Below are 144,179 nucleotides of genomic sequence, written 5' to 3'. Positions count from 1 at the left end.
ACACAGCACACTTGCCCAGCTACACAGCACACAGTTTGAAGTTGTTGGATCACCGTGTGGCAGTATGGCAACTAGCCTGCATTCGGTGGAGGAGCTAGAAAACCTGGTGGCTGAACTGCAAGAGAGTAACGAGTACCTCGAACACTCCAAAGGACAGAACAGGCTGTTGATGGAGCAAAATCGCCTCCTTCAGTTGAAACTGGATTCAGCTACTGCAGCACACGGACGGAGGGATGAAGAAGTGCAGCTTCGTGACTGGGGAAATCCCAACAAGTTCGAAGTACGATCTCCAATGAGTTATGAACTGCCTGCCACAACAGTTGAGAAGACGGGAGAAATGGATAAGGCTGAGTTTCCCAGCAGGCTGTACAGAGAGGTACAACCACAAGGCACATTAACATCAAGGCAACACTTGCACAGTGAAACAAGTGAGTACAACCTCAGAGGATCAACTACAAGGGCCGACCAAGAGGAAAAAGAGTGGGATAGGGAGCATGCGAGAGAAGGAGGCATGTCACAGGAACCAAGGATGACAAGACAGGAATTGAGTCCTGGGTTTTCTGATGAAGAAAAAACAGGAATGTCGCGCATTTCCCGACCCAGCATTGTGCCAGACAAGTTCGATGGGAAGAATCCATGGATCGACTACATCCAGCATTTTAGGGCATGCAAGTTGGCGAATGGTTGGAACGACGAGGAGGCCAAGATTTTCCTTGCCGCTAGCCTTAGGGGAGCAGCGATCAAAGTCATGGGGAGCCAGAGGCAACTCTCGAGGATAACGTACCAGGAGCTCGTTCATTTGCTCGAGAAAAGGTTCGGCCCAGGGCAGATGGCTGAAAACTACCTCCTTGAATTACGTTCAAGGCGGCAAGGACCTCAGGAGACTCTTCAGGAGTTGGGTCAGGCTGTTCGAGAATTGTCTGAATTAGCATACCCAGAACTACCAGAAGAGGCGCGTGATCGTTTGGCGCGTACACACTTTGCAGAAGCAATAGAGGAGCAGGAAATCCGTGAGGGCATTTTCAGATCACAGCCAACCACAATGGATGAGGCAATACAAGCTGCTATGACCACGGACAACTTTTTCCGCCTTGAAGACCAACGAAGTGGGAGAAGCAGGTTCCACCGCAAACTAGCCAGATCGACGGAGGAACAGCAATCACCTCTCACAGAAATATGGAAAGAGTTAAAAGAGATGAAGCTCAAACTTGAACAACGAGACAACAAGGTAGAAACGTGGAAGAACCAATCACGTGGAGAAGTTCGGAACTGCTACAATTGCGGCGAAAAGGGGCATTTGGCTCGGAATTGTCCTCAGAAGAAAGGACAAGATCCGTCGGGAAACGAGCACGAGCCGACTCTGCAGCCCGAGGGAAGGCCACAAGAAAACAAGGGCAAAACCGGAAAGGACGAACAGTAGAGAACAACCAAAGGGGCAGAACTGATCAGGAAAGACATAATGTGTCTAGGGCATGTGTCCAGAGTGGACTCTACGTTGAAGTTGAGATTAGGGGAGTCAAGACCATGCTTTTGGTAGACACGGGAGCAACAGATACAATTCTTTCTAACACAGTATACTACCGAATTCCCAACGAGAAAATGCCAGAATTGACAAGGTATGGAGCAAACGTTTCTAATGCTGATGGAAGCAGAATGGAGACAATGGGCAGCTCCTGTCTAGAATTAAAGGTTGGCAGGACGGTTTGTTCAATTCGTGTCATATTTGGCAATACTGGCTCAGCAGAAGGGATCCTTGGAATGGATTTTCTGATAGCAACACATGCGAAGATCGACTTACAACAACTGCAACTGGACTTGAATGGAGACAAAATCAAATGCAGTGATAAGCTGGGGCATGGATTATGCTTCAGGGTGGTGGTAGAGGAGACTACCAAGATTCCACCGGGTCATGAAGCATTGGTCCCAGGATTGATTAAGGGGAATCCTGGTGAAGCCGGTCTCGGGATCCTAGAACCTACAGAGGAAAACGAAGTAGGAAGAAAAGGGGTGATGGTTGCAAGAATCTTGGCAGAATCTACAGACAACACAGTACCTATTCGAGTGTACAACCCCGGAGACAGGGAATGCACTATCAAGCGAGGCACAATGGCAGGTCACTTTACCCCGGTGAAAAAGACTGATGTTGTAGACATGACAATGCACACATCCAACGATGAAGATACAGGTGACGTCCCTCCACATTTGGTTGATTTGTTCAAGCGGAGCAAGACAGAGGTACCCAACAGCTTTCACGATAACATTGCCGAACTTCTACGCAAGAACCAAGACGTATTTGCGAAATCTGACACAGATATTGGACGGACCAACCTTGTTCGCCATGGCATCAACACAGGGAATGCGTCAACGATAAAGGAGAGGCCACGAAGATTCCCACCAAAGGAACAGCAAGAGATTGACTCCCAGATACAGGACATGCTTCAATCTGGAAGCATAGTGCCAACAGAAAGCCCGTGGGCTTCAAACGTTGTGTTGGTACGCAAAAAGGACGGATCGAAGAGATTTTGCATAGACTATAGGCGACTCAACAACGTGACAGTGAAAGATGCATTTCCGATACCCCGCATTGATGAGACACTGGACACTCTGGGTGGATCAGAATGGTTCTCAACTCTAGATCTAGCGTCAGGATATTGGCAGGTCGAGCTAGATGAGGATGCCCAGAAGAAGTCGGCATTTGTGGTCCGTGGTGGCCTCTACTCCTGGCGGGTCATGCCGTTTGGGCTCTGTAACGCGCCGTCGACGTTTGAACGTCTTATGGAGCGTGTCCTTGCAGGGTTACACTGGAAGGTTCTACTCGTGTACCTCGATGATGTGATTGTTTTTGCTAAGACTGTAAATGAAGAGTTGACAAGACTAGAGACAGTTTTCCAGCGCCTCCGGGATGCCGGGTTGAAGCTGAAACCCAGAAAGTGCCATCTCTTCAAAAGGAGTGTCTTGTACCTTGGCCACGTAGTGTCACCTGATGGCATCTCTACCGATCCTGAAAAGATCAAAGTAGTGGAGGATTGGCCAGTTCCAACTTCTGTTAAAGAAGTCCAAAGCTTCCTCGGATTGGCGTCATACTACCGACGTTTCATTGGTGGTTTTGCAAACATTGCACGTCCTCTTCACCAGCTCACCGAAAAAGGCAGGGAATTCATCTGGACTAACGAGTGTGACTGCGCTTTCTCTGAGTTGAAGGAACATCTCCTGACGGCACCAGTCCTCGCATACCCAGACCCTGAAAAGTCATACATACTGGACACTGATGCAAGCAACGTGGGCATAGGTGCGGTACTCTCTCAAGAAGTAGGAGGAAAGGAGCGAGTCATCGCATATGCAAGCAGAGCTCTATCCAAACCCGAAAGGAACTACTGTGTGACAAGACGCGAACTTCTAGCCGTTGTTGTCTACCTCAAGCATTTCAGACAGTACTTATACGGAAGTAAAATTACTGTCAGAACCGACCACGGCGCCTTGAGATGGCTGCTGAATTTCCGTGACCCGCAGGCGCAGATGGCACGATGGCTACAGGTCATAGCAGAATATGACATAGAGATAGTACACAGGGCTGGTCGTTCTCATTCCAACGCTGACAGCCTGTCGAGAAGGCCATGTGTTGCTTGCAAGCAGTGTGGAGGAGGTGAGCCACCTCTGGAAGAGCAACAGAAAATCCCAGAAGTTCACATAGACAATGGAGTGAAAGTGAACGCCGTGACCCTCGAGCCATCAATCACCTCTGCAGACATGAGAGACAGACAACTAGATGACAGTTCCATGAGTTGGGTCATAGAGATGAAGGAGAAAGGAGAAGACCGGGCCAACTGGAGTACAATGTCTTCCTTTTCAGCTGCGAAGAAGGCATATTGGCGATGCTGGGACCAACTCGAGATCAGAAACGGCGTCCTTTGTAGAAGATGGGAGTCAAACAGAGGCGATCAGATTGAGTGGCATGTTGTGTTGCCTGAGGCCCTCAGGAAGATGATGGTCCAAGAAATACACAGCGGGCCTTCAGGCGGACATCTCGGAATGCGTAGGACTACAGCAAAGGTTCGCCAGCGATTCTACTGGCCTGGCCTGGATACAGATGTTAGGTCCACAGTACGTCAATGCAACGTATGTGCTTCTAAAAAATCACCCAACAAGACCAGGAGGGCCCCCTTGCAGCAGCACCAAGTCGGCATGCCGATGGAAAGAGTCGCTTTGGACATCATGGGCCCCCTTCCCGAGTCGGAGCGAGGGAACCGATACATAATGGTTGTGGGAGATTATTTCACCCGATGGATGGAAGCCTATGCAATACCTGACCAGAAAGCAACAACTGTGGCGACTGAGTTCGTGAACCAGTTTGTATGTCGTTTTGGAGTCCCATCAGTCTTGCATTCGGACCAGGGCCGAAATTTTGAATCAGCGGTCTTCAGAGAGATGTGTAGTGTCTTGGGCATAGAGAAGACACGGACAACGCCGTACAACCCGAAATCCGATGGACTAATTGAGCGATTCAATCGTACGTTGATCACCATTGTGTCCATGGCCATCGAACCTACCAGACGGCAAAGAGATTGGGATGAGAAGTTACCCCTCGCTCTCTTCGCCTACCGTTCATCCCCTCAGGAGTCGACCGGCGAGACACCGAACATGTTGATGTTAGGGCGAGAAGTACATCTGCCAATAGACCTTTCCGCTGACTTGTGCAAGGATGATCGGGAGCTGGATCGCGGTCTGGATACGGATTATGCGGAAAACCTAAGGAACAAGATGAGGCTGGCGCACGAACCTGCGAGGGAGAACACATCAGAGAGTTCAAGGAGGCAGAAGAAGGTCTACGACAGGAAAGCACATGCACATGAATTAACGGTCGGGCAATTTGTGTGGTGCTACAACTCAGCTAGGACAAAGGGGTTGTCTCCCAAATTGCAGCGTCGTTGGAAAGGGCCGTTCCTCATCATTCATCGATTGTCTGATGTCGTCTACAGGATACAGGCAAAGAACCGAGGAAAGAAGATGGTAGTTCATGCTGACAGGTTAAAGCCTTATTTAGGTGAACCTCTTGCCTCGTGGATTGATGAACCTACAAGTCAGCAAGTAGACCACGCTGAAGAGGAGATTGGAATATCACAAACAGAAGACCTTGTAGAAGATGGTGTTGGAGTCCAGGCAGAAACAGAAACTGAGCAGATACAAGACATAGCCGAAGGGGAGTTGTTGCAAAGTAAAGCGGACAGTACTGTACAGCCAAGCCCAGTTCCTAGACGAAATCCACCACGGACAAGGAATGCGCCAGGGCGACTTCTATATGAGATTTGACTTTAGCATCGTGTTCGTGCTGAGGGATCAATATGGGAGGGGACTCCGAGAGGACAATCAAGTGCTTCACATGCCAGAAGTACTTTGCACACAAGAGGAGCTTGGATCGTCACATTGACGTCGAACACAAGGACGAACAACGCTTTGTATGTCAATATTGCAGCAGAGCATACAACAGGAAAGATAACTTAACGGCACATTGCAGAGACAGACATCCTGAGAAATCCCAAGACCGGGAGCGAAGCCAGTTGCGGGGAAGGTACCTTGAAAGGCAGAGCAAGTCTGATCATCGCCGTCGCAGTAGGAGCCCGTCGAGGTCGCCTTTGCCGAACCAGAGAGAGGAGAAGAAGAGAAAGGACAGGAAGAAACAAGTTGTTCAGGCAAAGCTTGAACGCGATGAGTTGCCCCAAGACCCGCTCCAGGTTGTCGTCTCTCCTCGCACCAGGGAAGAAGTAGAGGGGAGGAAAGACAGTCGCTCGAGAAGACTGTCTGGTAAGCCACTCGCTATGATGAGACAGCAGCAACTCACCAGTTCTGAATCAGAGGAATCTGCAGTCGCTGATGTGGCGTCGCCGGAAGATGGTTGTGGAGGCACAGCTGTTGATGTCAGGAGTGTCCAAATAGGTCGTCCGATTCCGCCCCTTGACGTGAAGAGGTTGTTGCGCAACCAGAGGGTGGAAGTTAATGAATTTTCCTCCCAGACCTCGTATAATGGGGCAGAGAAAGTTTTCCAAGAGACGAGGGAGAGGAAGTACGGCGCCATCTTCTTGCGGAATAGTGCCGACGGGAGTCAGAAGGAAGAAGGCGGGGGGACGACGAAGGTGCGTAGTGTCCAAGCTGGAGTCGTAGGTGTTCATATGTCAGATGAGCAGTTCTCGCGAGCTATCTTAGGGAGGATTCAGAGCGTGACGCAGACTACCACTAGGCAAATATTTCAAGGGGGGATCCTTGTTAGTAAAGAGGAATCAAGGAAGGAGTTTCATGTCGACATCATTGCAGGATTTGATGATTCAACCCAATCCGTTCAGTGAGATGTTAGACGCTATGCACAAGTTCATATGATGATCGCAGATAATAACCAAAGGACTTACTACGTGTAATAAAAAAAAAAAAAAGAAACGGACTCTGTATATTTTTCATGTTTTCATCAGTTATTAATTGTTCAAGTTTTGAGATGTTTTGTGACTTGCAGTTTTATAGTTAATGTTACGCACGGGATTAGTTGTTTTTAAGTTTATAAAACGAGGACGTTTTTAAATTAAGGAGGGGGCAGTGTAACGGAGTTGTTTCAACGTAGCGGGCGCATGTGGGTCAGTGCATGCGGGTGGGCAGTTAGGTATTAGGCATGAGCAAGAGAGGACGTGTTCGGGCAGGTAGCTAGGGAGGGCAGGATAAGATAGGTGAAACAGGGTGAATCGGAGTACTGCTACTAGCTGTTGAAGGGAAGTTACATTGTAAAGTTGGAGTTCTTCGTGAATAAAGGCAAGTACCTTTTGATGTAAAATGACACTGTGTTTCCGTGTATTATAGAAAAGTAGCGTGATCTGAGTGCGATCGATGATGTTGGAGTGATAGCTTCACTGTTTAAGAAAGAACCGTGCGGGTGATTGGAGTCTCGTGAGATTTATTGACCGCTCGGTAAATGGTGCAGGGACCCCGGACAAAACCCGTTACAATATTAATGGAGGCAACATACATGTAATTGATCGACGTCCTTGGGAGGGGTCTTAAAAAGTTCAACCGATCTTGATTTTTTTTTCGGGGGGGGGAGGAGCATGTGCCCCCTCCCCCCCCCCCCCCCCCCCCGTGGCTACGGGCCTGGAGACCAGCACTAGAATACTGCTCTCCCGTGTGGCACCCTTTTTTTCCTTCCTCACAGTTCTTTCTTTCCCTTTCTCTCCTATTTTCCTTTCCCTTCTTTATCCTTCTCTCTCTCTCTCTCTTTCCTGTTTTTTGTTTTTGTTCGTTTGTTTGTTTTTGTGTTGTTTGTTGTTTTGCAGGGGGGCAAGGCCCGCTTGGCCCCCTGGATCCGTGCCTAATAGGCATTACAATTTAAGTTGTTGACAATGTAAAGTTTATCAAATTGCGCTTCTGATGTAAAATTCACAATGTAAAATTGTATTTCAATAGAGAAGCAATAACATCAACCTGCATGTACACTTCCAAATGGGTTTGATTCACAGCCAACATAAGTCCTTTCTTTGAAAAAAAAGAATTACATTTCAAATCTGAAGTACATGTAGTGTTTACAAAAGTACACAATATACAGTGAACAGTTACTATTCTTATATGCCAAACAAAATACAAGGAACCAGCTATAGGCGTAAGACTTAGGTCTGGGTCGGTACTGTAGGCATCCATCTTGATCTACCGATGATCTTAAGATTCAGTTCAGTTCAGTACATTTTATTCAAAACCACACTGTTACATAAAACAGAGACTGGTAACAGTACATCAATCAACATATTCTAGCTTGATTACATCATAAACTGAATGGTTTTAGGACCCCTTTAGAAGCTAAGCTTGTGAGTGGGCCCCTATAGTCAACAAAATACATACATTTACAGTAAAAAGAATGTTACGTATGATTATACAATGGATGAAAATACTAAGCTACGGAATAAGATCGCCGTTTCAAACCGACTCGCCCTAGATAAGCTACCTCTCGCGGCCGTCGTCCACACTATGAGCAAACACGACGGAAGTAAACACGTCAAATTATTAACCCCCCCCCCCCCCCCGGTCTAGCCCTGAGGACTAGAAAAAATCCCCTAAACGCGTAAACCATCGCGTACAGCAGGATTTTGCATCATTTGGAAAAAGTACATTTTGCCTCAAAAATGGCCCAAAATTGATGTTTTTGAACCCCTTAATGCGGCACCGCACGGACAGCGTCCAATCTTAAAAAACACCTCTTTATACGCGTTTTCTTGGCAGTCTTTTTATTTGAGTGAGATCCCCGGGCAGCGCTTTTTTTTACACGATTGTTTAGCCATTGTTTTTGCGAAGAAATTCTTAGAAATACTGTGGTGAAAGAATGGGCAAGCACGTACACTCAGGAAGGGAAGATAATATAAAAGGGAAAACAAAGAAATACATAAAGAGAGTGGAGAGGATATGGAGAAGGAAAAACAAAGAAATACAAGACAAAAGAGAAGAGGATATAGATTGAGGAAAAACAAATTAGAACATGACGACAGAGAAGAGGATAGATTGAAGGAGAACGAAGACATAACGACAGAGAAGAGGATAGATTGAAAGAGAACGAAGACATAACGACAGAGAAGAGGATAGATTGAAGGAGAACGAAGACATAACGACAGAGAAGAGGATAGATTGAAAGAGAACGAAGACACAACGACAGAGAAGAGGATAGATTGAAGGAGAACGAAGACATAACGACAGAGAAGAGGATAGATTGAAAGAGAACGAAGACATAACGACAGAGAAGAGGATAGATTGAAGGAGAACGAAGACATAACGACAGAGAAGAGGATAGATTGAAGGAGAACGAAGACATAACGACAGAGAAGAGGATAGATTGAAGGAGAACGAAGACATAACGACAGAGAAGAGGATAGATTGAAAGAGAACGAAGACATAACGACAGAGAAGAGGATAGATTGAAGGAGAACGAAGACATAACGACAGAGAAGAGGATAGATTGAAGGAGAACGAAGACATAACGACAGAGAAGAGGATAGATTGAAGTAAAAACCCGGGAAAAACAAAGAAATACATTACGAAAGAGAAGAGGATATAGATTGAGGAAGAACTAAATAAGGACATAAGTATGAAAGAGAAGAGGATAGATTGAAAGAGAAGAGGATAGATTGAAAGAGAACGAAGACATAACGACGGAGAAAAGGAAAGATTGAAGTAAAAACCCGGGAAAAACAAAGAAATACATGACGAAAGAGAAGAGGATAGATTGAAAGAGAAACAAAGACATAACGAAAGAGAAGAGAATAGATTGAAGGAAAAACAAAGAAATACATGACGAAAGAGAAGAGGATAGATTGAAGGAGAACGAAGACATAACGACAGAGAAGAGGATAGATTGAAGGAAAAACCCGGGAAAAAACAAAGAAATACATGACAAAAGAGAAGAGGACATAGATTGAGGAAAAACAAATTAGAACATGATGAAAGAGAAGAGGATAGATTGAAAGAGAACGAAGACATAACGACAGAGAAGAGGATAGATTGAAGGAGAACGAAGACATAACGACAGAGAAGAGGATAAACTGAAGGAGAACGAAGACATAACGACAGAGAAGAGGATAGACTGAAGGAGAACGAAGACATAACGACAGAGAAGAGGATAGACTAAAGTAAAAACCCGGGAAAAACAAAGAAAGAAAGGTGCACTGTGCCAAGTTTGATAACATTTCCTTCTTAGACACATAATCCACTCATTGTTCAGCATTTCAATATGTCTGGGCTGACACAAGCACTAATCTTTAGAATTTATCTGTGAATGCTAACTTGTCACAGTGCACCTTTCACATGGTGGACAGCAATGCTTTGTTATTCAGTCAACTGTGACAGTAGTAGTATGATCGGGGTGTCATTAAAAAGAGGACATTCTGTCCTTTACAACAGACACAAAATGCTTGATTATGAAATCAGTAGTTTTCATATAAATCGTCATTAAACTTCAATATCCTTTATTATGATACGCCCTGTATATCCCCATTCAAATCAAACTGACTGATGTTATCGAACAACTTAACAATATCAATCTGGCTCAAAGTGACTCGGTAACATTTATGAAGGTTGATGAAAAAACTGCGTAATTTTTGTATGAAGTTTTACTAATTATATTCCTTCTACTACAATAACTCTCTGACATGCACAAAAAACCTGAAATAATCCACTGGGGGACACCCTCTGATAGTAAATTCTCCCAACCATTTTTGAATTTTTCCAACCGTTTTTCCATGAAAATAAGACATATAGCAGGCCTTTAAAAATCTTTAAACATCTAAATGTCTGGAGTGGTATATGGAGTCAATGCATTGCTTTGTAACATTTTGTTTATTCACCTAAAATGTAATTAAATTGTAATAATAGAGTTGGGAGAATTAAGAAATCGATCAGATCATTTTCCCAATTTTGTAATATTAATAATGGTCTGTTTTTACTCAATTTTTTCAGATTATCTTTAATTATACATTTAGTCATTGAAGTCACCATTTGCTCTCATCTGAACGATGTTTCCAATTCCCTTTAATCGCGGTGGAAGTTTGTTTGAGAATATATAGCTTTAACATTGATTCATTTATGAGATATATCTTGGATCAAATCAGACTGAGTGATGTTATCGGCGAATAACTTAACAATATCAACCTTCCATTCCCCTAAATAAATCTGGGAAACTTCGGCCTAAATTCGCAAAAAAGCAGAAATATATGCCCAAATGTTCAATGTTAAAGTGCATTCGCGTAATCTATTTAGGCCGGATCGATATGATTATTTACCGTATCAGGACAATTACCCCCTGGGCAATCACCCCCCGGAAAATTACCCCCCGGAAAACTACCCCCCAAGGACAATTACCCCCTGGAAATTTACCCCCGGAGAATTACCCCCCGAGGACAATTACCCCCCAAGGACAATTACCCCCGGAAAATCCCCCCGGAAAATTACCCCCCGAGGACAATTACCCCCCAAGGACAATTACCCCCCGGAAAATTACCCCCCGGAGATTTACTCCCGAGGACAACTACCCCCGAGGACAATTACCCCCCGAGAACAATTACCCCCAAGGACAATTACCCCCGAGGACAACTACCCCCGAGGACAATTACCACCCGAGGACAACTACCCCCCGAGGACAATTACCCCCCCCCCCCTCGAAACACCATTACCGCGGCCCGAGGACAATCAAACCCAGGGAATTTGTAACACTGTGACGTATAATGCGAGCTCCTCTTCCAACTGCTATTTAGAGAAAATGTCATGAACTTTCATTTTCTTAGTTATTTATGACGGAATAGATATTTATATTCGTAGCTCACATTCAAAGCCCTCGTACCCATCTGCCAAATCTCTGTAACTTTTCTAATCAGCTGATCATATATTTGTCTTTGTATGTATAATGGGCCCTCATCCATGATCTATTCCAAAATTAAGGTTTTCTTCATGTTTATAAATGTAATGTAATATATATATATATATTTCTGTTGTCATGGTGAACTAAAATATGTTTTCTTGTACTGTAATTTATTTTGAAATAAAAATTGCCTTCAAGTTAAATATATGGTATGTACGGTGCCATATTAAAAGAAAATAAGTATCCGCACTTGGGTACATTCATCTCAATGATTTTGTAATTCCAGAGCAGCGTTTTTTCAACTGGGGTGCCGCAAGAGAATGTTAGTTACATGACAAATTTTTTTTGGCAAACGTTGATTTTGTGAAAAACAAATATCAGAAACGGGTAGAGTATTTATTTTCATGAGAAAATAAAATGTAAACAAATAATAAAATGTCTTTCTTCCTCGCTCGCTGACAATATTTTGCGAATATATCTGTCTGTCTCCTTATTCATTAGTTGATAGTGGAGCGCGTAACAGCTGCTCTGCCAGGCTCCTTTAACTATCTCTATTTTCTCTGTACTGGGTTTCTGCCAACTAGTGATTTTGGTATCATGTTGTTAATGATACTGTACTGATCCTGCTAGACTAGTTTGAACTGATTTTTTGGGTTTTTGACCATGTTAGCTATCTCTTTATTATGTTATTTACTATGTTAAGTTAGTCATTTTAGTAGTATAAGATTTGTATATTTCTCTGTGTTGATTCATTTTATGTGATTATAATTATGCTTGTACAGCGCAAAGAGAAACTTATGTTTATTTTGCGCTATATAAATATTGTATTATTATTATTATAATATATATCTTCTTTTTTTTTCGACATTACATTGTTACCACACTCATCACAATTATAAACATGATGAATCAAGGCAACGAGAGGCCCGAATATCCTCATATTCGTGTATCAAGGCCATGACCGAATATTTCACTTTATATTCGTGTACATTCGGCGGTGAGGCGTCCGCATACCTTAAATCTGTGCTAGTGTGTTGATTACAACATTATGTTTTACCATTTTGAAAATGTCTTGTCCTTGTTTTTCTTGCTCGTTCACTAAATCAAGAAACAAATGTACCCATACGTGTGTACATAGCACTTGACGAGTGCCAGAGTGATGCAAAATAAATAGTTTGTGAAGAATTTAAGATTGGGCGAAACTTATCATTTCTTAAGAGGGCATCGTGTCGAACAAAAAGTTGAAATAACGCTGCACAAGAGAAATCCTTCGTAGAAAACAGCAACCACAGTGTTGTTGCATACATTATAGTTAAAGAAAAATGTGTAGTAATGAGGAAGATCACGCGCAAGTATTTGAACAAATGTGGGTTCATGCACGGGATTTTATGGGCTCGTAGCCTTCACAGCATCTCTCAACGTGTCAGATCGTATTTTGCTATTGAATCCTGATTGTCCCCGGGGGGGGGGGGATTTTCCTTGGGGGCGGGTAATTGTCCTCGTGGGGTAATTCCTCAAGGGGTAGTTTTCCGGGGGGTAATTGTCCTTGGGGGGTAATTGTCCTCGGGGGTAGTTGTCCTCGGGGGTTATTGTCCTCGGGGGTAGTTGTCCTCGGGGGGTAGTTGTCCTCGGGGGGTAATTTTCCGGGGGGTAGTTTTCCGGGGGGTAATTGTCCTAGGGGGGTAATTGTCCTCGGGGGGGTAATTCTCCGGGGGGTAATTTTCCGGGGGGTAATTGTCCTTAGGGGGTTATTGTCCTCGGGGGGTAATTCTCCGGGGGGTAATTCTCCGGGGGGTAATTGTCCTTGGGGGGTAGTTTTCCGGGGGTAACTTTCCGGGGGGTGATTGCCCAGGGGGTAATTGTCCTAGAACCATTATTTACCAATTATTAGTAGGCGGTTTCCCGGCAAAATGTGTATCATCACGTATTAGTCAAAACATATTCTTTCACATGATTGGTAATAAGAGCTTCCATTTCATTTGTTGAGAGGGGGCGTTTCCAAAACTGATCTAGGTATTTGAACTGGGGGGGGGGGGGGGGGTTGCACATAATCTGCATTTTAAGTGAGGAAAGAAAAGAAAATAACAATCATCACACTACGTTATTAATAAGCCGACTAAACTTTCCAAATTTCATAACTTGTTGGCCCGGGTCAAAGTCCTGCCTGTTGATATAATTATTGTTATTATTGTCCAGTACCCAAAACGACGTTACCTTGTACCTCGATGAGGAGTACTTTTGTCTATCCAGCTAGTAGGCACACAAAGACCTTATCTACGTGTTCTGCATTATGTTATTTAATAGCTGAGACTAACTTGTCTTTTAATATCAAATGTGATGTAGACAAAATGTATACAGAGGTAAATATTCATGTAGATGATGTGTATGTGAGTATATTGGTGTTGTAGTGTTAGGCATCTTAACATCTTAAAAGAGAACGTGTATAAATAATAAGTCGTTAATTCTTGCAATTATTATTCAAATTGCTGTTGTATCTTGATAGTTGTATATCTAATGTTAGACATGGATCTGAAGCGCTGTACAGTATGAACTGTATGTGTAGCATCGCTGGAATGAGAAAAAAAAAGGTATAAATCTTATCGGCTATTGTTGTGTGTTGTGATTAAGAAAAAACATCATAAAAGTAGTGTAGTCAACTATCATGGTCCATTTTATGGGCTCTGTGTGGTAAATTGTCATATTTCTTTTCTGCAGATTGTACAAAGAAAAATAAGCAGTAGGGGAAATTAGTTAAACAAACTGAGATTAACATCTAACGTTATGTGTGTCTTTTCTCTCAAACATATGATTAGAGCTTGCATTAAAAAAAAAAGTATGTAAATGTTCTTATAGTGGTGTGACTTATATCTACAAAAAAATATTTGACTTTTTCTATTGTACTTAGCTAGATAGCAGGCGGGCAGGTGTTTTGCCTGTTTCACTTGTCCAGTTACAAATCTAAAATGGCTACTTAACATGAACTCAATGAAATGGGCTGGCTTAGTTACTCAGTCAACAATAAAGCTTGATAAGATGAAAATAAGAGGTCACACTTTAAAAAACCTGAAATAGTTGCCAGTAGTAAATGTATAATAATGTATTCTATCTTGATGAAGTATATAATTCATCTACTCGGCCCTACTTATGCGACTTTTATGTATTTACTATTACATGTTCAAAATTTATGTAGACTTGTGTATTCAAATCAAAGAAAATTGTAATATTCTGTAGAATCATTTATTTGCAATTTTCATTGTAGTGCGTATTATTTGCAATAGTGCATTATGTTTTTTCTAAAAGTTGTATTCAAATCTTATACTTTCTTTTCCTTCGTAAACGGATCACTTTCTTTAATTATATAAGTAGCTATAAAAGATTTTAAACGCTTTGCCAGGGATACGGTTTGGTGTTCATTTTTTTCTTATAAGCGCTCAATATTTGTAGATGGAATACGATTTTTATTTCTTTTTGTATGTATCATTTTAATGAGGATGAAATATTAATGAGATTAATATCACTGCTGCCTAAGCAGTAAAAAATAACCAATTATGGAAATAACTGCTTTATATAGGTGCTCTTAGGTGTACTCTGTGACGCCGGGAATAATGCATATTCAGATATCCACTAAACTTGGTGCCAACATATTATGCAACCCAACTGGTGTAAATATTTGGTTTGTAGAAAGATTACTACTGTGTAATTTGACGTTGGAAATTTGGAAGTGAATTGGGGCGTCAAACGATGAATACACATTTAGCTGACCAAAAATGCGAAGCAGTTTTCACTCTCTGTGGGATCCTAAACGTTACAAAAAGTCAAAATCAGTTCGAGAACAGACGTAAGACAATAACAAAAACAATTTCAGACCAATCGTATTCATATAGTGAATGACGTTGGCCTCAAGTTATGTAAGTTGTTGTTCTTGTTCTTTTAGTGTTATCGCTGTTTCATTCACTTTTATTTTGCGTTTAACTTGTTTCAAAATACATCTGAATTGTATGCTCTACATCCAGGGCGACGATTTCTTTTCATGGGGGGGGGGGGGGGCCGAAATGCGACGGACCAGTGGCGTATTGAACAATAGCGAGTTTTCGCTCAGCAACATACAGACCTTCACGGACGCAGAGCACTCAGGTTTACGGCCGTCGCACACAGACCGCCCTTGATACAATACGTGGTTTCACTTTTCGGTGAATGCGTACGTATCTCTACGGAGGTATTGCATTTGCGATGCCTTTGGCAATTTTCGTAATGTAACCAAATTTAATGCATACGTCTTTGTGAAGTGCCTCGATACAAAATATTTCTTTCACCTGATAAGGATAATATTATTTCAATAGACAGAATCCAAACTGCATACATTAGTTGTTGCCAGTTCGACAAACATTAGGTTATTTCGCAAGCTCATTGCGGACAGAGAATCTGCGGTTCGTGTGCAAAATCGAGAAGCTACTATAGTAACAGCAGGGTGATCGCTGAGGTACTGAAATCCAGAACGGGTTTTGGCCAAATCTACGGGCGTTCTCAATGACGCCCCCGGCCCCCCCCCCCCCACTCAGGTTTCGAAATGGGGTACTTTTCGTGCGACAAAGTCCGGCCCGAGAATTGTAAAAAAAAGGGGTGTATTTGACTTTTCACCCGGAGATTTCTTTAAAAGGGGGTGTTTTTTCTTTTTTCTCTCATCTCTTTGGACTCCTGAGAAATTATTCCGAATTTAGGGGGGTACATTGAGCATTTTTCCTGATTTAGGGGGGTCTCCAAGGCAGGAAAAGCCCGCGAAAAGCCCGCGAAAGGGGGGTTCGGAAATGTTGGCAGTCCTCAGATAGGGGGTGCTTTCAAAAAGAGGGAACGAGCATATGCGTACCCTAAATAACACTGAGTGGGGGGGCCGGGATGACGCCCCAAGTGAATAAACTGCCAATCAGCGAGCTTGTACCAAAGATGGTTATGAGAATTTCGTCGTCTAATAACAAAGGATGACGAATTTTAACGGGCGGATCTAGCTTCTTTTCTATGGCGTGGACGGGGGGGGGGGGGAATCGCGCCGACCAATATTTCGCTTAGTGGGGGGTAGGGAGCACTAACATTTGTTTTCAATTTGAAAAAAGTGCCAACCAATATTTCGGGGGGGGGGGTAGAAAGCACCTTGGCCAGCCCAAGGGGGGATTTTATGGGGGCAACTGCTCCCCAAGCCGCCATCAGTACGCTAGTGCGAGGGTCGAGGGAGCAAAGTGAACGAGAGGGGCGAAGGTGACGGCACTGACTACCCCTTCACAGGTTTTTGAAGTTTTGTTGTATTAAAAAATTACTTTCCTTAGCAAAACTATAGTATAAAACCACCTCCCTGATAAAACCAAGCAATATACCTTTTTTTACACTTCACTTATACTTTGATGGTAATTAGTGTAGTCCGAAGGGTTGTTAAAGCTTATCTGTACTAGTTTAAGGAGGAAAAAAACCGCCCTGCGAGGTCACTGGACAGGTGGTTATCTCATCAACTCAGCTCTCAATTAACATTAAATAAAGAGGATCATGGGGACCAATGGTCACCGATAAGCCATTGTTTGTCTATATAGAGGGAGCAAGTAGTTACAAGTAGGACAGTGTGGCTTTAACATCAGTTTAGTAGGTAAATTGTAGTATCAAAAGGGAGCTTGGGCATGGATGGGATTTCTATTCACAAAAAGAAGAAAAAGCACAAACATCCATTCTCCTGCGTTGGCATAGGGAAAGAAGCTCTTGACATTTACAATACGTTCCAATTTGAGGAAGATACACTGTTGGTCATAAAGATGGAATAATTATTTAAACCCCAATTTATGGAATGAATTTGACAATGATTTATTCCTAATAGATCTAAATAATAGTATACATTCTCAGATTTTATTGAATGATAATTTGTGAGTGTTTATTTTGCGTTACTGCTAAATAATGTGTATGCTACTATGCTAATCAACTAGGGGACCTACGTCCTTAAGTCACAACTGACAGTAATGAGGATTAATGCCTCATAAAAGGGCACTAGTATAGCACATCTACACGGTTTTGATCCTGGGGGCTCACAGTGCCGAGGCAATTGCTTAGCCACTGAACTATAATTGTATGCAGCGGGGGATAGGGTACGTCGCCCGGTCGCCGCCCCCACAATTACACAAAAACAAAGAAAATGCAATAAATTATCAGTAATTCATTGCATTTTTCCCCCGGTCCCCAACAGGAAAACTTCATCTGAAGGGCCATGCATTATGGTTCAAGGCATGCACAGGAGATGGGTTGAAATTAGAAAAAGTGCTAAAGAAATTTGAGAACTATTGCATGCCAAAACGTAATGTAACATTTGAGAGACACAAATTTTTCACAAGGTCACAACACGAAAATGAGACAACAGATTAGTATGCAACTGAATTGCGCAATAGAGCTAAGTCTTGTGATTTTGAGACTTAAAGAATAGCCTCGTTCGTGATAGAATTATCTGTGGAATTGTGAACTCCATGGTCAGGGAACGTCTATTGAGGCAAGATGATTTGACGCTAGATAAGACTTTACAGTTGTGTCGTTCTGCTGAAACTACTCGAGCTCAGGCAAAAGAGCTGATTTCAACGGATGGGGTCTCGGTTGATGCTCTTGGGAGTAAGAGAAAGTTGTTTCACAGTAAACAAAGACAAAATCCAAGGCAAAGTCTAGGTCAACAACAAAATCAAAGGCCATATCGAAGTCAAAATCAGACACAAGGTCAGAAATCTAAAAAAAATTGCGGTCGTTGTGGAATATGATATGAGACTATCTTCCTCATGCAGAAAACTGACTACCGATAAGTGTTGGTCAATTCCTTTCGTTCGAAGTTTGTTTCCACCTTAAATTCTCCATTTTATTCATATCATTAAGCAAGTTTAGCAAAATTCTTGACAGAAATCATAACAATCATAATTTGGTAATATTTACCTCTCAACCAGCTCGTGACCTCTAATACGAGTAATTTGTGGTTTTGAGAAATAGTTTGCCCGACCTTTAAAGGGCAAGTTCACTCCAAAATTAACTTAATTTCAATAGAAGCAGAAAAATCAGACAAACCAATCAAAAAAAGTTTGAGCAATATCGGATTACTAATAAGAAAGTTATGTGTTTTTATTGACATGAAAAACTTTGAAGATCAGAAGACAAATTAGCAACTCACTCATGAGTCTATGACGTCATTGCCTCACTATCCACTTATTGTTTTCCTTATAATAATAATTTGGAATTTTCCTCCTAAAATTTCCTTACTCCATCAATCCAAGTTATATTGATAGTATTATATTCTTGTGTGGATGCACTAATATAGAGTAATTATTTTTCCTGTTTAATCATGAAATCATGAATCATGAATGTAAAATTCAATAATTGTGACTATAAAATATTCAGAAAATAATATCAATTCTTTAAATTTCATAACATATTTTGTGAAATTTCCGTATGGCTCCGTTTAGTCTCATTTCACGACGCCCCCTATCGTCAGAGCATGGTCAGCGTCAGCAGCCTAACATGTTAGCCTATGGACGTTTTTTTTTTAAATCGTTCAAAATTCATTTTTTTGTTTAAACGAAAAGCAAATCCACCCCGACGTACGTTATCACTAGCTCTTTCATTTGAGCCCTCATGACTCATTGACTTTTGAAAGTTCACCCACCGTAATTTTTCAAAATAGGTTGCAAGCTCGCCATTGCCTATAATACACATGTGAAACAAGTCTAACTTTGGACTCAGTTTACCAAGCGATTTGAAGATTATAGGTCGAGCACACGAAACATAAAACGCATGAATTATCATAGATCACTTCTGCCTATTTCATTTTGTCCATTTCATCCAACCCCCCACCGTAATTTTTCCATTTAGTAAAAGCAAACATTTTGCCGAGTTTAGCAAAAACATGAATATTCATGAACGGTCAGACAATACAGCCTTTTAGTACGTAACGTATAGTGAATGGGAATGTGCGATGATCCGTTCAGGAGGTAGAGGTCAGTGGTTTGTGCTGGCAATGTTCACGCGAGCGAAAATGAGACAATCGGAGCAATATGATTCACGCAATATGATACAAATCATATGATCTGGACAAAGGCATAGGAAAACAAGTTTTGGGGGATAAAAGGGAAATGAATGGGATACAAATATTTAAAGCAATCGATAAAGAGTGAGTCAATGACGTTACAAACTGATAACCAAATTGGCAATTTGTGTAAAAATTTTCAAGTTCTATAGCTTTTCATACTTTAAAACAAAGTCATAACTTCCAAATAGTTATCCGATTTTACTCAAATTTTGTTTGCTCTCTTTCTCTTGTTTTTCTGCATCTATTAAAATCAAACTATTTTTTGGAGTGGACTTATATAGCAAGCCTATATTAGAGGCATGCACTAACAAATTTCCAAACAACCTTAATTATGGAAGCATGAAGCTTAGTTGATATCTTTTATTTTGTAGGCCTACTTAGTATATCTATTATTAATGATTTCGAGTTTTTGGTTTTACTATTTGTTAGAAAGAGGGAATCTAAAAGGTGGTACAACGTGGATGAATACCTAATCCAGTTAGTGGTCGGGTCTTCCGAACCACAGCCTTCCACCGAGTCAAAATGAGTTGAAATTAAGATCGTTTCAAGTCGTCTTGCTTTGATATATTACGAAAAATGACCGAAATAAAACTGTCAGACTAAAATAGGACTCACGACCCTCGTCATAAGCCCATACAAAGTAAAATTGCGCAAAATCCGAGGTGCTAATTATAAGACCAATATTATATATACGAAATATGATCTTGACTTACATATCTAGACTCTGACGCCATGGTGCAAAAGAAGGCCGGGGTGTTAACCTAGTCGTGTGTTTTCAAAAAACACGCAGATAAGTGGTGCGAAAATCAATTGGCACTCGGCAGAATTCACAATTCTCAGTCATGAGAAGGACTTGCCTTACTGTTTGTTATCAAGGAGGCAGGCATACACGTGAATGACAATTTCAAAGAAGCAAATCATTGTTTTAGCAAATGTTATTTTGATACCAAGCTTGGTTGAACATGAAGAGGAGTTTTGGTGCAATTTATTTTTATGATTATGAAGTCTGTCACGCGATCCTCTGTCAAAGGGAAATGGTGCATACTGTATTCTTTGCACTGGCGTACTGGTGGGTGGGGCTTGGGGGGGCGCCAGCCCCCCCCCCCCCCCCAATAAAATTGAACCATGACTTATTTTCAATTCCATATACAAGTGATGTATAAATTTTCAACAAAATGCGTGTTTCTCCATTTCTGTTGCAAACTGACACATTCCCAAATGGCCAGGAAGAGCATATGTTTTTTTATAGTCACTAAGGGGTCGTGGCCACTAACAGTAACACTAGTAAAAAAATCCTATCAAGAAGCAACTGTGACAAGCACTGCCGGGCGTTCCATACTTACATCATGTAACACTGCACATGCACCGTAAGGGGGCCCAGTGGGGAAATTGAATTCAGACAAGATTAAGAGTAGTGAACGGTACAGCGAATCTTCTTCTTTCTCTAATAATTTAATGAAACGGCAAAGCTTCTGTGCTTCGGGGGGGGGGGGGACTGAATTCAGACTAGGATTAAGAGTCAAGAACGGTACAACGTATCGTCTTCCTTCTTTAATAATTTAATGAAGTGTCAAAGCTTCCGCGCTTTGCGCGGGAGGGGGAAACTGAATTCAGACAAGAACACGATACAACGAATCGTCATCTTTCTCTGATTATTTAATGAAATGTGAAAGCTTCCGCGCTTTGCGCGGGATGGGCGAATATGAATTCAGACAAGGATTAAGAGTAATAGTTTAATAAAACGTCAGAGTTTCCGAGCTTCGCGCGAGATGGACGAAAATGAATCCAGCAAGGATTAAGAGTTGGAACCGGTACAATGAATCGTCTTCTTTCTTTAATAACTTAATGAAGTGTCAAAGCTTCCGCGCGTTGCGCGGGAGGGGGAAACTGAATTCAGACAAGAACACGATACAACGAATCGTCTTCTTTCTCTAATAATTTAATGAAACGTGAAAGCTTCCGCGCTTCGCGCGGGATGGGCGAAAAAGAATTCAGAAAAGGATTAAGAGTAATAATTTAATAAAACGTGAAAGCTTCCGCGCTTCGCACGGGAGGGGCGAAAATGAATTCAAACAAGGATTAAGAGTAATGATTTATTAAATCGTCAGAGCTTCCGCGCTTCGCGGTATGGGCGAAAATGAATTCAGACAAGGATTAAGAGTAATAATTTATTTTAACGTCAAAGCTGCCGCGCTTCGCGCGGGAGGGGCGAAACAAGAATTAAGAGTCGAGAACGGTTCAACGGATCGTCTTCTTTCTCTAATAATTTCATGAAGTGTCAAAGTTTCCGCGCGGGAGGGGGGAGACTGAAAAATAACTTAGTTCCTGGCCCCGGGTTTATAGGGTTAAATTTGTAGACATTTGAGCATTGGCATGAATATATTTGTCGGTAATTGGTTGCTCGTTTTATCGGCAATCGGTGGCCTCTACACCCTCCCCACTCCCCCACTGACAAAGATCTAGCGACGCCCCTGATAACGACACAGTTTATACACTCGAGAAATTTGTTTGCAAGTACTACTGATGAAGTACCGGACCACAGTATTGGTGCATTTTGCGGCATCAAAGCATATACAACGTCTCAAGCCGTGACAGATCACTTTTCTCTAACTTCTAACCAATCAGAAGGCCTCGTTTTTTTTTCTTCCAGGAAGTGCCGGTGGAAATTAATACGCCAAATGTGGTTCTCAAATTGCAAAAGATACCTACTCTTGAAAGGGGTAGGAGAAAGCAATTTTAAGTCATATTGCTCCAGGAAGTGCCTGAAAATGCGTCTAATTTGGTTCTAAAATTGCAAATGCTTCTTACCTTGGGAGGGGGCCAAAAAACCCTCCCAGACCCACCCCCGCTTGGTCGCTCCCTCGCCGCTAAAGCCTCGTTCTGTCGCTTCATCGTTTTACATATATTTAACCCCTTGCCATTTTGTGCCCCCCCCCCCCGGTAAGAAATTCCTGGATCCGCCACTGATGCCCATGCATGTTAGAGTGGGGTGCTGGGGATTTTTTTTTGGTCAGCCCCCCTAACGTTTTTGCTCATTACGCCACTGATCCTTTGTGCAGACAACATGCGGTGTCTGTGAATACTTCGAATTATGTTTTTGAGCAAATTTTATTTTGATACCAAGCTTGGTTGAACATGAAGAGGAGTTTTGGTGCAATTTAATTGTATGATTATAAAGTCTGTCACGCAATCCTCTGTCAAAGGCGAGGGGTGCATACCGCATCCTTTGTGAAAATAACGTGCGGTGTCTGTGAATACTGCGAATTATGTTTTTGAGCAATTTTTTTTTCTAATACAAAGCCTGGTTGAACATGAAGAGGAGTTTTGGTGCAATTTATTTTTATGATTATGAAGTCTGTCACGCGATCCTCTGTCAAAGGGAAAGAGTCAAGTACACGGTATCCTTTGTGAAAATAACGTGCGGTGTCTGTGAATACAAAATCGAGGATCTTCTTTTAAAATACACGATGTCGTAGCCGTTCGTAATGGCATTTGTGACCGCGAGGCTTTAACCCTAAAAATGCCGAGCTATTTGAGGTCTTAGTACGGCCCGGGGGGGGCATTATGGCCCTCATATGATCTCGGTCTTAAAACGACCGATCTCCACGAAAATAGGCACGCATGTCAAGTGAAGTGTATAAAATATAATGGTAATTTCATTTTTTTGAAAAATTTACTAATTTGCATATTTATGGTAATTTATGCAAATAAGGTCATAAAAATCCGTTTTTACCTTAAATCATATATTATTCATATTTAAGCATTCTTTTTCACTACATATATTCATTAGACAATTTGGAATGATAATACGACAACAAAATTGGAAGAGCCAGCTTATTCCATATGTTATCTCTTGTTTTTATAATTTCTTATGTATTTTTTTTTTTAAACATATGTATTTTATTGTTTTTGTTGTTTTATTTCATTTCTAACTACAATTCAACTTGACTCCCAAAACAACCACCTAAACTTTAAACAAGACCTAATCACCAATGTTCGATCTAATTTTATTTAAAAAATGACATTTCCATATGTTTTGTACACAAATCACGGGCTGACATGCAAAGACAAAAGTTCAAGTGACCTTGTAACTGTAGGTCCGATTTTCAAAAAAAATAAATTAAAAGATGCGCAAGACTCGAAAGAAAAAAGTCAGCGAGCGGCGGGTCGCCATCCATATGCGTTCCCGAACAATCAGGAAGATCGCGGAGGGGGGGGGGGGCATTATTAGGCCTTATTAGGGTTAAGCTACGGTCACAAAGGTTCGTACGAACGATGCGTTGCGTTCCTACGAATCTCCCTGTTTTTCCATTGTCTTCCCGAATATCCATTGTCTGAAAATCGTTCGTACGGCGTTCGTAGCAGTTCGTAATGGTATTTGTGACCGAGGCAACCAAAGCATATTATTATTGCAGGAATTTTTCAATAACAAATGGCGCTATTTGTCTTTTAAAAAAGCGTTGCCATGATGTCTGAGCATAGACCATTTTATTTCATACCTATTTTGGACAAACAAAAATTATTTTCTAGATGCATTTATCTTTGTACTTCAAAGCACTTTACACTCAAACGGACCAATCAAAGTCAATTTAGACATCATCATAATCTACGGGGTGCAACCAAAAATGTCTTTACAACAATTGAAACTTCTTCCAAGAATACTACTTATCAGGCGCGTACGCAGGGGGGAGGGGGGGGGGGGGGTTGGGCTTAACCCCTCCCCCTCAAAATTGTTTATGTGTGGGTATCGGAGTACCCCCCCCCCCTTACTTTTTCAAGTGTATGAACAAAAATTGTGCTAAAGGGTAAAGAAAAAAATGACTATAGCCCTAAAGTCGATTTGACAACTAATAGTCATTATTGTCCCACTTGAAGACATTTTCAAGCCCCACCTTTTTTAGGGAAGTTCTAAATTAGTATTATCTTTCAAATGCAGTTGGAATTTAACTTTTTCATTTTTTTGGCCTGCAAAAGTACCTTTAAGGTGCAGCAATGGCGAACGATTGTCGCTAAAATTCAGAATTGTTGCTGGATTGTTTTTCTCTTAAAATTACCATGAAATATCAAGCTACATAGAACTATGATCGACAAACATGCAAAACCTGAGCCAGAGTCAAATAAAGGTAAACTTAAAGATATTTTATTTATTCATTTTATTCATTGTCGTGACTGTATTGTCTACTTGTTTCTTTTTCCTAAATGTCAAACGAAAAAGTTACCCCAGGCCTTAAAATATGTTAGCAGTCTGTAGCTTCTGTGATAGTGGGGATAGGTAGGGTGAAAGAATGGCATAAAACGGCACGAAACGGACATAATAGGGACTTTTAGATTCGACAGCTTTGACTGCAACGTGTGACGTCATTTTAAGGCACTGTGCATGCGTCACGTCGTCTCAGTCGGCGATCGAGAATGCGTCAACCTTGATTTTCATAAATCTAGTACGGAACTAGTAGTATATGCTGCGTGCGCATAAAATAAACAGTTCCTCAGGTAGACAAAGGAATACCCCCTTCCCTGCTATTATGTAAAAATATGTAGAACAGGGGGGGGGGGGGGCGTTTTAAGAAACAATTAGTCTGTTGTTTTCACCGACTAATATCATGTTCACCGACAGTTTGTGTACGCGTTGGTAAGTGTTGCTAGGTAGGTCAAGCCATGATGCCTTTCCAACCTGACAACAACTAATGCATGCAGTTTGGATTCTGTCTATTGAGATACTATTATTCTTATCAGGTGAATGAAATATTTTGTATTGAGGCACTTCACAAAGACGTATGCATTACATTTGGTTACATTACGAAAATGGCCTATCATTGAAGGTAGAATGAAGAACTGTATATTTTGTCCTCTTTCTTTGTCCGTCATGTTCATGGTGTTACTTCCTGCATGCATGTATATCGTCGAGTGCAATCTAAAAGATTTCTAATTGTAGTCAACATGGGCAGTTGAGTACGTTGACACGCATGATCAGTCGGCGTTTGTCGTGTTCTCGTCCACTCAATCTAAAAGTCCCTAATGGCGCCTGGACGGTTACGCATAGGCCTAAGTGATTCCGGGGAACGAAGATTTTATTGACCTTCATAAAACTGTCTCCCTACGGTGTCAGAGGGAAGGCCTTTGAGTGGTTTAAAAGCTACCTTTCAGACATAACTCAATACACCTCTGTAAATAACTTCCAGTTATCAATCAAAAATATTACCTGTGGGGTGCCTCAAGACTCTCTTCTTGGCCCTCTTCTTTTCATACTATATAGTTAAATGATGTCAAACGATCATCTAATATTTTATTTTTCACATTATTTGCTGATGACTCTTAATATTTTTCTCACATGTCATGACCCACAAAATCTCCTAAATACAATTAACTCGGAATTAGTTTTGGTTCAAAGTCGGTAGAGCAGTGGTTATCTCTTATTCATTCTACCTCCAATGTTTTCCGACTGTTTTCAAAACAATATCATGTTTGTCGATCATAGTTCTATGTAGCTTGATGTCTCATGGTAATTTAATCAATCTAAGCAACAATTTCTGAATTTTAGCGACAATCGTTCGCCATTGCTGCTCTTTAATACTATTATGACGTGCAATAACAAATTGAAATTTCAGAACTCATGATAAATTCGTGGCACATAAAAAGATCCTCAGTACTGGGTCTGATTTAAAGAAAACTTAATTTGAACCCGGCCATATTCTGTCTCTCTCTCTCTCTCACTCGCTCTCGCATATTGCTCCGATTGTCTCATTTTCGCTCGCGTGAACATTGCCAGCACAAACCACTGACCTCTACCTCCTACACGGATCATCGCACATTCCCATTCACTATACGTTACGTACTAAAAGGCTGTATTGTCTGCCCGTTCATGAATATTCATGTTTTTGCTAAACTCGGCAAAATGTTTGCTTTTACTAAATGGAAAAATTACGGTGGGGGGTTGGATGAAATGGACAAAACGAAATAGGCAGAAGTGATCTATGATAATTCATGCTTTTTATGTTTCGTGTGCTCGACCTATAATCTTCAAATCGCTTTGTAAACTGAGTCCAAAGTTAGACTTGTTTCACATGTGTATTATAGGCAATGACGAGCTTGCAACCTATTTTGAAAAATTACGGTGGGTGAACTTTCAAAAGTCAATGAGACATGAGGGCTCCAATGAAAGAGCTAGTGATAACGTACGTCGGGGTGGATGTGCTTTTCGTTTAAACAAAAAATGAATTTTTAACGATTTTTAAAAAAAACGTCCATAGGCTAACATGTTAGGCTGCTAAATCTGACCATGCTCTGACGATAGGGGGTGTTGTGAAATGAGACTAAACGGAGCCATATGTTTGTCATTGCCTTCATTTTTCCTCGCTTACTTTATTACCACGGAATATGTAATGTTTATGCACGTGTATGCCTCAATCATTGAGAATATACTCACTAATATCGCTGAAATGATTCTTCTCCTACCACTTCTTCTTCATTTACTTCTTCTTAGTAGTTGAGTAGTAGTAGTAATAGCAGCAGTATCATAAAAATCATTATTATTATCATTGTTATATTAATTATTATAGTAAATATCGTAATTATAATCATTATTATAGTAATTATGTGTTATTGTTATTATTCTTATAGTTATTTGTTTGCTTCTTCTTCTTATCATTATTATCGTATACACAATTATACGTCATGTGCGAAGAATTTATTGCTACGATACATCCAAGATGTCTACCAAAACTGTCAATTCGTTGCTGAAATATTATCAAGCCAAAAGAAGGAACATTAGAATTTCTATTTTAAATTGAAATAAATTATATAGGAGAAATAAATAGAGAATACAATCATGATTTGGAACTAGGGGATTAACATGGACATAATGCACTTGTTTACATGACCACATTATCTCTTATTCATTCTACCTCCAATTTTTCAGACTGTTTTCAAAACAATATCATGTTTGTCGATCATAGTTCTATGTAGCTTGATGTCTCATGGTAATTTAATCAATCTAAGCAACAATTTCTGAATTTTAGCGACAATCGTTCGCCATTGCTGCTCTTTAATACTATTATGACGTGCAGTAACAAATTGAAATTTCAGAACTCATGATAAATTCGTTTAACAGTTGATTACCCTTGGTTGATTCTATTGTTCGGATTATTTAGCAGAACGAGATAGAAATTGACATTCTCATGGCTAACGGCTTTGCGTTAGTAGTTGTTCATCGTCTCTACAATGCTATTTGAACAATATTTGGTGACAAAAGACGGCATTTCTATGTAGCTTCAAAAGCCATCAAATAACAAAAACATGGCACATAAAAAGATCCTCAGTACTGGGTCTGATTTAAAGAAAACTTAATTTGAACCCGGCCATATTCTGCCTCTCTCTTTCTCTCGCTCTCGTTTGTCATTGCCTTCATTTCCCCTCGCTTACTTCATTCTTACCACGGAATATGTAATGTGTATGTGTAGGCCTCATTATGTTAATTAGGGTCAGTGGTCAAATTGTCTCAATATATCTTACATACATCCATAATGATCAAGGCTAAACAGTAGAAACTTGACATATAATAGATCATAATGGGAGAAGCATTTTATATAATAATATGAAATCGTGAAAATGCATTCTTCATTATGTAAATCATTAGCATACGTATCACCTAATTCGTCAAAGTGACGAATTAAAGTCTAGTTCTATTGTGTGTGTGTGTTTGTTTCATACATTGTACTGTGTACAATATAACACTCTAAGAAATTGGATTCTTTTTATAAAGTTGTTTTTAAATAAAAGTCTAATGCCAATGGACTCCGGCCGCAAAGGATATCGCGCTTCACGCACATATGTACACTGTTGGTCATAACGGTGGAATAATTATTTTTACCCCAATTTATTGAATGATTTTGACAATGATTTATTTCTAATAGATCTAGATAATAGTATAAATTCTCAGATTTTATTGAATGACAATTGGGGAGTGTTTGTTTTGCGTGACTGCTAAAGCATGTGTGTGCTACTATGCTAATCAACTAGGGGACCTACGACCTTAAGTCATAACTGACAGTAATGGGGATTAATACCTCATAAAAGGGCACTAAGATAGCACATCGACATGGTTTTGATCCTTGGGGCTCACAGTAACGAGGCCATTGCTTAGCCAATAAATCATGACTGTACGCAGCGGGCGCTAGGGTACGTCGACGCCCCCACAAAAACAAAAAAACAAAGAAAATTCAATAATTTTTCAATAATTCATTGCATTCTGCCCCGACCCCCCAACATAAAAAAATCTTCTATGTGGGCATGCCTTGAACCATAATTCATGGCCCTACAGAGGAATTTTTCCTGTTGGGGACTGGGGAAAAATGCAATGAATTATTAAAAATGTATTGCATTTTCTTTGTTTTTATGTTTTTGTGGGGGCGTCGACGTACCATAGCGCCCGCTGTGTACAGTCATGATTCATTGGCTAAGCAATGGCCTCGTTACTGTGAGCCCTCAGGATCAAAACCGTGTCGATGTACCATATTAGTGCCCTTTTATGAGGCATTAATCCCCATTACTGTCAGTTATGACTTAAGGAAGTAGGTCCCCTAGTTGATTAGCATAGTAGCACACACATGCTTTAGCAGTCACGCAAAACAAACACTCCCCAATTGTCAATCAATACAATCTGAGAATGTACTATTATCTAGATCTGTTAGGAATACATCATTGTCAAAATCATTCAATAAATTGGGGGAAAAATAATTATTCCACCATCATGACCAACAGTGTATATCTCTCTACATCAAGATGCGATTATGTATTAATTATATATAATCGCACCTTGAAGTTGCCAACTCTCACGCATTGAGCGTGAGACACACGCATTTTACCCCAGGCCTAAAAATGATAACAATTAAGGATTGTAGAGGTTTTAATGTATTCTATATTCAATTTTAAGCTCTAAAATCAAGTAAACTGTTGGTCATAATGGTGGAATAATTATTTTTACCCCAATGTATGGAATGATTTTGACAATGATTTATTCCTAACAGATCTAAATAATAGTATACATTCTCCGATTTTATTGAATAATAATTTGCGAGTGTTTGTTTTGCGTGATTGCTAAAGCATGTGTGTGCTACTATGCTAATCAACTAGGGGACCTACGTCATTAAGTGATAACTGACAGTATTGAGGATTAATGCCTCACCAAAGGGCATTAATATAGCTGATCAACACGTTTTTTTTTCTGGGGCCTCACAGTAACGAGGCCATTGGTTAGCCACTGAATCATGACTGTACACAGCGGGGGCTAGGGTACGTCGCCGCCCCACAAATAAAAATGCTTCTGATTGGCAATCAACAGATTTGTCACTGATTTTGTCATATCACATTTGTCATTGAAAAAAGGCCTTGTGAAACGGGTCCCAGATTCAGTCATACAAAAATGCACCATAGGGGCAGGCAGTTCCTTGCAACAATACTGCACCAATTTCCTCTGATTACATAGCGAATGGATGCTTGCCTGTTGGACCACCAATCTCCTCTTGGTTACATAGCGAATGGATGCTTGCCTGTTGGACCTCCCCACTCCATGTAGGCTAGGAAAGTTATTACATTTTTTAGGTAAACGTTAGACGAATTGCAATAAAGATTTTTTTTTCACTGCAATGCATATCAGAGAGGTCCCCTTAATGGCTACCAAAAAGTCCGGAAAAATCCAAGTAGTGGAAGTGTCCCTAATTTGCATAAATCCAATATGGCCGCTATTTCAAGGATTTTCACATAGATTTTGTCGTATTGTTCAACTTGTATAGGCTGTTGTGGCACTAAAGGTGTTGGAGAAGTGCTGTATATTTTGTATCAACTAAAATACCCATATACTACAGGTACATCACATACCTGAAACAATTCCCCCGCAGACCTACACCCACACAATTCAACATGTAATTTATGCTCAATTTATCACCTTTAATAGCAGATGATGCACTAGACAAATATATTGTAATACGCAACACAAATATCATGTCATTTTAGTTTGAAAAAACTCAAACAAAAATCTTCAGAAAAACTGGCCCTTATGAGTATCCGTACATACACAAGAGCTGCTGGTAGGGCTATGTAGTGGTACAGCCTGTACCTAACATTATCCTCATGGTAATTGGATTGGTTAAAGTTGTTCTCATTGCATCAGTTTACTTTAGAGAGGTGACAAACAGAAGCATACATTGCATGCTAATGACTCATCACATTCAACTAAGTTAGACCTGAAAGCTTTTATTGATTGTGTGATATCCAGTGATAAAGCTTGATGCCTCACTCATAGTCATTCATTGTAGAACTTTAAAGTTGAACACCCAATAATAGTTTCATTATAATATCGATGGAAAGCTTATAATGTGCAGAATACAATGAATGTTTTTAATAAAAATATATGACCCCACATAGGCACAATGAATAATCAAAGTTTGTCACTACACCCACTTCATCTAAGGTAATTCAGAGGTCAAATTAAGCCTGTAATTCATGACGTAAATAGTATCATATCTTCAAAGTTCATAAAAGATTTTGTGCAATGTCATGTATGCAATATGATACAAATCATGTAACCTGGTCAAAGGCATGGGGAAATTGTTAGTTTTTAGGGGAAAAAAAGAAATTAATGGGATTAAATTATATGAAGCAATTAATAAATAGTGAGGACATGACGTCACAAACTGATAAACAAATTGGCAAGTTTGTGTAGTGATTTCCATTGTTCTATAGTTTTACATACTTTAAAAAAAAAATCATAACTTTCTTTATATATCCGATTTTTGCTCAAACTTTTTTTGATTGGTTTGTCTGATTTTGCCGCTGCTTCTATTGAAAGTAAGTTATTTTTGAAGTGGACTTGCACTTTAACAATTTTAGGTCTGTTAAATTTCACTAGGAGTATAGCCCATTTGTTTCCTTAGATATTGTCATTGTTTGTTTTCATTACATTACAGGCTCATAGCCAGGGTTTTACAAGGGGGAGGGGGTGCCTAATTTACCAAAACAGGTCAGAGACCACTAGATGAGTCGTGCAAGCAGGGGATGGGGAGGGGGGGGGGGAGGTTGTCAAAATCTTTGGTAAGCAGGGAGGGGGGTGTCTGTCGTCAAAATGTTTTTTAAGGGGGGGGGGTCAACGAGACCAAAGTGGACCTTCTAGAATTGGAAGGGGGTGCCCAGTCACCCAACGCACCCCCTACTCATTCCTTATCAGGACAGTAATATCAGGAAATTGATCTTTTATACTATGACAGAAATGACAGGTTGCCATTTGTCCTGTACAGTATATGCCTAAAGTAATCCATTAACTTTGGAATATTAATTGCGTTTATGTCCTAATCTTAATGAGGCCATGGATGGGGCCACAATGCCTCCACCCCTCCCCCTTCCGCAATTATCCATGAAGATTTCACCACACAACTCGCTTTTTTACCACATTTTCAAAAAACGAACCTATAATAATACAATTAACCTTTGGTCCTTGAGTGTCAGCCTGAAATTTTGTTTTCATTATTTGTGTACAAAACTTTAAAATTACTAATATTTCCTTAAAAGAGATACAAATTTGTATAGTACTGATGAGGAACCTATAAAGTGCTTAGATTTTGGGGTCATGATTTATAAGGTCAAAAGTCACTAGAGTACTGTATGCAAACTGGTATACAACTTGTTAATTATGATTATACAGTCCACCATCACTAAGGTGCAGACATATGTTCTGCATGCACGCAGTTCATTCAAAGTACATTTTTGTTTCAGGTTTCCACAGTAGATGGAATAAACAGGTGGGGCAGGCCCATCCCTCCCTATGGACTGTCATTCGACGCATGAAGAAGGAGGGGAAGCGGACAGAGGTGGCCCTGGATAAGGCCATGCGGGGGGACCTGCCCCCGAAGATCAAGCGAAAGTGGAGGAGAATGGACCGCAGGATTATAAGACTACGTACAAGTCTGCAGGAGGGGGGCCACAACCTGGCAGAATACTGGGGAGCTATTATGCATGCCACCCATGACTTTTGAAGAAAGGATCAGAGTTGGTGCATGAGAACCATCTATGTGATTTTTTAATTCCACTGACATGTGTGAATTTCAAGCAACTTTTTAATTGTCCTGATGTCTATAGACAGAACTAGTGGGATTGTTTGAATAATGAAAAGAAACAATCACAATATATTTGGTTGCACATGACTACCATCTACGGGATAGTGAAAGTTCACAGATGTGAAGTGGTTGAACTGGTTGCTGGGGATTTCTTTCTTTTAAGCCCGGACTAAAGTTGAGTCACTGAAGAGAATTTGGCCCATGCATGTGTGGAAAAGGGCAGTACAGTTTATTGGAATACACATACTACACATATTGTCAGTTTTTCAGGGATATGTAATCGCTGAGTGTTTATTTTTCTATAGTTATAAAACAGTTTTTTATCAAAGTTGGCACAAATGACGACCTTGAAATTTCACTGTGCAAAATATTTTTCCAACTTGCTGTTAACTTGCTGTTTACATGATAACCGCATAATATTGCAGAAACCTAGAGCAGTCTCATATTTCCGCTGGTTTAAGTTGCTCTTGGTCCTTTGGTAACGTTGCCACTGACACATGGGCGTCCTCTAGAGACTTCGAATTTCATTTATTCAAACAATATAATATGTTTGGTTTGAATAATCAGTTGATAGAGAATCAGAGATCATGTATGTATCATCTATATATGTATGTATTAAAAGTATTTTCATGCATATTTATGACAAGGATAAAGTAATCCTACCTTTTTCATACCAAGTTGCTGAACTGTAAATATAATACAAAAATATTTTTCCAACTTGCTGTTAACTTGCTGTTTACATGATAACCGCATAATATTGCAGAAACCTAGAGCAGTCTCATATTTCCACTAGTGTAAATTGATCTTGGTCCTTGGTAACATGGCAGTACTGGTAGAGATGTACAAAGATATAGTCTATTTTTTTTAAATAGAATAAGCGTTGCTTATACCTAATATAATACATTCCTTTTCTGTGGGACTAAATAACTTTCACAATGTTGAGCATTAATTTCCATTACTAAGGTAAACACATGTTCTAAAGATATTTTTCTTTTTGCTAACATAAGTGATGACATGTTAACTGCAATGCAATACTTAAGACAGCCATACATCATTTATTTCATGCACTGAATTTGCCAGTATCCCTTGTCAATTCATAAAATAGAATGCAAAATGTACAAATTTAAAAACTCTAAATCCTGCAGTTGCTCTGCACAAAAGGGAATAAGTCTATATCACAGTAGCTATACTGTACTTGGAGTCTCATAGAAAAGGTATGGAATATAAATGTACATGTACTTCCTATGTGCAAGCCTAGTATGGTTGATGTATAAGAAATAACATCATTTTCTATTGTAGTGAGACTAACTTTGAACTGTTCAAATATTTGGATGCCACTGTCATATATCTTTCCCAAGACTTTAAAAAAAAAAAATCAGTTTGAATTACTTGAAGTGCCTACTTTTTCTTTTCTGGTTCTCAAAGCCTTGCTTGCCAGACAATTTTGTATTATTTTGTGTACATGTATTTACAAGGTACAATACATGTATTACTTCTTGATCTATCAAAGTGTCTATAGAGCGTGAATGTATGTCATCCTGGAGAATATCTTCCTGAAAAAGAATTATTGCAAGATCTATAATTTAAATCCAAGATTAACGATAATGCAAGTTTATTCCAGTGAAGGGATGCATACAACATATATTTTGTTATTGAAACATCTAAAATATGTTTCATAATTTTTATTTTCTTTCCAAATCATTTTCTAGCACACCACCCTCAAAAAATGCTTGGGTTGCAGGGGCCTTTTAATGGTCTTCACATTGTGGTGGTATTCAGGGATAAAAAAGAAGGAATTTTTATTTTTCCCTTTTTGTTGTTGTAGTGCAAAAGTTAATATTTATGTGTTTCACTTTTACAGTACATGTTTTCTTCTTTCTCCTGTGATTGTGTACGTGAGAAAAATAAAACTTATTGACTTTTTCAGATACAACTCATGAAGCTTGAATGCAGTTATTGTCTCAGTAGAAGTCAATCTCATGTCAAAAGAAAATTATGTTTAGATGAATTACTCCAAAAACAAGCGAAACAACATGATTTGAATTAAACAAAAAAGGCATTTATTAAAAACCATTTAGCAGCTCAACAGCTGAATTACATTGAGTGTACATACATCATGCAAAATAAACATTCATATTTTTTTTTTTAATCAAAGAAATTATGTGGTAAAAAAATATTAGGATGCTAGGGAGAAGAGAGAGAGAAAGAGAGAGGGAAGAGAGATAAAATGTGAGAAGAGGGAAATGGAAGAGAGACAAAGATAGAAATAGAGGAGAAAGGATAAGAGTCAAAGATAGTCTGAGAGAGTAAGAGAGAGAACGGGGGGTGAATTATAAACCGAATGCTGATATTCAAACAGAATGTTTATCAAGTGTACTAGATCGAACAAAGGATTTGAATTATGAATTTAATTTCTAAAGTAAAGAGTAAAAGGGTAATGAAAGGAAAGGAAATAGATTTAAAGAGAGAGAGAGAGATTAAGGAAAAAGAAAAAGGTGGATGAGAAGTGGAAAGAGGAGGAGAAACCACATAAGAGTTGAAAAGGAACTTTCGTGGAATAGACTTAATTTAGTGTTGTACCCAGGGGCGTCGCTAACAAGGGGTGTGTAGGGTGCGACACCACCCTCCCCCCACCTATATTATTGCCGGTAAAATTGCGCTGCCATCGTGAAAAAATGAGAAAAGGTGGAGGGAAAGAAAAGAATCAAAAGAAAAGGAAAGAAAGAAAAGACAAAAAAACATTAAAATACCCATATATGTCGTTGTGTCTGGTCGGCTGTGTCGGAATTCTCGCTCGATCCTCATGCCACTGTAAAAAAAAGTTGGGCAGATGTTACTGGGTAAAGCGAATTTGGGCAAATTTTGTCCGATAATTGGGTTATTTTTCATTTGCCCAACTAGTGTCTAATATGCTACATATTATGGTGAGAATGAGGCGAATTTCTGATTGGGTAAATGTTTGTTGGCTAAAAGTTGGGTATTTTCTTTTTATCCAACACTGGGTAAATCATGCAAAATCTTTAATTTACCCAACAGTTGGTTGGACACATAATCGCGCTCATGTTGGGTAAAAATTGGGATTTTTTTTGCCCAACATTTTTTAGAGTGTGTACTATATCAATGCAGAAGTTAGAACTCTGTGAGATGTATAATGTCGGTCCGAGCTTACTGATGACTTAAATCTGAGAGATGTTCTTGTGGATTGGTCTCTTCACAAGCCAAGGCACTAACTGAATCCAGGGCAACATGATTATACCCTACACATCCATAATAACATTCTATAGAGAAATTTCACTGACAAATGAGATTACCCATTTTATGTCCCATTTGAGTCATCTCTTGTTATCAAAGCCTTTTCCTAGGGTTTAGTCTCTCTTGAATCTTTCTGGACATTTCTGGTTCTGGTCTGGTCCTTCTGGACGCAATTATAGATATGATGCTGTGTCAGAATTTTGTGATTTTCAGGTGAATATAAAACAGACAAGAATCTCACATAACAACAAACAGGGTGTGATAAAATACGTATGTATATTCCGTCCCAAGTTGTTTGGGGGACACTGACTAAAAACTGATGAATGTATTATGTTTTGTTGTAATGTGCAGTTTTCCATTTCACATACTTTCTGCTTTGAATTCAAAGGTTTCAATAAGCATGTTTTGAGTATCACAGTTTTAAGGAGATTTAAAAGTTATATATTTCATACAAACATGAAGTATATTCTTTAAGTTCAGCAGGTACTTAATTAGGCTAATTAGGTGGTGATTTTTGTACAGTAGTGGTATCTAAAAAAATCAAATTGATAAGAACCAATAGTAACGAGTGGCAATATGAAAACAATTCACTGGTTTCGTTAATTTGCCTTTAAATTCAGTAGATAATGAAACACACTCTGGGTCTCATGCCTGCCCAAACCCGAGAACGAATTAGTTGTTGGTTGGTTAAAAAAGACTGTTGATTAGCTTGATTTCAGAATGACAGATGTATAGATAGTCTGTGGTAATCTTTGAATAATAACAAGCACTGTCGTACTGATGGAGGGTGTGGGGGGGGGGGGCTTGGGGGTAGTTACCCCCAAATTTGAAACGTGGTTTATTTTTAATTCGATACCAGTGATTTAAAAATGTTGCTAAATGGGCCTAAATCATACTTTTGTATGCGTTTGTTGAAAAGTGACTAATTCCAAAATTTATATTCGGGCAAAAAATATGTTAATTTAGTAGCTAACGTGTCAGGGTTTGACCCCCCCCCCCCCCCCCCACACACACACACACACACCCTTTTGAAAAAGTACGTTAATGGGGAAATATAAAGAAAGAAAGAAAAGTGACCTGCCGGTTTCACAATTGAGGTATCAAAATATGCTCATCTGACCGTAATTAAATGCCTAAAACCCCGAGCTTCCGGGGGCATGCAGACCCCACCAAAGGCTCGTAGGCAGGCCCCTGGAAGCTCATCTGACCTTATTTTAATGCTTAAAACACGAGAGCTTTCTTGACCCTTACCGGGGCTTTGCCCCTGGACCCCACACCAATTTAAACAATATTGCCCAACTTTTTCACAGTGTATAGGCTAATGGTCCGGTCAAACTCCGTTTGTTTTCGATATTCAGAACGTTTCAGGAGATCAAGTTTTTGGATAAATCAAGTTAGGTTAATTAATATGATTAGTATCCTGAGGCATGATAATTCATGGAAAACTGAAATCTTGAAACTCTTCATTGGCTGAAATTGAAGAGCTTCTGTGTGCCTGGATCTGACTAAGGCTATATAATTTGTAGTTCCATAAGTACTAAAAGTTACTTTCTACAAAAATATTTTTTTCGTATAAACAATTACTAGTTTCTTAAAATAGCAAACTAAGTCCTTAAATGGCTATAATAATGAGCATGCTTTTTCTACTTAATGTGTCAGTGGCGTAGCCACGATAAGCTCAGTCGGGGGGGGGGGTGCAGGGTGGTGGGGCAAGATTTCCGACGAGCGGGACAAATGACGATAGGATTATGTGTGTTTTCTTGTTTTCACCGCTGTAGCGGGGGAATATATGAGCTAGATTATGGGGATGTCTATTATTATCAAAGCTAAAACGTAAATTATTTTTTAAAAATACACAATACAGGGGATGCAACCGTTTACATAATGTCTAAAGGTAAAAAAAAAAATCATATCTGATTCTGAGTATCCAATTTCCTTACTTATATGGAAAATATGTCGTGCGACATTGTATATTTACGAAAAGCTTGAATATGGTATATAACTTAAGTCCCTACAACCCCCTCTCTGTCGCTTTCTTTCTTTGCTGAGGATAAGATACATGATAGATCAACCCCTTGAAGGCAACACTGATACAACCCCACCGCCCTCACCCTTAAACACACACAGGCTACGCCATCTATGAACTACTTGGACGAGAATTGTCGCCGGAATACTGCCGGGAGGGTGGGCCGAATTGGAGAGGGGGGCAGGGGGAGAGAGGGGGGGGGGGGGGCTGGTGACCGGAATGATGGGACACGTTCATTATTTAGGCACGCCTTTCTTTCTTCAGAAATGTGAGTTTTCAATAAATATTTTCTTAAAATGTTTGGGACCATGTGGCCTACCCCACCCCCCCCCCCCTACGCTGTAGCCATGGGGTGTCCATTATGTCGCTTTCTTATTAACATTTAGTTTATTGCTTATGTAATTTTGACTTTTTCGGTATATTGAATAGCGACCCTCTCGTCGCATTATGAATAGCGACCCCCTACTCCTATTATGAATAGCAAACCTCATTTCGTATTATGAATATCGACCCTCTTCTCCTTTTATGAATAGCGACCCTCTTCTCCTATTATGAGTAGCGACCCTCTTCTCCTATTATGAATAGCGAACCTCATTTCGTATTATGAATAGCGACCCTCTTCTCCTATTATGAATAGCGAACCTCATTTCGTATTATGAATAGCGACCCTCTTCTCCTATTATGAATAGCGACCCTCTTCTCCTATTATGAATAGCGACCCTCTTCCCCTATTATGAATAGCGAACCTCATTTCGTATTATGAATAGCGACCCTCTTCTCCTATTATGAATAGCGACCCTCTTCTCCTATTATGAATAGCGACCCTCTTCTCATATTATGAATAGCGACCCTCATTTCATATTATGAATAGCGACCCTCTTACGTGTTATGAATAGCGACCCTTATAAGTAATGAACCTTATTTCGTATTATGAATAGCGACCCTCTCGTCGTTTTATGAATAGCGACCCTGATTTCATATTATGAATAGCGGTCCTTATGATTAATGACCCTTAATATGAATTATGAATAGCGACCCTCATCTCACGTTATGAATAGCGGTCCTTATGATTAACGAACCTTATTTCATTATGAATAGTGACCTTCTTTTGCCATTATGAATAGCGGACCCGGAAGTACGGGAATTTCCACGTTATGAATAGCGGTCCTTACGAATAGCGGACCTTATGAATAGCGGTCCTTATGAATAGCGAATAGACCCCGTTCGTCTTGGGCTAGATAAACGGTATCCGCTGAGGACAATGCTACTGTTGGACGTATCAACATTGAATACTTCAATGCATCTACAACTGTACAACCTCTGGTTTACCAGCCGATTGTGAATCGGGGTGTAAAGTGTTGTACACTAATTATGATTTATAATAAGAGTCTTCTTGAGGCTGGATTTTGTAGAACTCAAATATGAACAACTTGTTGTATTTATTAGATGTATGTGAAGCCGCATTACAATCTGCGGTAGCAATAATCATGGGCATATGATATAGGTCATTTGTTGAACATACATGTAGATATAAAATGATATCATATCACAATCCCTCTTCTCAATGAAAACTTAATTTCATATTTAGATCCATACTGTTTAAAATATCTTTTTAAAATTCTTTGCTTAAGAAATTAAACTTGTGCTAATATGAACTTACAATTTCGTCCCTTTCTTTGTTTGTTTGTTGTTGTTTTTTCTTCACCAAAAACAATTTGAAAATTCTATCACATTTGTTTTTCATTTGAATGCGAATTGTTTGCTTACTTATCTAAAATGTTTTGATCAGACTTCAGTTATCATCTTGCTTTATAATGCAATAAACTTAATTAATAAACAAAACATGACATATTCAATATGTCTCTTTCAATCTAATTACTCAAAACCTTGTAAACATTGTTAAAGAAAGCAAAAGACAACAATTATTTGAATTATCTCCAACCATATCAATATTTTACATATCGTATCTCTCTGGTTTCTTAATAGTACGACCTGATCTGGTGGTGTATGGTTGGTGGTGATTCGATGGTGTGTCTGGTTTGCTTTGTGTTTGTTCTGTTTGTGCATTCTGCTGGTCGTGTACATCATTATGTCTATCACTAGCATGTTGATGGTTTTGTTCCATGCTGTCCCTCTCTTGGGTTGGTTTGATGTGCCTACGATTTCGTCGCAGAGTGTAACCTGATGATGTCTCTACTTCATATGACCTTGGTTCTGGTCTCCTGTTTGTGATCTTTCCTCTGTCCCATCTACCAGTCTCTTGATTTTGGATTCTGACTTCTTGTCCTTTGTGTAGTGGGGGAAGGTTGGTAGCGTGCTTGTCGTCAAAGTATTTCTTCTGGTCATCCTGCCTGGTCTGCAGTCTCTGGTAGATGTCATCCTTTTGGGGTGACTGGTTCCGAATTCTGGTCGGTATGTCGGTTTGGATCTTCCTCCCCAGTAACAGCTCTGCTGGAGATGGTAGATGGCTGTCCAATGGAGAGGCTCTCAGGCATTGCAATGCCTTGTTGACGCCTATGTTATCTCTCTTAGCTTTCTTCATGGTGTTCTTGACAGTTTGTACTTGCCTCTCTATAAATCCATTGGATTGTGGATATCTCGGGCTTGAGGTTACATGTTGGAAATTCCAGTCTCTGGCAAACTCTACGAATATGGCACTATTGTATTGAGGTCCATTGTCGCTCATTAGTCTCTCGGGGGTTCCTTGTTCAGAGAAGATTTCCTTAAGCAGTCTGATGACAGCACTACTTGTTGCTTGCTGTGGTAACTGCTTTACAATTGGATACTTTGAGTATACGTCAGCAACAAGAAGGTACTCTCTTCCATCAAGTGTGAAGAGGTCAGTTGTGACAAATTGCCAAGGTCTGACAGGAATTTCATGTGGCTGCAGAGTCTCTGATGGCAGGGAGTTCCCATATTCTTGACATACAGAACATTTCCGTACCATCATCTCGATCTCCTGATTTATGCCATTCCAGAAGATACAGCTCTTTGCTCTCAGTTGGCATTTGATGATGCCTTGATGTCCCTCATGTAGCTTGTTCAGGTATTCCTTTGTCAGGCATTTGGGGATGACAATTCTTGAACCTTTCAGGATAATCCCGTCTTCAATGGACATCTCGTCCCTGTATGGCCAGTATTTGTTCAGGCTTTTGTCAAGTTTACGCCTTTCTTCTGGCCATCCCTCTAGGATTACATCTCTCAGGATGCAAAGTTCACAGTCCTCTGATGTTGCGGTGCGGATCTCCAGTAGCTTCTTGTCTGAGAACATTACAAAGTCAACTTTCATGTGCATTTCAGGAGACTCAGGAGGCAGAGGATTAAGTCTTGACATGGCATCAGACAGAAGCATCTCCTTTCCAGGTTTATATTTCACTGTCATGTCATACCCTTGGAGTCTGAGCAGTAGTCTTTGTAGTCTTGGGGGTGCAGCTCCAAGGTTCTTGAGAGTGATCATCTCTAGTGGTTTGTGATCTGAGAGGATAGTGAAACTTCTGCCGAAGACGAACGTGTGAAACTTTTCACATGCGTAGACAACTGCTAGCATCTCTCTCTCAATGTTAGCGTATCGCTGCTCGGTGTCTGTGAGGGACTTTGAGGCAAACGCTATTGGTCTCCCTTCCTGTGTGAGGGCTGCTCCAACGCCTTTCATCGATGCATCTACTTCTAGGACAACAGGTTTCTTTGGATCAAAGTAAGCAAGTGTGGTCTCCTTGCAGATCATATCTTTGATGGTCTCAAACACCTTCTGATGTGATTCAGTCCAGCTATATATCACATCTTTCTTCACAAGTTCCCGAAGTGGTGCAGTCAGTGAGGCAAGTCTTGGAATGAATGGTGACATGTAGGTCACAATGCCTAGGAACTCTCGGAGTTCTGTCACGTTCTGTGGTGCGTTCAGGGCTGATATGGCTGCTGTCTTCTGTGGGTCTGGTTGCACTCCATCTTTGCTGAAGACAAGGCCATAGAATCTCACTCGGTCTTGCTTGATGTGGCATTTGTTCCAGTTCAGGACGAGTCCATGCTCCTTTGCGACGCGCATCAGATTGTGTAAGTTGGCGTCATGTTCCACTGCCGTCTTTCCTACGACTGCTATGTCATCGGCCATTCCTATGACTCCAGGACATTTCTCTAGTATTTGATTCATTCGTTGCTGGAACACGTCCTGAGAAACACACAAGCCAAAAGGTAGTCTCTTGAAACGGTAACGACCAAAGGGACTATTGAAGGTCGTCAAATGGCTTGATTCTTCATCTAGCTGTATAGCCCAATATCCATGTCTGGCATCCAGGGTACTGAACACTGTTGCTCCTTCAAACTGGTGTCGGACTTCTTCAATGGTTGGCATCGGCATATGGCTTCTCTTGATTGCCTTATTTAAGTCTTTTGGGTCAAGGCAAATTCTCCATCTTCCATTGGGCTTCTGGGTGTATGCCAAGCTTGATACCCAGTCTGTTGGCTTAGTGACACTTTCTATCACTTCAAGACTCTCCATCTCATCAAGCTCTTTCTTGATGTCATCCTTTATGCCTATCGGGCATCGTCGAACTGCATGTATCACAGGAGCCGCATCTTTGTCGATCACGATGTGGTATTTCCCATCAAATTTTCCGATTCCATCAAATCTATCGGGATACAAAGTCTTCAAATGCTCTCTATCTTTGATGGGACTATCATGGCTCTCCATCAGACTGCAATTCAAGACTACTAATCCTAGATCCAGGCACAACTCAAGTCCAAGGATGGCTGGTCTTTGAGTCTTCACCACAAAGAATTCTCCATTTGCTTGTCTGTCCTGGTGGTTACAGCTCAGCGTATGTAGGCCTACTTGTGGAATAACACTCTTTTCACCATAGCCTGTTATCGTTATCGGTGACTTTCTTAGCTTTCCTGTGATAGGTTCCCCATTAGAGTCCACGCGATCAGGGTACATCTTCTGATAAATGCGTAATGGAAGAATGTTCCCTTCAGATCCTGTGTCAACTTTGGCTTTTAGAGTCGCTGGTCCTCTTCCGATCTCAACTCCGATCACAGCGAAGGCTTCGTTCTTTCTGATCTGGTCTACACAGATGGTCTCAAACCGCATGTCGTCAGTTTCTTCTGTTTCTTCCTCTTCTTTCATCTCATGGAGTCTCTTTGATCTCTGTGCTTGCGACCTTTTCGGATATGTCTTTGTAGCTTCTTGTTTCCTTTGCCACTGCTGTTTAGATTCTTGTTCCTGTTTCTTCAGTCGGCAGCATTTCTCCCAGTGATTCATTTTATCACAGTTTCTGCATTTGGTGCCATAAGCAGGGCACTTCCTCGGTGGATGGTTCAGTCCACAGAATGAGCACTGTTTCTTCCTTTGGATATGTTGCTTCGTCATATCAACGTTGACGGCTTGACCATGAAGGAGTTTCATATCCGCCTCAGTTGCCTCCTGGGTTCTGGCGATGTCCAAAGCTGTATTTAACGTCAGTTTCTCATCCTTGGCCAACAATGTTTGCTGTACCTTCTTGCTTGAGGTGCCAATGACGATCTGTTCTATGAGGCGACCTTCAAGTTCAATGTCCGCAAACTTGCATTTTTGTGCTTGTATTTTGCATCTGGCCATGAAGTCGTCTATGGCTTCGGCTGGTTCCTGTGCCAATTTCTGCAGCTGAAATCTTGCCAGACGGAAATTGGTCTTTGGTTCGAAATGTTTTATGAAAGCTTCGAAGACCTCAGCTGGGGTCTTGAAGTCCTTTCCCCAGGATTTGTGAATCCTGATACCCTCTTGACCCAGCCACAACAGGATGTATGTACATTTCTCTTGGTCAGACTTCTTGTTAAGCGGCCCTGAAAATATCAACTCACAATAGTATTGAAAATTTCTAAATTCAGTCGGCAAATCTTTGGATGCCCAATCCATGCAGGGAGGGTTGATTCCTGTCATCTCTCCCATGTTGTTTGTTTGTGTGTGTGACTTTGTAACAGCCAATAAAATCTAATATAGCCTAGAAGTCTAAGTCACATAAAAAACAACTACTACTAGAGTCTAGTCATATTCAGCCTAATACATAAAGGAGTAAGGTCATATAGTGTGCCTTATCCTAATATACAAATAGGAGTAGGGTTACATTAAAATTCACACGTACCCTATCCTGTGTTATCAATACTGCAATGAGACAAAATATCTATGGCATTTGTTATACTGCATCGCAACAAACATCATCAATAATATTTAATTCCAAAGCAATTTATTCCTTTGCCAGTCCAACTCTTCCATGTCTCTATTAAATATAAGCCGGTCCTTCAATACTATCCATGGATTTACTCACATTAAATGACCCTGGTCAGGTTGGTGATTCAACCATTCTATTCAAACATGTGCAAATAATGAATTCAGCAAAGCGTCCATTATTTCAAAATGTTGAATCTTGATTAACATCTAGTGTCTCTCAGTTCAAGTTCATATCTTATTCCACGGAGATCTGTATTCCCAGGTTTCACTCTCATATAGGTCTATAGACCCTAGTATGTAGACTAGGTGTCGATCGAGGTGTCCAGCTCCAGCGACGTCGTCGATCCTCCCGATGAGCTCCGAGTCCGTGTGGCTCAGTTCCAAACCAAAATGCAGGGCTGGGAGTATAGCGCCCTAGCTGTACTGTCCTGTTCCCGGTCCCGGTCGAGCCTCTAGGCTCTGCTCCTGACGAGCCTCTAGGCTCTGCTCCTGGCGAGCCTCTAGGCTCTGGCTCTGCCTCGGCATCAAGCTGGTCCTGAATGTAGGGCAAATAATCACTTCTCGATCAGTGCTGTGCCATCGGACGATAGGCTCACTCGGTCTCAGTTCGTATGGGGTTTAAAATCTCATATTTGCGACTCACCAAATAATCAGTGTCGTTTTCTGCAGTACTCAAACGTCCCTCAAATATATCGCTGACCTGTTCAGAGCTTCACCTTTCTCAGTTCAAAATTCATCTCAGCGGAATATCAGTCCAAAATCGTTGTAGAGGAAAACTAACTTGCTCAAATCGCGAAGTTTCCGTCATTCACAATGTAAACAATCGACTCACACTGTTCCGTTCAAAATTCCTCCGCGGTTAGCGCGCGTAATTTTTCGTACGTGCTAGTCAGTTCCATACCGCATATACACACGAGCCAAATTAGCACAGGGGGTCGATGCGCGTAAACGAAATCCCAACCTAGGCCTGGCCGGTAAACGGTGCTTAAATTGTCCATAAAATCCAAATCCGGGCTCCACCTGCACTCAAAATGATCTAGCAAAGTCCTGGCACCGCTGCCACCATGTAAAGTGTTGTACACTAATTATGATTTATAATAAGAGTCTTCTTGAGGCTGGATTTTGTAGAACTCAAATATGAACAACTTGTTGTATTTATTAGATGTATGTGAAGCCGCATTACAATCTGCGGTAGCAATAATCATGGGCATATGATATAGGTCATTTGTTGAACATACATGTAGATATAAAATGATATCATATCACACGGGGAACAGATGATCCAGCATTTATTACCTTGATGTGTTGTTCAAGATTATCTATATACTGCGGTTCCCAAGGCCCGGAAGCGAATTTTTTTTTCCCAAACAGGTTTACCTGAGAGTAAAATCCTGCCTCCTGATTGGTTCAGAGGTATACGCGTCATGAATAATCACGAGCTGAGTTAACAGCACTGTGGCTGAGCTGCAGTACCTAGTATATGTATTACGCATGCGCGTGGACTTCAGTTTTGCTGGCCATTTAGGTGTACAAAATGTATGTGAGCTAGCTGTGGTGCGAAGGGGATTTTTATTGGGGGAAGGGGGGGGGGGGTCTGTTTGTTTGTGAACATTTCTGGTTATTCTGGTGCTTGGTTTATATAGTTTTACACTGCGGATTTTTCTTCTCAAAGAGTTCACTTACAGTACACACACTAATATTCCAATTTTACACATAGGCTATACATACAAACACTATCTTTCTCTCTCTCTCTCTTCTCTCTCTCTCTTTCTCTCTCTCTCGCTCTCTCTCTCTCTCTCTCTATAAACACACACCCACCCACCCTCATGTATTTACAAACACATAAGCAACAAATGCACACACTAGCTGTCAAGAATACACAATAGACACACACAAGGGGTATGAATTATCTTATCAGGATGGTCCGACATGAGATGGTTGGATGTGGGTCAAAGCCACTGTGTTGCTCTGAGCATGATATCTTGACAAACATTTAATATTATCACCCGTAACTGAAACCAACACACAATTAATATCACGGTATTAGTCTCTTTTTTTTTAGCTCATGTAAAAGTTATAACTTAGAGCCAATCACTGCGCATCAAGAGAAAAGAGAAAAGAGAAAAGAGAAAAGAGTCTGTGAGTGAGTCTGTCTGTCTGTCTGTCTGTCTGTGAGTCTGTGAAGTATTTAGGCATTGAGTTGGCTAGCGCAATTTCATTTTCATCTTTAGTAGAATCAGTTGTAAAAAAAGCAAATTCTCGTCTGAAATTTTTGTACAGATATCAAAGTTGTATGGATTTAAAAGCAAGACGTACACTCTGTTTTGCTCTTATTCAATGTTTATTTGACTATGCTAACCCTGCATGGTACAGTAACATAAACAAGTCAGATCAAAAGAAGTTGAAGATTATACAGAACAAAATGGTGAGATTTATCAACTGTTCTGGTCCAAGAACTCATGTTGGCTATAGCGAACTTTCTAAAGCTGGTTTTCTTGAAGTCGACCAAAGATCAAAACAACTCGCATTGCATCACGTGCATAAAATATATCATACTAGGGCGAATCATTATATTCGATCCAACTTCGATCTTGTTACTGACGTACATGATTATAATACAAGAAATAGACGATTCAACTTTAACTTACCAGAAAGAGTAGGTAGTATTGGAAATTCGTTTTATTACAATGCCATAAAACATTGGAATTCCCTTCCCAATGGTGTAAAAGAAATAGGAAACTATGATCATTTTAAGAGGAAATTAAAGGAATACCTAATACTTGACAGTCAGAGAAGAGAAGTGAATGACATGTTATATGATTGAAATTGTTATTCTTCTGTCGGTTCATACTTTTTCATGTTGTATATACTTATGTTTTCGTACGTTATAGAAATTCTACAAATTCATCATTATTTTCCTCTTCTTCCTTCTCCTCTTTTTCTTCTTCTCCTTCTTCTTTTTCTTCTTGTACTTAATATCATTTCTATCATCAGTTTAATGTTGTTATTATTATCTTTAATAAGTAGTTCTTTTAATTTTCTTATCTGTCTGTAAATATTACTATTTTAATTTATTAATTGTATACATGTCTGTAAGGGACCCCACTGGAAATAAGCTCTCGAGCTTTCGTGGGTTATCCTGTTCAAGCTGACTTATTTTTTGATCTGTTATTATTGTATATTGTTGTATATTGGAAGCTTGTCGAATAAAAATCAATCAATCAATCAATCATGCATATCCATGCATGCAGTGTATATAGCCTACGTATATAGCTGCGCTGCATCAACGAACTCAAACTTGGATTTATATGAGCTGCATGAGCAGCTTCGCCTTGTGTCACGCGCATGCGTAATACTACTAGTATCTTTCAGCTCAGTCATGAATATTCATGATGCGTATACCTCTGAACCAATCAGGAGGCAGGATTTTACTCTCATAGGTAAACCTGTTTGGGAAAAAAAAATTCGCGGCCCGGAAGCGACTTTGCGTTTTACACCCTGGCCTGGACCTTTTCCCAATAAATTTCAAGGAACCGACTGGGAAAAGTCTATCCATGACAAGATATTGCGCGCGCACGTAGCTCTTCTGCAATGCTCAACGTACGTGGGTGTTTGGAAAACGAAGACCGAAGAACGAAGACCTGGGGAGCGAATTTTTTTTCCGTACTCGAGAGGGCAAATACCCCATGTGCGCATGCGCGTGGACTTGTGATTTCTCTGCTACTTCCCATACGAAATGTACATGTATTCGCATGTACTGTGCACGATTCGCGTTCTACGAGTAAACGATGGCATAGTAGTCTTCAAACACAGACTCTGATTTGCCAGTTTGACAAAACAATTACGCATATATCGTGCGTAGCAATAGTACTAGTATTCAAGTCTGAGTAGTTGTATGATTCAGACATTTTAGTGCTTACAGAAATGCATCCCAAATTGAATAGCATGGTATAGTAGTCTGCAAGCACAGACGCTAATCGGAAAGTTTGACAACATAGTGTCTTGAGTAGTGCTTTATATTCAAATATGTGTAGTTTTATGATTCAGACCCTACTGGTGCGTGTATTGGAAAGGCATCTCAACTTGCAGAGTGGCATAGTAGTCTGCAAGCACAGACGCTAATCTGACAGTTTGACAAAATAGTGTTATTCAAGTCTGAGTAGTTTTATGATTCAGACCCTACTGGTGCGTGTATTGGAAATGCACCTCAACTTATAGAGTGGCATAGTAGTATGCAAGCACAGACTCTCCTTTGACAGTTTGACAGAATAATATAGGCCTATTGTGTATTGAGTAGTGCTTTTATTCAAGTTTTCGTAGTTTTCTGTGTTGTGCCACTGCTCTCTCACTCTCTCTCTCTCTCTCTCTATCTCTCTCTCTTTCTCTCTCTCTAGCTCTGTCCTTGCAGACTACTATACTACACTCTACACATTGAGATGCATTTCTAACGCACGCACCAGTAGGGTCTGAATCATACATCTACGCAGACTTGAATAAAGTACTTCTCAGCACACTACTAGTATGTTGTCAAACTGTCAGATTAGCGTCTGTGCTTGCAGACTACTATACCATTCTATACAAGTTGGCGACTTGAATAAAGTACTTCTCAGCACACTACTAGTATGTTGTCAAACTGTCAGATTAGCGTCTGTGCTTGCAGACTACTATACCATTCTATACAAGTTGCAATGTATTTCCATATGCACTACTGGGTCTGAATCATACAACTACACAGACTTGAATAAGCACATCGCGACACATACGCATATTGATTTGTCAAACTGGCAAATCAGAGTCTGTGTTTGAAGACTACTATGCCATCGTTTACTCGTAGAACGCGAATCGTGCACAGTACATGCGAATACATGTACATTTCGTATGGGAAGTAGCAGAGAAAATAATCATAAGTCCACGCGCATGCGCACATGGGATTTTTGCTCTCTCGAGTACGGAAAAAAAATTCGCGACCGGGGACCATGTGCGCGCACGTACGTGCGTCAATGAGATGATCCCCAGTCTTCGATCTTCGTTTTCCAAAATAACCCAGGGTGTTTTGGAAAACGAAGACCGAAGACCGGGGACCCATGTATTATGTGTGTTCGGCGTTGATAATAATTACAATACTACTTAAACACTGTCAGAATGTAAAAAACTATTATGACAAAAACAACAACAACAATAATAATTATAATAATAGTATAATAATAATAATAATAATAATAACAACACTAATGATAATACATGTATAAAAGACGATGATAATAATGATGATTAAAATGATAACATTAATAATAAGCATAACAACTTATGCAAAGGAAAACCAACAAAAAATAGCCTTTATAGACAGGAGGCTGCTACAGACAGGTTCTTCACACCTAATCTATATCCATGGGAACCAATTTGTAGTGGCCACTGATAGGAAGGTGTCTACTAAAGAGAGATGGCCGCTAATTAAGACAGATTTGGCTGTATTTTCATCATTACTAATCGCATAATAATATGTGCGCCCGGCCAAATCGTGGAGAGAGAGGAAGAGACGATCCCCGGTCTTCAATCTTCGTTTTCCAAAATACCCCAGGGTGTTTTGGAGAACGAAGAATGAAGACCGGGGACCCATGTATTATGTGTGTTCAGCGTTGATAATAATAACAATAATAATAATAATGATAATAATCATACTGATGATGATAAAAGATGATGATAATAATGATGATAAAAATAATAACATTAATAATAAGCATAACAACTTTTGCAAACGAAAACCAAATACAGTGAAAAAGTGTCTATAATGGCTTCCCAGGGGAAACCCCCCAAAATGGCCTTTATAGACAGGTGGCTGCTGCAGACAGGTTCTTAAACACCTAATTTATATCCATGGGAACCAATTTTTAGTGGCCACTATAGATACATGTAGGTCTAAGAGAGCTAAGACAGGTATGACTGTATTTTCATCATTAATAATCGCATATAATGTATGTGCGCCCGGCCAAATCGAGGAGAGAGAGGAAGAGACGATCCCCGGTCTTCGATCTTCGTTTTCCAAAATACCCCAGGGTGTTTTGGAAAACGAAGACCGAAGACCGGGTACCCATGTACGTTACGTGTTCGGCGTTAATAATAATTACAATACTACTGAAATACTGTCAGAAAGATGAAAACGATGATGACAAAAACAACAACAACAATGATAATTATAATAATAGTATAATAATAATAATAATAATAGTAATGATAACACATAATAATAATGATAAAAGATGATGATAAAAATGATGATAAATATGATAACATTAATAATAAGCATAACAACTTTTGCAAATTATTTCTTGTTGATCAGAGAAAGAACAACCGACCTGAGTTATTATCTTGTTTATATACAGTGTTGTTGTGTGTCTAATTAAGCAGTCATAACAAAGCAATATAAGAGTTCATTATTACATTTTACAAGGCAAGTGATTGATTTTACTTATTGCTGGTTGTGTGCAGTCATGTGTGAAGAGAGGAAGGATGTGATCACATTGGAACGAAATGCACAATACAAGTAATTTTTTTAACATTCTTGACACAGTAGTGATAACTGAAGTTATATTAGAATGATTAAACAAGAAATATTAATATCTTAAACTGATTAAGAAAGTGGGTCTGGAAGTATACGATTATAGGTAGTTGGAATATGGAAATCCAGTGGGAGGGGGTCTCACATATTAAGACATACGGGGGTGTGCCGCTCTATTGGACCCATTTTAAACCAAAAAAATCCCTAAACATGGGTCTGTTTTTTTCTTCAAAATTTCAAAAATGTTGGGGTGGTTGCATGTTCGGGTGGTAGCAACCACCCGAAAATTGTGAAAAATGGGCCTTTATTTCGAGTAAAATTCCCCCAAATGACCCTCAGAAATGGGTAGGGTTTCGAGGCTTGAGCGGCACACCCCCTTCCAAGCCAAATCTGAGACCCCGACTCCGGGCTGGAAATACATGATAAAGGCAAATGCAACCTTTGTTGTAAGATCCCCGGTCTTCGGTCTTCGTTTTCCAAAACACCCTGGGGTATTTTGGAAAACGAAGATCGAAGACCGGGGATCGTCTCTTCCTCTCTCCTCGATTTGGCCTGGTGCACATATGCGATTATTAATGATGAAAATACAGTCATACCTGTCTTAGCTCTCTTAGACCTACATGTATCTATAGTGGCCACTAAAAATTGGTTCCCATGGATATAAATTAGGTGTTTAAGAACCTGTCTGTAGCAGCCACCTGTCTATCAAAGTCATTTTAGTTCACGTTTTTTCTTGGCTAGCCATTGTTGAAATTTTTTACTGTCATTTCCATTGCATAAGTTCTTATGCTTATTATTAATATTGTTATCATTATTATTATCATTATTATCATAACCATTATTATATTATCATTATTATTATTATTATTATTATTATTATTATTGTTATTATTAGGCCTATTATTACTATTATTATTATTATCAGTGTTGTTGTTTTGTCATCATCGTTTTCATCATTCTGACAGTTTTCCAGTATTATTGTAATTATTATTAACGCCGAACACGCATAGTACATGGGTCCCCGGTCTTCGGTCTTCGTTTTCCAAAACACCCTGGGGTATTTTGGAAAACGAAGATCGAAGACCGGGGATCGTTACTTCTCCTCTCTTCTTGATCTGGCCGCAGCCAGGTTTGCTATTTCATCTAATGGCTAAGTTTGGGAGGTTAACCTATATATTAGTAGGTTAGGAACTATAACCAAAGAAGTGTGTTTGTGTTTAGATTATGTGACTTTGTTTGTTTGCATACGAATATTCAATTATGTTTTATAGTTCTTATTACTTTTTATTAATAGGCAGTCCGTGTCACGAGGTTAACCATCACAGGTCTCCTCCTGTTTTACAGACTCATCTCATCTCTATTTTTGGTACCCTACTATTTACAAAAGTAACAAGGGCCACCTGTCTGTAAAGGCCATTTTTTGTGTCCCCTGGGTAGCCATTATATACACTTTTTCTCTGTAGTTTTTTCTTTGCATAGGCCTATTATGCTTATTATTAATGTTATTATTTTTATCATTATTATCATCATCTTTTATCATTATTAGTATGTATTATCATTACTATTATTATTATTATTATTATTATTATTATTATTATTATTATATTATTATTATTATTATTATCATTGTTTGTTTTTTTTTTTCATCATCGTTTTTATCATTCTGACAGTGTTTCAGTAGTATTGTAATTATTATTAACGCCGAACACAAATAATACATGGGTCCCCGGTCTTCTGTCTTCGTTTTCCAAAACACCCTGGGGTATTTTGGAAAGCGAAGATCGAAGACCGGGGATCGTCTCTTCCTATCTCTCTCTCTCTCTCTCTCTCTCTCTCCTCACGTGGGTGCACTACACGTATAAGTGCATGCACGCATAGTACATGGGTCCCCGGTCTTCTGTCTTCGTTTTCCAAAACACCTGGGGTATTTTGGAAAACGAAGACAGAAGACCGGGGATCGTCTCTTCCTATCTCTCTCTCTCTCTCTCTCTCTCTCTCCTCACGTGGGTGCACTACACGTACAAGTGCATGGGATCGTCTCTTGCTATCTCTCTCTCTCTCTCTCTCTTTCTCTCTCTCACGTGGGTGCACTACACGTACAAGTGCATGCACGCATAGTACATGGGTCCCCGGTCTTCTGTCTTCGTTTTCCAAAACACCCTGGGTTATTTTGGAAAACGAAGATCGAAGACCGGGGATCATCTCCTTGACGCACGTACGTGCGCGCACATGGTCCCCAGTCTTCGTTCTTCGGTCTTCGTTTTCCAAACACCCCAACGTACGTCCTATATGTCCAGTCCAGTGTCGCGGTACGCGGTACATGTACTTTTGTATCGAGACGTACGAGTGAGAGAAAAACAACGAATAACAACAGAAGGAAATATATAGAGAAAAACAATAAATAATTAAAGAACAGAGAGGAAACAAAGAATGTCATAAGCAGAGAGAGAAAACAAAAACTAACTTGAAAGAAAGAGAGAAATTAGAGAAGGAATTAATCAAAGTAAGGAAAGAGAGAAACCAAATAATATTATGGTTTTTGTGGTTTAATTCCGCCTTCTTCAGGGTTTCAATTTTTGACGTGTAGCCTACTTTCAAACCATTTGCTGATTCGGACCCCTCCCCCCCCCCCCCTAACACACGTGTACACATATCGACACATACACAGACTACACTCGACATAATATGTGTAATGGTAATGTAATACATAAACTGTGATTTAAATATTGCACTCGTACCATTTTCTATTATTGTGGGATCACGTCTTTCATTTTTTAAATTCATGTCATTTGTTTCTAAGACCTAATTTCTCTAATTCTCTTGACCCCTCTCCCTTCATATTTGTTTTCTAAGACCTCCCCCCCCCCTCATCTCTCTTCATATTTGTTTTCTGAGACCCATTTCTCCCCCGCCCCCCCCCCCCCCCCATCTCTATTCATATTTGTTTTCTAAGACCTCTCTCTCTCGTATGTATTTCTCAGACCCCTCTTTCTTTCTCTCATTAACCCCCTCTTCATATTTGTTTCTAAGGCCTCTCTCTCTCTCTTCATATTTGTTTCTAAGACCCCCCCCCCCTCTCTTTCTCATTTCTTGATATTTGTTTCTAAGACCTCTCTCTCTCTAGCTCTCAATTCATGATATTTGTTTCTAAGACCCCCTCTCTTTCTCACTTCTTGAATTCATATTTGTTTCTAAGACCTCTGTCTCTCTCTCCCTTTCTCTCTTTCTCATTTTAAATTCATGATATTTGTTTATAAGACCTCTCTTTCTCTCTTTTTCCATTCATCACTTTGTCTAGTGTAATGTACAGACACATAACATATAAAGGAAATTATACACCCGTTTTACATGAATTCATTTGCACTTTATTTACTGCTTTACATTCATATACTTTTTTTTTTCGTGAAGGTAATCTAATCCTTCAATGTCAGAGAAGTAATACAAAAGATACAGGAGTATGTGTATGCATAAATAGTTATATAAAGAAGAAATATGTAGTAAAAGTGAAAGCAAACAATAGTAGAAATTTGAACAGATAATTTGACAGTGTGTTAAGATTTAGATGCAAGAAATGACTATAAGAAATTTTTATTTGAAAATACATGCACATGTAGATAAAAAGAGATCTGAACATAGGCGGATTCATGGGCGCAGAGGCGTGCACCGCACTTTACTTTGGAGATAACGAACTGAATACACATAATAATGGATGATACGTGAAAATATTTTTCTTCAGCGAGTAACAATATTTCACGTATTTCGCGAAAATTGATCATCCAATATTATAATTATTATTTAGATACTCCACAGAGATATTGTGATTTATTCACCATTTTTTATAATATACTAGTACATGTACTTGTAAACTGCATCTTGGCAATTGAAGCTTGAAACGAGTGCAAATATGAAATTTCCCAAGCATTTATGTGGTGCTGGTGCACAACTAACATGAAAAGTTAAAAATGTTTGAATTTCAAGAAAACAGTAGGCCTACCGTAACACTAATATAATCATTTACCTGTACAAAGTCGAACATCTAGAATTTACATATCCCAATCCAAGTTGTTACTTGAAGTTATTGTGACGTTACAATTATTGAAAACGAAGTAGTTACTTGGATGGTGCAATTTCATATGGTGACGTCACGTTTAATAGCTGCATGCGCACAATCACTAATAATGGCGTGGCTTAAGAGGAAAAATAAAAAAGAGCAACATAGGTTTTATTGTTACTTCACGTTAGCTGAATGCACACAATCATGTATTGACCAATCATAATCTTGTGGGCGTGGCAGAATGTTCATTGCGTCCAATATTTTATGTTATTATGAATTCTCCATAGGCTTAGACGTTAAGAAATGAGATTTAATATTTTAGCTCTCTGAGACGACCGTGACAGACCTCCAAAAATATCGTTGCCTCTAAAACCCTAAATCTAAATAATAGACCTAATATATATAACAACATAACATATAATAATATTTCCTTTATCCCAAATTTTCAGGTCCCAGGAACCTCATCATTATTAAAGGTTTCCACTGGTGTAAATTTGGCAATACTCCCTCAAAGCTATGGATAAGTTTGTGTGTACAATGCTTTTCATATAAAGTTCATTGACTTTTTGACCTTTGAACTTTGTCGAATATGACCCATATTCGAACTCGACCCGAGTCTTCAAGAGATGCAAGTACCACTGGTGTGAATTTGGTGATACTACCTAAAGGCTATGGAAATTTATTGTGAGTACAACATAATTGTTGATGCCGACAATGACGTCGGAAAGAGTGACGTCTATATACATGTACGCAGGCAAGACAAAAACTATGTTTTACTATGGGTTTTGCCTAGAGATTGGCACATTGTGACCGCATGGTTCAGATTATGTGGTGCAGCTGCACGTTTTTTACGTGGAAGCTGCGATGACTGTGATGACTGTGATGACTGACCACCTTTGGCATAGCCATGTTCTTCAACTGTTGCCTGCTTGGTCGGACGTCCCGATGTCAAGTTTCTCCTCCCCCCAATCTTCACTCTTCTGCGAGCAATGGCTGTTGGCTGCACGCCAATGCTAGGTCCAGAAGTCTTAAGGATACATACCTTGGGCTTAACCTTGCGCCTGGCAAGGTTGACGCCACTGTATCTCCCATACATTCTGATAGCAGATGTGAGACTGCTATCAGTCTTAAGCCTCCTATGAGACTGTAGCATAGCCTTAAAGGGCTCTGCAAATGTGGCAGGGTCCTGCTTAAGCTTCTCCTCCATCTCTAAGAACATGTTGTGGACTCTTTCCACAAGGTCATCAGATTGTGGAGCTGAAACAGACATAGAAAATGATGATTAAATGGCAACCCTGGTTGATTCTTTCAGAAATAATAATAATTAAAAAAACACTATGCAAAAATAAAAGTAGAGAATGTGTAGTTGATTTGGGGGAAACTCATACTTAAGGGTAAATCAGAAATGACTACACACCTTGAAAAACTGCCAACTGCTTAGATGAAAGTAATTATAAATATTAACCTTTTTACAATTTTATGGTAGAGAACTCTTCCGATTTCTTCCTATTTCTCTTGATATTACACATGTGTTAGGACACTTTAATACACAGTTAATGCACATGGGTAAATTTAGGTGACTGGGTATACACCAATTTGCATCAAAATACTAAAAGGCTTGCTTCACATAGCTACAACTTATATTGCCAAGACTGTAATTGACTTTAAAAATTACTTTGAAAATTATCCATACTCTAAAAATGGGATTTATAAATTTAACCATGTTTACTGGTAGAGTACACTTCAGATGACAGGCCTACTTATATCACAGTGAATTCTCAATACCCATATGAACTTAATCAGACTACATAATAATTAGATAAAGGTTTATAATTCAACTTACTGAAATGTGCTCAGATGTTATCCAAGCGATCCCTCGTAAATAATGGTTTAGTTGTAATACGGATGAAAGACAAAAAATGTGAAAAGAGTTAGGTCATGCACATGAATGAAAAACAGTGACAATATATCATGCACATTTCCGAATACTTGTCAGGCACCTTCAATCATTCTGCAGGCTCATAACAATCTGTAAATGGACAAGACTTCATGCTGGTAAGTAACACTAACATGTTAGAAACTTGATGTGTGCGACTTCATTCCAATATGCCTCTGCCTATGTTTAACTATTCACCCTGCCACACTCAACATCTTAATATGTTGATGACACAAAACACCAGATAATGACCTCTGTGACCCTTGACCTTTGACTTACGTACTCCAAAATCTAATCAGATCGTCTTCCTAATGGTGATACATACTATAATCAAGGTTGAAGTTCATGTCTCAAGTGGTTGTTGAGATATCACGATGACTGACAGATGGACAAATCCTAATGGGTCATTATAATGAAGATGATCAACAAATTATGAATTCAACGTCCATGATCAAACAGTCCACTCCCGATATAACGAGCACGGATACAACGAGATTTCGTTATAACGAGGCAATTCTCCAGGGCCCAATTTTAAAATATTCATGTATAAACCTATGTGGTCAGTATCTTTGATATAATGAGATTTCATTATAACGAGGTAATTGGTTTGGTCCCGAGCACCTCACTACAACGGGAGTGGACTGTAGCATGCAATAAAACACATGAGAAAATCTGGAACAATATAATAATATTTTGGAAATTTTCTTGTATTATTTTTTTATTTACGTTTGTCTTAAATTTTGGGATCAAGAAGATTCTCTCTAGCTTCCTTATTTTAATTGTTGATTTAACCAGAGCATTATGATCCAATAAGCATGTACCAAAATAATAATGGCCCTACATGTATATGTTACTCAACAACTTTCTGACCGTCGACATGTGATCTAGTTATCTCCCAAAATTAATGAGAATTTTGGCTCTCCGGCCTTCATTCATCCCATTTCAAATATTGAAAACATTCATTTATCCAGAGCTACATGTACCTGTTCGATTTGATTTACGCATTGGATGCACTACCTAAGGTAATAAATGGTTATTTAAAATAATAAAAACATGATTGACCAGCCTTTTTATATTAAAATATCAGAATATAAAATCCTATGAAACTTAAATGCATGTTCTCCTTTAGATAAAGTTTAGTTCTGGTCTTGAGATTGAAATGTGGAAGAACTGTCTCAAAGTGATTGGGAAAGGTTTATTATAATGCATCTAAGAATTGGTGTATGCTTTTGGTATCACCAAAATGATAAGAAATCAACTTGATTCTGCTAGGAGAGTCACATGCACTGCACACAGATATGCATGTATGTGGCTACACACAAATGTTCGGTCTGAACATTTGAGCTGCTTTTCTCTTATTATGAATGTGAGGTCATTTGAACAACAATCTTTTGTAGTGGATCTTTTTACTAATCTTCCTAAATAACATGAAAAGAATTTGAAAGCTCACAATAATTGTTTTTCACCTTTCCCACAACAGTAGCTTTTCTTCCCTTTTGTACAAAGTGAATGGAGAGTTGTCCACAAAATCAGCCATTTTGAAGCAGCGTTGCCAATTTGAGGATCCCCATAGAAAGTAAAACGAGACTTTTCGAACTTCCATAACTCTCTTATTTTATAACCGTTTTTGATGAAACTTTCTTTAAATTGCTCCTCTCATTTTACTCTTTCATATGAGATTGATTCTCTCCTTGGGTTTTGGTTTCCTCTAAATAGGTGATTGACAATTTATCGCTACTATATTCACATACTTGCTCTTCCTCCCGGATTGTGTCACTGTTCTCCTTACAGTGAGAGTAAGTTTAGCGCAGCACCTAGTGTCCTTGCTGTGACGAGATGTCCCTTCCTTAGCCCGTCTTTGCTGCCCATGATGACATCGATAGATCTTCTATTATCAATCATATACAATACGAAACTAAGATATGAATGAAATTTAGTCAGGACACCAAAGGAAGCAATTATAGAATGCTTGAAAAAGAGCTTCCAGGGGACTTAATCGTACATTGGTTAGGGTGCTGCAGCTGTAGGTAACCAAAGATATGAATATGAGTATAATTTCATAACACATATGAAAAAAAACTGCAAAAAAAAGTGATGAAAAATGGGACATAGAAATAAGATCACCAAATTCTGTAACATCAGAATAAAATTACATTCAACCAAACTAATGCAAAACCATAGAAACAGATTTACCAACACAACATGTAATAGTATATATCAGAGGTTTCTTCAATTGGGGTAATTTGTTTTTTTATCAGAAACAGCATTAAAAAAATTGCCTGCAATATTGTTTTGAGTTTTTACGGCGCCGTCAATATAAAATATGAATATTTACGTCATTCATGTTGAAGCAAGACAAGTCTTTATTTGCCAATTGAAAATGGTGGAAATCACATTTGCAGTTGTAGATCTAGACCCTCCTCCCCCCTACCACTACCAGTATTTTTTTTTTAACTTTTACATGAAAATGTCTTGTCATTGGACAGTTTTGATTTTGATATGCAACAGAAAGAGGATTGCTAAACCAATACCTTAAAGAGCACATATTTCTTCGCTGTCGGGCAGGTTCTCATTACCCTCCATGTGGTGCGAGAAGACTCTGCAAACTCGCTCATCCATTTTTTTGCATCATCTTCTGCTTTGACATTTATCACCAGTGATGCTGTGAATCCAGATTCATCATGGCTCTCAAAGTTATTTACATGGTAATGGTATTCATGATCTTCATTATGGGTAGATCTAGGTAGAATTGCCTGCAAAACAAACAAACAAAACAAAAAACAATATTATTCCAAGATCTGTAGAGGGCAAGCTCTATACTATAACAGTTAGGCTAGGGCGTAGGGGGGCTAGATCAAGATCGCAATCTAACTGTTAGATACCGGTAGTAGGGGCCTTGCTTACTAGGTATAACACAGGCACAGCTAAAGTCGGGCAATTGCCACACACAGAACCATCTGTATGTCAGGCTGTGCTAGAAATGGCTGCATGCTGCCATCTTTTTTGCTGAAGAATAATCAACTGAATCGCGGGAAGAATAATCATTTGAATCAGGTACAGATCTAAACCTACCTCAAAATAAAATAGGTTATTTTGGGACCATGCTTCAATCCTTGGGTGTTAAGTCTTAACAGATTGAATGTATGCACCTTTGCATGCAGGGGTTTAACTTAGATCTATCTTTAGTAGGAAATCCTCACTGTGCAGCAGGTCCCTGTAGGCTGTGCGACTACCCGTTCGAGGGGAGATGACAACAACAGACTCATCCCACTTCTATGCAGAACCCAATCGTACCAGCGCAGTTATCTACCCCAAACTATTACCAATTGGAACAATTTACCCATCGAAATAAAGAACCAAACATCTCATTCTGCCCTAAAGTTTCAAATAGCTCTTAGCAAAGAAGCATAGTCATGTCGCACAGCAGCAGCACCACTCTGGACGACAATGCTGAATAGCGATGTCCGGATATCATCCCGAGTAAATCCTGAGTAAACCTAGTACGAGGTCAATTTTAATTGACCTTGCATAATTGCAGTTTGCATACACAATTCGCCCATGTGTATCGCAAACATCACTACTCAAACTAGATCTACAAGTGAATCCAGATCCAGCAGTTACCATGGTTACTGCAAACCTGAATAAACATGGAATGTTTTGCGAGCCTAATTCATTGCGTCACAGCCTTCAGGGAAACATCGACATGTGAGCTGATGAAGTAAAGTGACACCTACATTAACGCGAACTGAGTCCTACTCCTAGCCTAGGCCCTAGGCTACGGAAAACATCGACAGTTAAAATTATTAACTGAAAAGTATTAACTGAAAAGTATTAACCATAGTCTAGATCTAGACCTAGTAGACTAGATCTAGATTCTATACGGTACGTAGATAGTAGAAGTAGTAAAGTTAGCTTTAGTAGACTTTATTGGAGAACTTGTTTAGCACAGGGCTAGATCTACTTCATATTCATAACTCCTAGGCTAAGTTAACTCATGAACTGTATTAAGTTATTAAGTTACACCTTAAGTTAGGCCCTCCTGCAGTCCTAGACTACATAACGTTAGATCTAACGTTATGTTTGTTTACATTGTTACTTATGCTTAGCTAGTCCAATTGACATTGCTGTTGTTAATGTTGACTGACAGACAGTACTGACAGTGACAGTGACAATGTGACACTGTGCAGCGACTCACTTAGTCTTACTCTTAGACCTCTAGGCCCCCTACTTAGTTTTGCTAACTATTGATGCCTAACAGTTACAGTTAATCGTACTCACATAACTACAATTCAAAACTGGATTTACAGTATTCATACCCGCAAAGGCGTCTGCATTGCCACTCCGTCATCATCCTCGATGAATTCCATCGTGCAGCAAGCTTCTTAACTTGTTGTTCTGAACTTGAAATCCTATATCTTCTCCCTTAATCTTCAGTATTGCAGCTGCGTACGGTGTGTATAAATGCTGCATCGACGTACGTCTGTACTGTGCATATCGCATGTACGATTCGATTTGGAACTGGCGCGCCCGATCGAGGAGCGTAGACTAGACTCATTCAAGCAGTTTCATTGCTATTTACCGGGAAAATGTCCAGGCCAGGGTGTAAAACGCAAACGGGCCAAGTGCAGTATACATCCAGGAATATCTCTAGATCATTTTTTAGTAGGGATTCGGACCTAAGTTGCTAAGCTGAAAATTTTCAAATGAGCCAGCGCCCCCCCCCCCCAAAAAAAAAAAGATGAGAGAGAAAAAAACAGTCCTTTGATATTTAAGTTGCTAAGCTGAACATTTTAATGAGCCAGCCCCCTCCCCCTTTCCCAAAAAATGACGAGAGAGAAAAAAAAATAGTCATTTGATATTTGAAATTTGTTATTTTGCCGACAGCATAATAAAGGTCAAATTTGCCAATAGAAAAGTTTGAACGGGGGTGTCACTCTACCCCCTCCCTCCTTCAGCGGCGCTCCTGATCACATCATTACTTTATAGCGTATAATGTACAGAATTTAGGGTCATGTAACAGATTATTCACTTGCTTTGAAGCAAATCAGAAAATTCAGAGAAAAGGGTTGTTTTGAACGACATGAAAAAATTAACAGCACCAAATATACATCATTCTGTAAGATATTATATTTGAGAAAAAAATATTTAAAAAGCCCATATTAATTAAGTGGCAAATCTGAAGTTGGACTGATGGAAATCATTATCCTCAATCAATCAATCAGAGAACATATTACAAACGTTAGATATCATGTTTACCGTACATGCATAAAATACGTACAGCCCTGAGACTCCTCACCGTTCGGAAGGAACAGTTACTTTAAAAAAAAAAATAGAAATGGGAAATTACATTTATCTATAACTCACGAGAGTGCCGATTTGTTTTGACTTTTCTTAGCTTCTGGTCTAGAATTTCGAAGTTTCTAATTATTTTCAAACTTAATCCTGAATTGGCTGTAGATCTACTTTCACACAATTCAATTTGTCACGGGCAGATATCAAGGAAGCACTCTACTCGGATAATTTATAGTTGGCAATTGATGTGTGCATAGTACCTTCGAGGCCTCCTCCCTTCCTTTCTTCCCCCTTCTCCCTCCCACTTAAATCCTTTTCCTGAATCCGGGTCATGTATTGTATTTATTGTAGCGTTCAATGTATAAAAGTTTTCATCCCTTTTGGGTTTGACGTCATCTATTGAAGAATTACGACGTCTTGTCTTGTCTCCATAGATCCATCATCCATGCACTGAAACTTATCAGCGCAGCATCAACGCAGCGCCTCCATTTGTCGATCGACGCTCGATACGATCGCGACGTGCTAGGCCATCCATGCACAATAATATTATTGTTTTCGAGAACAATCATCGAAGTGATCATTCTTTAATCGACGGACCAGTTGAAGTGCATTAGAACGTAAGTTGTATTATTTCTCTGTCTTGTAGTACGTATATAGCTTTCGAGGAATCTTTTGGAGGAATAACTACCATGTACCAAGTACCATTTGCCAAGTGGGCATCGAATTATACTTTTATAGTTTGTTTCTTGTTCTCGATTTGGTTTTGAACAGAGATAGAATTGAGCGAATTCGAGCCGGTCAACCACCCAGAGCCTCGGCGGACCGCAAACACATTATCCGTAGTCTGCCGTAGCCATAGTCCTAGAGTAGAAGTGTAACAATGCCAATGACTGATATGAGTGTTCAAACTTCATGCAAATTATTGTTTTTCTTGTTAAATTTATGAACGTGTCTAGACTATATCTATACTAGACTGAAAATTTCTTCTCTTTCCTTAGTTAGCCTCTTAATTTGCTCAAATGTCTAATAAAGCCTCGATCAGTCTTCAGATGAGATGTGGCAAAACTGCACCATTTTATTTTTATGATGTTGTTACTTTGTCGTTAAGTTGTTGTTGTTGGGTAATTGTTTATTGGCGTTCATTCAATGTTGAATATATACGCCATAATTATTTTTAATTTTATAAGGAAAATCAGTTATAAATAAGAAAACTGAGGATAAAGATTTGTAATGTCGTTAAGTGTAATATACTTCACATTTCCGATCTTATACACTTACATAGGCTACTATACTTTCAAAATCAGTTTATAATATTTGTAATATCATGTTTGACGTTTAATAGCAAACCGATGTGTTTGTGCCCATAGTAGGGCCCTGCAAGCTGCATCTTACATATCCAGATCCAGAAAACGACTGATTTGTTTGTCTTCTATTTGTTATAAAAAAAATTCTGTTCATATGAATGTTTTTACATTAGGGCTTGTTTCGATGGAGTCGGGCTAACTCGGCCCACGGGACTACTCGGCCCAGCTGGAAAAACTGGGCCGAGATGTCCCGACCTGATTAATCGATCGAGAGATACCAATGTGTATATGTTTGTGCTCTTTGTGACTTAATAATGCCCTTTCCAACCAAAATCTTTAATGGAATTGTGTTAAATGATACCAATGAAGACAATCTATAACTTATCTTTAGGTAAAATGACAAAAAAATGACATTTCGGACAATTTACTCACAGCTCGCAATCCGCATTGCCGCACGTACATTAAATGTGCGTTGTATCTACTCGGACCACTGAAATTCGAGCAGTGTTTTTGTCGGTAAATCACTGCAAAAATATCATTTTTATCTCGTATGAAGGTCTATTTTTTTATTCCTGACACAGATTTCATTATTGAGAAGTCGAATATAGTACATTTTAGACGAGATGGTTGATGTTTGTTCACATTCTTTCGTCCTGGCCGTAAATTAGCAGACTACTGCCTAGTGCTACCGCAGCAGCTCAGCTCAGTGTGCAGCTAGCCGTACAGCGCCGCCCCCCGGGTCGGCGGGGGAATTCACTGACTCGTGCCGGGCCGCTGCACTGCATTGCATGATTGTACTGCCCAATTTGATCGAGTGAATGTGTGAGTATAACTAATCAAACTAGATCTATATCTACTGTATTATCATTATTCATTCTGAGTAGAATATCCAATTTGAGTTAGTGAGTAAACTAGACCTAGATCTATATCTACTGTAGCTACACCATTATCATATACTAGATTAGTCATTCAGAGTAGAATATTCGATTAATGAAGGAATGGAATTTTTCTTTTTCATAATCAGATAATCATATTTTACTCCTAAAAGTTAAAGACTTGATAAATAGCTAGATCTCTCGTAAGGGCCTAGCCTAGTACTGTAAGAGAAGTGAGCTGAAGAATCGCCTTCTTTTTTTTATTTTGGAGGGGCAGGCGCGTAGCCAGGGAGGGGGGGCAGTGGGGGCGGTCGCCCCCCCCCCCCCAAAAAAAAAGGAAGAGGACGTAGGAAGAAAAAGGATTAAGAGTCGAGAACGGTACAACGAATCGTCTTCTTTCTCTAATTATTTAATGAAACATCAAAGCTTCCGCGCTGTGCGGGAAGGGGGGACGGAACTGAATTCAGATAAGGATAAATAGTCGAGAACGGTACAACGAATCGGGGTCCAGACAACTCGCCACAAAGACAACCCGCCACAATACCTTGGACATCCCGCCACAATACCCTGGACAACCCGCCACAATACCCTGGACAACTCGCCACAGCCTTTTCGGACAACTCGCCACACTTTTTCCCATCATGATTTCTAGATCTAAAATGAAATGATATTGTCATTTTTCATGATTTTCGTGCTTTTATAAACACAGTCATTACAAAGAATAAAGTTGATTTCCCTTGTAACAATAATATATATTGAAATTAAATTGTCATTTTTCATGATTTTCGTGCTTTTAAAAACACAGTCATTACAAAAAATAAAGTTGATTTCCCTTGTAACAATAATATACTTTTGATCTAGAGGTCTATAAAGCATTTCTCTGTCCCAGAATTTTTTTAATGGTAGAATACTGAAAGCACTGGCGTACTGATAGGGGGGGGGGGGGGGGGGTGGGCAGTTGACCCGCGAAATAAAATTGGAATGTGGTTTATTTCTAGATTTTCTGGGTTAGTTTTGTCAGAGGCGGCATTCTTGGTTGGGGGGGGGACACTGTGCCCCCACTTTTCCAGGTTCCCCTAAAGTGCCCCCTTATCCTTTGTACATGTCCTTTTCCCTTCTGATAATTTTTAATGGTAGGAATTCATGGAAGGATAGGCCTACTGGAAGCACTGGCGTACTGATGGGGAAGGGGGCAGTTGACCCGCAAAATAAAATTGAAATTTGGTTTATTTCTAGATTTTCTGGTTAGTTTCGCACTTTTGCCCACAGTCAGAGGCGGCATTCTTGGTTGGGGGGGGGCACTGTGCCTCCACTTTTTCAGGTTCCCCTAAAGTGCCCCCTTATCATTTTGTACATGTCCTTTTCCCTTCTGATAAGTGCCTACTTTTCTTTCTCAGATGTTTTAATTATAATGTTACTTATAATTACATAAAAGAACTTTTCAGTCTTTCTTCATTAAATTGTCTTTAATATTCATCATGTAATTTTTCAAATGGGACCTTCTACTTTTAGCTCGCTTGCTCGAAAATCGATATTCAGTCCATCACACCAAATTGCGAAGTACGTTGCTTAAACAATAATGTTGTTCCACGTAGAGAAATAAACAAATATTGATGTCATTCGTGGTAATGTATTCACAATCTTGACGAAGGCGTAGGCCTTTATACAAATATCTAAAAATGGTTTTTATTATTGTTGATGTGTCCCTTTGTAGGTGCCCCTTTTTCAGAAATCCAGCCATTCTTGCGATCATAGGCGCCAGAATTGGGGGCAGGGGACTCGCCCTCCTCCCAACGAAAAAGTGTGTGTGTGTGTGGGGGGGGGGGGGTGGGGGTCAAAACGAATTTCCACTCCCCCCCCCCCCCAAAAAAAAAAAAAAAAAAAAAAAAAAAACAGTATAAAGCAGTATAATTGATTACAATTTAGTAACCAAAAAGAACATACAAAAATAATAAAACCTAAATTGAATCAATTTAAAATGATATTCCATTCAAAGAATTAAATTTCATAATTAAATTTCAATTTACATGACATGGGGTGGAGATGATGAGAGGGATGGAGATGATGAGAGGGATGGAGATGATGAGAGGGATGGAGACAATGTGAGAGATGGAGATGATGAGAGGGATGGAGATGATGAGAGGGAAAGAGACAATGTGAGGGATGGAGATGATGAGAGGGATGGAGACGATGAGAGGGATGGAGACGATGAGAGGGATGGAGACAATGGGAGGGATGGAGATGATGAGAGGGATTGATGAGGGATGGAGGTGATGAGAGGGAAGGAGACAATGTTGATGATGTAAGGGATGAAGACGCTGTTGATGAGAGGGATTGGTGAGGGATTGAGACGGTGTGAGGAATGAAGATGATGAGAGGGATGGAGATGATGTGAGGGATGGAGACGGTGTGAGGGATGGAGACGGTGTAAGGGATGGAGATGGTGACAAGATGGTGAGAGGGATGGAGACGATGAGAGGGATGGAGACGGGAGGGATGGAGACGTCTCCATCCCTCTAATCATCAATATCGTCTTCATCCCTTACATCATCATCCTTGTGTTGTGGTATTGGTACGTATTATTTCATATGCAATTTACAAGGCAAAAAAAAATCTAAATAAATAAAGTTAAAACAATTAAATAAAAATGAGGACATGTTTGAAAAACACACATAATAGCAATAAACATTATTTGTTTACGACTCCAAGATACAAATTCCAACAAAACGACGTCAAGCTGACTCAAAATAACAAATGATAAGCAGGTGTAATCGTGTATTAATTTTATGCCACGTTGTGGTAATGCAATTTTGTTTTTTTATTTATTATTTATTTATAGTATGTACATATTTACAGGTACACAAGATCAGATATAAATCTGTTAACCCCCAGCCTCCCCTCCCCCCCCCCCCCCAAAAAAAAGCTGTAACATGCAGAGACCAGTACAGATGACACGCCACACCATTCCTTGTGTTGTGGTATTGGTACGTATTATTTCATATATTGAAGTTACAAGGCAAAAAAAACCTAAATAAATAAACAAAGTTAAAACAATTAAATAAAATTGAGGACATGTTTAAAAAACACACATAATAACAATAAACATTATTTTTTTACGATTCCAAGATACAAATTCCAACAATATGACGTCAAGCAGACTCATAATAACAAATGATAAGCAGGTGTAATCGTGTATTAATTTTATGCCACGTTGTGGTAAAGCAATTTTGTTTTTTATTTATTATTTATTTATAGTATACATATTTATACAGGTACACAGATATCAGTTATAAATCTGTTAACCCTCAGCCCCCCCCCCCCAAAAAAAAAAAATTGTAACATGCAGAAACCAGTACAGATGACACCACACCATTCCTTGTGTTGAGGTATTGGTACGTATTATTTCATATATGCAAGTTACAAGGCAAAAAAAAACCTAAATAAATAAACAAAGTTAGAACAATTAAATAAAAATGAGGACAAAAAAGATTAAAAAGGGCACTTATTCAAGATTATTTCAAGATTTATGAGAATGGAAAATGGACACTTATTGCAAAGGAAAATGGGAACATGCCGAAGGAAAAGGGGCACGTGTCAAAAATAAAAAAGGGCACTCGTCAGAGGTGAAAAGTGGGAAGGGGCACATTTACTAAGTAATAGGGGCACTTGTCAAAGGAAAAGGGGCACTTCTTACAAAATTAAAGGGACACTTTTCCTATGTAAAAAGGGGCACTTTTGGGGTATCTGAAAAAGTGGGGGGGGCACTGTGCCCCCCACCCCCCGGGAGGGCCGCCTCTGCCCCTGCCCCTCCATGCACCGGCACGTCATTGCAATATCATGTCTTAATTGCTTTGCTTTGTATATATCTCTTTGATTCCCAGAAAAAGGGAACAAAAAGGAGATTTTTTGGGGGTTTTTGTGGGGGGGGGGTGGTGGGGGCTGCATTATTTATACTAAAAACTTGAAGCCATTACCTTCTTTTTGTAGAATTTTTTTGAAGCAGCCCCCTCCAAAAAAAATAAGAAGGCGATTCTTCAGCTCACTTCTCTGCTTAGAGTACTAGGCTAGGCCCTTACGTTAGATCTACATGTAGCCATTTATCAGGTCTCTAACTTTTAGGAGTAAAATATAACATCCGATTATGAAAAAAGAAAAATTCCATTCCTTCATTAATCGGATATTTACTCTGAATGACTAATCTAGAATATGATAATGATGTAGCTACAGTAGATATAGATCTAGGTCTAGTTTACTCACTAACTCAAATTGGATATTCTACTCGGAATGAATAATGATAATACAGTAGATATAGATCTAGTTTGATTAGTTATACTCACACATTCACTCGATCAAATTGGGCAGTACAATCATGCAATGCAGTGCAGCGGCCCGGCACGAGTCAGTGAATTCCCCCGCCGACCCGGGCGGCGGCGCTGTACGGCTAGCTGCACACTGAGCTGAGCTGCTGCGGTAGCACTAGGCACTATATTCGACTTCTCAATAATGAAATCTGTGTCAGGAATATATAATAGACCTTCATATGAGATAAAAATGATATTTTTGCAGTGATTTACCGACAAAAACACTGCTCGAATTTCAGTGGTCTGAGTAGATACAACGCACATTTAATGTACGTGCGGCAATGCAGATTGCGAGCTGTGAGTAAATTGTCCGAAATGTCATTTTTTTGTCATTTTACCTAAAGATAAGTTATAGATTGTCTTCATTGGTATCATTTAACACAATTCCATTAAAGATTTTGGTTGGAAAGGGCATTATTAAGTCACAAAGAGCACAAACATATACACATTGGTATCTCTCGATCGATTTATCAGGTCGGGACATCTCGGCCCAGTTTTTCCAGCTGGGCCGAGTAGTCCCGTGGGCTGAGTTAGCCCGGATTCGTTTCGATTACTCGCCTTCTAATCTATTTGTATATATTTATATGTATGTTTTATTTAGCTTTGTATGTAAATCATGTTAATCTATAGAGTCTAATGTATGGTTTTTTGTAAAATTGTGATTGCTTTTTATATGCACGGCCATGCTGAAGAAAAGCCATTGTCTGAAGTAATAATAATAATAGCCTAATAGTCCACTCCAAATTTTATTAAACCGAAACGGAAATTCTTTTTGCCCAATTGATTGTGAGCCCGGCAGCCACTGAGCAGCGCCAGATCGACGTTGCTCTATCCCTTATTGTTGAACGCCAAACAAGATAGCAACAACTCCCATCTTTTAACGTCTTTAGGTATGACGCGGCCGGGGTTCGAACCCACGACCTCCCGGTTGTGAGGCGGACGCTCTACTGACTGAGCCAACACTCCGAAGTATGCCACCGTGCTAAAATAAAACAAACAAACAAACAAACATGTACATGTACATGTGGCTTTCTTGTAGGGCCTTTTTGCCATTCAAATACACTTTTAAAAAAGCACAATGGTTTGCGGCGGTTTACTGTGTCATATCCGAACAAGCCTTTGTATGTATCATAAAAAGATTTTGTTTTGTTTAATTCCATACAGATTGAGTGCTGGGAGAAAGAAGATGAAGATGATGCAATCAGGGTCAGTGGTCCTGCTGGTCCTCTTTGGAGTGATCTTAGGGATCAATGCTCAGGAAAGACCACCTTTTCCTCCTCCAGATCCAGTGTTACCAGTTGTTCCTACTCTTACAACTCCTACTGTCTACCCAGGGTTAGTCATAATTATCTCTTTTACAGGGAGGGGGGGGGGGGGGGGGGGGGAAGGGGGTTGAGAACTTCAATCAGCTGTACTTCCATTTGTGGATTAACCTGTAATGTGACGTGACACGATTTTGAAACAAGGTCCATCAGAGTCATAGACGAAGATAGAGAGCTGATTGTACTACTACTAGACCATCTCACCTGTCGCTCACAGATGTGGAGATATGGATTTGCAGTTAGATGTTAACATCTAATGAATATGGTCTTAAAATTGCACTGCATACATGTAGCATGAATAAAGGTTAAGCTCTTGCAATTGCTGCTGTATTGATAACAAGTATTAAAAAAAAATAGAAATATATATTAGTGTTTTTGTCATTTTATACATGACATCTGTCAGGATATTTTTTGAAAGATTCATGAAGCAAGCAAACTTATTTTACACACTGTTTGGAACATTCTGTGAAGACTATTAATCTGTCGAAATAACCAAGTTGTCAGAACATGTTACGTGTTTGGAATTGATTTAAAACAAATATTTGATATGTGATGTCTGATGGGTGCCATACACAAGTCATGGGTACTATGAATGTCTGAACTTGTTGATATTAGTAACACATTTTCCCCACCTTTCAAAGGAGTCTTTATCTTCAAGAGCCATGGACTCAATCAATTTTAAATGTTTCCATTGGTATTAGGGACTTTCAGATTGAGTGGACGAGAACGGCGTGAACTGATCATGCTTGTCTATGGCAAGCTGTTTTAACATTTTTTCCTATTTCTTGATATCAAGAATTACCATTGCTTTATAACAGAAAATTATTTCTTGATATCAAGAAATAGGAATAAATGTTAAAACCTTTTGCCATAGACAAGCATGATCAGTGGACGTTCACGCCGTCCTTGTCCACTCAATCTAAAATTCCCTATTATGATCACCATGGGGAGCCACTCCGGGAATGTTTGCATTTGTAGAAGTGGAATAGTGAATTGAAATGACACAATTTTTTACCCCTCAAAGCATTAAAATGCTTGGTTTCCCTTTTTGAAAGCTGGAAAATATCCATGCTCTCATGAAAAAAGTATCCTTTCTTGCTAAATTGAGTCAACTCAAGTTAGCAAGAAAAGATTTTATACTCGCCAAAGATTTTTAGGAATTTTAAAATTAAACAAGCTACTTTATTAATTTCTTGCTGTGAAAAATGCAAAATTAAACAGTAACAGCAGCAGCATCAGTAACAGATAAATTTTACCTGCTTTCTAAAAACATGCCATATTTTGTTGGGGGAAATGGAAACTAATTTTAATTGGAATGGATGATAGAAATTGAGATTTGATATAATAATATAACTTATTTAAGAAGTGTCTTTTTTGTAACTTAAACAAGATACAGCTGCCCGTTTACACGTGCCTGTTGCACATGGGTACATGTATTATATTCTGGCCCAGGATGTGATTTTTATCCCGAAATTTGTTCGATATTCCCATAAAGATATTTAAAGGGAACCTGACATCGAATGAGAATTGTTCATATCTTACTAGTAAAGAAAACTTAAATAAACCTTTTGAAGTTTATTGGAGCTTCCCAAAACTGTACCTAAGCTTCAACCCCACCATCTTTTTACCCTGTAGATCACACAAATTTTCAATATTTTCTTGAGGACACAGTCTAACTTGAACATTTTTGCTTAAATTAATTATTAACGTGTAGAAGAAGGGCATGTCAGAGCAAGCGGAAATTCCATAATGTCATGAAAATAAACCCTTAAATTTTGATTGAATTAAACCTCACTAATCCAATAAGGTGGGTTACAAAATATCATGTGTACGAGACCTTCAAAATGAATTTCTTCCATGCACGTTCGTATGCCCTCGATACAACCTTTGCTTACATACTTTTACATAATTTTAATGTTTGTGTCGGTTTTACCCCGAGGACTGATCCATTGTTTGATGGAACGGGTGGGTTCACGGGGAGGAAAAAATCTTGTTTTTTCCTGCCCATGAACGCAAATTGATCAGCAAAAAGGTCAAAGCTACTGAAATAATCTGCAGCATAAACATTCAGTGGGCTTAAAAGATTCCTGGCTAGTAGAAAAATGAAGTAAAAAGTCTAACGTGTTTAATCAAGAAATGGGAATTGATTTAGAATGGTACTAATAGTATGAAGGAAGTTTTAATTAAGTTTCCCATGTTGAAAGCGTTTTACTTACTTTCCCTCATCTTTTCCGGATAGTGTAAGATTCTCAGTTAACATTAAAAATGGAATGTTTAATTGTTGAATTGAATTGAATTATATTGATAAGTATTCTTCATAGTCTCAGCTACAAGCTGGTGCATTTGAATTTACAGAAGAAAATTGTTTTTGTTTTTGGGTTGACTGTCCTCATCCTTGTAACAAAGTATTCAAAATGAATGTACATGTACATGTTATGGGCTTTTTGTTTGTTTTCTTGTTTTTTATATGACATGTGCAATTGCAGACAATAATCACTGTATCAATAAATAATTGTTGACAGTCTGTTACACCAGCAGTTCCTGTAATGAGAGTCCCAAATAGGCCAATAAAATTGGTTTTGCTGCTCCTCAGATGATGTTATGTTTCACAAATCTATTCAAAATCAAAAGTAACAAAACATTTCTTGTACATTTAAAGGGAAAGTCCACCCCCAAAATAAGTTTGTTTCGATAGAGGCAGAATAATAAGAAAATCAGGTGAGTGAAAGTTTGAGCAAATTCTGAATGAAAATAAGAAAGTAATGAATTATTGAAGTTGTGATCAATCAAATACAAATTGGCGACTCTGTGACTTATCATACGAGCTCTCCTTCATTTGCTTTGTGCATAATATTCCATAAAATCATGTTTTCTTCGTTATTGATGACAAAATATATATTTGTTCCTTGCAGGGGGAGTATAGAAACATATTTGCAATTATTATATTTAGGGTGCATGTATGGTTGAAATTTTTCTTGAGGGAAAATGAAAATTTTAGATTTTTTTAGTACTGAGCAAATGGAAGTTGAGCTTGCATGATACGTCATAGAGTTGCCAATTTGTGTTTGATTGATCACAACTTCAAAAATCCTAACTTCCTTATTTTTAATCGGAATTTGCTCAAACTTTCACTGACTTGTTTCTCTCATTTTTCTACTCCTATTAAAACTAACTTAATTTCAGGGTGGACTTCCCCTTTAACATTTGAAATTCGTGGATCACACAATGTAAGAATGTCAAAGTGTTTATTACATGATTTAAAAAAAGCTAGGGTGACCCTACCAGAAGAAAATTTGAAATTAGAAAATAAAATAAGAAGGTAACAGCATCAAGTGCTAGCTACTGCATTGTTCTGTGGCAGTTTAGAGATCAACTTCAACCAGCTCATAAAAGGGCTCTCAACATCTCAAGGATAAAAATATATATTTGTTGGCCTGTCATTATTTATGAGTTGTCCTTCCGTTTGCTTTCCTGGAATTCATATGAGTAGAATCCGCCAGTGCTAGTAAAACATCTGTTTGCTATTAAAGTATGCATACAGCTCTCTTATTCTATTAATCCATACTGTGGACAAATTTGTAAACATACCCCCAAAAATGAAAAATATGATGTTTTTATACAGAACTGTTTCATTGGTATTACCTTGAACAAAGCAAAGACAAAAGGTTAACAAGATTTCTAACTCATCTAATGGCCAACTTTATCTAATTTCATCTTTTTTTAACCATGTTTATAGTAGTGTAAGCACAATTGTATCTAAGTATATTATGTAGCTCATTGTAAGCGCCTTGAGCACCCTCTGGGTGGATATGTTGCGCGTTATAAATGTCTGTATTATTATGATTATTATTAAAAAATATGAGAAAAACATCAGCAAATGCTTTTGTTTAACTACAGCGCCCTGGGAATGTGGATGGATAGATCCTTGTGCTTTTGATCGAGGTCCCAGGATGACTTGCATGGCAAGCATTAGGATGTATTGACAGTCAGTGAACAATGTCAACTTACATTTGTAAAGCAGTCAGATTCTTTTGTCATTCTCCACCCATCCCTGTCGATTGACGTACTTTTTGGGTCACTGTAGTAGGTACAGTACTTGCATTATACATGTAGAGTGAAACCAAAAAAGACTACTCAAAGGAGACAATAAAGATAGTATTAAAAAAAAATATAGAGTCTACATATATATAGGGTGCGTTCAAGCAATTTTTCAAAGCTAGAATCACAAACATGAATCACAAATCAGAATGCCATTACAAAGCAAGGTCACTGCTGGAAAGCGTTTTCCGTTTACGCTGATTCTCGCTCATTTCGAGCCCAACCACTGCGCATCACACTGCGCAGTTTGACCCAGGCAGTACAGGTCAACTTCGGCGCGCGCTTTCTGGAATTGTTTACGGCCGACTGTCGACTGCTGTTTTGAGCATAAATCGCAATAATAAAACAAAGAATGTGAAGGTGATAGAAGGAAGAAACAAAGAATAACATAAGGAAAGACAGAAAGAGCATGTGATAGAATTATCAAAACAAAGAATAACATAAAAGAAGGTGATAGAAGAAAGACACAAAGAATAACATAAGGAAAGACAGAAAGAGAAAGTCGATAGAATGGTTAAAACAAAGAATAACATAAGAGAAAGTGATAAAATGATGGAAACAAAGAATAACATAAGGAAAGATAGAAAGAGAAAGTGATAGAATGATTAAAACAAAGAATAACATAAGAGAAAGTGATAGAATGATGAAAACAAAGAATAACATAAGAGAAAGGTAATATAAGGAAGAAACAAAGAATATAAACATAATTAAAGATTAAAAGAGAAAATAAGAATAACATAAGAGAAGGTGATAGAAGGAAGAAACAAAGAATAACATAATGAATACAGAAAGAGAATGTGATAGAATTAGTCCAATGGCTTCTATTGGTAAATCAATAATGATAAATCAAAATCGATTTTAGCAACTGTCCATCAAAAAACAAAGAATTACATAAGAAAAGGTGATATAAGGAAAAACAAAGAATAACATAAGAATAGAAGGAAGAAACAAAGAATAACATAAGAGAAAGTGGTAGAAGGAAGAAACAAAGAATAACATAAAGAAAGACAGAAAGAGAAAGTGATAGAATGATTAAAAAAAAGTATAACATAAGGAAGACAGAAAGCGATAGAATGATTAAAACAAAGAATAAAATAAGAGAAAGTGATTATGAAAAACAAAGAATAACATAAGAGAAGGTTATAGAAGGAAGAAACAAAGAATAACATAATGAAATACAGAAAGAGAAAGTGATACAATGCTTAAAACAAAGAATTACATGAGAAAAGGTGATCAAAGGAAAAAACAAAGAATAGCATAAGAATAGAAGGAAGAAACAAAGACCCCGTTCTCACTCACTTTGAAAGTGGTCTTAATTAGACCGCTCCAGACCGCTCCAGAGGAAAGGGTCTTGAGAAACGGTTTGCGAGCGTTCACACTCCAAGCAGTTTTTATGGCTCAAACCGCTCCACGAGTCAAAGTGGTCTTGTTGCTATGGCAGCTCAGGTAGGCGGGTCAATTTTTTCGCGCGCGGAATACAAACCGTATGTACCGTACTACATGTTTCGCACGGAACGTCACTAGCTCACTTCCGCTCAAAGTACGCTTTCCGTTCACATTGCACGTTAGAGCGCTCTGGAGCGCTCTTAATAAGACCCGCTCCTCAAGACCACTTCGGAAGGTGGACATCTGGAGCGGTCCAGAAGTCCGTTTCCTGGACCACTTTGAGCGTTCTCACTCACCTAAGAACTGCTCCTGAGGAGCGGGTCTTAGTTAGAGCGCTCCAGAGCGCTCCAACGAAGTGAGTGAGAACGGGGTCTAAGAATAACAAAAGAGAAAGTGATAGATTTATAAAAACAAACAATAAGATAAGAGAAGGTGATAGAAGGAAAAAACAAAGAATAACATAAGAATAGAAGGAAGAAACAAAGAATAACATAAGGAAAGACAGAAAGAGAAATGATGGAAGTAAAACAAGGAATAACATAACGGAACAGGCCACAATAAAGAGCATGATATAGTGAACGTAAATTACATGGAAAGCAGGCACGCTGTTTTTGCCCAAACCGGAACAGGCGTAGAATCATGATTAAGATCTCCGTTCACTCAATCAAACTTTAGCGACCATGATTCTGCAGAATCATGAAACAAAACGCATCTTTTTCAGAGTTGCATGTTTGTGTTTTAAACATGTTTATTTTTACGACCGACAAAAAAATTGCTTGAACTAAACGTGTTTTAAACTAAACGTCTTTAAAAATTGTGATTCTAGGGTGAAAAAGTGTCAATTGAATGCACCCATAGACAGGACATGTAGTTGCTAAAGCAGGTTTGACAAATTGCGTCTGGTAAAAAAACATAATCACATGAAACTACTTTGAACAGTAAATATTGTTTTGAGTGTGTTCAAGCCTCGATCATGTATAAAATTACAATTGTCTTCAGCTGTGAGATTTGATATGCTTATCTGAGTGAAACTGAAATACAATGGCATTCAAGCTCACTTAAAACTTATTAAATTAGGTTTTAATGAGCTATTTAAACAAATTGAATGATATTTGTTAGTCAAGTTTTGTCATAAATTTGTTTTATGAAGATAAAATGGAAAGTGGTGAGAGTGAAAGTAATTGAAAGACCCTAAAAGCTGAGTCATATGTACTTTTAGCATACATGTACATGTACATCAGCATTATAAGTATTGTTTTAAGAGACATTTTGTACAGTTTACACTTTACAGTATATGTTTAGATCATTAATTTCTATGCTACATGTATGTACAGTCAAACCTGCTTTAGTGACCACCAGTCTACAAAGACCACCTGTTTACAAAGGCCACATTTGTTGTTTCCCTTCAAAATGGATTCTCATTGAATCATGTACTAAAGTGACCTGTCTACAAAGACCACCTGTCTACAAAGGCCACTTTTTGTGTTTCCCTTGGGCGGTTGCTTTAGACAGGTTTGTCTGTACAGTGTAAATGTATTTCAGGTTTTTTTTAATCAGGCTATAAAATTTATTTTGTATTTTACTTCAATTTTCAAATATAAATTGCAGATCCTATGAATCTGTGAATATGTGTTTTTGATACTAATTAGTTCTATGAATGGCAGTGCAATAGGTAGAACAGGATATTAGCCATTGCCAATCACTATTTGACAAATTTTATTATTAAGTCCACTTGTCGTGATCGATGAGTATTCTTTCCTGTACCAATCACCGGTACCATGGATCCTGTATTCATGAATCATAATGTAATGTTGTGATTGTACCCTGCGGGATTTACATGTTTACAAGGTGTTTTTGATTACCCCCTCCCCCTGATTCCTATAGTGACTCATAAATATTAGACCTACATGTTCAATACGTGTCTATAGGACGTTATATACACTCCTTTTTTGGAAGGAGATCTGACTTTATAATATATTATGCAATCATGCATGGGTCCTTTGTTTACATTTTGTCATTTTTTGAGTCCACAATTGGACTTTTGGCACCCATATGTCCCGGGCACTTGTTAATGTGAAGCACTACAATCACTGATACAGTATAGGACCCATTGTAATGGTAGGGCAATTAGTACTTCAAATGATTGGACCCATCACCAATGGTATGTAGGACCTGTAAGAAACCATTTACGCAGTTACAGGAAATTCACAGATGTACATGTAGGCCTTCTTTCGTTCAAGTGTATTACCGCTAAGTGATTGCTTTGTATAAAAACCAACAATAGCGTTCTCAGGTACCCTGACCTACATATACGATGTAGGCGTTCATGTACAGTGGTCACCCAAACCATGAAGGTCAGAATTGTTTTGTTGTTGACCTTTGCCTGACAAATTAGGTGAATTGATGTAGAACTCAGTGCTTTTTCTTCTTTTCATACACATATAGATAGATATATACAGCATACTGTGTGAAACAGATGATTCAAGGCTGGCATAATGATTTCATTGAATAGAAAATGTTATTTCAGAAAACATTTTTTTTGTAAGATGAAGAAAAACAGATGTCTCTGAGAAGAACTTAAACACTGTCATGGCCACTGTACATCACATGGCACGCATTTAGTTCTACAAAAAAAAACAATGGGAAACTCTTAGAAACCGTGATAAAAACAGAACTTTAAAGGTAAAGACCAGTATTGGCAACGCCCCAATTTCAAAAAATGAAATGGAAGCTCTCATTACCAATCATGTGAAAGAATATGTTTTGACTAATACATGATGATAAAAAATTTGCCGGGAAACCGCCTACTAATTCATATATTTGGTAAATTTATTTCTCTCATGGTCTGGTGAGAGAGATAGGGTAGTCCCATATACATCTTTCTGTGTATAGTGCTTGTAACTTTACGAAGAATGAGCCAAATTTCTTATCATTTTGATGATTCCAGAACCTTGCAGATGCTAGATGCTAGATGATCGACCTTTTCTGATCGATTCCACAACGTTTCTTTCACAATGCAATCGCATGACCATTACTGGTCTTTACCTTTAATACAATGTTACTGAAGCCATACAAACACATTACATGTATAATTTGTAGAACAATTTTGACTGAATATTAGATTTATTGTTGTCCAAAATACCTCCTTTTTATCTTTCTCACTTCTCAAATGTCTCCATTCTATCTCATCCACCATCTTCATCTTCTTCACAAATTCCTGTTTGTTTCTTGCTTGCTCCTTATCATTTGTTTGACCTTTCTTATTCCTTCATGTAGATAATTTCATCACTTCAATCAAGGGCCAATCTGTCCTCTCTTTTTCACAAATGTAGGACTTTTTTCCACTGTTGTTTTCCTTGATTATTTATGTTCTCACCTGGCCTGGCCTGGCCCATCCCTTTTTGCCCACCCTGACCCTGCTCTATATAATATCTTTACTATCACTTGTCATTTTAACACCTACTCTGAAGTAGAAAACTTGATCTGTACTGCTGGTATGAAACTTGAACTTTACTCGATCTTCTGGATCTAGATATCCAAAGAGCCTTCAAGGTCAGAACTTTCATTTATGTCACAATTAGGATTGTAGAGCCTGGCTAATGGGTGAGAGCAAATATTACAAAAGAAGGACGTATTTCTCTTAGGACTGCTTCTCCTGAGGGAGAAAAATTGTTCATTTGACTGAATTTGAATTTGACATCAATTTGACACTAAAGAGCAATATCACTAATAACTGAATTTGACTCCTGCAAGTACAAAGAACAGATTGATGTTTCCATAGCAACAGAGTCAGACTGCATACGTGTACATGTAATTATCAACATATTTTTTTAATGAAAATTTTTCTTGGATGTAAATCCAACATAAGATTTCTTGTAGGATACTAAATCCCATGGCTCAGATCACTGTGATATTTTCAAGCAGATAATGGTCGCAGCGCAGCTTTTTTGAAATTGAAGTCAGAGTCTACAGGTTTGATAACTGTTAAACATTCAATACTGAACACCTTAGATTTTTTGAAATCATACTACTGAGTACTGACAGTAAATAACATCCATGCTATCTACACTGTACACTGAGCTTGCACAAAACACAACCCACTCAAATTAATGCTGGTCGCTGGTTTGAGCAATTCCATGAAATAACTTGCCATAGGTAACCAAATCATTTCATAATTCATATTTCATTACCCGTGGACAGTGACATGCACTATAGGATGATCCCTGACTAAAAGCAAGGATTAAAGAGTCTTCCTGTTTTTACAGGAAACCATGGGGGCGGGTGGGGGGGGGGGGGGCGACGCAGTGACAAAACATCTAAGCTCAGTGTTTGGATGATAGATCAAAAGATCTGTCTTTCGTAGGAATCGACTTGTTACTGACTGGGTTGATACATCAGCATGCCAGTCATAACATATGGCAAGATCTTCATTTTTAGTTAGATTTCTCAGCAATGGGCGATTAGTCACATCTGACTGGCAGAAATTGAGAAGGTCATCAATTTATGAAGACCCAAAGACTGAATCACCATAATACTAGGTTCATGCTCACCAAAGTACTGTACATGTACATGTACATGGCATTTGCAAATGAGCACAGATTATCATACATGTATATGCCAGCGCAGCCTGCAAACTCCACGGCCCAAATTCACAAAGGAGCTCGTCGACAAACCGAGGTTTATGTACGTCATATGATGCGTTATGACGCGGTTTTTTACAAACCTGGTTTGTAAATAACAAAAGGAGGTTTGTCGAGACAAAAGGAGGTAGCCTCCTTTGTGAATTCGGGCCAATGCCTTGCATAACTAGGGTCTAAGTGTATTTAAGTAGGCTATTAATTGTGGACAACTGCAAGTGAAATGGAAAGAGGAATGCAGGCCACACCCGGCCACCAACTGTATTGATGCATTGTACTATTAGGAAGGAAAAGTAAACCAGGCAGGTGAATCTATATTTAGGGCACAGTCACATCTCACATGGGGGCCCCCAGTTATATTTTTAAGGTCTGTAATGAGGCTCCTGGATAAATTAGAAAATTTTGTGTGACCACTGTTAAAACATTTTAGAGGCCCAGGGGATGAAATTCCTCCACCGATTTCGATATATCAAGATGGGGGGGAAAAAAAATATAGTTAAACTTTTAGAACATCATTAATTGTACACCTAGCATTGACCTCACAACCTTATGGCAGTATTTTTCTCTCATCTGAACAATGTTATAGAGTCCCTTTAAGCAAGACGTGGTTACAAATATTTCTCAAATTTAGAATTTAAATGCAAGGAAAATGTGTCATTTTACGTAAATATAGTTTTCTGCGGAAAGGGGGCACGCCCCCCCCCCTTTTAATCCAGCCAGAGGCGTTGCCCCTGGACCCCCATTTAATCTTCCTCCTATTTTGGGAATTTTTCTGTCTCATCCCTAGGTCCATGTCCATGTGTCTGTGGTACAGGTACTATTGAAACCTAGTATACAATGAGTGACGAGAGTCGGAAGTTTCCCATTATCTGTCCGTTTATTTTTTTCCCAATTTCTCTTTATTAGTTCTTTATTAGTTCTGCTTCTTGCTAAGCCAAACCGGGCGCTATAAGGGCTACAAACTTAATACAATACATTGACTGGAAGGGGTCAGTAACCTATATAGCTTGGACTTGCTCTTGCCTTCTTGTATTAGAGTGTGAGATCATAATAAATAATAATACTCAATTCAATTCAATTCCATGTTCAATCATTACATTTTTTTGCAGACAATACATAATTCTTGCTGCTAACACGATCCGCCCTGGGATGCCTCTCACCCTGAGTGTGACCATCTTTGAGACCCAGGGAGGTGCTCCTGTGTCTCTGGAGGCAGCTATCATCAGGGATAATGTGGTTGCGGTATCTACCACGGCAATCCTCCAAACGGGAACCAATCAAGTCACCTTACAGGTGGGTGAAATCACAGGAGATTTATACTAAACTTGTTAACTGCTGAATTCTCCTACTCTCATTGACTCAATATGGGAACCAACCGGTTCTGGTAATTAGTGGGTTAATGGAATTTTGTGAAGAAACGTTTTATGGTTGTTCTGATGGTAGTGATGATATCATCAGGGATAAATATGTTAGAAGTATTGTCTATGACCACTCTGCGAAAATGGACTATCAAATTACATAACGTGAGAAGAAGGTTGTGATGACATAACTATTTGGGCTGTTGTTGGTCTGATGTTGCAATATCATCAGGGATTATGATGTAAAGGTTATCTGCTACAGCAACTTTACAAACAGGAAGCAATCAAGTCACATTACACATGAGTACTCGAAGGTTGTGATGAAATGTTTCTGTTATGCTGGTGTGATCGTGCTGTTGATATGATCTGAGATAGTATTTTAGAGACTGCTACATACTGTATGGCCATATTAGGAACAGAAACCAGCCAAATCACTTGGCATAGGATTGATTTGAATCTGTGACCCTGGAGTACAAAGCTTAGCAATATGCCATTTTCATACTGTAATCTATTCAATGCACAAATGTTTGTTACGTGCCTCATTAAAAATTATTTCATTCACCTGTTATGAATAATCGTACTTCAATAGTTCAAATGGGAATACATACTTTATGTGTTGTTAGGTAGGACAAGTCATAATTTTTGTCCCACCTAGCAACAATTTGTGTACAGTGTATACAATTCCTATTCTGACTATTGAAATGCAATTATGCATAACGGGTGAATGAAATAATTGGAAGGAGGCACTCAACAAAGAGTTGTGTATTCAATGTGATCATAACAGAAAATGGCCTATTGATTGCACAAATTATTGATCATTTGTAGAATCAATTGATTGTTCATCATAGTTGATTGCAAAATATTTATCAATTGCTAACTTAACTTTGTGTTATGAGGCCTTGCTGTTTGTATACAACATTATCAGAGAGGAAACATTAGAGATCATGCGCACATTAGTACTCCACAAATTAATATCCTAATATTACCTCGGTAATCTCAACTAATCTTTTAAGAACAAGGTTTTACCAAAGTCTGTAATAAAGGATTATGGGATGAACAGTAGCCCAAAGCTATATCAATTATCATTTAGTTCAAACATTTTTCTGACTATTGTGCAATCATGAATTACAATTATTTGCCCCTCTAAATAGGTCTAAAACATATTAACTTTTCCGTCCAGATATAAGTTGATATTAATGATATTTTCAATTTAATCTGGGACTGGGACTGACAAGTCCATGCTTTAAAGTGCGGGTTCAAAGAAAATCACAAATATGGCAAATAACGTATCACTAGAAACTGGTAAACTAATAGATGGCGATCGTACAAGTTTTAGGTCAACTACATATCGGGTGATTTATAAAAATACAAATAAAACCACCTCCATTTAAGCGTTTTGTAATTGATAATAATCATTACTTCGAATGTTTCCAAGCATTGAATTTGATAACCTTGTCCAATCAAAGTTTCACCTTTGCAATAATGACAATAAAGTTAGTTTTTAAAATCAATGAACCTTCTCTTTAAATGTTCACTAATGAATGGATATATCCAGTAGTACAGTCATTTCAAATGACTGTGATCATGTTACATAAGATAATTATTTTCCCCCTGTATACATGAACTATCTTTGCTGAAAAGTTCAAGAGCCCCTTGTTGTTTTATGACAAGTACATTGCACATCCTACTGAAGTTTATTTGAAATGAGCTTTTGTGAAGTGGAAAAAATAGATTTATGAAAAATTCCCTGTGTAATGGTTCTCATTGCCGGTTGCCCTCAGAACACAACTTTTATCAGCAGATAAAAATCTGTTTTTATTCAGCTGTGAAGCTTATTGAATCCCAAATCTACACTGGAATTTTTTTTTTTAAAGTGTACACTACGTTTTAATGTAGTGAAGATTTCATCAAATAAATATTTAATATAAAGTTATCTTTTATAAAGTATATCAAAACGAACGTAAATTTAATTTGTCTTAAAGATGATATGCTATTTGAATCATACCATTCATGCATGAGTGAGCATAGAGGCTCTGAAAGAAAATTGCAAAAATAGGGCATTAATTACGCCAGTCCAACATTGATGAGCATTGGAGGTATCCAATGGCTTGGCTATATATATGGCTTGTCCAATCAACGATCTTGGATGGAAAGGAGAGGCATTTTGACTTTGCTTGTCAAAACCATGCAGTGGGGTACAAATACATGAATGCTGTTTGCCTACTTTTCTTCTAATTCTAGAAGTAAACTGTGTAGAAAAAAGTGGTCTCTCAGTCACTTTAAAGTTTCTCACGGCCTTTTCATGAAAAAGTGAGGAAACTGTAAAGAGAAACCTGTTTCCTTATCTCATAATGTACATGTTGGAAGAACACTTGAGATTCATTTGTGTTTGTGGAACAAACAGATCATAAGCGGAAGGATGGTGCATATCAAGTTGGCACAAATTAGCTTCCATTCTTTCTCAAGTTCTAGTGCAATAACATGCTGTCACAACAAGGTGATTTCGGATACCGTAATGAAAAAAACACAAACACAACTGTGACGATGACGGTCGTGGTTTAATCGAAATCTCCCCTTCACAAGCGGGTATTCTGCCCATGCGCATAATTAACATACATGAATATGTATAAGGTTTGTAATAATGCCCAAACTGCTATTTCGCTTTACAGTTTTTTATTTGATTTGATATTAATATGTGAATTATACAGATTATTTGATTATTTAGTATCATAGGAAACATCATAGACATATATTTTTAATTTCTGAATGTGGATCAGGACCCTTGTTATAATTAGAGTTCACTTCACAAACATGAACATGGAAGTACCCTTTTGCCTGGAATATATATATAGCATTCAAGAATTAATGTGAATAGTTTATATAAGCAAGGCCGTTTCGTGATTAGACCATTGATCTTTTCCTCATTCTGTTTATTGAACTCTAGGTTATTATCAACTTGTTTTCACAAGTATGCACTGATGCATTTCAACGTACATAAAGGTTCTGAATGGATCCTGGTACAGACTTGCACTGCTTGTTCTTGTGTGCACACTGGGGGAGTGGAACCTGGCTGTGTTTGTTCAGAAAACTTTCTTTTTTAAAGTGGAACCTAACTGTGTTTGTAAATAATTTTTTTTGCTTACAGCCTTGCATACAAAATTACAAAGGATTTTGCGATGCAGCGGAATATATAAATGTACAATCAAACTGTTTGGCTGTGAGAAAGGAGTTCTCTGTCTCCATCTCTGTCTCTCTTTCTCTCTCTCACTCTCTCACTCTCTCTCACTTTCTGCCTCCCTCTCTTCTCTCTCCCTCATGTATTTTTTTTCTTCCCTGCAACTTTCTTTCTTTCTCTCCCTCTCTCTCTCTTTCTCTCTCTTTCTCTCTTCTCTCTTTTTTCTCTCCCTCTCTCTTTCTCTCTTCTCTCTCTCTCTCACTCTCACTCTCCCTCTCTCTTTCTCTCTTCTCTCTCTCTCTCACTCTCACTCTCACTCTCACTCTCTTTATCTCCTACATGTCCTCATTTTCCGTCCCAAGCTCTTCCCCTCTTTTTTGCTCCCTCCACCCTTTTTTTATTTCTTTAATCTATCCTTTTTTTCCTGTCATCTTCTTATAGGGCCACTCTAACCAAAACGGGCTAAAAAATGAAGTTAAAAAAACATGTAGAATAATTTTTGATGGATATTCCGAACATGACAATGATTTTTCTTAGAAATCATCAATAATTTTGGAATCTAGCTTTAAAAATGAAGACTCAGAACGCGCAGAAAAAAGCTTAGTTTCGGTGATGACGTAACTGCAGCCGTCTCTCTGGTGAAAAGGAGGATGATTTAGGCATTAAAATGTCTTTAAAAAGGCAAACTATGATATTAATTGAAAAAAAAAGACATTTATCCAAAAAATAATATGCACTTGATAATCCTAGTACGTTTCTGGCAATTTTGCTAATGATGAAATTATCAGATCGGACATGCCCGCAATGACATCAAATGCGTCATCAAGCCGCATGACTGTATTACCTTTTTTCGAGGGGCGTAGCCCAGCAAGCATGAGAACTGTGAAAAATGGATGGCTATTATAATTTTTTGGTCAATTTAGAGATTTTCTGAAAAATCAGAGGCTGGAATATTAATAAGTAGATGTGTATTCATGATTTGAAAGGCTATGTTAGTTGGGTTAGACAGGCCCTTTAAGAAAAATATTTTTCAATGAGAAAGTTGTATTTCTTCTCTTGCTTGCTGTCTTTTGAACTTCTCTTCACTTCTTTCTCTCTCTTTAACCCTGCACTCCACATTTCCTTCCTCTATCCTCTATCACTGTTAATTGTTGTTAGTCCAGCTGTATCGGTGATGAACCATACGGTATGAACAAACGTTAGTTTGACTGTGGCGGTACAATATGGCAATTTAAGCCATTATTTCCTTCCTTCTTTACTTGCATCATCTAAGGAGGAAGGATATAGATACTAGAGCAATATATCTTAAAGCCCTTCTTTAAATGTTAGGAGCCCCAATTTCGCAAAAAAAAATTGGTGGCGAAAATTTCAGAAGATCGATTTACATACATTCTACCGCTACATAATTTTTTGGTATCAAAATGAAACTTAAAGCCTCTCTAAGGTGTTGGGAGCCTAACAAATTTAATGGCAAACATTCACTTCAATTGTATAATGAAGTGAAAGAGGAAGTCTTATAACACTCAATTCTGCAAGGATTTTCAAAACAAATGTGTTTGAAGACGAATACAAAGTTTTGGGAAATTTGGAAAAAATAGATGGATAGTAATTCTTTTTTTAATTCTTTTTAAATTTGGGTGCCCCTGTGGATGTTATATAAACACTATTAAATTTAGCCCCTAAAACACTTCTGCTTTCAAGGAAAAATTGAAAATCAAAATTTACCGGTGCTCCCTGCAAATTTTGATAAATTTCAAACTGCGCCTTTGGCTTGCAATGCCGTCTTATTAGTTGCTTTAACTGTGGGAAATTTTCCACATGATATTTGTTTACCAAACTCTGTGTTTGTATTGTGCAATATAGATTGATAAAACGTCAGTAAAACTGTCAGCGGAAAATCGCTCTGACAGTGCTCTCTAGAACCCCCCCCCCCCAAAAAAAAAAAATAATAATAATAATACTGTCAAGAACGTTAAACATCAGGGGGTCGTTTCGCGAAACCTTTTATACATGTAAGTACAAGATCAAAGACATCTTGATTTGTTCAATAAGTGTTTCACAAATAAAATAATCGTCTTTGCCAAGACGAGCAAACACTTCCCTGACAATTTAAGAGCCAAATGAATCAGCCCGCATCCACTTCACCCAGTAATGCTCATAATTAATTAATTATTTCTATTGATATTCAATCAGCCTGAGGACTACATGAAATTGTCAGTGGACCGATCTTTATGTTCATGACAGACATTGCAAATTGTTTGCCTCAAGGACAGATTAAACAGTTTAAATATTGGATCTGATCAGAAAGGTCTGCTCATCGAGATCATCAAACATGCTTCTAAATGGCCTTGGGGTCTGCTGACATAAAAAGGATGCTATGTAACAGAATTTTTGTTTTTTCTGAATATGACAGGATATGACATCAAGAACAAATAGATTTTAATTGTTTGATGAATGAAAAGAGTAAACCACTAGCAAATTGATTGATTTATGGTATAATGTTTCCTTCCTTCAAGGGCACATTACTACATGTACATACTAGTATTGGTAATGTACTTTTAATATGACTTTTATTTCCTTTTCTGGTAAATCTCACCCCCCCCCCCTTCTCTCTCTCTCTCTCTCTCTCTCTCTCTCTCCCTCCCTCATTCCCTGTCTTTATGCTTTTAATTATGTCTCTGTATGATATATTCAAAGTAAGTGTACAATGGCATGAATTTTATATTTATTTATGATAAAATTAGATCAATTTGTTAATGAAAGTTAATTTGTTTTATTTAGACGATAAAAAAACACAGTGGGCTTTCAATATAATATGGAATAAGTACTTTAAAAGATTGTTTCTTTCTTATTTTGTATCTTTAGATTCCAGTTGCAGCCTCAGCTGCAGGAGAATACTCCCTGCGTGTGGTGGGCACTGGTGGGTTGACTATCAACGAAACCAGGAGTTTGTTCTTCAACATTGATCATTTCTCTATCTTTGTGCAAAGCGACAAAGCTATCTACAAACCTGGACAGACAGGTGTGTTTTAAAAGGCATTCCTTCCTCCCTCTCCCTCTCCCTCTCCCTCTCTCTCTCCCTCTCTCTCTCTCTCTCTCTCTCCCTCCCTCTCTCTCTCTCTCTCTCTCCCCCTCTCTCTCTCTCTTTCTCTCTCTCTCACTACTGTTATGATGAGAAATCTTGATTAGTGTTGTTTTTGAAAATCAATTCAAATAAAATCAAATTGATTTATTGAAATGGAATCCACAAACTTGGATTATCATCAAGATACAAGTACTTGGGAAAAAGACGAATCTAAACAGGTCACACAAAAATAGTTTAAAAATACGGATGAAAAAAAAATACTCCAGCACACTTTTAATTCTGATTGATTGATAAATACAATACCATATGCACATATCAATACGTCATCTTCCGTTTGTGGTTTTCATACCAAGATATTGCAATCTTGATCAAACGGCTGAACAGATCTTAACGATCCATTTGCTTCATGACAAACAATTTAAGACTTCCAAGAAATTCCTTTTACACTGCCAGATTTATCAAATACCAGAACTGAAGGCTATTATTGTTCAAGAGAACCTGAATATAGTAATATCAATGAAACTGCAGCTACTGCTCAACCGTTATTACTCCCATCACTTCAATTTTGACCTAGAAAGTTCTCCAAAAAATGGGAAAAAATTACAATGGGATGGAAAACTAACAATTTGTATGTTATTTTTGTCTGTTTTTGATTGGTTGTTTGTTTTTATTTCCAGTGCGCTACAGAGTTCTTGCCGTGTACCCTGACCTGAAACCTTATGTTGGACCTTTCACATTGACCGTCAGTGTAAGTATTATGGTAGTCTAGATACATGTACACGTACACCTTATGTTGGACATTTAACTTTGACCATCAGTGTAAATATTATCATACACCTACACCTTATGTTGGACCTTTCACTTTGACCATCATTGTAAGTATTATGGTAGTCTAGATACATGTACACCTACACCTTATGTTGGACATGCTTACCGTTCATGATGTCCATGCAACGCATCTGAAATCTCTTGATATAATATTAGATAGATATATTAAGATGTGGTTAGGAATACCGTCACGTGGTGCCAATCTTGCTGTGGTCCACGATCCTGATGGCTTAAACATACCTTCCATTTCGGACCTTTACCGTACCTGTCATTGTCTGGCTTACAGTAGATCTAGGGTCAAAGGCGACGATGTTGTAAATCACGCCCTTGACCGAAGACTAGAGAGGGAAAGGGGATGGTCACGACAAACGTCGTTCTCTTTGGAAGCACATGAAATTCACTCAAAAATACCAGGCTCTGTAAGCTGGAACCAGACAAAAACTGTGATTAAAAAAGCAGTTCAAGATGTATGTAGAGAAAATTGGAAAAGAGTGATCGAACCTTTACTTGTTCAGGGAGAATTCATGAAAGTTGTTCATATGGAAAGTACTGATGTAACCTGGAAGTCGATTATTTATAACTTACCTCAGAGTGTAATGAAGTTCAGTGTTAATGCAGCAATAGATAGTCTTCCTACTAACAAAAACCTGTACCGGTGGGGAAAAAGAATATCTGATACATGTAACCTTTGTAATTGTACTGGCACTCTGCATCATGTTCTTAATAACTGTGAAAGAATGCTCGACCGATATACCTGGCGCCACAATAACATACTACGCATCATGCTCAAACATATTAAAAACACTTCAAACAATTCCACCAAAGTATATGCAGACATAGAAGGAGAAAGCATCAATGGGGGCACCATACCACCAAACATAATACGTACCCAACACAAACCAGACATCTGCCACATTGACAACAAAAATAAGGGCATTATCATCATCGAACTCACAGTCCCCTTCGAAACTAACATTGACAAAGCACATCAACGGAAACAAGACAAATACGCAAGCCTCACACATGAAATAACATCAACAGGGTGGAAGAGCAAACTAATCTGTATTGAAATCGGTTCACGTGGACTCATAACCCCACAAAATAAATACCGCCTAAAGGAAATCCTCAAAATCACTGACTCAACTAGGTACCCAGAATCCAGGGACGAAATATTGAAGGCCGTTCTTTTTAGTTCTTATGTAATATTCCAAGGTAGACGTGAGCCAGCATGGCAATTTGATCAATACCTTTAATTTATCAATCTATATACATTAATTTTTCATATTTGTTTTGTCAATGAACTTGTAACCATTCTGTACCAAACTGACAATATTTACCGTAATACGCAATTTATATCGATTCAATTATACACTATTCATTTATGTATCTTGTATGGGGATCTTCTAGCTTCCTCACCATAATGTTACAATCTTCTTCTTTTACCCTGTTCTGTACTATACCACTTCTGTTTTCCTCTCCTTTTCTCCTTCTCTCCTTTTCTCCTTTTCTCCTTTTCACATCTTCCCTTTCCCTCTCTCTTTATCCTAGTGCTCCTTGTTATCACATATATTATTACACTGTAACTTGTATTATTGTTAATGTACTTTGCTATTGTATGTATTGTTCATTATAACCTGCCGCCTGAACCCACTGGGTTGACGGACCTGGTTTTTGTGTACATGATCTCTAATAAAGACTTGATTTACCACCATTATGGTAGTCTAGATACATGTACACCTACACCTTATGTTGGACTTTTAACTTTGACCATCAGTGTAAGTATTATCATACACCTACACCTTATGTTGGACCTTTCACATTGACCATCAGTGTAAGTATTATGGTAGTCTAGATACACCTACGCATACCCTTGAACTACCAGTGAAAATTCATATTTAAAACGGTATGTTGGTTTACGCCTTCAGGACCTTGTAACATAAAGAAATAACCCTACAATCAGTCGTAAGAAATCTAGTGTCTCTCAAATCTTGCTGCAATTAATCGTATCTTGCCATGCGTTGTATCTATCTGCAACATAATCGCAAGTCGCTATTTATTGAAAAGGTAGAACTGATTGAAGGAGTGACAATCAATTGTAACTTTTTATGTTAAAGGTATTACAAAGTTTTGGTATGGGGTCATGAATTTGGTTCAAATTAACATATTGGAAGCATATGCGTTCCTACAATATTCATTGATCGTTGTCGCGGTTGAAATCGAGTCTAAAGTTATGAAATTATAAATAATAAACTCTTTATGTTGTATAGCTCCCTCTCAAGGTCAAGATATTAATTTAGTTATGAAACAATGTTTCTTGACTAAAATCGACCGATTAGCTAATCCCGTTTGGAAATTATATATCACAACTACATATTCTGAGATTGTCATGTTCGCAGCTACCATTGCACGGCCGTAGGCGCTATTTGAAATTTATCAAAATTTACCGGGAGCACCGGTAAATTTTTATATTCAATTTTTCTCGAAAACAGAAGTGCTTTAGGGGCTAATATTTTTAGCGCTTATAATACATCCACAGAGGCATCCAAATATATCAAAATTGTAAAGATTCACTATTCACCCTATTTTCAAAATTTCCCAAAACTTTGTATTACCTTTAAAGGGCCCTGATGTTGATACTTACATGTATACATGTCAATGTAACCCTGGACATCAAATGCAAATAGAAAACTACAGTGATCAAGATGTACATCTTGAACAAAAGAAAATACATAGAAAGAGAATTAAAATATCAAAATATTTTTTTTTTTCTATTTTTGGACTTACTGAAAATGTAAAGAATTGGTGACGTAGATACACGTCCATTTGCCTTTGTAGATTCTATGAAATAGTTGGATTTGATTGTCTTGACACCCCTCCATGTACCCTTGTTATCCCATTGAAAATAGAAAGGTATAATAGTGTATATACGTCTCCATATACCTTGGAGATTTCAATGAAAATATCAAATATATTATGATGGCCTAGATATTACAATGATATGTATACCAACATGTGTCCTCACTGAATCAATGGAAAAGTAAACATTTGGTGTGGTGTAGATATAATAATAATAATAATAGTGGGTTCTTGTATAGCGCTCATGTCAGTCAGATTTGACCCTCCTGGCGCTCCCGATTATTACCCTGGCTTTAGCACGGCGCTCTAGCATTTCAAGGAATAAATTCCTACCAGGTATCCAGTTACTTCACCTGGGTGGAGTGTGGAAAAAAGGAAGATCAATGTCTTGCCAAAGGACATTAGTGCGGCGGTGGGACTCGAACCGCGGACCTTGTGATCGACAGTCCGGCCACGTATCCACTCGACCACAGCACCTCTACATATACATGTACATACATGTATAGATATAATGAAAAGGGTAAAGATATGTGGGTCTCCAAAAAAAGTAGATTGGTAGTATGGTCTTGAAATATGTGTGCCTTCATTGATCTGTGCAGGTTCAGTGATAACTTTTTTGTAATTTTTTAATGAAAACATTAATCAGAAAGAAAATAAGATTATTTAAATTATTATTGTTATAATTATTATTTTCATTATCATTATTATTATGATTATAAGTGTTATTATCATTATTAGTATTTATAATTATAATGATTGTTATTATTATTATTATCTTTTTTGAGAGGGGGCATCTAGTTCCACCTACATGTATTTTGGCATGTTCAATGAATACAAGTAGACATTTTTATCAGTGGGGTTGGCTTTAACAGGGAATTTAATCTTTATATAACGTTGGTCTAGTAGAGGAAGCAGATAGAAATTAAGAGAAACAGATTTGTAAAAGTTTAAGTGAAATAAAATTATCTGTTGTACAGCTTTATAAAACTACTCTCACTCAAACCATTTTGATATGAAGATTCAATCTCCCTTTAAAACTGGCAAATATACATCATTATAAAAGAATATCCAGTCCAACTGTTACTTTAGGCTGTGCATTTTCATTTTTTGCTATGGAAGGATATTAATTGATAATATCATAAAACCTCATTCTCCACAGTTGTCAGCCTTTTCCGTATAGTCCGCATGGGTAACCATGGAAACCAATATCATCCTCGCACTGTGGCTCGTGTTTTATGCTCTCTGTGTTAATGCATGCAAATCCCGGAATTACTTTACACTAATGCATAGAAAATGGGCTTGCTTCGATCAGTTGTGGAAGAAACACCCAGATTTAGTGTTGTACTATAATGAGGGAAATATTCTGGGTTGCCACACCCAATCCAGGGGGAGGGGGGGGGGGGTAAATGGGTACCCAGCAGGAATTAATTCCTTGAAATGGTAGAGCGCCATAATGGCAGCCATGGTAAATGCAGGTAATAATGATGAAGTGCCAGACAGTAACAATATACAAGACTCCAGGGGGGGGGGGTGTTTCACAAAGATTCTAAGTCTTACTTAACTCGATTAAAGTTGGACTTAAATGTAATGGAGAGCCATTTGTAGTGAAATATATTCAAAATAAAAAATTCAAGTATTTTAGACTTTTCATAAATTCCGCATCAAGAACATGTAATCTCCCATGATAATAGAAAACATGAATGATTTGAATCAACTTTTTATGCCTTTTAAAATAACTTTTACAAAATATTTTCAAGGATGCTTATGGCTTTCCATGACTATTAAGTCCACTTTAGAGATAAGTTCAACTTAGGATCTTTGTGAAACCCCCCCAGTATTATTATTATTACAGCATGTACATCGTAATTGATTGGTCACTGTGCTATTGTTCTCAATTATGTAGGATGCTAAGGGGAATGTGATTGAGCAGATGATGGACAAGCAACCTAATAAGAATGGAATCATCTCAGAGGAGATGGTCATGTCTGATCAACCTGTCCTAGGGGACTGGACTATCAAAGCAGAAGCAGAGGTAATTTCTCTCTCCCCCCCCCCCCCCCCCCCCATCTCCTTTCTCTCTATCCTTTTCCTTCATCTTTTCATACTTTTTTTCTATCTGTGTTTATTTTTTTTCTATCTATGTCTGTCTGTCTTTATCTTCAAACCTTCATCTTCATCTCTCTTTCAATCTATTTATCCATCTCTCTCTCTCTCTCTCTCTCTCTCTGTATTTCTCTGCTCTCTGCTCTCTTTCCCCCTCTCTCCTCTCTTTCTTTCCATCTCTCTCCTCTGTCTCTTCCTTCCTCTGTCTCCTCTCTATTTCTCTCTGTCCATACTTATCTCTGTTCCTATCCCATCTCTCTCATATAATACACACACACTCTCTCTTGAATGTTAAATTGGATGGTGGCAAAGAGTTCCAGTCTGTAAGTGTTTATCAGAAGGAATGAATATTTGAAGAAATCTTTGTTAACCAGTATCAATATTTTTAATAATTTCAAGACTAATATTGTGTGATCTCCTAGTTGAACGAGATCGCACTGTGATGTAGAGGTTACATGGTCAAACTGTTATGAGCCGACAAGTAAAATCTGTGTCTCTTACAAAAAAAAATCTCTCTATCTCTCTCTCTCTCTCTTGCTTTGATTTTGAATGTGCAAGGTACATTGTAAAGATGATGTATTTAGTGAAGATGTACGGACTATTCCTACAACTCTCTCTCTCTCTCTCTCTCTCTCTCTCTCTTTCTATACTTACCATATCACTCTGTTGCCTGTCAGTAATTATTGTTTTGGTCATTTGATAATTTGCTAGTTTACTTGATGATATATACTTGTAAATCTTTTAATTCTAACTACAGAGCAGAAAGATTATCAGATGATTTTAGAGGATTATGAGCTTAAGCAATTGTCTGCATGCTGTACTAGTAGCATGCAATTTCTCTTTTTTTATTGGAAATACAATATGGTTTTATTGCTATGTCTATTTTCATTTCCAAATTTATTCTTTACAATTTTCAGGGTCAAATCAAGGAATACACCATCAAGATTGATGAATATGGTAAGTCAAAAACCCCATAAATCATTTGATTAGGGCCCCGTCTTATAAAGAGTTGATATTAATCACAACTATGTTCATAAAGCGATAGGAGATGCAAACTTGCGAGTGATTGGCGGACAATCACAACTCTTTATAAGATGGGGGCCCTAGATCATACATTTTATTTTAACCTCTTTATATGCCACAAAAATAATCACCCTGGGGTTCATCTGCCAAAGGCTCAGGTCATTTAAAGCCCCTCTGCACTAGTGTGGCCAGGAGGGATTATAGAGTGGTGAAGTGTGACGTCATCAAAAAAATCTGTTTTGGGAATTTTTCCATTATTTATATAAAACCAATTGAATACTGGTATGTTAAGTATTGGTAGATTTAGTGTTATACATGCACATTCTCAGTGTGAACATCATAAAAAAAATGTTGTATACAATGATGCATTCAGCAACAACAACAAAACAACAAATCACAAAAATCATTTGCAGGTACATGTACAACTTCATATAATCAATTTAAAATAATTTAATTGAATGAATTTATTAATTTGTACATGTACATGATATGCTTACGAAAAAAGAAAAAAGATTTGAATTAAAACAACAAATATTATGTAGTATGTTTTAAAAAGATACAAATTGTATGTGCTTTCTGTTGGGACAATGTACAGCGTTTAAAATCTTATTTTAAATTATGATATTTTCACACAAATTCTTGTAAAATCTATCTCACTTTTTAAAGTAAAGTTCATGTATCTGGAGCTGTGTTGCAAATGTTGTCTCAATAAATTTATGTTTATCTCTCTCAATCTCTCTCTCTTTCTCTTTCTGTCTCTTTCCCTTTCTGTCTCTTTTCCTTTCCCCCCCCCCCCCTCTCTCTCTCTCTCTCTCTCTCTGTATTTATCCATATCAGTACTTCCCAAGTTTGAGGTGATCATAACAGTGCCTCCATGGATGGATGCATCACATGACCAGGTGCAAGTCACTGTCACCGCCAAGTAAGTATTGACTTCTATATCTAGTCTGCATCACAGATTCTGGACAGTCGTTACGCTTAACAGTGTGTCTGCATTGTAAGACTATGTAGACCACACAGTCTACTGCACTATGTAGACTCTGTACCATAGCAGCTGCTCCTGTTATATCCAGAGTCTGACAGAGTTTAGCCAGGTGTAAAAGCTTTATGGATTTGTGTTGAAGTGTCCAATAGGGTCTGTGCTTTCAGACTATTCTCTAGTTTCACATAGGTTATTCAGTTTGACAATAATAAAAGAAAAGCCCCAAAACACATACACCACCAAAAAACATAGACTTTATGAAACACATCAAGCGTAAACAGTTCTTTGAAGGGGACATATCAGGTTTTTCTTTTTGTGAATGCTGTTATTCAATAGAATGACTTACCAATGTTAATGCTAAGGATCATTTGAACTATGTTGCTACTTAAAGAGAAGGTTGAGTTCTGGGGAGAGGTGAAAAATATGTTGTGAGTGTTTTCATTGTTATTATGCAAGTGTGGAAGAACATCAGAGAAAAATTGTTCCCTGAAAAGCATGGCTCTTTAAATGCCTTTATATTGTAAATATGACAAGTAACAGCTTAAAAAGGAGGCCCAATTTTTATCCCACATGATTGTGTAGTCCCATATGCATCTTTCTGTGTACAGGGCTTGTTACTTTTCCAAGACTGGGCCAAATTCTGTATAATTTTTAATACTCCAGAACCTTGCATTACACACCGATACTTACATGTATATGCCACATGATCAACTTTTTTGATAGATTTCACTTCATTGCTTTCACAATGCAATCGCATGACCAGAATCAACTTTATCATTAAGCATTATTTACTATGTTTTATTGTGATTGCCAATGATTGCAGCTGGAATGGAACAATGTATCTGATAATTTGATATCTTCTTGAATAATAAAGAAATTTTTACAACTCTGTTACAGATACACATTTGGGAAGCCTGTGGAAGGTACTGTGTCACTTGGTGCTAAGCTAAGGTACTACAACAGAGAAATTCATAAACGTATACAGGTAAGAGTAATTGAAATGATGACATGATAATTCAATTCAATTCAATTCCTATACACAACAAACACACTTCATGATTTGAATAGGAGGAAACTCTGGACACTTGGTGGAGTGGTGTACATTGGCCTGATCATCCTGATCAGTTATAGTGGAAGGTGAGACCTGAGGGTCATAGCCATTACGTTTGCTCTCCCCCCCCCCCTCCTAGGCACAGGTGATGCCAAATACTTATTGTTAATGATGATGATGATGATGATGATGATAATGATAAATGATAACGATATTGAAAGAGATAATGACAACATTGATAATCAATGATGATGATCCATGATGATGAAGATGATTATAATAATAATAATAATAATGATGATAATGACGATGATGAAGGTGATGATGATGATATTGATGATGATGATGATGGTAATAATATAATAATGATAATGATGATAAGAGTTCCCACCATCTTCTATCTTTTCTCCCATACGTCAGGTGGATAACAATGGCAAAGCGGAAACAAACTTCACCTCAACTGAGCTTCTTGGATTGAAGAGGCAAACGTACAATCACAATCCAACTTGGTATAATAATGAGCAGCTGGTGTTCACAGCCAACATGACGGAGACTCTGACAGGCATTACACAGCAAGCTGATGAAGCCGCCCTCTCCTATCATTCCTTCCCTATCAAAATAGTGTTCCAGGACTCTATTAGTCGATCTAACTACAAGCCAGGACTTCCATATCATGTCTATGTAAGTCACAGGAAGCATTAATACATTTATATAAGTGATTGTCTTTATGGCGGACTAATGAAAGCCCCACTGTCCTACTTGTAGCTACTTGCTCCCTCTATATAGAAAACAATGCCTTATCGGTGACCATTGGTCCCCCATGATCCTCTATTTCCCATGTTAATTGAGAGCTGAGTTGATGAGATAGCCACCTGTCAGTGACCTTGCTGGGTGGTCTAATCCCTTCTGGCCGAACTAGTACAGATGGCCTTTAATGAGTCAGAATGAATCAGGAGAGCTTAATGGGTATTTGTTTCTAGTTCATCGTGACTGTGCCATGGACCAGTGATGGCCTGGTTGCCCGGCAAGCAGTAGATGGCAGGTTCAAAGATTTTTTCTGACTTGTTTTCAATTACGGATCAAGCACGCAATCTTCATTTACTGGGTGTAAGCCAAAAATATGTTTAAAACGATTGAAATTTCTCCCAGGAAGCTTTACATTCATAAAAGTAAATCACATTGTAATCCATGTTCAAAGGGGATCTCCATCCTATCATCCAGTTACTTTGATAAATCAGCAGAGAAATGAAAGAATAGATAAGAGAAATATCAGATTTTAAAAGGTGTAGGTCTGTGCAAAAATCCAAAAAGAAAATGAGAAAAGAGAGAGGTTTGTCCATTAAAAGCTTAAAAGTATCCCTGAAAATATAAGTTCATTCGTTGCTAACAAGGAATGTCATTTTTTCATAGAATTTGTTTTAAAATGGTGCTCCCAAAACAAACAATTGATTGTTGAAATAACTTCTAGACTTGTGAAATTTTTAAAAAGAATTACAGGTGGTAAATCTAATATTCTATTTTCAAGCTACTTTTTATTGGTGAATTGGCAAATTCAAGTGAGTAATGGTAATGGTTTTATTGAAAATTCATTTGCAGCCAGATGGCTGAATTGCAGAATTGTACATTGCGTAAAAACATAAATAATTATACAAACATAAATAAACTACAGTAAAATTATCCAGAGTCGATGAATGCATTTACCATTGCTTTAAAAAAATATATGATAGCATGTCACTTTTTCACCCTGTTATATTTCAGCTTATTGTGAGCCATCAGGACGGCACTCCTTTGACAGAAGAGGAACGTTTGAGGGGCGTTGAACTGAGGGACTGCAGAGAAAGGTGCTATGGAGATAATGCATCTTGGAATCTACAGAGAATCACCATAGAACCACAGACAGGTGTTGCGGAGGCTTTCATAGCATCACGCAGTAGTGACTTCTCCATTCAACTTTCGGTATAGTGACTATAGTTATTCTTCCAACCCTGGTAACTCGTAACCGTGTCTTAGGCTCTGAATCTCGCCAAACTGAATTCTGAACCTTTTTATCATGTGCAGAGAGCCAGTAGGGTGCTTACTGAGATCCTTCAACTCACCGGTGATTAAAGGCATACCAGTTCTAGTGTACTCAGAATAGCCGCTGTACATGCTACAGACAGTAATATTAAGCACTATGTAAATCACTACTATTATCAATCCTGCTGTATTCTGATTCGTTCTGTCCACAGGCTGAATACAAAGGAGTCATCCCTAAAAGGTTCACCTTTCCTGGGTATTCTCGCAATGGCATTGCAGTGCCTCTCCCTGCTGGCACATACATCACTGCTGAAACCAAGTATCTGGACAAGGCTGCTTCTGATAGCAATACTTACATCCAAGTTAGTCCAGACAATGCAGAGGCACTGATGGTAAGCCAACCATATTCATCTTCATTTGCTATTTCATTTCAGCCACTATTTCGGTCGTAAAACACTTGCTCGTGCAACAGTTGCTCTGCATCAATTTCCTACACTAACAAATGATTAACTTCAACCCTGGATCCAAAGCTATACTTTGCCCTATATCTAAAGTAAAAACCGAATGTGAACCGTAACCCTCACCCTACATGAATAACGTTTTTACAAAATAAGCCTCAGAGCAGTTGATCAGATCACTACTAATTCAGATTATATTTGATGGCTTTGCTTTTTAAAAAAACAGTCATAAGACTAGGATTTTTATTAAGAAAACAGCTGTTCTACCACTTCACAGTATAATATTCAAGTATATTTCTCTAAAAGCAATAAAGTAACAGTGATCCCTGTACTTTGTAGACATATTGAGTATCCCTTTGGTTTGATCTGTGCACAGTATAAATGTTGTTATCAATATTGCAATTATCATTTTCATTTTCATTATCATTATTATTATTAATTATATTGTTACTATTAGTAGTAGTGGTGGTAGTAGTATTATTATCATTACTGCTGTTACTGTTGTTGTTATTATTATTAATAATATTATTATTGATATGTGTTGTTTAGATTGGTTCAACAGCATCCTTCACAGTGCAGTCTACCATGGCTCCAGGAAAGTTCACCTATCAGGTAAGATACACAAGTATCCTTCAACATCAGAGGCCATATGCAATGTTTGTTTAAAAATGAGAGGCTCATTAAACTTGTCTTACCTTTATAGTCCACCAAATTTATCAAACACCAAGTATCTACCCCTAAGTTCCGTGCAGTTTGTGTAACAAAATAGAGAAGCAAATTGACTTTGTTGTGAGAACTTGACGTTGTAGAAACAATTTTTTGTTTTGCTATTGAAGGTTGACAGATAATGATAGATGTACATGTACATGTAGATAGATAGATAAATGGATTTTATAAAGATCTTTGTGTCTGGCAGTTAAAAACTGAAATGAACATGAATTACAATGAAAATTTCCAAAGAACATTAACATAATAATATGAGATACCAATAGGTTACCCTGCAATGCACTCAAATACAATATTTATTTTTGTCTTTCTTTGTGGGAATGTTGAAATAGATCGTATCTCGAGGAAACATCTTGGAATCCGAGACCATTTCTGGTGTTACAGGGACAGAGTACGTCATCACTAAACAGATCACAGCTGACATGTCCCCCAAGAGCAAACTCATTGTATACTTCCTGACTGATGCCGGAGAAGTGGTCCTTGACAGTCTGGAGTTTGTGGTCAATGTGGTCTTTGCTAACCCGGTGAGAACTTGTTTGAACTGCTTTGAACCAGCTAGAACTGGATTTTATCAGTGTTTCAGATCCAATGTTGTATTTTTTGTCAACCAATTAGATATATACTTGCAATTTTAGGACACGAAAGCTGAGTATTACATGTATTTCATCAATTCAAAAAAGAATATTAATAACTTTCCTCCTAGCTCCTGTGTCTCTTAACATCCTCAAACATGAACATGTAATCAATTACTCTTTGCTGGGCAATCAAATATACTGGTCAGCGACAGTTTTATTTGTTAAATGTCAAAAAACAAAAAAGTGGGGTAAAACATGAGCAGATTTTGACCAGGATTGGTAATTGTGTTTGTTTGTTTTACAGGTTACAGCCAGCTTTAGCAAGATAGAAGCAGAGCCCGGGACCAGCGTAAGCTTTGATGTAGACACCACGCCTGGAGCCTTTGTAGGAGTACTAGCCATTGATAAGAGTGTCTTACTCCAGGCTGATGGCAATGACATTACTCATAACCAGGTAACTACTTAGATGTAGTAGGAATCCTTTGTAGGAGTACTAGCCATTGATAAGAGTGTCTTACTCCTGACTGATGGCAATGATATTACTCATAACCAGGTAACCTCTTAGATGTAGTAGGAATCCTTTGTAGGAATCCTAGCTCCTGCCTTGATTGTCAAAGATGTAGAAGTGTTGTGGCTGAGTGGTTTATGCACTTGACTTGCAATTCAAAGGTTTCGGTTCGATCCCCGATACGGCACTAATGTCCTTTGGCAAGGCATAAATCTTCATCTGCCACACTCAACCCAGGTGTTGTAAATGGGTACCTGGCAGGAATTAATTCCTTGAAATGCTAGAGCGCCGTAATGGCAGCTAGGCTAAAGCCGGGGTAATAATTAATGCGCCTCGGAATAGAATTTTTAGCTATAGAAATGCCTATAATTATTATTAAAGAAGTACACACTGCAATTTGTTTCTCTTTATAAATTACTATATTTGTATTGTTTTTATCAACATCTAGTGTGATAGGGAGGGTACAGTTAACAACTGAATAATTTACTACCCCCTAAAATTTGATGTTTTTGTGTTAATCTTCACTCAAGAATGAAAGGTGGATTGGTTGTATAAAGGCGTTTGTCGAATGCTTTCACATACTACTTTCACATGTGAGCTATAATTTGGCACGTTCTCAAGGACCAAAAATGGGAATAAATCAATTTTTCACATACTGATCAGAGAATGAATAATTTAGTTGTTAGTTGTATATCTTTGGTTCTAGTGTCTGATGTTTTAAGGAGGAAGTAATGATTGAATTGATATCAAACTAATAATGAAAGTGAAAATGATTCTTGGAATGATATAATTCCGCTTGTATTTTATTAGGTCTTGGAGTCAGTGGGGCGATTTGATACGACGGCAGATGGTTCAGGGGGCTTCAATCCTTTCTTTGACTTTGCATTCTGCTTCTTCCCATATCCCACCAACGGCAACAACGCAGGAAGTATCCTGAAGGTAGGTTCCATATTTCAATTCAATTTTTTTTTTAATTTTAAAGAAATGACATTACATTTAGGTGATTGACGGTGGCCATATTTTTCGATTGCTTTTGCCATTTTTACATCAGAGATTTAATCAGATGTTGCAAAATGAAAGATTATGTACCGATTGTGGTTAAAGATTATTATATTCCTTTTTTGTGTGTGATTTGTTTAATTGGAGGCCAGTAGAAGGCAGGAATTCCCTATATTACCGATGCAGTCATCTCGTTTAGAGAGACCAGTATGCATATCGTTGTTTATTTCCACATACATGTCAACAATTATCCTTCCACAGCAACACAGGCTACTTCAGCTTCAGTGTTGGTTCTTGTGTTAGATGCACAATATGTGCTTGGAAGGCTATAATCTTCATTTAAACATTGAATTTTTATTTTTTTTGGCACCAGCAACCAGATTGGATGTAGGATGTTGGAACGTCAGTGTTCAACTTATACTCCACTGTAATATGAAGATTGGATTTTATAATGTGCTGACTTTTATTTTCCATTACATGTATATCTGGTACAAGCAGAACATATTAGCCATGTGATTGTTACAATGATTGTCCCTGGTCAGGTCTTGAAGATTCTTCTTTTCACTTTGAATATAATTGACTTTGAATTTTAAATTCTGGGGGCTATCATTGTGATGAGAAGTCTTTGACGTTTGATGACTTGAAGTTACTTGTAAGTGAAGGAAATCGTTTATTTCCTGCAAAAGCATGGAAAGGGTATTGTACATTGCAATAGTTATTGACTGGTACAGAAACCTGGACAGGTTCCAATTGCGTTTCTCGTGATCATGATACAATGACTCGATATAAACCCTTCCGTTCATTGCTAGTCTTCCAGAACAGACCCTTGTTTGACAAAGGCTACTTGTGAGTGGCCATAAACCAGCTTCATCATGACAGGAGGAGCCAACGAGCCAGCTCATAGGTGCAGTCTGAGCATGAGCAGATAAAGGTCATTGCAGACCAAATTGTGAAATACACGGAGACAAAATACTGGATACGTGCCCATGGAAGTTATGTAATCATTATTCATTTATGTACAATCAGTGCACTCCATGATACACAGGTATTCTTTGAAAAGGGAAACAAAGGCTATTTTATGTAGCACCTCCATCGCTGTAGGAATGATTATATAAAAATGTGGATATTCAGGGTCATTTGGGACATGTGCTATCCGTGGACTGGCCAAATGAACGGTGGAATCCTCATGCCGGTACTAATGTGCTAAGACTAATAAAGGGTTTGTTTTTGTCCTTTCCTGCAATTAGGTGTGCCGACTCGGATACCTCATGTATTACTTGATAAATACTCTAAATGATACCCCCCCCCCCTCCCTTTCAAGTCCAACAGCATTTTTGATTAGTCAGACAGGAGGTTTCGTTCCCTCGGTGTCATCGTTGCAACAATGTTTGTCAATATGTGCCGAGTGTCATGTACTTTCAACTTACGGATGAGGAGGAAGAGGATGAGGAGGATGAGGATGATGAGGAGAAGGATGATGATGATGACTGGATTTATAATATGCTTTTATACCTGCAGTAGCAATGAAAGAATCTCATTATTTTGTGTTTTTAGCCAAGCTGAAAGCTTCAAGCTACATGAGGTGACATATGACTCTAGGTGTTACCCAAATACAAGTTTCCTCAACCTGTTTTCATACATTTTACTTAGAGGAAAGTAGGGATTTTTGTATGTAACAGATGGAAATACAAACCATTAATATGACTCTTACTACTCAGTATTTTTCACGGCTGATGAAGCTGTATGTGATGGTAAAAATAATTAAGAATTGAATGGAAATATTTATTTTACTACGCATCACCATTTATGTGGATGTCATGATGTTAACAATCTAATACTTATTATGCCTCCGCTACAAAGTAGCCGGAGGCATTATGTTTTCTGGTTGTCCGTCCGTCCGTACGTCCGTACGTCCGTCCGTCCGTACGTCCCGTTCTCGTGATCGCGTTATCTCAAGAACCAATTGATGGATTCTCTCTAAACTTGGATCATGTATGTATCTTGCAGAGCCAATGAACTGATTAGATTTTGGGGTCACGAGGTTGAAGGTCAAAGGTCACAGGGCTCATTATGTATTCAAAAATAGCTTGTGATCGCAATATCTCAAGAACCGATCAATGGATTCCTGCCAAACTTGGGTCATATATGTATCTAACAGAGCCAATGAACTGATTAGATTTTGGGGTCATGAGGTCGGAGGTCAAAGGTCACAGGGCTCATTATGTATACAAAAATAGCTTGTGATCGCGTTATCTCAAGAACCGATTGATGGATTCGTGCCAAACTTGGGTCATGTATGTATCTAACAGAGCCAATGGACTGATTAGATTTTGGGGTCACGAGGTCGAAGGTCACAGGGCTCATTATGTCTACAAAAATAGCTCGTGATCGCGTTATCTCAAGAACCGGTCAATGGATTCCTGCCAAACTTGGGTCATGTATGTATCTAACAGAGCCAAATAACTGATTATATTTTGGGGTCACGAGGTCAAAGGTCACAGGGCTCATTATGTATGCACAAATAGCTTGTGATCGCATTATAATGAGAACCAATAGACAGATTACTATCAAACTCAAGACATGTATATATGTATCTTGCAGAGCCAATTAACTGATTAGATTTTAGGGTCATCAGGTCAAAGGTCATGGGGCTCATTATGTATGACTATAAATAGCTTGTGAATGCATTATTATTAAAACCGACAGATGGATTACAATCAAACTTGAATTTTAAAAATTGCTTCCGTTTTGGTTTGTAAAGTTGCTCTATGGCGGAGGCATCATTTTTGACTGCGCGCAGTCAAAATTCCATCTAGTTTTTATTTTTATCTTTATAGTTGTGTATTATTTGGCACATTTTTGCAACATTGCAGCTTTGTTTCCTTACTATCAGAGTGACCAAGTTCAGTGACCACCTTTGAAGATCATTGATGTGTTTTTTTTCCCCATTATTTCTCACAACTGGCTGACATCTGTTTCACTGACTATGAAATTCACACCGATATCAATATTTCCATTTATATGTTGCCTCATAAACTCGCAGAATGCAGGCATCATTTACATAACAGATGGCAATGTGGTCTATGTGGAAGAACCTTTTTGGGAATATGACATTGTTGCATTTGCACAATTTGACGGTGGTGTAGCCCAAGGTAACTGTATGCAGTGTTTATACTTGACCCCTCATTTAGTCATTTTCTAATCCCAAACACTCATCTATGTCTTCTATTCTACATTTTTATATTAGTTTTATCATGCACCTTTTCTTAAACTTGTGGCGGTTTACACCTAGTGGCTTTGCACAAATAACCTCCTTGGTAACTGGCTCAACTTAAGGTAAAACTTACTACATCCATGTACATTACATCCTGGGCCCCGTAACACAAAGGTTTGCAATCAATTGCAAACTTGAATTAATGATTTTGATTGGCTATAAGTCTGTTAACAATGTGCAGCAATGATTTTGATTGGCTATCACCAATTTGCAATTGATTGCAAACCTTTATCCTGCTCCTCTTGTAATGCATGAGCTCTTTGATCTGTCAGCTATAAAAAAAGGTTTTTTGAAAAGGTTCTCTTCAAGTACTTAAATAAATAAACTCCTTTTTTGCAGGTTTGGCAATTGATCCTTTCTGCCGAGAGAGCAACTTTTATGCACAAATAAACAAGTCATTTGGTAAATTGTGAGATGATTGCCAGGACTTTGCACTAACCAGTGATTTTCAATCCTAATCTATTCGTAGAATGCAGGCATCATTTATATATCAGATGGAACTTTATGTCCAGCATTGGATTATCAGCACAGTTATTATCATCCACAAAGACAAAGTGCAGCTGGTTTTGCACCAAATATTCTACGTAAATCTAAAGGTAATGAATATTCTCCACCCAGGACTAGTCTTCATCTTTGTCTGAGCCTTTTACACCATTCAGAAAAAACAATTCTTCCATACCGTATCAGGCAGGCGCTTCATCATATCACAATCATGATTTTAAGCCCAAATATGTTTTACCTTCACCTCAGTACTTCTATACATTGTCATGTATGTTCCTCGGCCATGTGCGTATTGACCAGGGACCCGAGTTTCACAAAGCCTTTTTTCAATGACAAGTGACAAAAATCAATGACAAATCTGCTGATAACCAATCAGAAGCAAGGATTTCAGTAGCTTATAACAAAAACTGTCATTTGTCACTGGTGACAAGTTCTGTGAAACGCCCCCTAGATACTGTTATTGACATCTCGGGACTGACTTTTCACTCCATCATCTAAAAGACTTGACTCAGTTTTCAACTTGGGTCCATCAGAGTCGGGTTGTACATGTAGGTGAGGACGGAGAGACTAGCTGATGTCTCCCCATTATGTCTCATTCTACATGCATTTTCATCATTCAGGCAATTTACACATTGTTGATTTCATTGTGATCTTTATGTACATGTACATGCGACTTCATTGAATTTGTGTTCGGTGTTATCTTTTGTTGATAGTCTTTGAAAATCACCTCACGTCTATCAATTCTTGTTTCATTATATTGTTCCTTGGTAGATTGACATATTCATCTCTTCAAAGTTAAATTTTTGGTTTCTTTTTATTCATCTTATTTTCCATCTTTCTCCTCAGAAAGGGGCCATTATTCAAATGTATTGAAGAGAGGAAAAAAAAGAGCCTAATATGGAAAATTTATCTTGAATTATACCCAATGATAAATTTCTCTCTCCAGAATGCAGGTATTGTCTTCATAACAGATGGAAAAATGTATAGTCCACCCGACTATATATTTGAATTTTATGCTGATCCTGCAGCATTTGGTGTTGCTTTTAAAGGTAAACATGTCCAATGTTAATGTAATCATTGTGAACGTATTCAATGTGGTAAACACATATCGCTTTATAGAACCGTGCAGATCTATATAATTAACTCCAAAATGTGCATTATTGACTGCTTATCAGCTACATGTACTGGTATTTTTTAAAACATTATACTGTCGGAGTTGTGCATGAATGTGTTGATTTTTTTCAAGTCGCAATTCATTTGTCATGGTATAGTAACGTTCTTGTGTCATCTTTAAGGTGACAACCATTGTCCATTTTTCCTGTGTCAATGTTGCATTGCGTGTGGACACTGAAGATCGCACAATGCTCATTTACAAGCACTTAATCTTCATCTTTGCAGTCTTTTCAAAGACTCTAAAGCACACGGCACCTGTCGACTAATGGCAATTTTTTTCTCTCATTCTTTCAAAGTGGCACATGTGCCTTTCTGTCGTATAAGCAGCAATTTTTCAGTGACAGGATGGACCGTGTCTTGCTACGATGTCATCAGATGATTCAGGTTTATTACTTTCTTAACTCATTGACTCCTAGATTCTCTCATTCCTCTAGGGTTGTATAGGAACCACCCAATCTCTGTAGGCAATGGGTTAACATCTTCGGTTTTATCCCTATGTATTTCCAGAATGCAGGCATCATTTATATAACAGATGGAAATGTTGTCTATGTAGAAGAACCTTGGTTCAGACAAGAATTTTTCCCTGTCGCAGCGGCTGGCGCCGGGTTCGGTGGTGCAAGAGGTAATTGTATTCAGCATCTTGCGTTGCATTTGTAACATAATTTGTTTGCATTTATAGCTTGGCAGAGCTTCATTTGGAATGATTAACCATGCATATAAACATTGAGCATCAATATTAACTCCTTAATCAGCGATGGTTAACAATTTTCAGTGGGGGTCAATGACCCCTATAAGGGGGTAGTCTTCCAGACGTTCATCAGATGATGTGATTCAGAGAGGATTCTTACAGTTTGAGGGGTTTTATCCTTACTTGCAGAATGCAGGCATCATTTATATATCTGATGGCAATTTTGTATATCAAGAAGAGCAAATTTGGTACTTTGATGGAGCTCTTGAAATTCGTCCTGCTCTAGAGAAAGGTAACTCAACATAGAATTATTTCAACGTTCACTAAAGCTCATTCGTGTATCGTATAATGTGATGGGTTTAATATATACTCACAAACATCCTGCCAGCTGTTCGTTTTTGTTTAATGTTGCTTTGGTGCAGTGGCCTCCAATTTTTGTCAATGTTAACATGTTTTTTCTTCTTTAATTCCTAATTCTTCTTTGTAGGTATTTAGATATCTGTAGCCCTCACTGTTGAATATCTGCTGTTCACCAAAAATTGATCACTGATCTTTTAATCTTCAATGTCACGTTTTTCATTATCATGGGTAGAATGAAAGAAAGCTTTGTAGGCTTGTAATGGAAAGGAAACTAACATAAATTATTTGTTTTCAGGGATAGATGAGCTTTGAGAATGTACATTGGTAAGATGGTGTGCCAAAGATACCATACATGTGTATATAGGATCTTCCAGAATGCATGCATCGCCCAACTTTCATGCTGAAATGGAAGGACTGTCGTTCATCCTTACTTGTATGCCTCTCTGCCTTTCTCATAAAAATGACATTCGAGCCCTTCTGTCCGGAAAACAGCAGTTTTCAGGGGAGAGACGCAAACAAAAAAAGTTCTTGGTGTAACATCTCCATGGTCGCTTCATGTAACCAGCACCCAATCCATTCTATGCCTATTTGTTTCCAGAACGCAGGCATCATTTACATAACGGATGGGAATTTGGTGTATGAAGAAGAGCCTGTCTGGTATTATGACGACTATATTATGGAAGAAGCATTGCCCGCACCCGCCGAAGAAGGTAGAATGTCTCGGTGTTCACACCGACTCACTGAACGTTTCTTCTTTCAGATAGAAAGTAGCAATCAGTTACATCACTAGGAAATCATACATGCATGTATACATATATATATCATTCTGGTAGCCCTCTTCAATTAGTAACAATCTATACCTTTATCTTGAAGACACACATATGAATTCCTTCAGCTCTAAGTGTTATGGTGTTTCTACTTGGCATCATTTTCATCGTTCTAGTTCTGTCCTTCTCGCTTACATCTGGCTTGAACGAGAGATAAATATTTGCCAAACTTCTTGTCAAGGTTCAAACCATGTGGCTGTGGACTGAGTTTCAGACAATCAAAATACAAGAGGATTAAACACTAACCTACTTTCAAACTCTATCTCATTTTAATCTTTCCTAAGGCTTTGTTCAGATATGTAGCAGCAAAACAGAGACGTTTAAAAAAAATGATGACGGAAAGATGAATCAGGTCAAATGCCTGTATCTCATAACACACAGCTCAGTGAATACGTGCTGTTTATGCATAATAATGCTGCAGTGGTTTCTTTTGTCTTGGTTTACCGCATCGTATCTGAGCGCGCCGTTACTGAACGATTCATCTGACGTGATGGGGAAGGCAGTCAGTTAATTTTCAGCACCTGTCTCCTACTTGTGTATATTAATCTTGTGTTTTCTGTCGTGTGGAAACATCTCTATCAATTACACCTGTATTATTGTCTTGTTTGGTGGATTAACATTTTCGTTCACCTTATTCACAGATAGTTTTGTAGCATCTCATCTCTTTCATCCACTCATTTTTTATTTATCTACACAGGAAGGCTGAACTGTCTTATAGCCTTCTGTAACACCAGTGTTAAAGTGTACACAATATTAATTTGTCATGTTTTATCATAGTAGATTATTCGTCTTGGCACCTGTGTTGTTTCTAGTGCTTCATGGTATACCACCTGTTGATAGCCGGATAGCTACAGCGCTTTGCATAGAGTGATTGCCCATCTAGCTTTCTTTACATGTAGATTAACAAAATATTCAGTATTACAATTTAAGAAAACAGCTTGAAGTATTGTGAATGAGGTATTTTGCTCCACACATAACCAACCACATCAAAATTTTACCATATTTTATTATCAAATGAAGTTGATAGCCAAGTATACATGGAACTGGAATCAACCAAATATCAAGGGAAACGATAGTTCCAGTGTTTATCATATCTTAAATTCTATAGAAAATGGTCACTGATAGGACACAGAAAAACAGAAAACTTGTTGGACTTTGGACTAGCCCATTAATAAAGAACTAATTTCTAACTCATTTCGTTCTTCTACATGACTTTTGCTTTTATAACTTACAACTTGACAAATGGAAGTGGAATAAACTCCTTTCCTATAAAATGCTGTGGAAATGGTGGTGATGGATATCTGGGATTCTAAAGACTTATTCTATTGTTTTATATTTAGAATGCAGGCATAGTGCACATAACCAATGGACACATTCCTCCTGCAAAAGAAAGAGATTTTGTAGTCTTTTTTTCACCAAGTGGTCAGTTTGCCTTGCTGGTTGATCCCAAAGAATGCGTAGATATTTTCCAGATTTTTACCTTGAACGTCTTTAACATAGAGCCTGTGTACAATGGAAGTCACTTTGATCATCTAACCTCATCAACGCACTAACAATGTCCTGCAGAGAATCCATAATACCTTTCATTTTTATTCACATTAATTATTAAATATTATGCAACACCTACGTAGATCCTTGTCATTTGATTGGACGATTGTTGGTCACATGATATTCAATAGATGGTATATTGCACGGTCGTGCATTTTTGGTTATATGCGCCGTGCATTTTTGGTTATATGCAGACTGCGTACCTCTCTGCTGCATGTGCGCGTATCCCTGCGTGTATCTGACGCGAAGGCAATCTGCATGTAATCGAGAAGGCTTGACTCGAACTTTAATTTATCTTTATAAGGAGTAAAGCATAATTTGTTGATTAACGTTCTATTAGGTCTTCTTCGATGTTGTATAAAACAAATAATGAATGTTTTTCATTCGTTTAATAGTGCAAATATGTTCATTCGTTGAAAGATTAACGTTAATTCTATTCAACTCGGCTGACGCCTCGTTGAATAGAATGTTAATCTTTCAACTCATGAACATATTCGCACTATTGAACTCATAACCATTCATTATTTGTATACTAATGCATGATTCATATGAATGCTTTTTGTGCCATCATTGCATAACTATGGTTTGATCTATCTTCCTTCTTCTTCTTGGTTTGATTTTTAAAAGATGAGTGTACAGCTTCTAGAAAAAAAATCTTTAAAAATCAGATGATTTTCAATTGCATGCAACCACAAACTTCTATTTTACAATACTGGGTAGGACTTTTTTAAAGGAACAATTTGAAATAAGATCAGTCTAAAGTTTAGTGAGTAACAAGCTAAGTAATCAGACATTAAGTGATGCAATATTAGCTAACCCCCCCTTCTTCCTCACAAGTTAAGAAATTATAGTTAATGAGAATAATTTTGAATTCTGACCATGAGGAAAATGTTAGCAGTAAACTTCTGATCTATTTTTATTTCTCTTTTTCATATTGTGAAGGTACAATATCTAGGTATATTTTTACCTATCTTTTTTTTTTTTTTTTTTTTTTTTTTTTTTTTTTTTACTTCAATCATTTTTTAATTCAAATTCTTCTTGCATACTGTACACTCATCTGCTGCTTGTGCATGTTTGTGTAATCAATGCATGTTGCTTGTGTATTTGTACAATATCTTTACTTCTGCTATTTACACCATATTTAATTAATTGATTGATTGATTGATTTAGATACATGTATAATTATACAACATAGGAAGATCATTGTTAAGACTGTTTTAGATCTTGGTCCTTGTAGTAATGATTATCAATGATAGATGCAGTATTTGCATGCTTGGCCACATGAAGGTGATATTATTTAGGGGAGCAATCATGCTGATGCATATTAAAAATATGTAATTCTTTGATGCAATCATTCAAAAATATGATACAACTCTCGGTGGAGAAAATAACAAATTGTTCTGAAGATTAGTTGGTCGGAAATATAGAACTGGATATGATTCCCAGGAGATATTATTCCTTTTTACCACTTTATAAAAGGCACACTAGTATTACCATTTCATTTAATCTAAAAAACTAACGCAGTACTGGAAATGAATACTTTTAATTAATAAACAGTGGCTTTGGTACAAAATTAAAATGAGTATCTCCATTCTCCGTTCTCTAGATATATCCCAAAATCACAATTATTCTATTATTTTTTATAAGCATATTAGAAAGATTTCAACTTCATGTTTCCCCCCCCCCCCCCCCCCACCAAAAAAAAAATAATAATAAAAAATAATGTTATTATTATCGCAATGTTTGGAGTTGCAAGTTTAATACTTGATTTTATTTTTGTCTGCTCTAGCTGATATGGTTCCTAATGCAGGTGCCGGCAGACAGAATGAGGCCGGTGTTGTACCTGAGAAAAAGATCCGTAAAGAGTTCCCAGAGACTTGGTTGTGGGTTGATACGGAAGCAGAGTAAGTCTCCCGTTGCACTTTATTTCTATATAAGATGAATATTTAATTTCCCATTCAAAGTGTACAATGTTTGAAGTATTGTTATGCATCTTTTATATCCCTTTGAAAGAGAATTACATATTTGGCAAAAGTAACATTTAACAAATTTTGATGGATTTTGCTGTGCAATTTTCTGGATGCTGAACAATATTTGGACGTTTGATACATGTACATGTAGAACTCATTTTAATCATGATGAATTTTATTCTTGGATCCATTATATTATTAGAAAAATGTTATTCATATTATTCCTCCCCCTCTCTTCTCTCTCTCTCTCTCTCTCTCTCTATCTGTCTGAAACTATCCCTCCCGCCTGCCTCTCTGTCTTTCTATCTCTCCCTCTTTCTGTCTGAATCTCTTCCTACATCTCCCCTCCTCTCTCTCTCTCTCTCTCTCTCTCTCCCTCTCTCTCCCGTCTCTGTCTGAATCTTTTTCTCCCACCCACCTGCCTCTCTCTCTCTCTCTCTGTGAATCTTTTCCTCTCTTCTCTCCCTCTCCCTCCCTCCCTCCTCCTTTTCTCCCCATCCCTCTATCCCTCTTTCTTTGTTCACCTTACAGTTCTGCTGGCCATGTTTCAATCCAGACCAACTTCCCTGATACAATCACATCTTGGGTAGGAACAGCTATTTCTATGGATGCTCAAGCTGGACTTGGAGTAACACAGAATGCTGCCAAAGTAAGCTTTCATCCATTCTAGGGCAACCCTTATACTGTTTCCACCACCCCCCTCCCACAACAACAAAAATAGATTTAAAAAAGCAGTGAATAAATAGAAAGGCTACTGAAATTAGTTCATAAAGTAAAAATAAATAAATACTTGGGTTTTCACATTTGATGACAGGCTCTTAAAGTCCTTCCCTCAGATAAAGCTAGGTCTTTTGACCAGATTTGCAGACAACAGTTTGAAATGGTACTAGGCCCCACTCTAGCAACACCCATGCATGCACTGCAATGCAATCATCTTTTCCTGCATTGATGTGAATTAATCTTTAACATAAATATACCAAAATGAAATTATGGACCTACTGTAATCTCAAAGAATGAACTCAGTTACTATTTTTTGTTAATCGTCTGATTTAGTTTTGCTTGATATACATGTATATATCAGTTCTTTTATTTTGTCATTTCTTTTCATAAGTTTTCAAAGAGCAAGTCCCTAGTTATTGAAAATCACTGAAATGTGAGGTAGATAAAATGCATGAATTTACCCTTTAAAGTTTCAAAGGAAAAACCTCATATGGTTACAAATTATAAAAAGAGATAATTTGTTTGACTTCTTTTGACAGGCTACTGTTTTCAAGAACTTCTTTGTGTCATTGAACCTACCATACTCTGTGATCCGTGGTGAGAAATTTGTTTTAGAGGCCAACGTGTTCAACTACCTCAAGCAAGATGTCCGTGTAAGTCTTTCAGACAAGTATGGAAACCATTTTATGAATGCGTTCCGTAGTGAAAATTTTGTTCTGTTACAATTTGTCTCTCAGAAAAGCACAGCTACCATTATAAATGACTAATATAGTGTGTTTGGAGCCAGATGGACATTAGCTCATATACTTTAAACACAGAGTTAATGCCCCTGTGGCTCCAAACGATGGTATAAGGTATTCATAATGGTGCAAGGTATTCATAATGGTGTTAGATATTCATAACGGTATAAGATATTTATAATGGTAAACATAACGGTATAATGTATTCATAATGGTATCTTGTATTCATAATGTTACAAGGTATTCATAATGGTATATGGTTTTTCATAATGGTATACTGTATTCATTATGGTTACCATGCAACATTTGGTCGAGAGTTCAACATTTTTCACCATTATGAAGTTTTTCAGACAAGCTCTTTACTATATCATGAATATCTGATATGATTAAAAACTTTGTTGTGGAGGTTAGCATCTTCAATCGATACCATGTGTTATCAACCATTTGGTATTATTAATTAGGATTTTGACTTTGCATACCATTCAATGACATACAAAAAACAAAACAAAAAAGAGACTTCTCTCAAAATTTAACTTCACATCAAAATTTGATGATGATATATTTCGTCTAACCCTCCTTAATCATAATCTACTCTATACTTGTATATACAGGCCAGTGTACAGCTCCAATCAGTGTTAGACCATCACATCCTGAAGGAAACTCATAGTACAATCACTGATGATTATATGTTTCTTCTAAGCTCATATTAGGACACGCACACATTAAAGACTCATATATATATATATATATATATATATATATATATATATATATATATATATAAATATATATGTATATAATTAAACTGAGTTAGACAGTATACAAATGATGCACAGGTTTGAGTGCGTCGGTAGGGATTGTGTGCACAAGGTACCTTTGAATGGTTTAGACCAAATTCAAAGGTACCGCGTGCACACAATTCCACCGACCCACGAATTAAACCTGTGCATCATCTGTTCAGATTTACCGGATGCATGGCAAAATCATGCGTCCGGTTATTACTGGACGCATGATTTTTTTACCGGACGCGTGATTTTTAACTTATGAAATTAAAAATTAAATTAAAAAAATTGTCATTGCAAATTAAACTGTAAACTTTAAAAAAAAAAAAAATTTTTTTTTGAACAGATTATAATTATCAAAAAGCACGAAAATCAAGTACCTTAATTATCACCAAAAAAAAATTATCCAAAAAATCATTAAAAAAAAAGAAAGAAAAAAAGAAAATTATTTTTAAAAAGAGGATATCGGTGGTATCGATCTCCGATATCGCGTGCATCCAGTAAAAATAATTACATGGTAATTGACCAATCAGATTGCAGGGATTCTTCTACCCCTCTTATAATACCACTTGTGCGCTTAGTAACGCCTGTATAAAGAGCCTTATAAACGTAATTATTATTATTATTATTATTATGATCTTCTTCTTTCCTGTATGCAGGCCACTGTACAGCTTCAATCATCCTTGGACTATTACATAATCCAAGGTGACCAGCAAATGTCAACACCAGTGGTAAGTTTGATATCAGGGGGGCGTTTCACAAAACTTGTCATCAGTGACAAATGACGGTTTTTGTTATAAGCTACTGAAATCCTTGCTTCTGATTGGTTATCAACAGATTTGTCACTGATTTTTGTCATTTGTCATTGAAAAAAGGCTTTGTGAAAGGGGTCAGAGTTTATTTCAAAAGTTTCATTTCCCCAAAAATTATTATAAATGATATCGAATGCAATTCTAGAGTTTCATAAGAGAAGAATAATTTCCAAATCTTGTTGTGATGAAAGATGGAAAGTGTGAAATACATGAATAACCGTCATGCAGCATTTGACTGAGAGAACGTCTTGTAGTTGACAGTAAACTGGAGGAGTTGGTGTAATTAAAAAATGCCAAAGCAAGTCTAGCCGGATCCTATTACATGATGTCGGTATATACATGTAGTCAACGAATGAGTCACACTCATAATATATCTTATACTCGATGTCTTGAATTCCAGACAAAAATGGCTAATGGCTTCCCGAAAGTTCACCAGAATTACTTGTATGTGCACCTTACCAACAAACCTATGCAACCTACATTGTAACTTATTGATATACAATAGATTGTACCGGTAATTCTATACAGGAAAAAAATGATCCATAGATTGAATTTGAATGTGCAGTATGACAAACATGGCAGAATAACTCATTTGTATTTATATACATTTTCTTGATTGATGTATAGTCTAAGACTGTGACTGTACCTTCCAATAAGACTGCTACAGTAAACTTTGCGATAGAACCTACCAAGAATGGTATGATTGAACTGGTCGTCACAGCAACAGCTGGAGGTGAGCAGGATGGTGTCCGTCGTCTCTTGTTGGTTGAGGTATGTATACCTAGATTGTCATCTTAATTTTTTCATGTAAAATAAATTGAACTTTTCATAAAAATGAACCATTTTCTGCAAATCAGAAGAAACAATGGATTGACATTTAAAAAAAAGAAAAAGTCCTTTCAAGTATGTTTTCATATACTTTTAATGGTGTTCTTCATAAAGGTTCTGTAGATATGTGTATATTCTTGTATATCATCATTGAATATCTAATCAATATGATATTTCATTGGACAGCATAATGGTTGTTCTAATACATGGGAATATAAGTACACATAAATACAAGCAGTGAATTATCACGTTTCCCTTCTGATTTCTTTCAATTGACTTTATAGCCAGAAGGTGTTGCTCAGGAGTATGTGGTTTCTGACCTGGTAGACTTCTCTAACGCTGCAGCTTATTCCAAGACATTCAGCATTAATCTACCAACACAAGATCTTGTTCCTGACTCGGTCAGGGCTGTGATCACTGCTACAGGTGAGTGGATAGTGTTGCTGATGATGGTGGTGGTGGTGGTGGTGGTGGTGGTGTTGGTGGTGATGATAATCATGATGATGATCATGATCATGGTGGTGGTGGTAGTGTTGGTGTTGATGATGATGGTGTTGGTGATAATGATGGTGTTGGTGATGATGATGGTGGTTTTTGGTGTTGGTGATCATGATGATGATGATGTTAATGATGATAATAATGATGATAATGTTGTTGATGTTGATGGTAGTGGTGGTAATAAAGTTTTGTGATAATGATGATGGTGTTGATGACAACCTTGCAAATCACTAACAATTGTTCAGTGCAATGTCTGGCAATGGTCATTTTCTTTTGAAATAAACTATATATGATATATTCTCTTGTGAAACTCTCGATACAGGTGACATCCTTGGGCCGACTATGAATAATTTGGACCAGCTGCTGCGTATGCCGAGTGGATGCGGAGAACAGACAATGATTGGCTTTGCTCCTGATGTCTTCATCTACAAGTATCTCACCGAGACTGGTCAGGGAAACCCAACTATTGAACAGAAAGCACTCAACTACATGAAGAAGGGTGAGTGCATGGGACTGAGCATATTTTAGATTGTTTTTGTTTGTTCTTTTTTGTCAATCAGCAGTAATAAAGTCAATTTTATCCCATTTTTCCAGAATTTTCCCTTATTTTCTCTACTCTTCCCTATTTTTTCCTATATTTTACCAATTTTTTTACTCTAAAGGGGGGGAATATTGTTAGATGACATTTCCCCTCGCGAATCCTCTTTTTTTTTTACTCAAGGGGGGGGGGGCGTTACTTAACAGGAAAATGTACCTAATTGAAAAAAATGCAATGGAGAATGTGGAATTTATGCACAGGTGAATTTACTTTGAATATAAAGGCTGGAATAGCATCATAAATCTTACGTAGTTCTCATTGAAAGATGTATGTGTGTTTATCCTTAGCCTATCCCCTACGGGGTTAAATGGGCCAATCTCTCTCTGATAACATTGAAAATAGATTCTAGTAACCATATAGTTTATTTCATAATCAATCTACCAATGCTAAATTTTGAATGATTGAAGATCGAGATAGATAGATAGAGAATGAATGTTATTCCTTGATAATGTATTCGTATCTATAAGATACATTATTTTTAACAATATTGAGGCATGAGAATGCAATGTACAACTGATATAAGTAGTGTTAGATTCGAGACTGTGGTTTGTCTGTAAATTTACAGTAGATGTCCATCTGAAGTAGGATCAGTAAGTCAATCTTGTTTGTATTCTGTTGCCAGGTTACCAGCGTGAGTTGACCTATCAGCACGAGGATGGATCGTTCAGTGCTTGGGGAGGGGGAAGCGGTGATGATGGAAGCACGTTCTTGACTGCCTTTGTAGTGCGCTCCTTCCTGCAGGCAGCCCCCTATATCTACATTGATCCTGCCAAGATGAACCAGGCTATTACATTCCTTATCAATCATCAGAATGACAATGGGTCCTTCATGAAGTCTGGACGCATCGTTGACCAGATCATTGACGTAAGAAACGTTTAGTGACGTTGCAATAATGTAAACATGCCTTAAAGGGATCGTTTAACAATGTTAAACCTGAGATGCATGACCCTACGTGTTATCAGTGTCTGTCATATGGTGTAATATTGAAGCCTAAAACATTTTTGCTTCAAAATGATCAAGAAGTGCCTCAAAAAAGTAAAAATCTTTGAGTGACTGGTTTTACCATACTCGTTTTCCCCAATAGACCGTAGTGTTATGAAAACCGCAAAATTTGGTTTCGATTTCCAATCATAAATATCTTGATAATCAGACAGGCTTGTAAAAGTCATTGGGTTCCTGACTGACCTAAAGGTTTATAATTATTATTGCAGCATGAGCTAAATCCAGGATTTTGTTTCAGAATCTGAGACAAAGTTACCCAATCCCTTTAATGTTTAAGATAATATTACAAATCTTTAAATCTAAGAAGTACATACTTGGTAATGATTGTGTTTCCTACTTTGTTTTCCATGTCTCTGTATTCCTCATTGTACGCAGCACCTACATGTAATTGCTGATTCACCATCTTTCATGTATGGTTTTGGTAGTGCTGATAATTTAACAGAACATTGTTGAGCATGTTGGAAATGGTTACATTTTCATTTAATATGTTATAAGTTTTATGACAAGTTATCTTGACTTAGTATATTTGAGGTTATAAGAGCTGGTGATTCAATAAGGCCTTATAATTTTTTGTTCTATAACTTGTTATATCCATGTCCCTCTGTGCCTTCTGTGAGTAATGTTTCTTATTTTCATAATACTGTTTATACAAACCTTTAAAAACAAGAGGATAGACATCTTTAACTGTTTTTATTATAATATCTTTTTTTAGAGTGCTGAACATTGTTTTACATGTTGTATTTTGATGAGCATAACTTTTCCTTGAGTATTTTGCACTTCTTGCCTTTTGCGTTGTACTAAACGGGGCTTGAACTGTGAACCATGTGATCCATAGACCGGTGACGTATCCATCAGACCACCACAACTCATCTACTCTATTTTCAATGTTATTGATTGCAGGGTGGTATCTCTTCAGCTGAGACTCTGACGGCATACTGTGCCATCGCTATGGACCAAGTCCGGACATCGGACATTCTTTCTGATGTAAGTATCTCTCTACTTGATCATGTTGCTTTGACACATAGTGTGATTTTGTGTAGTGCTTATCAATCTTGATCATTCCTGCCGATCATTCTTGTTTGGGAGGTATGATTCCTATATTAAGGCCGTCTAACGAATATTATGCACCGTTGATTTCACTCTCCTACAAACTCCTACATAAAAGCATACAGAATGCATATTTCCTTTGAGAGAATCCAATTTTTTTTAATGGAAGGTTGACAGGTATGCCAAACATATTTTCATTCAGATACCTGTCAAATTCAATTGAATAATTAATTCAGTATAATGCATCACAACCAAAGGCTGAATTGAGCATGTTTACATTGTCTTAAATACATATTTCACATGAGATCATACAAAACATGAATTACATTGAAAGTTATATAGCATTTATGAAATAGTGTAGTTTTGACAGTTTTAAATACATGTTCATGGGTTTTAACCTAAGATACCCAAGGCTTATAGTCTCCTATTGGCTAGTTTGCATAGATGTGTGATATATACATTTTGCAATTGCCATTTGGTTATCATAATCATTTCATCCACTCTGATATTGATTGTTTTTTATGATACACTGTGTATTGTGCTTATTTTGACAGACCACCAAGTCCACTGCCAACACAGCATTGACCAATGCTATGAATTACCTTGTAAGCAGGTACACAGTCATCCAAGAAGATAAGTATGCCATGGCCATCGTGACCTACGCCCTCGCTCTCGGTGGAAGCCCGAGCACTCCGCAGTTCCTGACCAGGCTGAATGAGCTCCAGACAGTTGAAGGTACGTACACGTAGGTGATAGATAGCATGCAGGGATATCAATCAATCAATTAAAAGATATTTGATATAGCGCCTTTTCCTTGCGGTTACAAAGTACTGCACACACCGCTTCACAATGTTAGGGCCACTTATAAACAAAAATTAGTCACTTCTCAGAGATCAGTTAAGTACATGTATATGTAGGCTGGTATTAAAGTCATTTTTAGCAGAATTAGATGTGACTTTAGTCAGGGATAGAGAATAGTGATAGCGTGGTTGGAAGTTTAGAGAACATAGAGTATTGATTAGCATTCTGGTTCATCTGAATGAGTCATTTAGTAGTTTGACATTCTGTCTTTTTAGAGCTTAATATCTAGCCGAAAGATCCTTAATACATACGTCAGAACAAACATATTATAGTGAGTTTAACCAATAACATGTATTTCCAATGGGTTCAGCAAGATTTATCTGAGGCCTAGCATGTAATGGGTTCACTTGTTTTATTATACATAAAAGACATATTCCATCAGACATTAATTACCCATTGACAATTGTGTATCATCAACTTTCATTCTTTCAAGGGATAGTTTTTGTTACATTCTAGGCTTAATTGATTACAAATTTTCATGCACTTTTAAAAGATAATCTTCTAATAGCCAGAAGGGGGTTAGCAGTGTTACAGGATATGAGTTATTACCCTTCCACTTCAAACAAACGTTATGTACAATGGTACCTTTTACATGTAAATGAACATGTATCTCAGTTGAGAAAAAAATCCCTTTTTTGGCTTAAAGCCTGTCTTCTTTTCTTCTCCCTCCTTCCTTCAATGAAGATGAGGGCAGACTGAAGTACTGGACAGACCAAGATGAGCAGACGACACCGGCAAGCGACGAGTTCTACTACCGTGTGTGGCGTGGACCTCCCTCTGCAGCCATTGAGATGACGGGGTACGGTATGCTGGCCTACTTGGCGCGGAATGATGTTGTCGGCAGCATTCCTGTAGCTGGGTGGCTCAGTCAACAAAGGAACTCTCTCGGAGGATATTCTTCCACACAGGTAGGTCCCAAGATGGCCAGAGTGTACTACTACTTCTAAGGATATCAAATCATTGTTCTTCTTCCGAATAAGTTTGGATGTTACTACCCCGGCTTTAGCTGTGGCAGCCATACACAACGTATAGAATAAATTCTGCCAGGTACACATTCAACACGTAGATAGAGAGAGGCAAATGTGGCTTAATGTCTCGTGACAAACACGTGAGTGCTGTCATGGGATTCAAACCCTCAACTTTTTTATTGAGAGTTAAATAGTGAATGAACCAAGATTTCATGACACCTCCATTTCCTCTTCTTAAAGCTTTAAAGCCACACTGCACTACTTATAGCTACCGGTACTTGCGCTCTATATAGCAAACAATGCCTAATCGGTGCCTGTTGGTCCCCCATAATCCCCTTTTTCTTATGTTAATTGAGAGCTAATTTGATGCAATTAACCACCTGTCAGTGACCATGCAGGGAGGTCTAATCCCTCCTGGCCATACTAGTGCAGGCAGGCTTCAAGCGTTATCTCTGAGCAAAGACATTCCTTGGTAAAGTATAGGGTTGATAAGCAATCATCCCTACACATCTTTTGGTAATCCAGACATTCAAGAATGCGTGTGGTCCAAGCTGATATGAAAGGAATTATATGTATTCACAAAGAAATAATCCTCTGAAGCAAGGTCTATTGTAAGCCAGGGAATCATCTTCAAAATCACAGTGATTTACACGATCATCTTTTATTTCTGTCATTCTTCAGGACACAGTTATTGCTCTCCTGGCTCTGACGACCTACGCAGAGAGGCTTACTGGAGGTGATAAGAATATGAATCTGGCCATCACCACCACAGCTGATCCTGCGTACAACCAAGCATTCTCCATCAACACCCAGAACTCTATCATCCTCCAACAGTTTGAGGTAAGGGAATTAATGAGCGTTTGATAATAACATTACGCCCTTAGGGCACTCTTTCAAGGAATTAATTCCTGCCAGGTACCAATTTACCTCTCCCGGGTAAAGTGTGGCAAATTTAATAATAATGATAGTAATAGCTACATGTAGTTCATATATAGCGCTTTTCAGGACCAAAGGCCCTCTCAAAGCACTTAAAAGATATATATTATTACCCCGGTCATCGGATTCAGGCTTACCCGTATACAATGTATGCACATTCTCCACTCCCTGGGGAGCATTTTGGCCAGGCGTCATTTTTACAGCTCACACTTCTAAGCACAGAGGCTTTCGCATCCTACTGGGTACCCATTTAACACCTGGGTGGAGAGTCACAAATGTAGATCAATGTCTTGCAAAAGGACATTAGTGCCGCGGTGGGACTTGAACCGCGGACCTTGTGATCCACAGTCTGGTGACATATCCACTCATCCACGACATCTTTAAGTGAATGTTTTGCCAAGGGTTTAAAACCCAGTATCCTGTGGTTCACAGTCCAGGGACTTATCCACTAGACAACAACACCTCTCTTTATCAAAGAGGTAACCAGTTCAAGTATTCAATTCAATACTTTAAGTAAGTCTAGAATTGACTCAAATTTTATTTATCCATTTGAACTCTTTGATAGTTGCCTGTGGATTCAGGAAACGTGACAGTAGAAGGAAGAGGGATTGGATCATTCCTTCTCTCCTTCATCCTCCATTACAACATGCTTGAAGTGAGGAGCAGTGACGTCTTTGATGTGACCATTACCATACTGGGCTCAGATACAAACAGCCTGGAGCTAAGAGCATGTGGCAGGTTAGTAGCAGAGAGGCATACTGGAGATTGTGGTGATGATGATGGTGATGATGGTGGTGGTTATGGTGGTGGTGGTGGTGGTGGTTATGATAATCAAGATAAGTGATGGTGTTGGTGTGATGATGGTGGTGGTGATGGTGAGGGTGATGGTGATGATGATGATGATTATGAAGATCATGATCATGATGAGGATGATGAAGATGAGGCTGATGAAGATGATGATGATGATGATGATGTTGATCACATTCATGATCATGATCATGATGAATATGGTGATGATGATGATGATGATGGTAATAAATGTGATAGTGGTGGTAGTGATGATGTTTTATGTTGATGAGGATGATGGTGATGATGAAGATGATGTTCATGAGGATGATGGTAATGATGATGATGATGTTTTATGAGGATGTCGATGATGGTGATGATGATGGTGATGATGATGATGATGATGATGATGATGGTGGTGATAGTGGTGGTGATAGTGGTGATGATGATGATGAATGTGTTGATGGTTATCTTTAAAGTAGTAACAGCTATGATTGTAATGATAGATTGTAAGAAGTTTATACATCTTAAAGATACTATGTCCCTTCTGCAGCCAACCTTAAATTTTGTAGAATTTGGCAGGAATTATGAATATGTCATGTATGTCCTATCTGTGAAATTTAAACGTTAGCAGTGTCGTTATATTCAAATTATGCAAGGAAACCCGTTTACTTGCTAGACTTCACTGTCAGACACTATTGTCAGTATTGAGTGACTGGCTGGCTTTTTCTTTTTCTTTGGTAATAACATACATAACATGAGCTGTAAAGGATTTGTCTACATCAATAACCCACTTCTTGTAATGGCCAAAATTAAACTGATTGAATCTTTGCGCAGCATAAAACGTACGACCATGCGATACAATGGTCTGTAAATCAAAACTATTACTTATTGGCTCTATAGCTCCTATGTCGATTTGACAACTAATAGTCATTATTTTCCCACTTAAAGACATTTTCAAGCCCCATTTTTTAAGAGGAGTTCTAAATTAGTATTATCTTTCAAATTCCATTGGAATTTAACCTTTTCATTTGTTTGGCCTGCAAAAGGGACATACACTGTAGTACCTTTAACAGGATTGCCAGCATATATAAAGGTGTTCATAATCAATTCTTGTTACTCATAAAGCCATTTTGACAAAGACCACAGAACACCATTATTACTCTGTAGTGATCTTGTTATAGGATGTCCCTATCTTTCTTCACATCCCTATGTATACCCTTATCATGTTGAATGGAATCGGTTGATCAATCATTCTTCTCTTTCTCAATTCCATCAGGTACACTGGTAATGGTGAAGGGACCGGTATGTCCATCATGGACATTGGTATCCCATCAGGTTTCTACGTGGAGGAAGATCCCTTACTTGAAGCCATCAAAACCCATGAGTTTGCTACCAAGCATGAGATCACAGGAAAGAGTGTTGTCATCTACCTTAATGAGGTAACCTTTGACCTCATATAATCCATAATGTACACTAATTTGAATCTTTTGTTCAAGGATTTAGCTAGTTTTTTATCATTATTTCTTCTTTGTAAAAAGATTTTTTTAGTAACTCACCTGGCCACCATGTACTATAACGTCTGTATAACTCATGCAATCATGTGCCATGTGATATTTACATGTATTTGTATTAAATCAGTGATTATTTACCTATTTAGTATTGCTCTAATAACATTTTGTTGGTTATATATTTTGACCCCCACTGTGCCACAAGGATTACAAACGGCTACCCAAATAGTCAAGATATTTAGTCTTGATAATCCCTTGATAATCCCTAGCTACTGAAATCATGGCATCTGATTGGCTGAGAGCAAATTTATCATAGAAATTCAGCAGTTGTTATAGATAACAAGTTGTATGAAACAGGGCCCTGATGTTTTGTGTTACTGTTGTTTGTCTATCTAGATCCCCAGCATGATGGAAACATGCATCAACATCCAAGCTCGTCGCTCAAACACAGTAGCTGCTACCAAACCTAGCATAGTCAAGGTCTACCGCTACTACACACCGGGTAAGTACATCAACTCTTCATGTCACACACACAAACTAAATATTTCCTTCTTAAATCGTGATTTTAAAACAGTTAAAAAACAAGAAATCCTTATAGGTCGTCTTTCCTAGTTTGGCTAGGAGGGATTAGACCACCCAACGTGGTCACTGACCGGTGGCTATCTCATCAACTCGGCTCTCAATTAACATAAGAAAAAGAGGATCATGGGGGACCAATGGTCACCGATTAGGCATTGTTTTCTATATAGAGGGAGCAAGTAGCTACAAGTAGTACAGTGGGGCTTTAACATGATAAGCAGTTTCAAATTTGGGAGCCAGAATGTCAAATGTTATGTTGATAAGATAAAGTTTAATGTACAGGTAAATGCAAAAGGTGATAAGATCAGGCATTATTATTGTGGTACTTCTCATTAAAATGAAACATATTAGATAGTTATAGCAGAATGCATAAGTTCATTAATACATTGGTACATGAATATGCACTCTTTAAATTTTTTAATGTCAATTAATGTCAACAATTTCCAATCAGAACTCGGAAGTACTCCCAAAATTATGCAAATAACCCTGTATAAAATAACATTTAGTTTAGTCGACTTGTGTTATATCTACTCCGCAAATCAAAATTATGATATGACAAATATGGTAGAATCAACAAACAGTACAACATTCTTATCACAGTTTTTCACCCGCTGATTATTCTCACATTCTTACTTATTTTACTTTCAATTTCATTTAAATATTTCCCTGTCAATTGTGAGATGATACAAACTCCCTTAAAATCAGTTTGTTGAGCCCATTTAATGAATTACCTGGGACCCGTTTCACAAAGCTTTTTTTCAATGACAAATGACCAAAATCAGTGACAAATCTGCTGATAACCAATCAGAAGCAAGAATTTCAGTAGCTTGTAACTAAAACTATGGTTTGTCACTAATGACAAGTTTTGTGAAATGGGGCCCAGAAATACATCTAGTACATTGGACAAATCATCCAGCTGTGCAATTTGAATATTATCCCTGCCAAATAATGAGGGCATTGTTTTCAGCAAATATTTGCTTTATTATTCATTTTTGGACCCCTTTGATGTTATGATTTTATTACTATTGATTGCATCTTCTGTTTGTGTTTTGTTGTTAAACAGAGGAGCAGTCGGTTCAATCGTACTCTGCATCAGCCCTTAGTGCTACTGACATCTGTACCATGTGTCCTGACTGCTGCAATGATGGTGGTGGTAGCGGTGGTGCTGTCCCCTCAACGGCCACCTCTACACTCCTTCTCCTCACACTGACAATCTTCTCAATCGTAGGGGCGCTTGTTATGTAATACATCATCCTCTCTGCAACCACTCCCGCAGTTCTTTGTCTGTACTGTGGGGGAAGGGGTGCGTTCCTCTGGTGGCAAGTGGATCCAGGGATAGTCGTCCCCCCAAAATACATCCACTGTCTAATCCAAGTCACAATGAATTGTACAGTTAATTTGATTGATAAAGGTAATTGAAAAAACTCTCAAAACATGATTATACTGTCACTGAAAAAACCTGTTTCGCAAAAAGCACAACTTTCTTTAAGGAGCAATTTTTTGTTGTGGACTTATACAGACATTCCTGTTAACTCTTTTGGTTACACTATCTGTACGCTTTACAGCAATAAATGAAAACTGTATTGCATGATACAGCCATGGTTTCATTTCACTTGTTGCCGTTTAGAATGGGAGAAAATGTACTGCTACATACAAGTAGAGTGGGAGGACCAAATATATTATTGTTTCATTTTAATTAAAATGGCTGAAATATGTTCAAACAGATGCCAAATTATGTGTTAAGTATGCCGTACATATGCAGGTTGATTCTTTGATTGTTTGAGCATGCTGAACATTGGTCCCTGAAAATGTACAACGAACACATACTGTCTGCTATTTAAAAAAAATCACTGCCCCTATTTGGGTTTTTAAAAATAGAACTGCTGTTTCTGAAATGTTATACCTTCACATTTTTTTCAGTGAACTAGGCAGTTAATGCTTGTTTTTCGACTTGAAATTGGAAATTACTTCATGAATTTTCACATCTGATATCTTGAATCCCTTTTTTGGTACCAAAATGAAAAGGGAGACGGGGCCTTCATCCTAAATTTGTATCATCAAATCTTTTGATATAAATTTGTAAAGTGATGGCACATTTAGCTGTCAATTTTAATCATTTTTTTGGTCTCTGTTTACAGGGTATGTAACCTTTTAGCTCCTTACCTCCTAACAAGCAGTAATTCAAACGGCTTTCATACAGATGGGGTTTGATCAACCTGTATCATGAACTTTCTAACAAGTTTAAGAAATATTCCTGCATTGTCTGGTATTTTATGTACCAATATGTCTAATATTTACCGCTACTTGCAGCTTTTTAATTTTCACTTGTACATATGAGGCTCAGATTTACTAGAAATAAATGAATACATATATAGTAAGAAGATGAAGTGTAAAAGGAAAATCTATTTTTATGTGGTGGTGGATATGTTTGAATGTTGACATGATATAATTGTCACATCCTTTGATATATTGAGATGGTATTTGAATCATTACTGGTGCAAATATGTAAATTTATGCATAATAGTATATTGCTTATTCATGCTGTTTTACGTTTTCAATTTGTATAATTGGCACATGTACATTTAGGCATTTATAGAGCACACATTTAAAGTGTATCAATCACCAAAACATTAGTGATGTTGATTTTGTCTTCTGTCTGTTGATTGTTTTTCATGTTGAAAGTACATTAGTGAAGTTGTAAGCTAGTAATTCATGTCTAACATTCAGGTTCAATTCAATTCAATTCATTTTATTCATTTCCATTTTCAATAAAAAACAATACAAAGATATATACAATGATAAGCATTTGCAATATATAAGAAAATGAAAATAGGAAACTAAAAAATAAGGCCAAATTGCCTTGTGGAGGCATAGTTCCCCGAACAGCAGTTAAGAGATTTACATATACAAAACTCTTATATGGTGATTTTTTTTGGTCAAATTCTCTTATTGCTGTCTGAAGGCTTGTTAAGATATGGTGGGATAAAGTACCGCAAAAAAGCTGTTGCGTTTTTTTTTTTTACGTGTGAATGAATGACAACTGTGCTAAATCATGTTTTACCAAATCTAATCATTTATAAATCTTTTTCATAACTTTGTCTTTCATATAACAGTGATGAATACAGTGAACAAAATTTGTATGTTTGTATTGCCTTGTTTTGAGGACTTTCAGGTGTTATTGGCATGATGTTGCAATTTGTAATTTTTGTAATTGTGTACACTTATCTGCTTGTAGTTTTCATATCTGCAATTTTTCCTAGATGTTTCGTTATTACAGACATCATGAAATGTGTTGAGCTATTATCCTTATATTATTTTAAAAGCTTAATAAATTTTTAAGATAAAATATATTGAAACTTTGAGCACAACAAATAGAAAAATCAGAGGTTATCTAAGTGTAATGTCAACTAGTTGTATAATAATGATAATAATGACATTCCGCTTTTATATAACGCCCAATACATTGATCCAACGATCATACACTTTATACATTTGAAAGGTGACAGAATTATTGATCAAATTCAGGAATTAAAATGCTTAAAGTTTCACAAGAGAGATTAACATAAATACAGGGTGAAAGATCAATAATTGGTTAGACGGGTAGAAAACACTCCTTTCTATCACAAGGGATCCATGCTCAAGGAAAACACAAAGTGCTCTGAAACATTTGGAATTCATGAAACATTGGAGATGAGTGGAAAAAATGGGATGAACTTTGGTTTGTTTTTCTCTTTTGAAAATATATCAGAACATCTACGCAGTGTTCACTTCAGTGTATCAGTCACGCACCTTAATGGCCAGTTCATAGGAAGAATAATTATATATGTATCATTAATCTGTTATTAATTTTGTTTTGATATGAAGATGCTATTCTAAATTTATATTTTTGCAGACCTTTTATCTGAGCTCATATAGTCGCCTTTTAGTCAATACAAATAAATGTTGAAGTAAAATTCATTTTGTGTTTGTATTGTTTCGTTTGTTTTCCAGAAAAGTTAGATACTGAGTTTTAAAATGTGGTTATTCCAGTACAAGAGATTATGGATGAGATTTGAATATTTCAAAATTTCTTGGTTGTTTCAAGTTGTTGGTCGGGTAGTTTTTAGTCTGGTTATATTATGTTGACCTTGTTGACAACGCCTTGGAATATCGTAAGAAGTTCATCGTTTTGAAGCAGATCAACAAGTTGTTCAGCACTGATTAGAGGTTGAGATGGCTGGGCCTGGGTTTGCGATTTAGGCTTAGCCAGAGTATTCATTGTTGATAGAAAAAGTACAAGCCATAAATGTATGTACAGTCAAACCTACTTTAGAGACCACCTGTCTACAACAAGCACTTTTTTGTTTCCCTTGAAAATGGTTTCTCATTGAAATATTTACTAAAGAAACCTGTCTACAAAGACCACCTGTCTTCAAAGACCACTTTTTGTGTTTCCCTTGGGCGGTCGCTATAGACAGGTTTGACTGTACATAGTATCATACAACAGGGACATTACAGGGTAATCAATCGAAAGCAATTTTTTGCAATTTCACCATCTGCAACAATGCGATGAATGTGGTTGTCTAGAGCCTTGTATATTGTCCTCTTCTGAAGAGTAGCGATCATAGATGAGTTTCCGGACCCTTCTGATCATCCCAAAGGCTACACAGATTATCATCTTGACGATGATGTAGACATACTAGAGTGACTTGTGATAAGTATTAGCGGCAATGAACCCGAATCCCCAGCCAATCTTGACAGAAAACAGAGACAGTGTAACAAGCCCATTGATTTTGAGGAAAACTGTTTTATTTACGAATCTAAATTACTATTTATCTAATTACTATTTATTTGAAAGCTTTGGCGCTCAGAAGAGGGAACCTCTTACAGTCGGGTTGATTAGTGCGAACGACCGAGTGTTACAGTTGACAAGAAATCTGATATAACGTGTTTGCATTTCCATACCCCTGCCTACCGTTTGCTCTCATCTCTTTCTTTCTCAATCTATATTTCCTCCCGGTTCTCTCCCTCTCTCTCTCCCTCTCTCTCTCTCTCTCTCTCTGTCTCTCTTTCTCTGTCTCCGTCTCCCACCCTCTCTCTCTCTCTCTCTCTGTCTCTCTCTCTCTCTCTCCGTCTCCCACCCTCTCTCTCTCTATCTATCTCTCTCTCTCTCTCTCAGACTCCCACCCTCTCTACCTCTGTGTGTGTGTGTGTGCGTGTGCGTGTGTGTGTGTGTGTGTGTGTCTCTCTCTCTCTCTCTCTCTCTCTCTCTCACTCTCTCTCTCTCTCTCTCCGTCTCCCACCCTCTCTCTGACTTACTCATTCCATTTTGTCCCCCTCTCTCCCTGTCTATCTCACTCCCCATCTCATCTCTCTCCGTCCTAGTGATGAGTGACCCGAGTGTTAATCGGTGCAAACTGATCCGCCGGACAACCATTAAACGCGAAGTGTAAAAACAGGAACAAATGGATGCTTAATTGACACAAAGAGAGAACGCGGTAAAAAGGTGAGAAATCCAGCAACTCTTTAGATTGCACACCCTTAAAACAGGTTTCTTCAATTTGGATTCATGCTGTCCCCTTGGCCTCTGCAACTTATTCAACAACAACAACAACAACAAACTTTTTTTTTTTTAAATCGTGACATCGATTAGCCTATATTTGCAAAATGTGGCAATTTTTTAAAATGCAGGAAATGGAAATTCTGATTAGCTGGTAAGTAGGCTAAGCCATGACTGTATGGATTGCCTTTTAGAGACTTATACCAGATTAAGAGCCATCATGACCTTTCGTTTCCATTAGTCGGGCTATTAGTTCCTCACTGTCAACACGAACGGAGCTGCTCTACCAAGGAGTAAAGATTTTGGATGAAAGGAGCAGGCACGTAGCCAGAGTTTGATGTTTGGGGGGCACATACATGTAATCGATCGAGGTAAAAAAAAGGGGTCTAAAAAAGTTCAACCGATCTTGGATTTTTTTTGGGGGGGGGGCACGTGCCCCCCCCCCCCCCCCCCCCGTTCCCCCCGTGGCGACCTGCCTGGAAAGGAGAGATTAATCGAGCACAATTAAAGAACGACAGATTTATCGTATATGAAAAGAATTTTCATTCTTTGTCATTAAAACTTTTTTCTTGTTTTGTTGTTGGTTAAAACCAGACTTAATCTCTTTGTTTACCGGTCACAAATCGATGATTTCCTCACTCAATATTCCCCAAAAGGCACTTTCGGCCCTGTACGGCTCAACGACGGAATCACGACAGATATGCAGGTCGAAAAACCAGTTGAAAGTTTGATATACCGCTAACTGGGACCAGTTGAAAACCAGCGGACATCTGAGACCAGTTGATATTTCATGTTGATTTACCAGTTGAGAACCAGTTGAAAAACAGTAGATTTAATAATAATAATAATAGGCATTTCTATATAGCGCCGTCTATCTAGATAATTCTATTCCGAGGCGCATTTATTATTACCTCGGCTTTAGCCTATTATAGCTGCCATTTATACAGCGCTCTAGCATTTCAAGGAATTAATTCCTGCCAGGTACCTATTTACCTAACTTGGCTCGAGTGTGGCAAACGAAGATTAATGCCTTTCAAAAGGACTTTAGTGCCGTGTCGGGATCGAACCACGACCTTTGAATTTCAAGTCAAGTGCTTAAACCACTCGACTACTACACAGTTGATATAACTTTTGAAAACCAGTTGATTACCGGTTGATCATCCAGTAGACACCAGTAATCAACTGATAATCTATAATCAATATGCGCATCTGGCCACCAACTAGATCATAATATTTATTATTAGTATTGCAATTACCCCAACACAAAGATCATTTGAAGTCGAGTACAGATGGGTAAAATAGTATTGAACGAGGTCAGAGATCGTACATATAAATACATGCAAAATTATACAAGTTATTTCCTGGTTATTAATTAAATATATCAACATATCTATTTTTACGTCTGAAGTTGGATGTAAAATATAATCAGACATATATAACATATTTGTCAATGATTTACTAAGAAAATATAAATCACAAAATTGATCTGCATTGTCAAATTTCGTCGGTTGACCGGCAAAAGGTCTCGTAGCGCTACGCACGACCTTTTGCCGGGAACTTAAATTGCGCGTTCGGGTCTTTTTGTTCGTCGTGTAGCAAATGAAAGATATATTTGCAAATTAATTTGAGAACATAATAAATCAGGAAAGTACCTTTTGGCTATATGGAACATAGATAAAGAGATAAATGAAAATTCGTCTTTTAACACATCTGATATGGAACTCCAAGCTATCGTGAAAATAATTTCAACCGTGGCCTACTTTTTCGCTTTTATATCTTAAATTAACCTGTAACAAATCATTTCAGACCCTGATCAAGCATGTTCTTGATTAACTGTCTATAATGACAAAAAAAAAATGAACACCACTTTGCCATACTTCTTGCTAAAGAGAAGTTCGTCACTTTCCATTTATTGCTTGAGGGCAAGCAGGCGCATCTTTTTGCCAATTAAGATACGGATATTGATGGTTGTCTACTTTGGTATCTATTCCAGACAAATGACCACCACTAGTTAAAAGCCTCCCATTTAGTTGATCTAGTATTAAGCGTGAGAGAAGAGGTGATGGAGAAAGAGAGGGAAATAGGAGAGAAAAGTGAAATCAGGAGGGAAGGAGAGAGACGGGAGAGAGTTGGATACAGAGAGAGAGAAATGGAAATGTTAGGAGGGCGAAAGAGAGAGAGAGAGAGAGAGAGAGAGAGAGGGGGGGGGGGAGCTTACGGTTTGATCTGAATAATGCTGTCATTATAACACGTTTGATTCTATAAAGCATATAAAATATATAACCTCCATACAGAAGAGACCAAAGGGGGACAATGAAAGAAAGAAAGAAAGAAAGTAAGAAAAGGAATATATCCTTGGTACAGTCGGTATTTTACTTCCCCCCCCCCCCCCCCTCTCTCTCTCTCTCTCTCTCTCTCGCTCTCTCTCTCCCTCTCTCTGTCTCTCTCTGTCTCTCTCTGTCTCTCTCTCTCTCGCTCTCTCTCTCCCTCTCTCTCCAATTCCTCTATGATATTGCTCTGTTGGTCAAAGTGATTTTAGCTGAAGTGAAATTAAGAGAAGCACTTTGTTTAATTGATCGTGACATGGTAGCGAGGCGTCTATTAAAGAGAAATGACCAGAAGGATAAATCCAATATTTCTAAGCAAGGAAACCGTGAAAATTCTATAGCTGACCATGTGAGATATAACAGGCGACGCGACATGATAAAAGTATACCATTTTGACGATAGTTTGGTTGTAAAGAGGTCTGGAGCAGTTTGGATATCATGGTGAACTAGGAAACATTTTATTTCGTCTCGCTCTTCATCATGGCCGTTTTCTGGTGGTCTTTTCTCGTTTTAATGTGTTTGCCCGTTTCAGAAGCTCAGGATAATGCTAAAGGTATGAATATTGTATCAATTCGCTTCCTTTAACGTCTTTCTATATATATATAAAACTAACTTAGTGATGCTAATAATAATAATATGTCTCGTTTACCAAGGGGTAGCCGCGATCAGTATCAATATTGAAGTTCTCCTTGAGGGGCCTGCAATCATATTATTACCCCTTTAGCCGAGCTACCATGATAAGGCAAAGACTTTCTCTATAATAAACTGCCCATTTTAACGTATATATCTGAAGATTTCTTCTTCAAAAAACTATTTTTATTGCACCCTACTTTATAAGTTGAACCTGCCACGCCATGAGCGACAACATTGTATTTGCACTTGTAAGATGTAAGTCATTCAAATATAAGCTTTCACAATAAAGAGTTTTTAGTTTCGGATATGATCGTACATTTGGGATATTCATGGATCTTTTATTTTTTTCACTATTCATTTCATAAAAAGAGGTAAAAATAAATTACCCAAACTTTATAGACAAAAGCTTATTTTTGTAGGGATATAATAGTTAATACTCATATTTCTGATGTTCATATTGCAGTGAACACGTGTAACATAACTTTATCCGAAGCCCCTGGAGTAGTGACGTCACCCGGTTATCCGTCGAATTATCCAGACAATGCAAGATGCTTTATAGTGATCCAGGTAGTATTTAATATTCCTTTAAATCGCGAGAAAAATATTTCAGAAAGAAATCGACTTTCAATTCGATTACATTCAAGATGGGCAGGCCGAGGCTTGTTTTTGTTAAAAGTAGTTTGGAAAGGTATTGGCATGCACATGTATGATAAAAAATTAATAGAATCAATTACTATATTGCAAAATATTAACAACTTTCATTTTAATTTGTAGGGTATGTGTTATTGCTTTGCTTTGATACGGTAAGTTTTATTAGAACTCATGATTATCGGTGAAATCTGAAACATTTCAAATTTACAGAAAACAAAAGTCTAACTACTTTATATTTAATCAAGATATGCTTACTTGCCCTCAGTTGCCCATTCGAACTCACACTCGAAACCCACACTCACACCCACACCCACTTCCTCATGTATCGCTCAATGATATCACGCGCTTCACGAATTCTAAACTTCTACCGTGGACTTAAAACTATACCTTACAGGCTAACCCTAACCCTTACCCTAACTCTTTGTTAAATTAAATGCCAGGATCAATAGATCTGTTTATGAACTTCATGCATACTTCTTGACAAGGTTTCTCTTGATGACTCAAAAGCTGGCCAGCAGCTTACCAGACACAAAAACTAAATAAATATAGTGTCCAGTCTCCAGTCTATGCATAGTGACATCCATCTATACAGATACCGTTATGTCTAACAGGTGAATACATGCATAATATATACTGAAATGTACTGTCAGGTCAACTTCCGCAATCTTACAAACGATAGACATTTACTAATGCATTTTTCTCTCCTAAACCATAGGTTACCAAACTGGTTACCAAACCATAGGTTACCAAACCAACTAGTTGATTCACTTCCTATGTATGATGGCATCTCTGTAGATGGAATTCACTTGTTCATACATTAATTTTAATTGCTATAATAGACAAGTCTCTGGCAAGCTTTTCAGTCACCAAGAGAAACATTTTGTTCAGATGATGCAGAGAATTAACTAAAATGTTTATTTAGAATCCTCGTCACTGCCTATACCTTTGTTTAAAAAAAAATTGTTTTAAATGTTTATTTCTATCAATTTTATCGTCAGGCACCTACAAGTTACACCGTACTCTTCACTTTCATCGAGCTTGACATCGAAGACCACTTCGATTGTCGGTATGATTGGGTAGGTCTTTATGACGGTCCAAACGATGGCTTCCCATCACTACGTTACTTCTGTGGTCATTTTCCCGGCGTCTCTATGGTATCACATGGTCCTTATATGACGGTCATCTTTTCTTCGGATGGATCGAAAAATGATCGCGGATACAAAGCATCTTTCGATTTTGTCCAAGGTATAGTATATTATTTTGTTCTAATTTCTTATCTTTACGGGTAATAATTTGTATGTGAAGATGTCGTGGTTTAGTGGTTCATTCACTTGACTCTCAATTCAAGGGTTGATGGTTCGAGTCCCAACAAGGCATACAAATAATTTGGCAAGACATTAATCCGCATTTGGCACTCTCCACCCAGTTGTAAATGAGTGCCAGGCAACTGATAGGGTAATATAATTGCACGACACGCATGCAGGAATAACAGTATTAATGCTGACGTGGATACCCTCGGTAAATAAGACCCAATTATTGTTTGTTTTCTCCTGTTAATATCGATTGTTGAAAAGGCGATAACATCATTAGAACAGTCGACGTTTCTCACTTTCTGCTCTGTCCACTTGGAGATTGTGATCACGATAGCGAGACTATCACTTTCAAACTCATCTGATGAAGATTTTTTTTAATTTTTAAAAAACTACTATCTTCTCCTTTTGACTTTTATTAGTTCATTTCAGATTTTGATGTTCTACAAAGTATTCGAAATGGAGCATGAATGATCCCAGATTATTTTTTACAAATATACCATTTAAAAATTAAACCGCGGTCCTGTTTATTCTTTGATCCCTATGCCAATTCATGTTTAGGGCTCTATACGATTTTTCATTACTGCTTAAAAATTTAGTTAAAGTAAATGATTTATTTTTATAGGTATTTCAGAGAACGATGGGACTTGCAACGCCATGTACACAACAGCGCCTGGAGAGGTAACATCGCCCAACTATCCATTTGAGTACCCTGAAGCCGTAGAATGTGTCACTCATATACAGGTGAGAAGAGGTATCTACCAGTCTTCAGTTTGAGAAGGACTCATTACGTGGAACAATGGTCCTATATTTACATGGTTTTATTCTGCCTCCGTTACGTTTATTCATTACATAGAGGTTATAGCAAATATTTATCTTATCTACGCTATGACCTGTGCAATAATTTTATTGTCTTCACTAATTTCTAATGTCTACTGGAATTACCTAATGCCTAATCCAAATGACTAATTCAGAATGTCAACATATACCTACTGTTAACGATAGTAAAAGCATATATATCTTATTTCATTGGTTAATGTTAGAATTCGGTTTTAAAGAATAGTGTTACGTCTTGCACTTCAGAAGTGTGAACCTTTTTCGACAAAATTGCGCAAATTAACCAGTTTATAGTTCAAGCAAGCAAAATGGGAAACTTCACAATCCAATTTTTAATTTATCGGTTTGTTTTGTCTGATATATTTGGTCGTGTTAATGAGTGACATTTTCACACCGTCGCACGAGATACTAAATCCTAAATATAACAAAGAGCAAATCTGTATATACCTTGAGTTTAGAAAGCCTTCTCCTTTTTTCAACTCAGGAAACAAGGGGACTTCATAAAGGGGGTAACCCGCTAGTCGTAAGGACCGCTATACATAAAACCGAAAGGGGGGTCATTATTCATAAAGGCATAAGGACCGTTATTCATAATGTGAGATGAGGGTCGTGATTCATAATTCAAATTGAGGATCATGATTCGTGTAAGGACCGCTATTCATAATACGAAATCGAGCTCGCTATTCATAAACACAATGAAGGGGCCCTATTCACAATTTATATTGGGGGTCACTACTCGTGATTACCGCTTTTCATGATACGAAATGAAGGTCGCTATTCATAATACGAGAAGAGCGTGAATAGCGACGCTCTTCTCGAATTATGATTAGCGAGCGATCCCCTCAAGAAGCACGAAGCACCCTGAAGTCTGCGCTTTAGTTGATAACTACTGGACGTGGTTGACAAAATATATTTACCACTAATTATGTGTATACTGTGAGGTTTTTGGAATCATTAAAATGACAGGAAATTGACTCAGTTTTGGTAAGAGCCACATACACTGCACATCAATATCTATATTGGAGAAAACCAGTCATGTAGCATGTTTTTGGTCCAAACCCTTCAGCTATAAATTATCTTGTCACTTTTAAAATAAAGTGGTATGTGAAGAACAGTCCAGTCTTCAGCAGACGTTTTTGTTCCAGGATACTGTTCCATACTAAGATAAGAATAGAATGGAAAAACTCATGAATTGTTATTTTGTCCACCTTTCCAACATCCCTTCCTTCTCTTCAAAGGGATAGTTGAGTTCTGTTGCAGAGGGCGCTATACACAAAATAATTTGTTGTGAGATTATGAAAAACTGAGTGTTAAATTTGAAAGAACATACAATTCAAATGACAAAATCATCATTGTTTGATCAAAATCGATTCAGAGACGGCTGAAATATCCATAAATATAACGATTTCTAATACTTGTGTATCACCACAAATATTAGATAAATTGAAAAAGCCGTTCGGAAAAACAGCGCCTTTTACGTTGTATTTCAGCCAATGCCGATGTTGGCTTTTTGTTGGCATTTTCGTGTTGTTCACCGTATTGTTATTTTTAATTAAATAATTAATTAACGGTAACCGTATGTTTTTGAAAGTGGAGCTGAATTGGTATGATCGTATTGGCTAAATTTCACACATTTTGGGGTCTAAAATTACCTTCATAGCAGTAATATGTTCTAAAAGGGCACTAGAAATGACATAGATGAAAAATGATAGCAATAACCATGTACTTCGAAGGCATTTGCGAAGGCATCAACTATCCCTTTAACAATTTGCCGTTTATGAGTGCCTGGCATGTGTGCGCTTGAAAAATAGCGACTGGCCGGGATGCTCCCCAGGGAGTGGAGAATGTGCATAAATTGTGTGCGGGAAAGCCTGAATCCGATGACCGGGGTAATATATCTGTAAAGCGCTTAGGCACATCGTAGTATCGATGTATTGGGCGCTATATAAAAGCGGAATATTGTTATTATTAATTTTTTATGCTGATCTATCGCAATATCCACCCTATACTATTAAAGATGTGATGATGCTCTATATTTCTTACTCCTTTTTTGCTCTTTTTGTGCAGGCTCCTATGGGTCAAATCGTATCACTTGTATTTTTCGACATGGGCATCGAGTTTAACGATGAATGTATCTATGATTCAGTGATCGTCTACGATGGGGCGGGTGATCTCGCACCCGAGATCGGGCGTTTCTGCGGGGAAGAGGTGCCTACGGAAGAACTTATATCATCGGGTCACGACATGACAATTGTATTCTCCTCGGATGGTTCAATTACCTCGACGGGATTCAGAGTTATATTTAATTTCAGAGGTAGGTGTCATTTCACTTTACTTTTACTTTACATCGTAAATGAAAAGTATCAACTGACGAAATTTAAAAAAATCATTGTATAATTTGAAGAGAATTTGCATTGATTATCATAATTACCAGGTATATAACCATATGTTTAAAATACATTTTTCAGTAGAACAATTTTTTTGACTGTAATAATAATAGTGAGTAGAACCGTTCTTGTATGGCGCCTTGGCTGTCAGACTTGACACGCTTCAGCATGGCTGCCAGCGGCACTCTAGCATTTCAAGGAATTATTTCACTCGAGTCGATTGAGTGTGGCAATTGTAGATTAATGTCTTGCCAAATCAGACTACTGCTGAAGCGAGACTCGAACCGCGAACCATGTGATCCACAGTCTGGTGACGGTTCTAGGACAATTATCCCCTGGACAATCACCCCCCGGAAAATAACTTCGTAGGAAATTACCTTCTAGGTGATGATTACCTGTGCGTGTGAGGTTGTGCGTGATTTTTTGTATGTGTGTGTATGTGTGCGTGTGTGTGTGTGCGCGTGTGCCTGTGGTGTGTGTGTCTGTGTGTGTCTGAGATAGAGAGAGGGAGAGATAAAACAGAGACGGATTAAGATAGAGACACGGATAGAGAGACGGAGAGCAATCGAGACAGAAAGAGTCAGACAGGTGGAGACAGGCATATTTACATAGGAGGACGAAGGGAGAGAGAGAGAGAGAGAGAGGGAGAGAGAGAGAGAGAGAGGGGGAGAGAGAGAGGGAGAGAGAGAGAGAGAGAGAGAGGGGAGAGAGAGAGAGGGAGAGAGAGAGAGAGACGATTTGGCTCTTGAATGATAAAAGACGTGTCACACGGGTTCAAGATTACTCTTTTATTTGAATTAATTTCACTAACACTGAAAATAAATACAGGCAAAACTGTAATCAACAATAAAACGAAAACATTAAAAAGACATTTAACTTGAACTATAATCTTTTCCTAATAGGACGATGTTTTCAACTTGAATGTAATTATGACAACAAGAACAACTTACTGTTCATCTTTCAACACATAAATAGTATAGAAATTCCGAGTATTTACAGCGATTGCAAATTGGGAGGGCATTTAAAGTACATCTAAAGCGAATTTTCACTGTGTCGCACGCATCATTTTAAAAATGATAAAAAATAATCATCGTTGACGAGAATCATACGTACCGAAGAATACACATGTCAGGAAAACAAGAATCACGCCTCGTATGAGATCTTTGTCCTTTACATGTGAAAAAAAGAAATGGAAAAGGCTTCATATTATGTGATGATATAGGTTTAAGTTCGATGATTAAAATGTGTATTAATTTACAATGATAAGTGCAGCACAGTTACCTGACTGAAAACTGAAGTACATGTACATCAGAATACAAAGGCTACGTGTTGCTATTTCAGGGCAGGTATAACTCTACCTCGCTGCAGATACATCTTATAAATAGACTACCACCTTCAAGATCTTAGTCCTTGTCAATAGGTCATTTTCGTAATGTAACCAAATGTTTACTTCAGTGTCTCGATACGAATTATTTCATTCACCTGCTACGAATAATTTAATTTCAATAGCCAGAACGCGATTTGCATATATGGCGTTTTGTATAGGTAGAGCAAGACTTATGTTTGTCCTACCTAGCAACAACTAATGTATCCGATTTGAATTCTGACTATTGAGATGCAGTAATACGTATCGAGGCGCTTCACAGGAATAAATTTGGTTACATTACTAAATGGCCTATTAAAAATATTGTGATGATGATGATCCCATGATCCACGGCACTTGTATGGCGTCATTTATCTGTTTCAAACATTCAAATGCGCCCGCTCCTTCAATAGTTATGGACTACGCATTTGCTTGAAAAGATGGATTTTGAGGCCTTCCGACGACTTCCGATCACACTAGCAAAAGTTGACTGTAACAAATAATATATTGTGTGTTTTTGGATGCCTTTCAAATATACATGTAAAACAGTTATTGGCTATCCACTAGGTTCTAAAGCAATTAAAACTATTACAGCTCTGTCGGAGGATCAAATAACCAGATAACAGCAGGTCTCTGTATAATATGTTTCTACATCATTTCTTTGACATAAAACTCATTTGATGTTTCTAGGAGCTGACTATATATAGTCTGACTATATATATGCATTTGTTTGTAATTAAAAAAATAAAGGCGAGGACTCACCATTTTGACCAATGGAAAAGAAATCCCAATTTTTTGGATAAAATCCAGTCGAGCAAAAGTTGATAGATTGTACTTGTACTTGCGATGCTGTCTTTACTTCTCAAATAAAGTAAACTCTCAGAAGACAAAAAGTATTGAAAACGTGAAGCAACAATTCAAAAACACTACAGTTTAGGTTGTCAAAAGATTTTGCTCATCTTCCTTGCTGTGTTGTCTTTATAACTCAAATACGACATTTGTTCATCCAGCAGCACAATAGTTTATGTAGTTTTTTCTGAAAAGTTGTCTTTCTTCCCGAACGTCTCAAAAAGAAATAAAAACGTGAATAAAAGATTCAGTATTACAAAAAGTCTGTTTATTTATTTTTCGAAAATATATTTATGATCACAATACAAATTGCTTAATTCTGTTCAGACAGCGAAATGAGAAACGATGAACACGTCTCCTGAAACACTCGGAAATTAACGCCAAATGAACTTGACGGGTTAATATCCAATAATAATTATGCGGATGTCGCAGCTAACAGTGCCTGGTCAGATCTGGAAGGTCTGCGTAGCGAGACACGCCCATCACAAGTAACCAATCAACGCGAGGAACACTTGACACATCCTCGCCGTCCCCTCCATGACCGCTTTGACAATCGAGCGTCTTAAGAAAAATGGTACTATAAGTGCCTTAATTTTTCCCGAAATTCAGGAAATTTAAGGAAATTTGGGCTTTGTGAAGGAAATTTTTAGGAAATGAAATAATTCCTCGAAATTTGAGAAAAATTAAATGGAATTTAAGGAATAGTGAAAAAGTTAAAAAAAAAGAAAGAATCCATTTAGCTTAAGAATTGTGTAATTTGCACCATTTCCTCTGAATGAAGTTTTTTTTCCTCGCTCACTTCCCTCGCTCGCAAAACCGGAGGTTAAAGTTGAGATTATGGTGCAAGAAAAGACGTATGACGTTGGCAATGATAATCCCTTCGGAAATATCATTCCACATAAGGAGATTAATATTGAGCCTTAACAACGATAAGCAAAAACGCCATTTACACATGCGCAATCCTCGTAATGATATTAGCCAATGAATGTACAGGTGTTGAATTATACCGAGTCTGTGTTGGTGGTCTTGGTGGATGCTCATTTGTAGATATACCAATAAAATAAATGGGCGTAGCTTCATTCGTTTATTGAGTGACTCGCTGGTGATCTGCATTCCGTTTACGTTTCAGCTTACATTATGTATACGTTGTTTGATAGATCAAGCAAGACAGTAAAACTGTTAGAATAGTTTGGAGCTAAACAAACATGCTGTTATGGGAATGCCATAAACATACAATTATGAGATACGTGTATTGCATCCCATTGTCACTGCCTTGCATATTCAAATCAAAGAAATCTAGAGTAGGGAAAATGACGCAGCATGGGGAAAAGGGAAATGTGGTGGCTTTGGAAAACCAATTCGTAATAAATAAACCTATTGCTTGTCAAGTAGTTCAATTTGAGTTAAGAATCACCAGTCACTATTAAACCTAAAAAAAGGACATTTGATAATTGTCTTATTTTCTCGTCAAATTTACTTTTACTTTTACATGATACAAGAAATAAATATAATACATTTTGTTTGCCCGTCTAATTTCGTCAAATGTGACAAAAAGAGATGGCTGTTGCCCCCCCCCCCCCCCGAGAATAATACATACAAACTAATATATATATATTATGTATATTTTCATATATATCCTCTTCATTTTCTGAACTGAGCGCACTTAGCAACGGTTGTACCCCTTTTTCAGGTTTTGAAGAATTGAAGTTTTGAATAAATTTGTCGTTACTTAACAATGGCTTAAAGCCGAGAAATCGTATGTTTTGTATTTGCAATTGTTGTTTAGTAATTTCTTTGTTTTCCCTTATATATACATGTATAGACATACAAAATAATAATATATATTGTTATATACATACATACATGAACATAAAGAAATCTCTTTTTTTAGGAATACGGCTGGATTTTGATGCATTTTGTCGTATACCTGGTTCTGTTACTCTAGATATTATTGCTAACCGAGAATAAATTATGAAGGCTTATTCGAATTACTACATGATGAAGTGTATAGCTGCACTTAATTCAATGAGCATATTATGCAGCCTGTGCTACCATTCTTTGAGTACTCTGTACAAGTTATTATTTCTTGTATACTATACTATACATATTCTAATATAGTATAGCATATGTAAAGTATAGTATACAAATAATGCCTCGTTGGAAAGAACGTAAATCTTTCAACGAATGAAAATATTCGCACTATTGAACGAATGAAAAACATTCATTATTTGTTTTATATAACATAACCAAAAATGCACGCGGAATAGAAACAAAATGCACGGGGAATATATATTATGTCCTGTGGTGACAGCCTCTTAAAATGATCATGTTTAATTTACAGATCAAGAAGTTGTCATTTCATCAAACACCTCGTCAAACGACTCAGAAGACGCTCTAGACGAAAACACTAAGACGTTCTGTCATTGTGATGATGTATGTCATTGGTTTCAAGATTGTTGTCATGGCATACAACCCTTCAATAATCAAACCATGAACGTAACAATGAACCTTCCAGCTCTGGATCTATGGCGATGCACACGTATCTGGATGATTACCAACAACTCGAACTACCAAGCCATGGTGGTCGACTACCTGCTCGTCAGCGCATGTCCGAGTTGGTGGTCGAATGATGAAACGAGAAGGCTTTGTGAGAAGTCAGATCCTGATGTCATGGAAGTCGTGCAGGTACACGATGCGGAAATGGACGGAAATCCAATCTTCTTTCGAAACTTCGCTTGTGCCACTTGTAACGAGCTTACGGAGGAGGGTTGGTCGTTAAGTCAATATATGGAATTAAGGGCATGCAACGAGTCTGATGAAGTCTTTTATAACTCGTCTGTTCATGAAGTTCATTCAGGTCTAGAGATAGAAGAAGATAACAAGACACTTTGTGGTAACTTAGTGGGATCGAGTGGACACCATCCTTCACCCAGAGAATGTATTTCACCAAACACCATCATAGGGTCTTGTTCATTGAACGACAGTTCCCTCAATAGTACGGTCTCAATGCTATGCCAGGCAGGTATTGGTCTTGTGTCTTCTGGAGAAAGTGTATACTGGAATGAGTTTTGCTTAATATGTAATAATGACGGCCATGATATATCTGATTTGAATAGCATTTCATGTACGGTACCACTGACAGATGATCGGTCACCAATTATTTTCATTACAGCAGAACCTGATTCTAATGTGAACAGCCGCTATCCAGTTGTATTCATACCATCCAATCTAGTTTTAGGGTTTACTTGCCCTGATGGTTTCTCAAATCAAGATGGTAGTTGCGTTCCAGTACCAATAAGCTGGCCACCATGCGCGTATGAAAGGTGGAACGTTAGCTATGCCTACATCTTAGCAGATGGAAAGACTTCCTGTTACAATATGACTGACACTATAGCGCATTTTGGAGTTGAATTGAATTATCTGGGAATCGACATAGATAACGCTTCATATATGATCAGAGAGATCTATTCCCCCAACAATAGTCAGGGGTACCGTGTCATTAAAATAAGAACAAATATTGGATGGACATTGAATTTAACCCGAGATCGTCCTGTTCAGACTTTCAGTTTTATTTTACAGAAGGTTGTGCATACGTTCCATTTAAAGGTGACATTGATCTCTGTCCATTTGAAGAATTCTACGATGATTACAACAATTTCCAACCGTTGCGATC

At 38.0% G+C, this 144,179-nt stretch overlaps 3 protein-coding genes and 2 long non-coding RNA genes across 9 annotated transcripts; 2 read left to right on the top strand and 3 right to left on the bottom strand.

Moving 5' to 3' along the window:
- Positions 1–39,789: 39,789 nt before the first annotated feature.
- Positions 39,790–43,758, bottom strand: LOC105437507 (uncharacterized protein K02A2.6-like). The gene has a single exon (XM_011664165.2). The coding sequence runs from the start codon at positions 43,756–43,758 to the stop codon at positions 39,790–39,792; it is 3,969 nt and encodes a 1,322-aa protein (XP_011662467.2).
- Positions 43,759–53,935: 10,177 nt separating this feature from the next.
- Positions 53,936–61,315, bottom strand: LOC579923. Its single transcript, XR_004063879.1, has 4 exons — positions 60,900–61,315; positions 59,115–59,336; positions 56,491–58,471; positions 53,936–55,904 (listed from the first exon to the last, which is right to left on the bottom strand). It is a non-coding gene; the product is annotated as an uncharacterized LOC579923 (long non-coding RNA).
- A 981-nt stretch (positions 61,316–62,296) lies between these two features.
- On the top strand, positions 62,297–128,567 carry LOC579544 (CD109 antigen). Of its 5 annotated transcripts, XM_030983994.1 has the most exons (34): positions 62,297–62,492; positions 69,580–69,750; positions 80,968–81,151; positions 87,257–87,413; positions 88,154–88,224; positions 93,064–93,192; positions 94,181–94,220; positions 95,124–95,208; positions 96,166–96,253; positions 96,740–97,000; positions 98,078–98,275; positions 98,548–98,727; positions 99,343–99,405; positions 99,852–100,043; positions 100,399–100,483; positions 100,583–100,647; positions 101,413–101,541; positions 107,057–107,171; positions 111,762–111,876; positions 112,474–112,591; positions 113,202–113,315; positions 114,844–114,915; positions 115,624–115,767; positions 116,109–116,250; positions 116,645–116,821; positions 117,543–117,784; positions 118,823–118,906; positions 119,524–119,704; positions 120,515–120,738; positions 121,480–121,638; positions 122,300–122,472; positions 123,800–123,962; positions 124,428–124,533; positions 125,674–128,567. In XM_030983994.1, the coding sequence occupies exons 2-34, from the start codon at positions 69,602–69,604 to the stop codon at positions 125,853–125,855; spliced, it is 4,587 nt and encodes a 1,528-aa protein (XP_030839854.1). In that variant the 5' UTR covers positions 62,297–62,492; positions 69,580–69,601; the 3' UTR covers positions 125,856–128,567. The 5 variants fall into 5 exon arrangements, with proteins under 5 accessions (XP_030839854.1, XP_030839855.1, XP_030839857.1 ...); XM_030983995.1 differs by lacking the exons at positions 100,583–100,647; positions 107,057–107,171 and adding an exon at positions 108,196–108,307 and having other exon boundaries at positions 62,298–62,492; positions 100,399–100,548; XM_030983997.1 differs by lacking the exons at positions 100,583–100,647; positions 107,057–107,171 and adding an exon at positions 107,427–107,529 and having other exon boundaries at positions 62,298–62,492; positions 100,399–100,548.
- Positions 77,772–78,353, bottom strand: LOC115923434. Its single transcript, XR_004063878.1, has 2 exons — positions 78,267–78,353; positions 77,772–77,895 (listed from the first exon to the last, which is right to left on the bottom strand). It is a non-coding gene; the product is annotated as an uncharacterized LOC115923434 (long non-coding RNA).
- A 4,763-nt stretch (positions 128,568–133,330) lies between the features above and the next one.
- On the top strand, positions 133,331–141,072 carry LOC105445429 (bone morphogenetic protein 1-like). The gene is made up of 5 exons (XM_030984940.1): positions 133,331–133,357; positions 134,759–135,005; positions 135,705–135,814; positions 137,975–138,221; positions 140,939–141,072. Exons 1-5 carry the CDS (start codon positions 133,331–133,333, stop codon positions 141,070–141,072), a joined length of 765 nt encoding a protein of 254 aa, XP_030840800.1.
- The last annotated feature ends 3,107 nt before the right edge of the window (positions 141,073–144,179 follow it).

Source organism: Strongylocentrotus purpuratus, unplaced genomic scaffold (assembly GCF_000002235.5).
Source record: "Strongylocentrotus purpuratus isolate Spur 01 unplaced genomic scaffold, Spur_5.0 spur5_scaffold_14, whole genome shotgun sequence".
NCBI classification, from domain to species: Eukaryota; Metazoa; Echinodermata; class Echinoidea; order Camarodonta; family Strongylocentrotidae; genus Strongylocentrotus; species Strongylocentrotus purpuratus.
This window is presented reverse-complemented; position numbering and strand designations above follow the sequence as displayed.

Excerpts from the sequence above, each read along its gene's own strand:
- LOC105437507 (XM_011664165.2), bottom strand. The coding sequence starts at position 43,758 with ATGGGAGAGATGACAGGAATCAACCCTCCCTGCATGGATTGGGCATCC.
- LOC579544 (XM_030983994.1), top strand. The coding sequence starts at position 69,602 with ATGAAGATGATGCAATCAGGGTCAGTGGTCCTGCTGGTCCTCTTTGGA. Across the intron at positions 113,316-114,843 it reads ACCTCAAGCAAGATGTCCGT|GCCACTGTACAGCTTCAATC; the intron begins GTAAGTCTTTCA and ends TCCTGTATGCAG. Across the intron at positions 123,963-124,427 it reads TTGTCATCTACCTTAATGAG|ATCCCCAGCATGATGGAAAC; the intron begins GTAACCTTTGAC and ends TTGTCTATCTAG.
- LOC105445429 (XM_030984940.1), top strand. The coding sequence starts at position 133,331 with ATGAGCGACAACATTGTATTTGCACTT. Across the intron at positions 135,006-135,704 it reads ATCTTTCGATTTTGTCCAAG|AGAACGATGGGACTTGCAAC; the intron begins GTATAGTATATT and ends TAGGTATTTCAG. Across the intron at positions 135,815-137,974 it reads AATGTGTCACTCATATACAG|GCTCCTATGGGTCAAATCGT; the intron begins GTGAGAAGAGGT and ends CTTTTTGTGCAG.